At 38.0% G+C, this 121,896-nt stretch overlaps 9 protein-coding genes and 1 long non-coding RNA gene across 13 annotated transcripts in view; 6 read left to right on the forward strand and 4 right to left on the reverse strand.

The window, feature by feature from the left end:
- Positions 1 to 6,565, forward strand: part of ankar (ankyrin and armadillo repeat containing) — a gene marked incomplete at its 5' end in the record, with an annotated part of 17,737 nt that extends 11,172 nt beyond the window's left edge. Inside the window, 11 exons of the mRNA XM_084422408.1 lie at positions 4 to 245; positions 2,618 to 2,771; positions 3,420 to 3,581; positions 3,671 to 3,777; positions 3,863 to 3,985; positions 4,097 to 4,255; positions 4,690 to 4,807; positions 5,774 to 5,883; positions 5,993 to 6,189; positions 6,281 to 6,324; positions 6,413 to 6,565. Coding sequence (XP_084278534.1) covers positions 4 to 245; positions 2,618 to 2,771; positions 3,420 to 3,581; positions 3,671 to 3,777; positions 3,863 to 3,985; positions 4,097 to 4,255; positions 4,690 to 4,807; positions 5,774 to 5,883; positions 5,993 to 6,189; positions 6,281 to 6,324; positions 6,413 to 6,561 — 1,565 coding nt within the window. The 3' untranslated portion in view covers positions 6,562 to 6,565. The remainder of the gene's footprint in view (positions 1 to 3; positions 246 to 2,617; positions 2,772 to 3,419; positions 3,582 to 3,670; positions 3,778 to 3,862; positions 3,986 to 4,096; positions 4,256 to 4,689; positions 4,808 to 5,773; positions 5,884 to 5,992; positions 6,190 to 6,280; positions 6,325 to 6,412) is intronic.
- A 122-nt stretch (positions 6,566 to 6,687) lies between these two features.
- osgepl1 (O-sialoglycoprotein endopeptidase-like 1) lies at positions 6,688 to 11,105 on the reverse strand. The gene is made up of 7 exons (XM_084422409.1): positions 10,737 to 11,105; positions 9,544 to 9,931; positions 9,257 to 9,461; positions 8,322 to 8,470; positions 7,602 to 7,732; positions 7,441 to 7,512; positions 6,688 to 6,822 (listed from the first exon to the last, which is right to left on the reverse strand). The coding sequence occupies exons 1-7, from the start codon at positions 10,931 to 10,933 to the stop codon at positions 6,738 to 6,740; spliced, it is 1,227 nt and encodes a 408-aa protein (XP_084278535.1). The 5' UTR covers positions 10,934 to 11,105; the 3' UTR covers positions 6,688 to 6,737.
- A 202-nt stretch (positions 11,106 to 11,307) lies between these two features.
- adat3 (adenosine deaminase tRNA specific 3) lies at positions 11,308 to 12,930 on the forward strand. Its single transcript, XM_084422066.1, has 2 exons — positions 11,308 to 11,454; positions 11,724 to 12,930. The coding sequence occupies exon 2, from the start codon at positions 11,753 to 11,755 to the stop codon at positions 12,755 to 12,757; it is 1,005 nt and encodes a 334-aa protein (XP_084278192.1). The 5' UTR covers positions 11,308 to 11,454; positions 11,724 to 11,752; the 3' UTR covers positions 12,758 to 12,930.
- Positions 12,931 to 13,327: 397 nt separating this feature from the next.
- Positions 13,328 to 20,285, reverse strand: ormdl1 (ORMDL sphingolipid biosynthesis regulator 1). 3 transcript variants are annotated; one of them, XM_084420473.1, is made up of 4 exons: positions 20,192 to 20,285; positions 18,298 to 18,480; positions 15,455 to 15,606; positions 13,328 to 14,610 (listed from the first exon to the last, which is right to left on the reverse strand). In XM_084420473.1, exons 2-4 carry the CDS (start codon positions 18,469 to 18,471, stop codon positions 14,475 to 14,477), a joined length of 462 nt encoding a protein of 153 aa, XP_084276599.1. In that variant the 5' UTR covers positions 18,472 to 18,480; positions 20,192 to 20,285; the 3' UTR covers positions 13,328 to 14,474. The 3 variants fall into 3 exon arrangements, with proteins under 3 accessions (XP_084276599.1, XP_084276600.1, XP_084276598.1); XM_084420474.1 differs by having other exon boundaries at positions 20,197 to 20,277; XM_084420472.1 differs by lacking the exon at positions 20,192 to 20,285 and adding an exon at positions 19,171 to 20,126.
- Positions 20,286 to 20,997: 712 nt separating this feature from the next.
- On the forward strand, positions 20,998 to 50,033 carry pms1 (PMS1 homolog 1, mismatch repair system component). Of its 2 annotated transcripts, none has more exons than XM_084420475.1 (13): positions 20,998 to 21,105; positions 21,278 to 21,419; positions 21,943 to 22,125; positions 22,500 to 22,602; positions 22,681 to 22,844; positions 25,760 to 25,876; positions 33,256 to 33,378; positions 34,081 to 34,230; positions 34,310 to 35,079; positions 43,316 to 43,795; positions 44,011 to 44,141; positions 49,310 to 49,470; positions 49,729 to 50,033. In XM_084420475.1, the coding sequence occupies exons 2-13, from the start codon at positions 21,288 to 21,290 to the stop codon at positions 49,924 to 49,926; spliced, it is 2,712 nt and encodes a 903-aa protein (XP_084276601.1). In that variant the 5' UTR covers positions 20,998 to 21,105; positions 21,278 to 21,287; the 3' UTR covers positions 49,927 to 50,033. The 2 variants fall into 2 exon arrangements, with proteins under 2 accessions (XP_084276601.1, XP_084276602.1); XM_084420476.1 differs by having other exon boundaries at positions 21,033 to 21,109; positions 21,246 to 21,419.
- Positions 50,034 to 62,009: 11,976 nt separating this feature from the next.
- LOC311297790 lies at positions 62,010 to 67,566 on the forward strand. Its single transcript, XR_014628881.1, has 3 exons — positions 62,010 to 62,100; positions 63,521 to 63,562; positions 66,348 to 67,566. It is a non-coding gene; the product is annotated as an uncharacterized lncRNA (long non-coding RNA).
- Positions 66,841 to 70,737, reverse strand: mstnb (myostatin b). The gene is made up of 3 exons (XM_084420227.1): positions 70,277 to 70,737; positions 69,182 to 69,552; positions 66,841 to 68,191 (listed from the first exon to the last, which is right to left on the reverse strand). The coding sequence occupies exons 1-3, from the start codon at positions 70,650 to 70,652 to the stop codon at positions 67,811 to 67,813; spliced, it is 1,128 nt and encodes a 375-aa protein (XP_084276353.1). The 5' UTR covers positions 70,653 to 70,737; the 3' UTR covers positions 66,841 to 67,810.
- Positions 70,738 to 72,384: 1,647 nt separating this feature from the next.
- akap19 (A-kinase anchoring protein 19) lies at positions 72,385 to 77,963 on the forward strand. Its single transcript, XM_084420232.1, has 2 exons — positions 72,385 to 73,036; positions 74,783 to 77,963. The coding sequence occupies exon 2, from the start codon at positions 74,977 to 74,979 to the stop codon at positions 75,244 to 75,246; it is 270 nt and encodes an 89-aa protein (XP_084276358.1). The 5' UTR covers positions 72,385 to 73,036; positions 74,783 to 74,976; the 3' UTR covers positions 75,247 to 77,963.
- Positions 77,964 to 78,023: 60 nt separating this feature from the next.
- Positions 78,024 to 107,221, reverse strand: hibch (3-hydroxyisobutyryl-CoA hydrolase). Its single transcript, XM_084420230.1, has 14 exons — positions 107,018 to 107,221; positions 106,595 to 106,637; positions 106,130 to 106,261; positions 105,915 to 105,999; positions 105,720 to 105,800; positions 105,586 to 105,638; positions 98,297 to 98,375; positions 89,603 to 89,748; positions 87,243 to 87,329; positions 84,015 to 84,073; positions 82,607 to 82,688; positions 80,557 to 80,676; positions 80,370 to 80,403; positions 78,024 to 78,979 (listed from the first exon to the last, which is right to left on the reverse strand). Exons 1-14 carry the CDS (start codon positions 107,047 to 107,049, stop codon positions 78,864 to 78,866), a joined length of 1,149 nt encoding a protein of 382 aa, XP_084276356.1. The 5' UTR covers positions 107,050 to 107,221; the 3' UTR covers positions 78,024 to 78,863.
- A 245-nt stretch (positions 107,222 to 107,466) lies between these two features.
- pofut2 (protein O-fucosyltransferase 2) lies at positions 107,467 to 119,567 on the forward strand. The gene is made up of 10 exons (XM_084421013.1): positions 107,467 to 107,651; positions 108,797 to 109,047; positions 110,453 to 110,597; positions 115,191 to 115,301; positions 115,388 to 115,454; positions 115,588 to 115,713; positions 115,957 to 116,137; positions 117,473 to 117,596; positions 118,257 to 118,857; positions 119,205 to 119,567. Exons 1-9 carry the CDS (start codon positions 107,476 to 107,478, stop codon positions 118,408 to 118,410), a joined length of 1,335 nt encoding a protein of 444 aa, XP_084277139.1. The 5' UTR covers positions 107,467 to 107,475; the 3' UTR covers positions 118,411 to 118,857; positions 119,205 to 119,567.
- Positions 119,568 to 121,896: the final 2,329 nt, after the last annotated feature.

Below are 121,896 nucleotides of genomic sequence, written 5' to 3' on the forward strand. Positions count from 1 at the left end.
CAGAAGCACTGCAGGAAGAGGCTTGCTTGGCCCTTGCAGAGCTGGCTCGGGGTCACAGGGAGAACCAGGAGCTCATATGTGAGATGGGAGCGGTCGATGCCCTGGTGCAAGCCCTGCGAGAGAGGAAGATATCTGTTCAGGTCAAGGCGGCCACAGCGCTCGAATCTATAGCCAGTCACAATCCTGACATACAGCAGTGCTTCCTCAGGCAATCGGCTGATAACTATCTTTTACAACTTTTAAAGGTAATGTAATTGCAGCTTTAGCATGCTATTCAAACCTCTATTGCACAATGTTGCCTCTGGGTAACTAAGCCAGTTCTTGACTTTTCAGGCACATCAATAAAACATTGCAGGGATGCAGGGAAGACTTAGAACAAATCAATATAAAGCTGTTTTTTTTTATTTTTTGCACTTTTTTTTTTATTTATTTTTTTTGGAATGGAGAATTTTTTGGTTATGGAAAATTGTTCCCCTGATTTAAATCCATTAGTGCCTGAACTATTTAGACTACTTACTATTTAGTCACATACATTATTCAGTGAATAATTATGATGAATTGCTTTAATGTTTTTGTTAATTTTGCTACAGTGAAATGGATGTGGATTTAGCCACTACAGACCATATTGTGCATATTTTAAGGACTTTTTAAACACTATTTTAGTAAATTACCTTATTTGATTTAGTGATTATTTATGTTTTAGTTAGAATAAAAAACACCTTCATTCTTTTTCAGAAAACTGATTGAGCAAAAATATGAAATTTGGTGATTTTACTTTATTTACACATATGGCCAAAAAGTGAGAGGAAATGTTGCTACCTTGTAATGCAAATCAATGAGATCTTTATAATCGTTTGGCGGACCAGACCACATGCATAAAATGCATATTAATATCAGTTGTCACTCTATATCTCCCAATAATATGTATTAGTAAGATGATATTTAAATGCTTAGTTTTATTATCAAAGCTCTGTAGTTTTTATTGTGGGGGCATAACACATAAAGCAATCCAATACATTGACGATTGACAGATGTACAAATACAGGGTGTCCGCGGATCCTTAAAAAGTCTTATTTTTACTTATGAAAGGTCTTAAATTTTTGATGGCAATTTGACTTAGACATATCTAAATGTTTTCCAAATTAAAACCATCTAATTAGCGTACTTTTTTATTTGAATATTTGAATATTGTTTCCCTTTATTTCGCTGACGAGAATTTCAAAATGAAGCCATAGCAGAGTCTCAATGCAACAGACAGCGACGAGTTTTTGAATGGAATCCGCGTTTTGAACGAATCAATTTAATGATTCAATGAACAATCACTTGCTTCTTTCCAGAATGAATCAGCCGTTTAAACAAATCGGTTGAATCATAGACTGTAAAAAAATAGGGTTGAATGAATGACTCCCTCAACTCACTTATTAAGACAGTGACTTGCCGCCACCTACTGGCAGTTTTAGTTTCACATTTAAAGTACCCTTTAATTAGAACGTTAAAATTCGAAATCAGTTCATATTTAACAATCTCATAGCTTTATTTATGCAATTGTAAATATATTAATGCCAGATCTGATGCCATTTCTGTGTCACCTCTGCACTGCAAAGATGGATTTTGACTGGTAACAGTTGGTATTGTGTAATTATTCTAATATAATTTAATTTGAATGTTAGAATTTGACATAAAAGGTGATGCATACATCTACAAATGTCCATATATAGGTGAAAATGCCCCTGGAAATCAATTTAAGGTGGAAAATATTACCCCTTAATAAGAAAAATTAATTTCTGTCACTGCTGTGAACTGACCACTGCAAAGAATATGAAGTCAGTCAGCTGTCAACAACAGGCCTAAACCAGCCATGGCACCAAGCACAGAAACACAATCAGTAAAATATTATCTAATTATTATCAACAAAACTTTGAAAATATCTAGACATATTTTGTCAATATTGCTCACCTCTAATGCATGGTATTCATTTTGATATATTCTGATCTTAAAAAGGTCTTAAAAAGCCTTAAATTTGACTTTAAAAAGTGTGCAGAAACCCTGAAATAAACATTCCTCAAAGGCTGGTGTTTGATACTCACATTTTAACATGGCTTTTCCTCAAATAAAATTATGTATGGAAAATCAAGTAAACCCAAGATGCTTGAGTCCAATAGGTGTTCATCTTAAAAAAGATTAAAGTTATTCTCACATTTACTTCATAAACATTAATGAAGATTTCGAAGCAAAATGAAGCAGGACATTTTTAGAATTGTACCAAAAGGCCATTTACTTGCTAAAAAAGTATAAACTATCAATCAGACGACAGAAGGCATGTAGTAGATTGTGAAGGCCATAGAAATGTGCATATCAAATATGACACAGGAGGCTTTATAGGGTTAAATTTGCTAAATTTAGCACAAAAAGGCCAGATTTTTTGTTAACTTACCTGTAGGGTTCTAGATAACTTACAATTACTCATTTAGCAGATGATTTTATCCAAAGTGACAAACAAACAAGCCAACAATATTCATAATATGCTTAAATGACACAGTCCGGTTCTCGTACTGCATAAAGCTGCAAGTCAACCCTTGGAACAGTAAACTCTTTCTGACCTTCACCCTGTGTTCAGGTGTTCCAGCTGGACGTGCGGGAACAGGGTGCAACGTCTCTGTGGGCCCTGGCAGGACAAACTCTGAAGCAACAGAAACTCATGGCAGAGCAGATGGGTTACCCTGTCATCCTTGACCTTCTTCTGTCCTCTTCAGACAAAATGCAATATGTGGGTAAGGCCAGATACAAATCGGTCTCATTATACACCGTCCCAAAAGACATCACCCAGTTCCATCCAACCAATCAGTCACCCATGAATGCAAGTAACACTCTTGCTGTAAAGCTGTCGTCCAGACAGAAGAAGCACCAAATGCAATAAAAACAGCTTCCCATTGACTACGTGTTGACAGGCACTGGATAAACTGAGCAGATTGACTGCCTGAGCTTCTCCCTGTCACTGACAGAACAGGTCCGGTCCAGCGGGTAAGCGGCCAGCACTTCCCCTGTCTTGAGACAGCACCGATCTGTTAGACTCATAAGACAGGAAGGCATGCGAGTGGAATGTTATTCCCCCAGTGGGTTTCTCCGTAAACATTGCTTACAAGAGTGGCTCCGTCTCTTGTATTGCTATTAGTGTTAAGCTATGACCCGATTACAGGCTGTGATTCCAAAACGGCGCTGTATTCCAAAAGTGCTTCCTCTTCAGTCAGGTGTCTGGATCGGGTCTCCTCTGGATCGTCTGTTAAAACATTTTGTCTGACAGATGTTCCTTAAAAACTTTTTCAGACATAACTGTCCACACCTTCATATCGTTACACATTTGGAACAAATTTTCCACCCCCCCGGAGAACGTTATCTGCACGTATCTCGCTGTTTCACAGGGTGCCGAGCGGCGACAGCGCTTATCCGAGATAGTCGTACCCATCAGGAAGGCTTTTGCAGGGAGAACGGGGTGCCGCCTTTGGTGCGTTTGCTTCGAGGGTCCCGAACAACACTGAAGACCCTGCTCAGTGTCATCAAAGCCTTGGGTTGTTTGTGCATTGGTAATATCTCACACTTCTTCTTCCAGGTTTTTTGGTATAAATGGCATTGTTATAGCGCAAATGAGAAGATGTTTGTTTTGTGGTTGCAGGAGTGATACTCACTACTAATAAAAACAGTCAAAAGAAAATTTACAGAGAAAAAGCCATTCCTGTATTATTAGAGCTTTTACAATACCATGAATCTCCTGAGGTCAAGGTAAGAATTATTTTCAAAAACAGTTTTTTTTATACCCATCACCCTAAACAAGAAGTGACATCATTGTGTTTTTAAATCCCATTAGGTACAAGTGGCTCAGACTCTTGCTCGTGTGCTGATGGGGAACCAAAAATTCCAGAGGGAATTTTGGGAACAAGAGGACTTCTCTTATGAAATTGTTCTGGAGCTCCTGAGGGCTGAAAACAAAGTAATTTATACCACTTTAAACTTATTTTACAATATTCCATTTTGCTTATTTGATGCCACTGATATACTAAATGTATTTGTCGAAATTAACTGTTTAAGTCACTTCTTTTAGAACATATGTCTGGATGCTGGATTTGCATTATCCTTGTTTGCATACAACAACAAAGCACAACAGAAGGCAATTCGACAAATGGGAGGAATTCCAATGAAGACATATGAAACTTTTTTGAATTCTGACAATGAGACAGAAAGAGCAAAAGCTGCATTTCAGGTAGTCAGAAGATTCTGAATTTATACGTAATATACAGTATATACTAAATAAATAACGTATTGTAGACATTTTAATTAAAATGTATACATTTTACATCACTTTTTTTTTCAAACTCAAACTGAAAAAAAAAAACTGAATTAATGTGATTTCAGACATTGTATTGTATGTTCTCAACAAAACATTTAACATAGTAGAAAATTAACAGATTTATGCTTTTAATGAACAACTGTTAAAGGTATAGCGGAGGATTTTTTACTTCCGGGTGGATCACCTATACTATTGGTCCTCCTAATTGTCAATCATTCTGGTGAATCAATCAAACTTATTCAAAAAGTGGAGAGGGCGGGTCTTATCTAAAATTCGGAAAGATCCTCTGCTATACCTTTAAGGGCTGGAAAAACAGGTAATTAAATATACATTCTTATGTTTGACAGATAGTTGTGTTAGCCAGAGTAATTGGTGGGTCAGATGAAGTGACTTTGACTGCAAGGGGAGTCACTGATCTTGTTGAATTACTGCAGTCTGACCAATCCACCACTGTGGTCATTGCAGGTGAGAGGACCTGCTTATAAACAGTGTTAATGTACACCACTGTTCAAAAGTCTACACGACTGTTGGAGTCGTTAAGATAAAAAAAAAAAAAAGAATTAATACTTTTACTTAGAAATAATGCATTAAAACTGATCCAAAGTGACAGTAAAGACGTTTATAATGTTACTAAATATTTCTATTTCAAATAAATGAATGAATAAAACTGTCATGGTTTCCACAAAAAATATTAATAACATTGCTAAAAATAAGAAATGTTTCTTGAGCAGCAAATGAGCATTTTGGAATGATTTCTGAAGGATCATGTGACACACTGAAGACTGGAGTAATGATGCTGAAAATTCAGCTTTGATCACAGGAATAAATTACATTTTAAAGTATATTCATTATATATCAGCCATTTAAAACAAAAATCAAACCCCAAACTTTTGAACAATAGTGTATCAGGGTTCCTCAAATCCGGTCCTGGAGGGGCGCTACCCTACAGAGTTCAGCTCAAGCCCTGATCCAACTCACGTATCTATGGCTGAATCCAAAATCACCCCCTATAATAATAGGCATTATTTAAGGGGACAGCCATTTGTAGTGGTGTCTGAAACCATAGTGAACATTATCGAGTGCACTTATTCTATCCCACATTGCATCGTAATAACGAGTGTACAGCCGGTGTACGCTCAACAGCTGTCCGAATTCGTTCTCGTTTTCATTCACCTCTTCAAGTGACCTGTATTAGTGGACTAATGTAGGGAATAGTGATTGAGGGTTTAGGGGACGATTTCGGATTCAGCCTGTGATTTTTCTAGTGATCCTGAAGACCTTGATTAGCTTGCTCAAGTGTGTTTGATTAGGGTTGGAGGTAAACCTTGCAGGGAATTGCCCCCCCAGCGCAAGATTTGAGGAACCCTAGTGGTGTGTATCAATAAAATGAGAAAATAATCTTGTGTAACGTTCCATCTTGTATTAATCCAGCACAACTACTTGCTAGTCTGGCTCACACGAGAGCAGGTATTACTGATGCGATTGTCACCATGGATGCTATAGAGCATCTCTCTGCTCATCTGGACTCAGAAGATGGAGAGGTAGATAGTGTTTCATTAGCTTATGTAAATTTAGTGTTTCCCAATCTATACAAATACTGTGAGTGCTTAAAATTGCATTCATAAAATAATACACTTTCCTACATTTTAGGTTCGTACAGCTTGTGCAAGTGCTCTGGGCTGCCTGACCTCTAATCGCTTTGCTCATCGACAGCTTCTGGCAAAATGTAGAAAAAACCCTCACATATATGACCTTCTAAAGAAGAATCTAGCACAAGATGCCAGAATATCACAATTCTTTACAGAAGAGTTTGAAAGACAGAGAAGAATAGGGTTTCCGTCCCTCAGGTGCTTTAAATTTATACAGGAAGTCACTGAATATGAGGCCTTAGATAATTCACAAGCATAATTTGTCTTCTTTCTGTTTTCTCCATTGCAGTTTGGAGATAAACGGCGGCCCTCCTGTGCCTCACCGTGATAAAGGTATTTCAGTTGACTTGTGTATGACTGCCTAAAGCAAAGAGGAATATATCTCACATACAGCTGTTTGCGCTATACCACTTCTCACCAGGACTGTCGAAGAGACTGGATGCTAGGTGTAGTCAGTCAGCAGTCGGTGAGAGAGAAACACCGGCTCCTTTGCCGCACCATATAAAACAGAGGGCCAGAACTGCAAACCCCAGAGTCGGAACGGGACAGGGGTCCTACCACAGTACCTAACCACTGAGGTTCAGTGAAAGGCCATGAACTCTGGCACATTCATGCACACCAAAAGGTGATGGAAGAGAAATAACGTCAAAAGCTTTGAACAAAAAGCATATGCAAAACAGACACATTTGTTTCTTTAAATAAACGGTAATTTATTAATAAGATGCAAATTCCCTTACAACACAATGTCAAGAGTTTATCCTGAGTTTTAATGGTGGAACTTTGATTGCAGCATCTTTAACTTCTGATGTGATGTCTAATCCAAGTGGTGCCCTGAAAAAAATTAAATAAATTATTGTCAGCACAGACACTATCATATACAATAGGGTCCAAAAGTTTAAGACTGGAAATATCACATATATATATATATATATATATATATATATATATATGCACATATACATTTAATGTTTTGTTTTTTACATCTGTATTTCATTTCAAATGCACAATATCAAGAGATTAATTTGAGTGAAAGTTTAAATGAATCTTTTTATATGTATTAGTCTTTTAAATCAATTTTAGAAATTCTTAGTATATAGTATGGCTAAAATGACACAAAAAAAACAACAACAAGCAGTTTGTGCAAAACTTTTAAAGTAAACAAAATGAAGTTTTATTTCTGTAATTTAATAATGATATTTAATGGGAAATAATATAAAGTGAGATTTTATCCAAGTGGGCATTACATTATAGAATGGACCCAGGTGGTTAAAAAATAGGCGGAGCAAGTTATTACATTTTGATTAAAGTTGAAAGATTATTTATTTTTAATTTTTTTACTTGGAAATGACATGAACTGTTAAATCATGCACAGTAAGCCCAGAAACATGCATTGAAAACATAAATAGGTCATATTTAGTAACTAACAAAGCAAATGTAATTTTAACTTACTTGGGTTCATATTTGACCTCTTCGGTATGGGACATGATCCCCTTTCCTTGCTTCAGTCTCTCTATGCCATTCCTAAGAACAATAGTGTGGAACAAAAGTCAGAGTGTCTTATGCATGTAATCGAGGCTGTAAGACGATGTGCACCAATGTTATCACCTTACCATGCAATCATGACTCCATTATCAGTACAAAGCTTTGACGGAGGGCAGAGTAGATGCAACCCAGTGGCATCTGTGACGATTTTCAGAGTCTGTCTGATGTATTCATTACTTGCTACTCCTCCTGAAACAACCTATAGAGGTGCACAAGACGAAGAGATGAAATTTTGGTTGGGATAGAGTGGAATTTTTTACCAAATGTCAATTCTCCACAGGTATTTATTGGTTGAAGTTTTTAAAAAATTATAAAATGGTCAAGCGAAGCTAGAGTAAATTTCAAACAGGACATATTATGCTTTTTTACATTTTCAATGTAACTCCAAAAGGAGTTGTTCTCTATGAATATGCAAAAAGAGTGAGGCCTAATTTAATTGCATTAGTAATGTGTTGAAACTTGCTGCTATGGTAAGGGGCGTGACATTTCTTAAACACGCTTGAAGCAGTTAACTAATCACAACACACTGGTCCAGCCGTCCAATCAGAGCACACTGTACTTTCCGTAGGAAGGGACTTCATTGAGACCGGAACTAAACAGAGTATTACTGACAGACTGGGAAGAAATGTAAATGTAAGGTATATGAAGAATAATGTGTTTTTTGAACATATAAGCATGAATACCTATTCTAGTAGAACCCCAAAACAAAAACAAGACTGTAAAAGGGCATAATATGGCCTCTTCAATATGAAATGCCACATCTGAGTCCTGAGGTGCTGGGAACTTACCAGAGTTGGATTGTGCTGTGGTAGAAGACCTTTGGATTTACAGAACAAAATGGCACGATGTGTTCGTTTGGCTATATGAGATGCAACGGTGTGTTGCGAAGCAGCGGCGATGTCTTTAACACACGATAATAACTGTCCTGTTTCAACACCTGAGGAAACACAACACTGTCTTACAGTTAATATAATACTGATTATTATCAATACTGAGTTCTAGAAATTGTAATAATTGTATTGCATCTCCAATCAAATAAAAACCTAGTGAGCTGCCTACCTAGGCAGTATTTTAAGCATCATAGGTCATACTACAGCACAGCATCATACTACAGATGCAAGCGAGGTTCCACATTGTTGATATTGTCTAATCAGTCCAAATTCCAGTGGATGATTAAGAAGGCAATCCCATAATGCACTGTGACAAGCTGGCGGATAGAGCAAGAGACATTTGGATTGTAAATATACATAGAATTCATTTATACAGAACCCCACCCCCCAATAAAATAGTTTACATCTAATTAAAATGCATTACATCTGCCCAATATTTGTGTGTGCTATATATATATATATGAAGATGTGAATATATATGAATATATATATATATTTAAGTTCAGTAATTTCACTTAAATGACAATTACCTATTAATTGCCATTTAAGTGAAATAACTGAACTTAAATAAACGAGCTTCATAAAAATGATCATTCTAGAAGAAAATTTCAGATGGCACTTAGAGGTTTTTGCATCTGAACTCTTCATATATATATATATATATATATATTATATATAGAGAGAGAGAGAGAGAGAGAGAGAGAGATGCGGAGTTGCTGCCTATATAGGGTCACTTATAAGCTGCTGTTTCTGCTGTCTATGTAAGCAGTCGGCAGCTCACTAGGTTTCGGAAAATAACCTGTTCTATTGTTTAAAATGAACAGATAAAGTACCTTCTTCTTTCTCTTTTTTCTTAATTTCCATTGTCACCTGGTTTTGCAAACCAGCAAAAGAGAAGTTGCAGTCGTAGATCTGCCCCATTGGCGTCTTGAAGTGGAATGCACGCCGATCCCCCTCTTTTGCCAGAAGCTCTATGGCTTGTCCACCACTCAAAGTCGAACACTCTGGATGATTCCTAAGAGAAAGTCTTCTAGCAATCTATCATTGAAAGGAAAGATAAATAGTTGATTACAAACATACAGTTTTTCTTGTATTTGAATATTAAGTGAAATCCTGATACCTTATCTAAAGAGTCACCAGCTGCTACATCCAATGTTTGCCCCAGAAGAAGAAACTCATCGATTCCTTTGGCCAGTGCAAGAAGAGTATGACCCCCAGAGACAAGGAGCACGAGAAAAGGGAAGTCTACGGGGTGCAGCATTCTTACAGTAAGGGCATGGGCCTCCATATGGTGTATAGGGATGAACGGCTTCTCATGTAGTCTCACAAACTTCAGACTGAAATCCAAGCCGATCCCGAGGCTGAGGGAGAGACCAGGCTTTACAGTTGTGGCCACAGCTGTGAGTTCATTGGGTTCAATGCCACTTCTGTCTAAAGCCTCCTGGACAACTCTACAGATGTTTTCTCTGTGTAGGCGTTGGGCCACAGGTGGGATAATTCCACCCGAACTGTAAGAGAACAAATCAAATAGAGGACACAACAATACAGCAGGAATTACATCATGTTTATACCGTTTAATTTTTTTAATGTTTAAAAATATAAAGCAAATTGTGTATTTTAGGTATATTTCAATCCCTCTTTAGCTTTTTAGCACATACTGAACTAACCTAACCTGAAAATGACCTGACATTTATGAAAAAACTTTTATAAAAGCAAAAGTAAATTGACATTTTGGTTTACACACACACACACACACACACACATATATATATATATTTATACCAGTATTCAACAAGTTATTCATAGACGAATGTTCAAGCTGTTATTTTCAGTGAATCACGAAAAAACTAAACTTAAAGTGAAATAAAATGTTTAACTACTAAAATGACTAAAACACTCAAATTGAAATAAGAATAAATTACATCTTAATAAAATATATAAAAACAACCAAAACTAATAAAAATGACAAAAACATTTAACAAAATTACTAAAGCTTGAACTAAAATTTAAATGTAAACTGTAAATATAAAAATAAAAGCCAATTCCCCAAAAAATTATATATCCTGCAGTAGTATATAAATAATACAAAAATAACACTGCTTGTAGTAAGTCATATGGACCACTTGTATGATGTTTTTGTACTTTTTGAAGCTTAGGAACATTGTAATGGTGAATGAATAACTACAGAATGTCCTTTTAGATTGAACTGCTCCTTTAAGATATTGAAAACGTGATAAGTCAAGTGTTAGTCTATGTCGGTCTCAACTTATCGAGATTGGTTATTTTATGAATGAAGTTAGTGGCAATACTTACTCCAGGTGTGTCTGTTTCTGAGAATGCAGAGATTCCCCCAGAATGATTCCAGTGTCGTCTAGCACAGCCGCCCCTGTCTCATCGCAGCTCGTCTCAATCCCCAAAACTAATCTAGGGCGCACTGCAGTGAAGGCTCTTATAGATGTGCTGTGCTTCATCCAGCAACGAACAGGTCCATTCAAAACACACGGAAACATTCTGATAACACTGACAATTCACTGTCGTCAACACTGGTCGCTTTAACTGGACAACAATCTGAAAGACCACATACGTTTCAACAATTCAAGTAACTCAAAAACAATTCTTAACTTATAAAAATCCATCCATGACCCTGTATGAAACGAGACGTTACATATAAATATGTCCCACTCACAACACGCGAAGTTGGGTTCCGTTAGTTTTTCCTTAAGCTGTAAATTATAAATTCAGCATAGAAAAAAAAGATGTATATGGTTTATATAAAAATAAATAAATATGAGTAATTTAGCAACGATATTATAATTAGCATAAGTTCAAAATAAAGAGCAACACACAGGAACCATTATAGAGCGCTTGTTTCCAGTGGGCTAATAATACAGGAGGGATGAACACTCACATGGGAAGGATGTTTTACACTGAATGAGATGAATTCTTCACACTTTGGCTGACATGAAATAGTTTGTTTGACTATTTTCAACTATTATTTGATATTTAACGTCCATTGCTTCCTTCAAATAAGGTAATGTTCTTCCTGGCCCAAGTGTATGTCTGAATTCAAATTCATAAATTTTTGTGTTTTTGGGTAGTTGGGCAAATGTCAATTTTCGGAGACAGTATATATATATATATATAGGGTAACATATACATGTAATAAATTATTAAAATTTATTATATATATATATATATATATTAAAATAGTTTTCTGTTTTTTTTTTTATATATGAGGATATATAATCGTGAGTCTCGCACTTGACCTTGACCTTTTACTGTCACATTCTGCTTCTACAGAATGCTATCCATTAAATGATTAGAACAAGATGGAACCACAAGCCAAACGGAGGAAAGAAATGGACAAATGTGACACTTGGGATGTTCTTCCTGTTCTCTCGGATGAGAAGTCCCGGGACACTGAATTATTGCCGGCCTACGCTGCACCCATCATCGAGAAAAGAGAAACAACTCGCCTGGTCAAAGAGCTTTCCTTGATCTACCCTCTACCCGGTCTGCAGCACATAAAAAGAGTGAGGGCTTGCAAAGACAAAAGCAGCCCTCATCCTTTAGAGGTCATTGTGTGCTTGGCCAGGGATGTGGCCAAAGGAGTTCTGCCTGCTGATCTGCTTCGCTCACAGTCTTTTGACTCCAGTGGTTTAGGTGAACCTTTCCTTGTTGAAATACCTGCCAGTCCTCCACTGACCAGACCACAGTTTGAAAAAGCTAGTAAACACTGGCCTACGTCATTTCATGAGGACAAGCAAGTGACGTCTGCTCTGAGGGGCCAGTTGTTCACTGCCGATCAGAAAGCTAAAATGCAAGGCTACATGACGGCAGCAGTCCAGGCTGCAAAATCAGGCCGGGAAATGGGAATGGATGCGGTGGGCGCTGTGATTGTTGACCCAGAATCTGAGCAGATTGTTGCAGTGGGTCATGACTGTAAGCGTGGCGCCCAGCCGCTCCATCACGCCGTCATGGTCTGTATTGATCTTGTGGCCTGTGGGCAAGGAGGAGGCGCCTACAATTACGAGAAATATCCGGCCTGTCAATTTAGCAGCTCCGAGTTCTTTAGGAATGGCTGCAATTCGAAAGAAACTGGTCAGCCTTACATCTGCACTGGATATGACCTTTACGTCACACGAGAGCCCTGTGTGATGTGCGCAATGGCTCTGGTCCACTCAAGAATCAACAGAGTGTTTTATGGCGCACCCTCTGCAGATGGTGCCTTGGGAACCAAGTATAAAATTCATTGCCAAAAAGATTTAAATCATCACTTTGAAGTGTTTAAAGCGGTGATGCTGAATGCATGTGAGGCTTTACACAAAAAGTAATATTTTTTAGAAGTTGTTCTTAATAGACAATATTTAAAATTGTCATTTTAATTTTGTTTTGTAACTCTAGCCAAATATTTTTTCTAAATAGGACCATAATAAAAATTATGGAAATAAAATTGGATCGTTGTCTACATTTAAATATTTTTATAGTAAATTTGTATACTCTCTCTCTCTCTATATATATATATGCACACACACACATATTAATGTTTAAAAGTTAAAAAAATATTAAATTCAAAATAAAATATTAAGCAGCACAAGTTTTCAACACTGATAATAGTTTCTTGAGCAGTAAATATTAGCATATTAGAATGATTTCTGAAGGATCATGTGACACTGAAGATTAATGCCTGCTGAAAGCATGAATAAAATACATTTTAAAATGCATTAACCTATAAAACAGTTAGGCCTATTTTAAATTGTAGTAATATCTCACAATATTTTGATCAAATAAATGCAGCATAAGTGAACATACAAAAACATCTATTACCTAAAAACAAATATTACCGACCTCAAACATTTGAACAGTAGTGTGTATCCTATCATTTTTAGTAAAAGTGAACAACAGGGTTTCTAATACTTTTATTTGTTTGCAGCATGTAATACAACACACACACTATGGTTCATACCTTTTCTCAAAACAAAAGGACAAAACAATTGGCACAGTTGAGCCTTCAGATAATTAATGTAAATGTAAAATGCAATGTCAAAAGACAAGAAAATGGAAGGATTCAAATAGTTTAATGGGTCTATGTTACAGTTTATCAACTTCAATAACCGTGACACAGAAGAGAGCAAAGAAACATGACGGTTTGCTGAAGCTTGGTAATGATCCAGAGTTTTACAATCACATACTGAAATGGAGTTAAGAGTCAACATAAAACTTTTTGTAATGCAATGTATTTCTGACTCGAACAGAAGATAAAACAACGTAGGTGTTGGGCCGGATGAAGCGGTTAAAACATTACAAAGAAATAATGCGCACTGATAAACTGTGCAAAATGAGTCCAGAAACGTGTATTAAGAAAGTAAACAAGTTCTATCTTTAGTTTCATGTTGACCTAAATGAACGTGAAAAGTACTTAAAAGCCTAAACTCTAAAGTTTTGTTAATATTTTTTCATTGTCACCTATAAACCCTACAACATTAACCAAACAAAACTATACATAATATTGTGACTGAATAAATATTTTTCAGGAAATCATGCAAACTGAGTTTTGGTTTGTCTCCGAAGCAATGATAACATCAACAAAACTCAAGAAGTAGCAGAAAGGTTTCATGGCTTTCAAATGATTTTAAAAACACATGGCATTATTTAAGAATGTACTTAGAAATGTGAAGTGACGCTAAAAGCATTAATCTATCTTAGTGTATCAGTGTTGTGAGCACATTTGAACAAACAAAAACTAATTAACAAAGAAAAAAAAAATCTTTAACCATGAAACCTGGGCCAGCCCAGATCCACAAGGATCACAAAACAACTAACAAAAACACATTAAATATCTTAAGTTATTAATGCTTGTGGAATTGTCCTCCTCCTAACATATCCCCTACAACAATTTCTCAAGATATATCAAACAAAGAGGCTCACAATTACACAGACTGTACAAAACTGCTAAGTGTACACAACTGCGGTACAAAGTACAAAGGGTTATCTCCTCTCCCGTATCGGGCAACAGCTCCGAGTTGGTCTGTGCCCTCTGAACACTGGGCTTTAATACTTGTTTATTCCAAAGATCCTGACTCCGTGGAGTTGTGGCAGTTTTGGGATGAGAACACTCAAAAGCGAAGCTGTGTTTATCACAAAATGTGCTGTGTCGTATTTTGTGTAAAAGCTGGCGAGAAAATATCTGCGAATAGAAAAGACAAACAAGTGTTATATTTCAAAATCGGTAAAGGCTCTTAAAGTGCTGCTATTATTGCCATTTTAAAGGTTCGTTATTTTGTTTTCGGGGTCTCCTACAATAGGTTTACATGCATCCAAGGTCAAAAACACTTTAATTCTCTCATAATATACATTACAGTATGACCTCTCCTTACAGTGTCTGAAACGGTTCGATAAAGGATTCGGTCTCTCTGAACCCCTCCTTTCCTACTCTGCTCTGATTGGTCAGATGGCTCAGTCTGTTGTGATTGGTTTATCGCTCATCAGAAAGGAAACGGCAATTACCATATCAGAATTTCAACTCCGGAGGCTTCCTAATGCCGAGTTCACACTGCACGATTTTCAAAGTAGTCGGGTCACTGGCGACAGGGGGTTTCACACTGCATGACTTAACAAAAGAAAGATTCGCAGACGACTTTTCACAACCAAACGCACGCGAGAAGTGATAAGGAAATAACGCAAGATTAGAAACTGAAATTTTTATTAAAAATGATAGCCTGCAAGAAGATTGCGATCCAAATTGTCTGTGCGCTGATTTGCAGAAAAAAAAAAAAAAAAAAGATTGACCATAGGAAAAAGACCATAGGCTGGCTTTATGCAAATTTGTTACAAACCTATGTATGACTCGTTTCAGGCAGTTCAGAATCAGGTCTTTCTTTATATAACTTCATTTGTCGTGCAATTTTGCAGACCGTTTACATTCACAAACAGCATTAATACACACTACGTGAAAAGTAATATCCTAAATATCCTGAGCTTCCTAAGGGGATATTTAGTTCAAAATGTTGCATAAAAGTACAAAAACTTACAAAATGATTGGTGAGATTGTAAAGAATTTTCTAGATGATGTGAACTGCACGCCGTAGTCCAGCTGTTCCCAGTGTGTGAGAAGTCTTGCCTTGCCCTGGTCTGGAGTTTCAAACGGTGTGCCTTTCACTGCATGCATAAACACGTACATACCCTGCGGGAAGACAGAAAGATGATCCAAATGACATGGATTAGACATTCTCAAAGTTTATAACAATTGGACCTCTTAATATTAAGCTCAAAGAGATAGATGAAGAGTGTTTCTTCTGTTTTTGCCCATACAATAAAAATCAAAGAGGTCCAAAAAAGCACTTCATTGACTTTCACTGTATGGACAAAAAACACTGAGACATTTTTTCAAAAGATCTTTTTTGGGGGATTTCACAGAAGAAACATAGTAATACAGGTGGGTGAGTAAAAAATACTTTTTGGTTGAAAAAGTATCCCATTCTACTCAACATTTTGACTAGACAAGAACATAAAGTACTTTAGCCAGTTTTATTTTAGTATCATTGAGACACTATTGTAGTTTTTATTAATAGTTTGAATTAGTTTTTATTTTTATGTCTATAAATATTTTTTTCCCCCAGTTTTAGCTGGAATTTAATGTCAGTTCATGTTCATTTTATTGTAATAAGTAACAATTTTTTAAATGGTTTTAGTTAGCTATAATTACCCTGACTTTAGCAAGTCTCAAAACATATCTTTGCAAATGAGATTTGAGAGTTTTGATGGGAAAATTATCAAATAACTATGAACTAAATTGGGGGTCTGTGTGGAAACTATCGGCTTCAGAAGACTTGGAATAAAGACTTTAGATCATCCCTCCCTCCTTTAAACCCGGGACACACCAAGCCGATGTCAAAGAGCTAGCGGCGACGAAAGCTGACTGTGTTGTCGCCTCTCGTCAGCTGAGTCTCGACCGAAAAGCTGCGCTTGAACACACCAAAAGGACTAAAGGCGACTGTCAGCTAGCACGTGCGTTCTGTGCCTGCAAGTAAATATCTGTCCATATCAGCAGGTTTCAATAGTCTATTTTCGTCATTGAAAAAGGGAAATCAAAACTAAGGTTCTCATTTCAACCAGACGATCCCACAGTAGCTGCACGGGTCTCGAGCTGTCTGGCAGACATCTCCACATGGATGAAGGAACATCACCTGCAGCTCAACCTGGCAAAGACTGAGCTGCTCGTCCTCCCTGCCAATCCATCTCTACAGCACGACTTCACCATCCAGCTTGATTCATCATCAACCCCCCCATCAAGGTCGGTCAGAAATCTGGGAGTAACGTTTGATGACCAGCTGACCTTCACAGATCACATTTCAAAGACAGCTCGATCATGCAGGTTTGCGCTGCACAACATCAGGAAGATCAGGCCTTTCCTAACTGAGCACGCAACACAACTCCTCGTCCAGGCCCTGGTCATTTCTAGGCTTGACTACTGCAATGCTCTTCTGGCCGGACTTCCAGCATGTGCAACCAAACCTCTTCAGATGATCCAGAATGCTGCAGCTCGTCTTGTCTTCAACGAGCCCAAGAGGGCCCACGTCACTCCTCTGTTAATCTCTCTGCACTGGCTACCTCTCGCTGCTCGCATCAAGTTCAAGGCATTGACGCTTGCTTACAGATCTATCACAGGCTCAGCTCCCTCCTACTTTCACTCACTCCTACGAGCCTACATCCCTACCAGACACCTACGATCGATCAACGAACGACGTCTCGTGGTTCCATCACAGAAAGCCACAAAATCACTTTCCAGAACATTCTCATTCACAGTTCCATGCTGGTGGAACGCTCTCCCCACCCTCATCCGGAATGCAGAATCCCTGACAACATTCAAAAAACAGCTGAAAACCCATCTCTTCCGTGAGCACCTAACTTCATAAAAAAAAAAAATAAATAAATAAATAAAAACCTTTCCCCTTTAAAACCTCACTTATCGTGCTTATGCTACTCTGAATAATGCCTGAACTTCGTATTTTGAGCACTTCTTGCGTTGTTGTTGTTTTTTGCCTCTTCATGATGACTCGCTTAATTTAGTCCTAATTTGTAAGTCGCTTTGGATAAAAGCGTCTGCTAAATGACTAAATGTAAATGTAAGACTGCAGATATACAAACCTTTAGTCTGTCTTGACTAAGACTGCAGATATACAAACCTCTAATGCTAAGCAGCATTTGCTTAGCATTTTGAATATCAATCAAACAGATCAGTTTCTTCATTCCAGTCGGCTCATGTTATCATGAAAATATTAGTGCATTCGAATGCTCAGGTAAGATGACATAAAATTATAACAGCCTTCTGTCTGTACCGTCTTGACTTCTTTGCTCGCTTTCATCACTTTTGGTATTATTCTCATGTACTGACTCTGAACAGCCAATCAGAGTTCTCTCTCTCTCTCACTGACACGGCTGAATCGGCCCCACAAAAAACCTGATGGCATCCGACTAGAGTAAACGATGCGGAACACACCGAAAAAACTAAGCCGACCGGCAATCAAAAACCGTCCCGTCCTTAAGAAGCATACTTACTAAATGTGTCTACCGATCCAGGACAACAGAAACATTACAGTATCCCTATGAATAGCTTCTCTCTTTAATTGTGGTACAGGTTTTTTTATACATCATGATGTGCCAGAGAGCTTAAACTTGGTCAGTGATGTCATGCTGTTGACCTTGAATCTTTGTGCAAGCGAGTCCTTGCATAACAATGCCACACAGACTACTAAGGAAGCATCAATTGTCGAGAGTCCAACTGGCCGCAGGGCACTGCTGAGAAAATGACAACCCCATAGACAAGCGAACACAACGGGATATAACAAAGGATTATTCAACAGAGAACACTTACAAAATTGTGAATAACATTTGTGAGGGTCCACACAACAGGAACACTGAAGAAGGGAATGCTCAACAGTACAATGTGAAGCATTCCTACGCCGAGCGCATATGTCAGCCATATCCCCCGACTGTTCATCACGCGGGTGTTTGGGTTCACTTCACTGTGGGCCACGCCGACGTTCATCTTGTTTTTCTGTCAATAGGCCAAAAAGAAAAACACACGACACCAGTGCAACATGTCAAAAGGGAAATTGCAAGTCACATAATACAATAATTCTGGATAGTATAAAAAGCTGTATAAGAAATGTAAAAAGAAATATTAAAGAAATAAAATTAGCAATAATTTTCCAAAATTATTTTATTTACAGATTTCTTTTCAATTATTAAAACTAAAAAAAAACCCATTAAATTATTCAGCTGATCAATGAATTAACTGACTGTATTGATGAAGTGTGTTGCGATTAAGTGTTTCTGTTGTAACACTTCAACATAACTAAACAGTCCATATTGTTAAAAGCATTATATAAATGAAGGTGACTTGACTTGACTAACCGTTATACGTCAGTGTTTGTAAATGTTCAGTCAGAATCTGACTAGTAGAAGTCTAGTTATTTGTTCAGGAGTCTAATCAGAATGAAATAAGATCTAAAACTGTCAATTCAAGTTACAAAACATAAACTATTCAAATGAATGATCATTAATGCACTACTACAATCTGGGTGATCGTTTTGAAGCAACTGCTAGTTTTCTCCAGATCTGGGGTGTCGTTAAGGTCCGCAATTGTTATTTTATGGTTTGAAAAGTACTAGTTAAGAGAAGAAGCTGTCTTACAGTCAGCATGAGGTCTCGTCTATATGCCAACAAAGCATGTCCACATACTTACAATGGGGTGATTCTTCATAGTACTTTGCCCTAATGCATTACTGTTCATGCTTTCTACGCTTGTTCAAATAATTCGCAACAGTTCAGTTCTTCTCTGAAAGAGCAAAGAAGGTAGAAGTGACATTTCATGGCATGTTTGGTTTATCCGTCACAGTAAACAGTTTAGGCAGCTGTTCGCAAGTCAAAGTTCAATGTTGCCTAATATTCATTTTGTTGATTCGCTTATCTCAAGATTTCTCACTAAAATCATTTCATTCACTCATACTGGTTTCCACTTAGCAAGTCTGTTGCTTTGTGTATATATGTTTCAATTAAAGAAAAGATCCACAACAAAATGCCAACATTTCTTTTTATCCCATTATTAGTATTATCATCAAAGCAAATCAGACTGAGAGCAAAGGCTGAAGTCCAGCTACTCTTAATCATGCACACATCTGTCAATAACCACTCAAATGATCCTTCCCTAAATATGAATAAGTCTTTGATTGTGTAAGAATGTGTATGTTAATATCCCTTAAGACAACAACATAGTTGAGAGGAAGTGAATTGACTAGACATTGCTCAGCTTCATGCAAACAATATAGACAACTTGCATTTATTTAAAAATTATTAAATATTAGACATAGATTAATGTTGGCTTTCCCAAAAGCAGCTGCAGTAAACAAGTCCATGACACAGATTGAGTTAGCAGCACAGCTAAATGACAAAACACTGTCTTCTCCCTGCACAGCTCACTGTCTTCTCTCCTTTAACCACTTAAATAACACTCTTTAAATACGCTTATCATGCTGCCTGTACTATGATAGCAAGTTGTTTTGTTTTGCGCATGAGCAATGCTCTTTATTTAGCATAAACTGCTTTCATAACAAACACCAGTTGCTTTTGTTTAACTCTACTTCAATTAAACACCGCAAACATCAATTAAAGCTATTCAATCGCCCCATTATCGCCGGATTTTCGCATATTTGGTTTCAAAGTAGCGACTCGAATGACTTGGTTTCATAAGAGATGAGTAACGGTACCTTACGTGCGTTCGGGTGAAGCAGGCTGGAGCGCTGCCGGCCTCCGCTGCGCGCACTGTGGGCTGACTCACCGCACACACACCACTAGCACACTCAGGCTATCGCCGCTAACGGGATTAGGACAGCAAATCTCGCGAGATTGACGCCCCACGCCCACTAAAGGCGTGATGTTTACAATTCTATTTACGGAAAGAATCTCAAATCCAAATTTTTTATGATTATTGAATACAAATTTGGTTTACTATTAGTGAGTCAGTTGTTTAAATTTGTGGGATTTTTATTCGACCATTTCCAAATAATTTAATCTACGTATCAAGGCTAATACTAGACATAAATGCTTTTTAAAGATAGGAACCATAATCCACCGTTGTCTTTCTGTGCATTAAACTGCTGTTTAAAATAAAAACTGCTGTTTTTCTCGCCACAATTTCTTACTGTAATTGCTTATTTCAACGGTTGAAGTACGTTTTCCATAATTACAATAGACAGAATCTTTTTTTTTTTTTTTTTTACTATAAATATGTTGAATATGTATGTTGATGAATGCATAATTCTAAATGTATTATGATTTCTTTATAAATTCTACATCTGCAAACGCAACAACTGTAAGCCTCTCTTCATATATTTATAAAGACAGAATATCAAAATATGTCGAGAAAAAATTAAAACAAATTATTTAAAAAATAAATACATTTGCTCTAGCTATGACATTTTATTTTATTTGTTCAAGCATTATAAAAATATAAAACATACGACAAAGAGAGAACATCCAATCAATGCAGAGAATAACAATGACGTCATTTAGGCGCCAGTCAAGCCACATCCGACTCCTGACTGGAGCGAGTTGGAAACGTGAAGTACACTTGTGTTATGAATTTACTGGATATCTTTTAACGGATTATTTCATTTTATACGTAAGTAAGCTATAATATATTTGGCCATTTAATAGTTTAACGTATCATAATGATATTAATGTCACTGTTGGTCTGATATGTCATTTTATAATGCATGCTGCCCGAAGTAGTTTGTGTCTGACTTGGCTTAACTTAAGCAGGTGTATGACCATTGTTGTCACTTTCTTCTTAGGGAGCACAAAATGAAGGCGCTTCCACCTGAGACTGTGCGTCTGTTGTGCAGCTCTCAGGTTATAACATCTGTCCTGAATGTTGTCAAGGAACTGACTGAAAATTCACTTGATGCTGGTTCTTCAAGCCTTGAAGTTAAACTGGTAAATTCACGTTGAATATACTAACATACTGACCAGTTAGTTTGACATATAAGTGTGGGGTAATTGGCATGGGAACATGCAGCATATTTGTCTAATACCTCTCATTACAATTCAAAGTGTGACCTGAATTGGGGTACCGATTGGCTACTAGTTTAGCTCTGGTAGCAACAGATACAGGAACATTTACTTTGAGGTGCATTTTAAAGCATGGGGGATCCCCCAAAATGTATTACAACACTTATCATTTTAAATGTTTCCATGTCATTGAATTAGAAATAAATAAATAAAATCAAAGCAAAGAAAATCAAATTTTTCTAAACATTTCACAAAATGAAGTACTGTACTGAAGATCTGACTTCATATATCCATTAAAAAAATCACATTGGCACATTTGAAATAAGCTCTAGTTTGCAGATTTTTTTTTCTAATGCAATGACTTTTTATACATTTCTAAGTGCTAAATATCTTTGTGTGCACTGCTGAAAGCTATGCTAAATCTATGTTAATGTTCCCTTGGGATCAGGAGAATTACGGATTGGATCGCATTGAAGTCAGAGACAATGGTTCTGGAATCAAAGCTACTGATGTTCCTGTGATGGCTGTACAACACTACACATCTAAAATCTCCTGCCACGAAGACCTGGAGCACCTAGAGTCTTACGGCTTCAGAGGAGAAGCTCTGGCATCTATATGCGCTATCTCAGAGGTTGCATCTCGCTACTTTTTGTTGTTTTTGTTAGAGATGCACTGATATTAAAACTGACAGATAATATAAACAATTATTTTCATGTTATGGCTGATATTAAAAATTCTATACCATTAGGGCAATATGTATAAATACAAAAAAATTATATGCAGGATTAGGCAGAAATATGTGCATGATTATGAAATATCCAGTATCTGCTTGTATTCAATTGTTTGACACTGATAAATATATATATATAAAAAAATGCTAATATTGGCATTTTATAACTGATATGGTACTGAAATATTGTGCATCTTCAATGAGCCCATTTTAATCAGTGAATTACAAATGTTGAACATGTTTCCTCTGTAATTGACCTTTCCTTCACCTACCAGGTGGTCATCACTACCAAAACCGCAGATGATGATTTTAGCATTCAATATTCAGTCGATCACAACGGACAGATCGTCTCTCAAAAGCCATCACATCTTGGCGAGGGTATACGTCTGTTACTGCATTTATTTAATACTCTTGATTTATGGGAACAGACTGCTTCTAACATACCTTTTCCCTCAGGCACCAGTGTGTGTGCCGCAAATCTGTTCAAGAACCTCCCCGTCAGACGGCAGTATTATTCCAACACTAAGAAATGCAAAGAGGAACTGAAGAGGGTCCAGAACTTACTCATGGCCTATGCTGTTATTAAGCCTGAGTTAAGGATCACGTTGAGCCACAACAAGGTATGGTACTGCTGCCATGTGGTTTACATTTTCAACTTACCTTCTTTAGTGTGTAAGGTTGCTGTTTGAGCATGAAAAGTTCTACAAAGTTGCAAAGCACAAAGTCCACTCCAAATGAAGTTAATCTCTATATCAGTAAGCACTGTTTCTGAACTCGAAGAAAAACTCACTGAACTCTTCTGGTAATGAACACGTCATAATATTCCTCATAAAATTCCTGCTTCAATGCATACGCAAAAAAAGGGACAAGGCCTGGTTGAGTCTCATAAGTAGTCTGTTGAAATTCGGTTGACCAATCGGAACAACACACCTGCCGACCAATCAGAGTGCACTGCGCTTTTCGGAAGGAGGGGCTTAATAGAGACAGGAATTAAACAGTGTTACTGATAGACTGGGAAGAGAGGTGCTGCAATAATGTACAATATGTGAAAAAATAATGTGTTTTTTGAACATTCAAGCATTAAAATATATTCTAGTAGATCCAAAAAGCAAAATCAAGACTCTGGGTGCGTCTCAATCAGCTCCCTAGGTCGTGAATCAGTGTATCGCGTACACAAATGCATGCACTGTTAAGGACCTGTGACATGGCAATGTCCTCAATGTACAACATCACTATTCACTACTGGTATTTATGAACAACAGCAGCACATATATCTTTTTGACATTAATTGTTTGTTATTTAAAAGTACATTATAATAAATAAATACTTTGATTGTTACGTATCCCTGCAACATTTCAGCCATAAATGTTAGCTACATTATATTCATTACTTGTCTTGCAATGTGTTTATGCCGAAATATAATTAAATGAGGGATTGTTTTTTTTTTAAAACATCTATCGCATGTCGTCATGTGTGGTGAGTTTGCTCGCGCAATTGATGTTTTGCTCTTTAGAACTTCTGGTAACGGAACACAGTGATTTAACATAAACTCCCTGGTTTTCATGGTGCATTGTGGGACTTTTTAGGGAACGAACGTTCCAGTGCACTGGAAAGATTTTGCAAATGAGGAAGCCCTTAAAATGGCCGACCCCCTGATCAGTGCCCTGACTACTGAACTAGGGAGCTGATTGAGACTCACCCTTTGTAAAAGGGCATAATAGGTCCCCTTTGCAGTGGGCTCCAAAGAGTCTGAGAACACATACATAATCAGTTCTGTAAATAAACTGAATATTTTGAAGATAGACTATTTTAGTTGTTATATAAAGACAAACTACCGTTAAAAAGTTAGGGGTCCGTAAAATGTGTTGAAAGAAGTCTCTTAGGCTTACCAAGACTACATTTATTAGATCAAAAAATATAATATTGTTAAATATTATTACAATGTGAAACCAGTCCTTCTAATCAAAGCTGAATTTTCAGCATCATTACTCCAGTCTTCAGTGTCAGAAATCATTCTAATATGTTCATTTGGTGCTCAATAAACATTTCTTATTATTGCTTAATATTTTTGTGGAAACCGTGATGCATTTTTTCAGGATTCTTTGAAGTTCAAAAGAGCAGCATTTGTTTGACATAGAAACCTTTTGTAAAATTATAAATGTGTTTACAGTCACTCAGTTTAGTGAATACAAATCTAAATTTCTTTAAAAAGTCTAGCTGACCCCAAACTTTTAAACGGTAGTGTATATTTGACCACAAGGTGGCCTCACACATCAACAAATAATGCGGTATTACTCTCTAGGGTTTTACCCACATTTAGTAACATTTAACCATCACACGGCATGATATCAGTTGTGCTAATAGTGTTCGGCTAACGTTAATTAGAACTTACGTAACTTGTTTATTGCTCTGGTTCTTCACTACTGTTGACTCTGCTGCCTCGTTGCAGCTACAATCTTATGTTTTAAATCCTCATATTAATCAGCAAAGATAAGGCATTTTAGCATGAAATTCTAATAAATAGGTGTATAGTTGTACTATAATGCTATTTATTGAATTGTTTTTATGCTCACAACCAATTTAAATTCTTTTGGAAAACTCATAATTAAGAATGAAGTTGGCCCTTCATTCGATAACCCGTGCATGAAATGATGACAGCCTGGACATTTCCAGCATTTAGACGTGTTTTGAGTGCCATCAATTAGAGCGTAATCTGGGAAAGTGGACATTTCACCTGCTTCTTGTCCAAAATTAGCAATGCAACCGCAGGATGAACCACTAAGCCTTCGAATCTCACACTGCCACATGATCCTAAAGTAACAAGCTAAGTGGTATAAGTTCTCCGAGTGTTTTCGCAAGTCCACTAACAGCCTGGCCTCATGATAGCGTACGTATCTGGCCTTGCTCGGCGAGACCTCACGTACCTGTCATTAAATTCATATCATTCAGGTTGTAGATCATCGGGAGAGGGCCATACACTCATTTCATGCCATCAGCACTTCCAGGCATATCTCGTATCACAAACTTTGCACTTCGCCCTGCATTGGGTTTCATGACTTCTCGAAAAGCTGTTTACTAGTCTGATCTCTTTACAGTCACCAAATTGTATATTTCATAGCAGAGATGTGTGCTGCGGACTGCATGCTTTCAGAAATCAACACCTTGGATATATATACTTGCATGTGGAAGTGCCAACGACAGGCAAACGCACGGGTGTGAAAATATATGCGTAACTGCGCTCCGCAATGTGAAATGACATTTGTGCAAGTAGCATGTTTGCTTGATGCTGCCAAGTCTTCATAACATAAAGCGCCTTTTAATGAAAAGTAGTCGCTTTGAGATTTATCCGTGCGGTTGCCTGCAGTGCTCCCTGTGCAGTTAATTTCGTAATATCCAAACATTACCGAAAGTATAATTGTTTATTGTGAAGACTTGATTGGTGGCTAATGGCTGTTTGCGAGCATGCAATCCCACAGGTGGTCTTATTTTAGGATGACCGAAAAATAACTTGACCCGTTTTACTGTGTTGCTACAGGCTGTGGTCTGGCAGAAATCCAGGGTGTCGGATCACCGAACTGCCCTCATGGCCGTGCTCGGAGCGGCCTCCGTAGCCAACATGCTCCCCGTCCAGCATCACCAGGAGCAACCAGAGGTCAGTGAAGCGCTGAGAAAACACGGACATATTTATCATTTTCAGCGTGAGCAGTAGGGTTCCACAGATGCACCAGCTCTGGGGCCGCCATGACGGTTTGCAATAGGAAAGTGTTTTTTTTCCCCACAAAAACAGGAATGTTCTTCAAGGTTCAAACAATCAGGGTTCATTTAAATTGCATGTGCAAAGTTATTGCTTGAACCGACTTTAAACATCCCTGCACTTCTGTCAGGTTGCTAAACTCAAAGACTCGTGTAACAACTTAATTCCGAACGGCTTTCCTCTCCCTGGAGAGCTGTTTCTCTTTTTCCTGGTTGTGCATTCCGCAGCGATGACTTTTTGCATGAATGACTCAGCATTCTTACCCAGGTTATACCTTTCATAATGCCTTTTAATTTTCACGGTAGGATTCAAATTTCTAGTTAATATTTTGTCTGTATACATACAAATACTTTGGGTCCCAAAGAGTATCAGGACACTTTTGCACACTTGACTTCACACATACACATTTTTGGATGTCATTGGATCAATGTCAAAATATCAAACCATTTATTTGAGGTCGATTCTCCTCAAGCTCACACAGGTGTCCTAGTTCATTGCATAAACTTTGAACATGATCCAGTACTGTTTAACAATGAGTAAGTCTACAAATTCTTTATGTCTTCACTTTGACCAATACATATATTAGTGTTAACTCATTTTAAACCAAACATTTTGTTTGTGTTTGATAAATGTATTTTTGCTCTCATTTCTTTAAAATAAATGCCACTTTTTTGTTATCTAATGCAACTACTTTTATACATGTTTAAGGTTGACTTAAGTTCACAAATACTATTTAAGGTAATACTTTACAGTAAGGTTTCATTAGGTAACATTAGTTAATACATTCACTAACATTAACTAATAATGAGCAATACATTTCTTACAGTATTTATAAAGCTTTGTTAACGCTAGTTAATGCAAATACAACGTTGGTAGTTCATATTAACTCAGGCCCATTTATTATATGCATATATAAATATACTTTTGACTTTAATATTGTATAAGTAAATGTTGAAATTACCATTAATTAAGATTAATAAATGCTTTAGAAGTATTTTTAATTGTTAGTTCATTGTAACTAATGTTAACAAAAAGAACCTTATTGTAAAGTGTTATCTTCACTTTGAGAAATCAATCTAACGTTACATACTTTTTCACCCAACAATCGTTTTGTATTTGCTTGAAAAGTGTATTTGTGCTATTTTTTTCTTTAATATAAAGGGCTCTTTGGTTTGATATTTTGCTCTCTAATGCAACTATTTTAATACATTTTCTGTGCGACTTAAGTGTCTAAATACGTTTTGGGGCCACTATATATTTTGAGAGTTAAAATTGCGTTATTGTAATCATAAAGGCTGTAGAATTACACATCCTGAAAGGCTATGTGTTTTTGCAAGACCATATACTGTCATGCGCCGTTTACCTCACAAGCGGTCGGTGACGGATCATGTTACAGTGTCAGCAGTGGACCTATGGACTGAATGCGGCAAACTTTGCGACAAATGCAGCAGTGAATTAAAGGAGCCTTCAGGGACTGCAATGTACGTGGTGAAAGGGCCTCAGAAGGACATAACCTGCCTGTGTTGGCCTGAGGCCACAATCCAACTGCTCTGGCATGGATTTAATACACTGCTACAAATGCAACGAGCAAGCGCTTGTTCAAGCAATAAGATGTGTGATGTATAGTATTATGCATTGTAAAAACCATGTGCTTGATTTAGTCCAGTTTAGTGACATTTCTCTGACTCACAAAGATACATAGGAAGATTTAGTGTTTGCCGCAGCAGTGATGTGTCTGTGCTGCATGTGTTTGCTGCAGGTGTAACCTGCTCACTGCATGCAGTGCTTCTCAACACTAATCCTGCTTGACTAATCTTGAACATTTCTGGGTCGCTCCTATTATTCAGTATATTTGCAAGAACATTCCCATCATTTATGTTTTGGATTATCATATAAATTGGAAATCCTATTAGTTATCCTACTTGTTATAATTTCACTACTTAGACTTGTGTGTTGTCACTTTTGCCATGTTATTAGGCGCTATGCACTTCTAACCAGAAAATTCCCAAAATGAGATTTTAAGAGAATGATGCCAAACTTCTACAGCAGTACAAATAGGTTCTGTACTCGTAAAACGAGGCATTTGGAAAGTTTGTAAGTACATCAGGAGTTTATTTAAATAACACTTGCCTGATGGCTTATGCTACCGCTAACCCGGACGTCGAGGTCACTTCCGTGATTTGGGAAAAGCCCGTAAAAGTCCTGGCAGAAAGCGATGCATGAGGATGTAGTGTAACGATGCCCAGAGTATAAAAACGTTTTGCTGAATTTTGAAAGTTTTATAAATGCTTGTATTTTCAGATCAACACTTAAAGGGTTAGTTCACCCAAAAATGAAAATTCTGTCAGCAATTACTCGCCCTCATGTTGTTCCAACCATGTAAGTCTTTCGTTCATCTTCGGAACACAAATTAAGATATTTTTGATGAAATCTGACATAATTTTGACTCCTCCATAGGCTTCCAGTGTGACCGAAACTCACCGGCCCAGAATAGTTATTAAAACATTGTTAAAATAGTCCAAGTAACTACAGTGGCACTACATTAAGTTTATCATGCGACGACAATACTTTTTGTGCGGAAAAACAACAAAAATAACGACTTTATCCAACTATTAGTGTTCCTCAATGTGGGCCTCTGACGAGAGTTCACGGGAGCGCCAGGACGCATGCGCGAGTAAGCGAAAGTTTGAGCAAAGCATGCAAACTGTTCTGTAGTTGCTGCACAGAACACTATTTGACCAAAAAATGTCACAGCTGTCTTATAAAGACCTCAGGGAACTGTGTCAACTTGTGTAAAAGTTAATCATGACGGTACATGAAAGTCAATGAGGTGAATGTATTTCGACAACAACTACATAAATGTATCCACTAACCATTCAGAAACGTCCAGGTGCAGTCTAAAAGTTTAGTAAAGTAAGTGAAGTGAAGTTTAGTGAAGTAAGATTCTCTGGAAGGCTGCACTCCGCTACTGGTTATTTCTGAGATTTTGGATGAGTGAGATTATTGTTATTGCCGGAGTATCCGAAGCTCGTGTAAAGAATCGTCCGTCTTTTGAACCGAGGCGGGAGCAGCAGCTCATTTGCATTTAAAGGGACACGCACAAAAATGGCGCGTTTTTGCTCACACCCAAAAAGGGGCAAATTTGACAAGCTGTAATAAATGATCTGGGGGGTATTTTGAGCTGAAATTTCACAGACACATTCTGGGGACACCATAGATTTATATTGCATCTTGTGAAAAGGGGCATAATATGTCACCTTTAAGTTAAATGTTGACGTTGATGTGCCTGATCTTGACCAGGGGCCCATTCTTCATACATGGATTACTCAAGTTATCTGGATTTTACTATCAATGATTTGAAATTGACTCAGGATTGTTAGGTTCTTTGAAGATCATCCCAGAGTTTCTGTCATAGCAACAGGTCCGTAAGCTCAAACCTGCTCAGGAGCAGCTTATTTCATGTAAACCGGAATCATGTAATCATCTTTTTAAGCGGCGGTGATACTTAAAGTCTGTCCCAGCCACTGCTACTTTCTTACAAGAGTACTCTATTGAAAAATAATTATTAAAAATAATAATAATTAAAAATTGAATTTGAAAATAATATTTTGTTGTGTAGTCGATCATAATATAGACACAGCCAGTTTTACTCATTGAGAGAATTATTTGTGAGGGAATAATTACCTAATAATTTTATTAGAGTCTTAAGGCCTGTTCACACCAAGAATGTTAACTATCAGGATAACTAAGTTAGTGTCCCACCAGCGGGCGATATCGTTCTGTTTATTCTACGCGCGTGCTTGTCTGCCGCTTTAAACGCTCGAGCTCGTTACAGCAGGATGGATTCTGATTGGCTGTCAATGTTTTTATCTTTCATCAGCTGGATAAAATCATTCTTAAAGTGATTCCAACCATATCTTTTCTCTGTGTCGTTATCGTTATAGCTGTGGTGTGAACTCTGCGATTCTTTAATATTGAGAACGATTTTTAGAACTATAGGCCTATACTGTAGTTATCTTTATAGTTGTCATCCTTGGTGTGAACGGGCCTTTACACATGATGTACAGTTAGTCTAAGCTGTGCATTAATTTGAACGTGGCAGCTTTTATGGGAGTGGCTTGATGCAGCGCAAGAGATGCTGATAACTTTAATGTCGTCATGTAACAAATCTGATTCACAGGTAAAATCAAATTAATTGCTAATTACAACATTGAAATAAAAATGTAAAGCCTGTTACAAATACTAGAAATATTGAAATAATGGAAATAATTGGGAATCATGTGGCAAACAATACACATTTCATTGATCTATCATAACTTTTGTGTGGTTTTAGTCGCTTGGCTGTTTACTTATAAAGGTCCAGAAATTCATCAAGTTTTTCATCATGTGTGTTTAAATATAATGTCATCATTTTGCTGTCAAATCGCCAGCCAATCGCTGCATTGCTGATCATGGTTTCGAGTATTGAGATCTGCCCTTTCCAATGAACACAAGAATGCACAGTAATCTCAGATAACTTAATCCAGATACTTTAATCAAATCCGCAAATTTGCTTGAAGAACCAAATTATCCAGAGATCAGTTATCACGATTAGAAGATCTGGCATCTGTCAAATCATCTCAGATGTATTAAGCGAGGTACAAAGAATGGAAGTAAATTTGGAAGTATTTCACAGAAATACATACTTAAATTACAACAGAAGTATATCCATTTAAAAGTTGTAAGTTATAGACACTGCATAACAGGAATGACCCATGTACCGTCCTTCTGGTCTGTTTTTTTTCCTATCTTCAAATGAACCATTTGACCTTTTCTATGTTCGTCAGCAATAACACTCTTATCTCCCCTTCTTTCAGCTAAAGGCTCTCCTAACGCTGAATCTGCCTCTCGTTCTATAATTATCTCCCCGTTACGCAGAACTGTATAGGTCATACAGTACATGCATGACATGGTGATTCTAATTCAGGCATTTGGCCTGATCTCATCACTGCCCTGTTGGAAAGGATGCTATTGTTGGTGCACACATGGTGTCCTACTTTTATATGTGTGGCTGATGATGAATGCACAACGCTAGCATTGTCTAAATTTGCTGGCTCATTTACGTGTGATTTATTTATGCTAAGTGTCTTCTTACAGAATACGCTTTTAGTAGAGCTCTGCGGTTTGTATAGAGTCCCTGCTTGCGTTTTGCGTTCGTGTAGGAATAATTCTCTGTAGGCACACTTCAGTATTTGGCTCAGGCCGATTTTGGCAGCTCAGTCCTCTCCTGCTGAACGTATAGCAGAACACATTGCATATACAGCTACGCTCAAGGATGGTTTTCACTGAGTCTTGCCAATGTCCTTTAAAGCCATGTGCCAGATGAGAATGCATCTTTGCTCACTATTTGTTAGCTGTAAGTCATCCTTGCATTCTAGAAATTGGTGGGTTTTACCAGGAGTTAATTTATGGCCTTGAGAGCAGGATCTGTTGGAGTACTCAGTCATTAGGTGCACACTCATCATCAGGTCGAGCCCCATGCCAAGACCATTGCTAACCATTCACCCCACCCTTCACAACTAAGACACGCCAAGCCATTTGCAAATTGTAGTGGTGCATTCAATTTCTCATAAACCTGAGTAGCAAACAATGACAATTGACATTTTACTTGTCATGATCTTGCATAATCTCAAAACCTGTTCATACATTTAGAGAATGGGCACAATTTGTGTGTGTTTTTTGCTGAGCAAAAGCAGCATGGATGCATCAGCAATTGATTTACAATGTTAACAAATATATCTTTTTTTTTTTCTTTTTTTTTTATGTTAGGTCATTAGAATAATGTGACACTGAAGACTGAAGTAATGATGCCGAAATTTCAGCTTTGCCAACACAGGAATAAAGTACATTTGAAAATGTATTAAATTAGAAAACAGTTTTATTTAAATTTTTACAATATTACTGTTTTTATGATCAAATAAATGCAGCCTTGGCGACCATAAGAGGAAATCTTTCAAAAACCTTTCTTACCGCAACTTTGAAGTTAGATGGGTAGTTCACCCCAAAAAAGTCACCCTCATGATGTTCCAAACTCATAAGAAAGTTTTATCAAGATATTTTTATGAAACCTCTCAGGTTACCAAAACTTTCATAGAAGATCCAAAAAAAGCTCATAAAGGCATCATAAAATTAATCCATATTAATCGAGCCGTTTGTTCCATATCTTGCTGGAGACTTAATGAGACTTACTGAGTTAAAACGATTAATATTTGGCTAGTCGTGTGATCTCAAAATGGAAGATTTGGCCCCATACAGCCATTCACTTCAATCCCATAGACTTAGCATTAGCATTGAAAGAGGGACTTGAGTCATATCTAGGTTCCAGAATATCGTAGAGACTTGGAGATGGTCATGTTTTCACTCTCAAATGAGTTTTATATATATATTTTTTTATCATTCGAATATCCAATCCAGTATTTTTGCATGATGCGTTATATAGAATTGCAATCAAAAGTGCTTTCTATCAGTTTTCTCAAAGTGCTGGAATGGTTACAGGTTTTCTGAGTAAGAGTGGAACATGACGCAAGTGTGCAGTTGACTGTTTTTGTGCTGTGGCCGAGATCCTTCTGCAGTGGAAGAGTCCAGAATAATAACCTCCATTCAGTGCACAAAACAGAAAGGACTGGGCCACCTACACCACAGTAATTGACAAATGTGGTTAAGTATACAGAACATAAGTGTTGATTGTGAAAGTCACAATACCCCCGATTATCATGTTTGTCAGAGACTCCAATTAAAATGTCCTCTTGCCAGCCAACTGCTGTGCTTGTTAATTCCAAATGGTGAGCTCAAGCATCACAGTATAGCCCTAGATCACTGATTAATTTGGAGCCGTTTCTCGTCCCGCCACTTCGCCGATGCTGCCTTTAGCTAACAGAAACATTGCACATTTTAGCAACTTGGCCACTCCATGGTTTGGAGATGACAAATGGGTTCTCATAGCACAGTGGAGTCTTAATTGGTTACTGCAAAGTGGGCTAAAGGCCAGCAGTGTGTCATTTTGTTTGTTTTGGGAAAAGTTCATTGAAGCCTCATTGTGCCCTGACAATTAGTGAGTATGGTTTGTGGCAGAGAGGGAAATTAAAGAATAGCTATACTAGATTTAACATGGAGGAAGATTGTTACTCAGTAGCTTCTTAATACATATTTCAAACCTGGAAATAAATGTGGATATATGACACTTTTGTTATGTGTTCTTGGCTTAAATATTGATATATGAAGTCTTATTGTTTGCACAGATCAGCATCGATGGATTCCTTCCCAAACCGGGCTCAGATTTGAATTCCACCAGCTCCTATACACCTGATAAAACATTCATCTTTGTAAATAGTCGACCTGTGCACGCCAAAGAAATACTTAAGGTAAAGGAAACGCCACTTACCATCAATACCAATGTACCTACATTTATTTAATGTTTGTTTGTGTAAATATATACGTGTTTGTGTTGAAATTTGTAAATGAATGTTCAGTTGACTTTTTCTGTAAAATGAAATGTTTTGCATAACTGTAAAATGTGGATATTAGCCTCAATTTAGACAGAATTTTTGGATGAACTATCCCTTTAAAAAACAAATGCTTCAGTTGCATTATACTGTCCACATCAATCATTTAAATTAATGTGGTAAATTCACCATAAATTAAACACTGAAAGAGGGACTGAAAGAGTCGTCATTTTATCATTAGAAAATCCAATAATTTTGCATTATGCGTTATATACAGTTGTAATCAAAGGTGCTTTCTATCAGTTTTGTCAAAGTGCTGGAATGGTTACAGATTTTCTGAGCAATACCTTTCTCTGTTTAATATATTTTACCATGTTTAAATCAACTAAATTGTGTAAATTGTCCAATGTAATCTGTGTAGAAAATGCTGAAATCCATAGATTTGGTCTAGGCCTAGTTATGTTCTTATTTGATGATTTCTTAGTAACGATCTAAGTGTAAAATTTACGAACAGGTTAGAAGTAAAGTTGTAAACTTGAATATATATATACGTGTTTGTGTTGAAATTGTATCCACTTGTATCCTCACAATCTTCTTGTGAATGCACATTTTACCCTGCAGCTTATCAAGCAATACTACGCCAGTGCTCAATCGAATAATGAATCTGCAAACCGCCGATATCCCTTTTTAATGATGAACATCACCATACCCGCCTCGACGGTGGACGTTAACCTGACACCTGATAAAACCGAAGTGATGCTACAGAATAAGGTACAAACATTTTTGCTAAAAGTAAAACACTGTTCCTTCCTATCATGCTAATTAAACTTTCATTAACACTTTTCTCCAGGAAGAAGTGCTGTTGGCGGTGGAGACTATGTTAATGTCCTTGTACGGCGACTCCACTGGCGATGGTAATCTCAAAACAGGAGGAAATCGGCCCAATGCTAGTTATGTGGATGTACCTGAACATGCTAATGTAGTTGTTCCTACACATACCACAGATATCAGTTTGAACGAACCAGAATTGCTTGAGCATTCTTCCACGAATGCAGAAAAACAAGATAGTGAGCTATCCTTGAACAACACTGCAAACACCAGCTCCTCTTCGATTTCAGAGGATTGGGTGATCAACAGAAGCTCAAGTGATTTTGACAGTATTAATTCCTCATTACCTGCTGACGATGTTGTAATGAACTCAACAGCTGATCTAAACTGTAACTCCCCAAAGGAGACTAAGAGTGACAGTGGCCCTGGTCAAGAGAGCGAAGTATCTGCTGAGAGTTGGAGCACAGGCAGGGCCTTCTCAAATCAAATCACCGGAGAATGCCTGGAACCTGTGAAACTCCACGTCCCAAAAGCAACTGAAGACTTCGGAGGAACTGAGCCCACAAGTACGTCCAAGAGGCCCACTAACGTGATTATGGAGAAAATGGCCAAGCTGACAGCCTACGAGCTGATCAGCAACCGCTCTGTGCGTCAGCCCTTGTCTGCCTTTTCACTGTTTGAGCAAGACACCAGATCGCAGGTCCTCCAGGAGAACCCAAGAGCCAGTCCTCAGGATGTCACAACTGCTGTGAAAGAGAGATGGGAAAGCCTCGGGGAGGAAGACCGCAAGAAGTAAGTTTCCAGATTTCACCCTCGAAGACTCAGTTTCCAGTTGTTGTGATTCAGGCTCTGTGTAGCGAGAGAAAAATAGACCTGCCACTATCATGTGTAAAATATGGATTGGAAAATCTGTTTGGCCTGGTCATGTTACTACCTGAAGGAAGAATTGATCAACTTTTGTATTTTCCAGAAAACTGTGTTTGATTACTTGGTTTGATGGTCAATATGCCTGTTTTCCATTGTAAAAGAGGCATTCCGTTTTTTCCAAAGAATGCCACATTCTTTCAGTCTCAGGTGCCAGAAGGTTCCAGTTCATTCTATACCAGATGAAGTCCATATCTGCCTAATTTATTGGTTGTTTTTTATGAGCTCCAGGAAAACTTGGGTTGGATATATGGATGTATCTTATTTTATCACACTAGACTACCAGTCAAATGTTTGGACACACCTACTAATTCTTTATTATGACTCTTTTCCACATTTTAGAATAATAGTCAACAATGAAATAACACGAATGGAAGTATGAGAAATATGTAGTGACCAAAAACGTTAACCATGTTAGTACCCTTTGCCTAGATTCCAGCTCTGCACAGTCTAGACATGAGGTGCATACTGGGATGCTTTTTAAACTTCCCATGTATGCTGGACACTTTCATGTCACTAAGTCATCTATTTAAAAAAATAATAATTAGACTGCTTCTCTTAGCCTTGAGGTCGTGAACGCATTAACTAACTGTTCCGCATTTGCCATTGAGAGCATATGTCGTAATTTAGATATATTTTTAAGATGGAAGAATGCGGTTTTACAGATACTAGACACGTGACTTTCAAATGAAAGATTGATATCAAAGAGCACACCCAGGTTCCTAACCGACGAAGAAGACTTGACAGAACACCATCAAGTGTTAGAAAGTATTCTAGGTTATTATGTGCGAAGGTTTTTGGTCCAATAATTAGAATCTCTGTTTTTTCCGAATTAAGTAGTAGGAAATTACTAGTCATCCAGTTTTTTATATTAGCTATGCATTCCGTTAATTTTGTGAATTGGTAAGTTTTGTCAGGGCACGAAGAAATATACAGCTGAGTATCATCAGCATAACAGTGCCATGCTTCCTAATGATATGCTTCCTAATGATATCTCCCAAGGGTAGCATGTACAGAGTGAACAGCAACAGTCCTAGTACTGAGCCTTGTGGTACTCCATACTGAACTTGTGATCGATACGACATCTCTTCGTTTACTACTACAAACTGATAACGGTCAGATAAGTATGATTTGAACCATGCCAATGCAATTCTACTAATGCCAACATAATTTTCGAGTCTATTCAAAAAAATGTTGTGGTCAATAGAGTCAAATGCAGCACTAAGGTCGAGTACCACTAATAGAGAGATACAACCACGATCAAATGATAAGAGCAAATCATTTGTGACTCTAATGAGAGCTGTCTCAGTACTATAGTACGATCTAAATCCTGACTGGAAAATCCTCGCAGATACCATTTCTTTCTAAAAAGGAACATAGTTGTGAGGAATGAGGATACTGCCTTTTCTAGTAACTTTGACAGAAAAGGTAGATTTGAGATCGGCCTGTAATTGACTAATTCTGTAGGATCAAGTTGCGTTTTTTAACAAGCGGTTTAATAATAGCCAGCTTAAAAGTTTTTGGTACGTATCCTAATGAGAAAGATGAATTAATGATATTAAGAAGAGGATCTTTGACCTCTGGCAGCATCTCTTTCAATAGCTTAGTCGGTGTAGGGTCTAACATACATGTTGTTGATTTAGACAATGTTAAAATGAAATATTATCGAGTTTAGACAATTCTTCCTCTCCTATAGCAATGTATAAATATAATTTTTCCTCAAGGAGACTACAGTGCACTGTCTGATGCGATAGACGGTTGCATAGTTATAATTTTCTCTCTAATATTATCAATCTTGTAAGTAAAGAAGTTCATTAAAGAACTAAAAACACATAAATTCACTGTAAAACATGGCTTCAAGGGGCTTATTGCTTTTATAAAACAATTACTCCATAAAAATATTCATATTGATATTTATTTTATTCATAAAATAAACACCAGCAACAAAAAATATGTAAGGGATAATGTAGAGCGAGGCAGTTGTTATAGCGAATACAACCCTGACAGGCTGATCAGGACCGGAGGATAGAGGACCTCCGAAGCGGAGGATAATTTCTATTATCAAGAAATAACAGACCGCATTCTACATTAGAATTCAACCAAGCCATGTAATAAAACGTTATAACACATTATTCCTCCGCCAAGCAATGTAGTTCCAATGAGGTTGCCAAGCAACACATGCAGCAGCAAGGAATCACAAACGCCAGTTGCGCAGTAATACTAATATAATGCGATCACAGGTGTATGTTTGTTGAGTAATTTACAACGGCTTTGAACGATTATTTATAAAGCAATCTTTAGTGTTATAATTGATTGTTACCATATTTACCATATTTGTAGCACAGAGTCGGCTAAGCAACCTTGGCTAAATGAAGTATACATGTGACTAGATAATGATCTGAGATGTCATCGCTCTACTGAAGAATTTTAACGGTATCAACATTGATTCCATGTGACAATTTTAGATCTAAAGTATGATTACGACAATGAGTGGGTCCTGACCCGTGTTGTCTAACTCCAATAGAGTTCGGAATGTCTTTAAATGCCAATCCCAATGCGTCTTTTTCATTATCTACATGGATATTAAAGGGGTGGTTGATTTATGATTTCACTTTTTAACTTTAGTTAGTGTGTAATGTTGCTGTTTGAGCATAAACAACATCTGCAAAGTTACAATGCTCAAAGTTCAAAGCAAAGGAAGATTTTAGAGAAATCACTTTTTAAGGACTCTAACAAACGGCTGGTAGGGACTACACAACATTCCTGCCGGGTTAGTGACATCACCAAGCCTAGAATTTACATAAACCCCGCCCCCTGAACACGATTTATAGATTATCAAGACAGAATATGCTAATCAATGACTAGAAGATAACTACACAAGCTACATAAATTCATCAACTAACCATTCAGAAATGTCCTGTTACATTCTACATGTCACTTCTTCTTGAGTCTCTCCATCATTATCTGAATCCGGTTTGAACATAAAAGGCCAAACGTTTTAGAAATTTTCAGTGCATGTCCGTGTGAGTGCAAGCTGTTGAAGCTCCGCCCCCTGTGCCGGGAGCAGCATCTCATTTGCATTTAAAGGAACAGACACAAAACGGTGTGTTTTTGCTCACCCTCAAAAAAGGACAATTTTAACATGCTATATAAAAATATCTGTGGGGTATTTTGAGCTAAAACTTCACATACACACTCTGGGGACATCAAAGACTTATTTTACATCTTGTGAAAAGGGCATTATACCACCGCTTTAAAATCACCAACAATAGGGACTTTATCTGCAGCCAGTACTAACTCTGATAGAAAATCAGCAAATTCTTTGATAAAGTCTGTATGGTGCCCTGGTGGCCTGTATACAGTTGCTTGTACAAATGGCAAGCGGGATTTGTCACTTACGCTAGATAACGTTACAAAAAGCTCCATCACTTCAAAAGAATTATATTTAAAACTAGACCTCTGAGTAATACTGAAGTGATACATTTTATTCAGGATTCTTTGAACAAAAAGAACATTTTTGTAACATAATAAATGTCTTTACTGCATCTTTTGATCAATTTAATGCATCCTTGCTGAATAAAGGTATTAGTTTCTTTATTCAGAGGGGAAAAAAACCCTCACAGACCCCAATCTATCGAAACTATATTGGAGGCACATTCTAATTCGAGCATTTAATTGACAATTTAATTGACCTCTTTAATCGTCAAGATTTTCTGTTTTCATTTCCAGAAGAGAAATACTATAAATTGGTGTATCTCTGTTAAAAGTGAATTTTGTAAAGCACACTAGCTTACCTTTTTATGCCCTCGTAGCTAATCAATTTAAAGCCACAAAAATCACATTTTTAATTGTAATTTTGCCAACCTTAGATTAGGAATACATCAGGGTTATCGGTTTAAACTAAAAGGGTTATCCCGTCTCAAAAAATAGTCTAAATCACAGCATGCCAAGTCAGCATAATTAAATGAATGGAAAGTGTATTTCAGCATTGCTAGAGGCACTTATGTAACGTGGAAAAAGACATCTGAATCCTGTTGCATATTACGGCTGTCTTAAATGTGAAATAGCAAGCTTGTTTTCCTGCAGACATACTGTACGGTAGCATACACTTCTGAGAATCATATTTACATGGATTCATGTAACATAGGTGCATCACATATGGGCATGCTGAGCTTAGGGGTCAGAGATTGTTGACATGGATGTTTGCGGGAGGGAGTACCATGCTTGTTATATTTTGGTTGCAGTGGTCTGATGCAGCAATAAAATGGCTGGCGCTGATCCAGCGACTCTATATGAACTTGGTTTACATCCAAAGTGCCCACACCAAGGGAACATTGCTTTCTTATTGCATGGTTTATGTGCGTTTGATGCTCGTTATGAATTCCAGGCTGAAAATGCAAACCATGCTCCCTAAGTGGCTATCATCACGTATGCGAGTGTCCACTGAGGTCCATCTCAGAAGGCAAGAGAGAGGATGGCGTCTTTATTTGCTGTTTCTGTGCTGTTTTCACATTCATCCTATCAGTGGAGATATTGTGGGGGGCTCCTTGATGTACATAGTGTTATTTTAGTATCATTGAGTTTGTGTTAATAGTGTGATATTTTTATCTTTATCTTGTCTGCTTTCACTTTTATTTCTTTAAAGTTTCAATAGTAAAACGGCAGTTTCGCTAATTTTGTGTTTTCGTCATTTTATTTATATTTTTTATGTCTATATATTTTTTTTAGTTTGTTAAACTAAATGAGAAATATTGCCTTAAGGAAGCTAGCTTAAAAAATAAGTTTTTTTTTTAAATATAATTTTAGTTAACGTTTATTTTGTTTAGTATGGTTTTAGTTTTTAGTTAACGATAATAACCCTAGCGCATTGTCTTAATTTGGCCAGCAGCCATATCACCCTGTAGCCCAACACTGGTTGCCCTCTGAAGCTAAGCAGGGTTGAGCCTGGTCAGTGCCTGGATGGGAGACCTCCTGGGAAAACCAGGTTGCTCCTGGACGAGGTGTTAGTAAGGCCAGCAGGGGGGTCGTAATGCCACAGTATAGTGATGGGGACACTATACTGTCAAAGAGCACCGTCCTTCGGATGTTACGTTAAACCGAGGACCTGACTCTCTGTGGTCATTAAAAATCCCAGGATGGAATTTTTTTTATTCCACTTTTTTTCATACGTAAATGTCCTTCGAAAAAGAGTAGGGGTTTGCCCATTGGCCTCTGTCCATCATGGCCTCCTAATAATCCCCATATACTGATTGGCTCTATCACTCTGTCTCCTCTCCACCAGTAAGCTGGTGTGTGGTGGGCGTTCTGGCGTAATATGGCTGCCGCCGTAAAAAAACAACAACAAAAAACGCTATATAAATAATGGTAATGAATTATTATTTGTTGTTGTTATTACGTTTTGTCTCTGAAGGTCTGTGTTGAAATATGGGGTTATCATATTTGGACGCTCACATGAAATCAGTGAGAGTTTTGTATCTTAGTCAATGTGTTTTGGCTCATTTATGTATATATACTAGTATACTTAACACAATTCACTTGTTGCTGATATAGCCTACACTAAATGTACAGTCATTCTCTTCTGGGAAAACAAAGTCCCTCCTTCTAATGCCGTGTGACACTGACTAGCATGTGGCAAATCATGGTTCACGGCTCTGTCCTAATTACAGCTAAATGAATACAGATAATTATGTTAAGTCACAAATTGTAAAATCATCATAAATTCATTACGAATTTTACATTTAATCTTATAATCTGAAGGTTCCACGGTTTCAGTTCTATTCTCTATGTAGCTCACAAATCTGTGCCCTTTTCGATGGAAACACACGGTGTATCAGGGCAATACATTAGGATTTTCAAATTCAATTAAACAGAATGGGACCTCAACTTAACTTACTTTTATAAAAATGATGTAGTTACAGCATCTGCCAGCAGGTGCAAAGCTTTATCCCATTCCCAGTGATTTGACCATGTCGCAATTGTAAGTGTATTTGTGTAAACTTATATAGTACAATGCATTGCTGTGTGATTGTATTGTATACATATATGTGTATATTTATATACAAACTACATTTACAAACTTTTATGTTAGATGCGATTTATTACGATTAATCAATTTGACTTGCTTACCAAGGCGGCATTTATTTGATTAAAAAAAAACAGTAAAATATTATTACAATTTAAAAGAATGTTTTTCTAGTTGAATATATTTTTGAAATGTCATTTATTCCTGTGATGGCAAAGCTGCATTTTCAGCAGCCATTACTCCAGTCACATCTTTTGTAACATTATTAAGGACTTCTTTTTTTTCATACGTAAATCTCAACCACAAAGTCTGTTTATACATTTTCACTGTGTTCAAACAGCAAACTAAAGTCCAAAAGCCCTCAGGTCAAGAACCCATTTCAGTGTGCATGGCAGGGGATCCCCTCAAGCTTCAACCTTCTGTTCCATTATGGAATCATTTATCTCCCCCATTGGCCTCTTACTGCTTTTCTCTTCAGCACATTTCATGCCTTCATCTTGATTGGTGTGGTTTTTATCAGCATTTGCAAGTTGATTTGCATCTTTCCCTTGCACCCGAGCTTTATGCTTCGAAACCATACAGTGCGTTTGAAATGGTGCCCGGTCCTTTGTACAGTAGCGAGCTCCGTGCAATGGCACAGCTGTTAATTGGCAAGCCCATCGAGAAACTTCCAGTGGAGGGTCAGGGCTGCATGTTTTTACAGGCCCTCTCCCCCCTCCCTCGCTGCTCTCCGGCCCCCATCTGGTCACAGGTAGCAGATGTTTTTTATCTCGCCTGTTTCTGCACATTTTCTACTCTGTGATTTACAACAGCCCACTTAGAATCACTAGAGCAAATTAAATCAAGGTTCCTTGTGTGAATTGAGGATATTTAATTAGACACAACTTCTGACCTCTTTGCTACAACTCGTTCGTACCCTGCAAATTAATAGGCCAAAAGCGAAGTGTTCCAAACCATGTGTCTTTTTTTCATCTCTGTTATTACTATTCTGCACATATTAGTATAATAGTAAAGTATAAAATGGTAAAATAATAAAAAATATTTAATGACAAAACTGGAAGCATGGGAAGAAACCCCCCCCCCCCAAAAATGAATAAAAATGAAAACTATCTTATATTTTAGCTTCTTCTATACTTTTGCCACAGTTTGTTTCATTAAGTGCTTTCTGGGAAGCTTTTTAAACGATGTTGAAATTATTTTATTTTAATAATTAAAAAAAAAAGTATTATCTTTTTTTACGGATCGTCATAATGGGCAACTAAAAAAACATGAACTTTTAATTTTGTGAAGAAATTCACAATTTATATTTGTCTACAATGTGTACCTGTCTTATTTTAGTATCATTGAGACACTATTATATTTTTTATTATTGGTTTGAATTAGTTTTTATTTTCATATTTTCAGCTTTCATTTTAATTTAAGGTTTAGTATTTCTATTATGTATTTTTGTGATTTTATTTTATGTTTTTGTTTTTTAAATATGCATATATAGCTTTTATTTTTATTTCAGGTTTCGTTTTAGGTATTTTAGTACCTCAAGTTATATTAAATGAAAACGTTGCCTTGGAAACTAGTAAAATAAAGTAAATAAGATTTTTTTTACACACACACACACACACACACACACACACACACACACACACACACACACACACACACACACACACACACACACACACACACACACATATATATATATATATATATATATATATATATATATATATATATATATATATATATATATATATATATGTGTGTGTGTGTGTGTGTGTGTGTTATTTGATTTCAGTTAATGTTTATTTTATGTCAAGTAACAATTTTTTTTTTAATTAGTTTCAGACTATAATAACCGTGCTTCATGCATTTAAGCATAAGTCTAACTCAGCACATTTGAAGATCATTAGAAACATACATTCAGTCCAAAATGTTAGCTGGTATTGATGATCGGCCACTTTTTCTGTCGCCAGTCCTCAATAAGTGTATCTTCTGACCACATTTGAACAGTTACACAAAGGAAATACAAAATGTACAAATTGGACTGTAACAAAATACTTGTTCTTGTATCACATCCCATCTTAGGTATGAAAGCAAGGCAGAAAAGTCTCTGAACGCCTACAACCTTCAAAGGAAGAGGGCAACGGAGGGAGGTGGCCAGTGCGGAGAGGGCAAGAAGCAGATGAGCGCAGAGTCTTCATTGAACAAAGCTCAAGGCGTGAAGCGCAAGGCCCCCCTCGCCAACCAGCAGGCCCTGGACAAACTCTTCTCCTCTCAGCCCTCGAGTAAGAGGAGCCTTGCCAAGCTCTCCAAACCCCTCCCGTTCAGTATTGCAACCCTCAAGCAGAGTCTTAACCTCCTCTCCTACCAGAACAGCTCAAGTGCGCAGGGCCTCAGGCTTGTAAACCGCTTGGCTTCTCACGGTGCCTGGGTCGTTTTATGCGGCAGAAAGCTCATGTTGTTGAACCCGTTTCGAGTGGAGGAGGCCTTGCTGTTTAAAAGACTTCTGAAGAATAATATACTTCCAACCGTGAGCCAGCAGACCCCTGTACCGCTGACAGATGGGTAGCCAGTCTCATTTTCTCACCTAATGATGACATTTTCGATGTGTACAGACCTTAAATGTAAAAAATATGAATCTACAATAGTAAAATATGTATGGTTTTTGTAGGAAGTACAATATACGATTAGTAGCTGTATTAATCCTCACTATCCTGAATACTTAATAGAATACTCTCTAATATTTATATTTGCATATTAACATATACTTCCTTTCCCAGGTTGCTTGGTGGACCAGAATACATGGATGTTCTCCTGAACATGGAGAAAGACCGTGCCTGCTTTAATGGACACATCTACTTTACTGATCCTAGGCTTGTGGCGAATGGTTTTGAGATTAGGATGATTCCAGGTAACGCTCAAAGACGTGTATGTTTTTTCAGTTGAATTAGTTAAATTCACACTTTTTAATTTTTAAATGGCATAGATCAAAATTATAATTCTTTATTTACTCCTACTTCTGCTAAACATAAAATTTATTTTTTTGAAGAATGTTGGTAACCAAACCCTTTTGGTGACCTTTGACTTCCACTGTATAGACAAAAAAAGACCACCCAAAAATCTGTCATCATTTACTACTACTACTACTCAACACAAAATAACATATTGTGAAGAATATTGATAACCAAACTTTTTTGGTGACCATTGATGTCCATTGTGTGGAGAAAAAAAAATTCTGAATATATTTTTAAAAAATCTTATTTCAATCAACATATCTTATATTTTCCATTTAATAGATTATTAAGCCTGATATATTGTGCACTGTTTGGCCATTTTAAGATGGTCCACATTTTTTTGTGAATTTTAAATAAAAATATTGTGTAATAGAAATGGTAATTTCAGCAATTTGTGCAAATCTAATTCACTGTCATGAAATCATATCACTATGTATATGTTGGCTTGTATATACTGTATGTGTATATTAGCCCGACTTCCGCTCCGACGTTCAAAACAACCCGCTTCCAGCAGGCAAAATATACAAACATACTTCACTTCCCACTTGTTTCACTCCACACCGCTCACATACTTTAGTCTAGAAGACCGCAAACAAATAAATGAAAGGACTGTCAACCTACGTCGCTCAGCCAATCAAATAAGTGGAGCGAAACTACCTGTTTTATAAATATAACCCTAAATCATGTAAAATAATGATGTTTGACGCAATACGAGACAATTGTTTGATTTGATATGATCTGGACTTAACGCTCTGCCTTCATATAGACAGCGTATTTGGGTGCATTGGAGCCGGTCACCAAATTGTAAACAATTGTCTGTAATGTATTTCACTTTTCCATTACATATGCATCCCTGGACATTTTCATGACTTGTGATTTTCATGAACTTTCAGTATATGGTGCTAATACTTAATTTGTAGTTTTTAATAACTTTTAATTTCCATGCTATTACCTTAGAGACGTTAATTCTTGCTGTGCCAAGTGATGAAGTCATTGTTTATACAAATTGCTTAAGTGGAAAGTGCTTTGTCAGCACTTCTTTTTCCCCTACACAGCCCAGTGTGGGCACAGGTATAATATGAAATCGTTTTAAAAAGAGAGGGCTTGATTCTAAGCGATCGGTGCACTTCCTGTATGACTCAGCCTCAGCTTTTTAAGATGGTCGTTAAGTGCATTCGCTTGAATTCGCTGCCCTCCTTCTCTCCTCATGCTCATCATGTGCTGTGGAGTGCGAGAGATTCAGAAATACTTCTACACATGGTTTGGGTTTTTTTCTTTGCCAGGTTTCTCTTGAGAAAATGTGCCTTTATTAATTCAAGGGTCATGCTGTTTAAAGGTCTCTAGGATTGTCCAATTTGATTTAACAAAGGTTGGACCCACTGGACATCATTAATGCCACAGTTCACAAATTGTTTTGAAATGTCAAATATAACGGCTTGAATAACAGGATTACAGTCAATTATTTCTGACAGAATTGCGTGTCTGATTAGTGAAGAATGTGTTTGCTTTAAATGTTTTCTTGTGCGTTCTTTAGGTGCCTTCTATTTTCCAATATTATAAAAACAACTCTTGTTAGATTATTAGAGGGGTTTCTAGTGTCTAGTGTCACTGTGACCAATACTCAGACTGGCAATGAAGTATGGAATATGTGTTTCATCAAGCATATTCATTACCTCACTTTTAGAAAACAATGTTTTAAACTTATTGTAAAAAGTATATTAGTGTAAATATAGATTTTTCCGATAGAAATCGATACTGAAATATCTGAAACGCTTCCAATACTCTTTTCCAGCAGAATAGATACATGATACCAGCTGCACTCTCTCATCTCTCCGACAGTGAAATGACACACAAACCCGCCTCTCCTCACTCACTCGTTTCTTTTGCTCCGGATGAATATAGTTAATGTTACAGGGCTTTAATTTCAGCGTGGGATTGCGCGTATTGCACATAAAGCCACGTCTCAGTACTAAATTGAGTTCTTTTCACTGCTTATTGCGATTGACCAGTCAAATACACTCAAACTAATGTCAAAATGCTGGTTTTAACATAATGTTAACGCATGTGTAACAGTATAATGGATCCGTGCGTCAGGTCTTAAAGTGACAGCAGCCTAATATACCTGCTGGCAAATTATGAGATAATATTAATATGGCAGTTTTCCCCCATGGTATCAATGTCAAAATTGTGACCAGTGAAAATGCTGACTGGCTAGTAACTTTGGAAAACCACTAGCCACAGTGGCTGGTGAGCAAAAGAGTTAATGTCAAGCCCTGCTGTAGAATTCAACCAATCAGAAGAAGAAGAAAAAAACGAACTTCGAAAATCCTGAAGTGTTTCCAGTTAAGTGTATCATATGCATCAGAGATTCAGTTAGTGGTCTGTGGTCTGAGGTAGAACATAACTAACTTTTGACAATTCTAGGAACCTTTAAACAGCATGACCCTTGAATAGGGTTAGTTAGGACATGAAGTCAAGCAGAAACCATAAAATATCTAATTTTCGACACTGACAAATAAAACAAATTGGCAGATAACTGATATAGTTCTCGTACGTGTCGTGCAAAAACTTTTTCAGGTTTATAACCAACTTATTCTGTAGTGTTGTCCTCTCTCTGAGGAGGCCACCATCCTAGTCCTCATTTGACCTTATTTTGCCTGTTGTTATGAAATGCACTTAAGACTTCCCACTCAGTCTGTTCCTGTAAGTGTTGTGTTGGTAAGGGTCATCGTGGTTGATGCTGGCTCGCTGCCTGAGCTTTTGCCAGCATGGTGGATTTGCACTAGAGTGTGGTGCTGTGGTGGAAAATTGCCCTTTACAAAAGGGAATAGTTTTGGAGCCAACTTAAGGGATTTGGCAAAAACACGCACCAGATTTCTAGCCCTTTCAAAACCCCAAAGTAATAAACTTTGGTGCTTAACTCGCCCTGCACAGTTTGTACTACAAATATGATTGATACCTGAAAATCTTCAGCTTGTTGAGGAGAAGTTTCCTATTATATTTGCAAACCATCAGATTTACACCGTGCAGATAATTAAAAAGAATATCATACAGACTTTATGAAAACTATTAGAAATAATTTTAGTTAATTGAAATAAAGCTGAAATAAAATGTAAATATTAGATGAAAAACTTTAAACGAAAATTAGAAATGTTGCCTTGTCAGCTAAATTTAAGTAAAATAAGTACTAAAATGATTCAAACTAAACTGAAATAAAATAAATTGAAGTTAAATAGAAAAAAACTAAAAAAATTCTAAAAATATAAAAAAAACTAATTCAAAATATTTTTAAATTCTATGGTAGTACATAAATAATACTAACATAAAACCGAAGTGAAGGTGGGCTCATTTGACATGGCCCTGTAAGAAACCACCTAGCGACAACATAGTAGGGTTGTCAAGTGTACCGGTACCAGTTGGAACTAAAAAAAAGTTGATGGTACCAGCAGTTCTGCAGTTCCAGGTATATTCAGTACCCGCTGATAGACGCTGCTTTCAAACACTAGCATTCGTGTTTGTTTGCTCGCTCTCCGAGCGTCAAAGTTTTATATTTACAGCGTGTTTTTACCATAGACTGTAAAAAATATGGACAAAGCGTCTGACGTCACCCATAGACTTTCTGAAGAACGGGTTTGAAGCCATTTATGGGGGGTATGGGCGGTGCCATCTTGGAAAATCCTAACCCCGCCCACCTTCTAACGCAGCGCTTCTTATGTTGTCATTCTCCGTGGCGCTGCCTTGTCAGCTGTCAATCAAAGTTAACCACGCCCTTATTGTCATACATTTTATATCTAAATACGATCTAAACTAACGAGTTAGAAAAAAATTCACCCCCCTCACAGTTGTCAGGCACTCGGAAGCTATCGAAAAATCCATTAAAAGTCCATGGGACCAACCTGTAAAAACATGAATTTATGCTGTGAAAACGGACATTTTAACATGGTGGTCTATGGACATTTGCTCCCTTTTGGGACCTCCCTCTAGCGGATTTTCGATGTATTGCAGTTTTTCGCACTTCCGGGTAGGCTTCATTTTTCAGATCAGAATGTTGCCGCTTGGTTTTTACAAGCATTTGAGAATTGTAGCCAATCACAATCATATTTGTTGAGCGTGTGAACGCAGTGTCCTATCAGAGGTGCTAGTTAGTCAGAATCATAGGCTGAAAACGCACAAGGTTTTGTTCACACTCGCGAATCCTTTCAGTGTAAAAACAATGTAAATAAGAGATTCATTGTACAGTTTTTTTTTGTACTGCTTTTTTTTTTTATGACGCCAGTTTTCGCAAGAGTGCAGAATTCAGTGAGCTTTAGAGATTGACAGCCTTGGTGATTATAAAGGTAGGGCTCTTCTCTTGCTTTCTGTTTATTACCATTCACAGTCTGAATACATGTTTAGTTTTAGTAATTGAATCGAAAACTGCGATGACTGACAGTGATAACCAATGGACGAGACAAAACGGGACACATGAAATTGGCACTGAGAACTGCGAAATTGTACGGGTACCGACTACAAAAATGTTGTTACCATGACAACCCTACCACATAATAGCAGTGCCATGGTGAAATAACTAACAGAAAATATAATAATCTAGCATTTGCAATGGAACGAATCAAGTTCTGACATGATCATAAATTTACCGTCACGTTAAAAATGCATTTATTGACACTTAATTAACGTAGCTTTTGGGTTGTCTATTCAGTATGTACTGTTTTAATATAATTTTGTAAGCATGTCAGATCAAGTCAGATTTTAAATGACTATAGGGAATAGGGAAGGAGAAAATGTTTAGTCTGCGCTTTCTTGATGACCTTTCCATACATTTCACCTCTTCATTGAGATGCGTCTAGGGAAAAGCAATCATCTTTAAATCATCTGTTGAAAACCTCCTCCACCTTGGTTTTTCTTTCCAGTCCACAAAGACATGGTAATAGCGTAATTTGGTGCGGTGCCCGCCTGACTTGGTTTCCAACCAGCGTGTAAATCACAATATTTATTTATTATTTTTTTCCTGGAGAACGTTGTACTTGGAGTTTATTAATCCTTCCTTGTTGCTTATCTTGGCAAGGTTCCTCGTCTTCTGAGAGGCATGTTGAAGTGACGGGCATGGCCGACTGCATGCCTTTCTTCGGGATAGGAGACCTGAGGGAAATTCTGCAGGCTATAAAGGTCCGGGATGCGAAAACCGTGGAGCAATGTAGACCTCTCAAAGTCTCAAACTACCTAGAGGTGAGAGATGCTCCTTGGAACATACTTTTTAATGACCCATTTACCATCACAGTATGGTAAATCACAGTACAGACTACACTGTTAAAATATAGTTTTGGAAGATTATTGGAGTACGTTTTACAAGAAAATACAATTTCAGTCTTTCTACTTAAAATTTTCACATTTATGTATGAAATTACAAGCAATTTCTAAGAGAAATTTTGTTCTACACCAATTTTTTTCTTCTTTATAAACTCTTTCTCCCACTTTTTCTTTCAGAGTGAGGCTGTGAGACTAGCTAGACAGTTACCTCTAAACCTCTCCAGAGCTGATGTTACAAACACGCTTTACCGAATGAAACATGAACTTGAAGAGGAAAGTCAGGTCTGCATTCACGGACGACCATTTTTTCACGACCTGGTTACCATTCCTGAAACCGAGCAGGAAGCTCTGCAAATCATGTCTAGCTCTTGCTAAAGATTTCAATGACTTCATTATAAGTCCAAATTGTTCCACACTAAGATTTACTGTACCATATAGAGGTATGAAAGTTGTCATTTGGAATAAAACATTTTTTTTCTTGATGAATTAATGTTTTCATTCATGATTTGAGATATAATCAATATGCATATGTATTTGTGTGCATAGATCTTGCATAACCCCAGTGTTGGAGTAACGCATTACAAGTAACGCAAGTTATGTAATCAGATTACTTTTTTCCAAGTAACTAGTAAAGTAATGCATTACTTTTAAAATTTACAACAAAATATCCGAGTTACTTTGTTTTCCCGTTTATAGACTGACACCTCTCCTGTCCCCATGTTGAGAGAAATCAGGAGTAAGATGCAGAAACGCTGTGTGCGCTGTGTTAACATGATGGTTATTGCAGTTCTAGACTAAATGTGAGCCGGCATTTACTCATCTTACTTGCACAAAAACAGATTCAGTATTCCTCAAAATAAATAAAACCTGTGAAATTCAAACTCAGAATATTATGCAAACCTGAATATTACGCAAATTTAATGTTCCATCCATCCATCCATCTTCTACCGCTTATCCGGGGCCGGGTCGCGGGGGCAGCAGTCTAAGCAGGGATGCCCAGACTTCCCTCTCCCTCGACACTTCCTCCAGCTCTTCCGGGGGGACACCGAGGCGTTCCCAGGCCAGCCGGGAGACATAGTCTCTCCAGCGTGTCCTAGGTCTTCCCCGGGGTCTCCTCCCGGTGGGACATGCCCGGAACACCTTCCCAGGAAGGCGTCCAGAAGGCATCCGGAAAAGATGCCCGAGCCACCTCAACTGACCCCTCTCAATGTGGAGGAGCAGCGGCTCTACTCTGAGCTCCTCCCGAGTGACCGAGCTTCTCACCCTATCTCTAAGGGAGCGCCCAGCCACCCTGCGGAGAAAGCTCATTTCGGCCGCTTGTATCCGGGATCTTGTCCTTTCGGTCATGACCCAAAGCTCATGACCATAGGTGAGAGTAGGAACGTAGATTGACCGGTAAATCGAGAGCTTCGCCTTGCGGCTCAGCTCCTTCTTCACCACGACAGACCGGTACAGCGACCGCATTACTGCAGAAGCTGCACCGATCCGTCTGTCAATCTCCCGTTCCATCCTTCCCTCACTCGTGAACAAGACCCCGAGATACTTGAACTCCTCCACTTGAGGCAGGAACTCTCCACCAACCTGAAGCGGGCAAGCCACCCTTTTCCGACTGAGGACCATGGCCTCGGATTTGGAGGTGCTGATTCTCATCCCAGCCGCTTCACACTCGGCTGCAAACCGTCCCAGTGCATGCTGGAGGTCCTGGTTTGATGAGGCCAACACGACCACATCATCCGCAAAGAGCAGAGATGAAATCGTGTGGTCCCCAAACCTGACCCCCTCCGGCCCCTGGCTGCGCCTAGAAATTCTGTCCATAAAAATTATGAACAGAACCGGCGACAAAGGGCAGCCCTGCCGGAGTCCAACACGCACCGGGAACAAGTCTGACTTACTGCTGGCAATACGAACCAAGCTCCTACTCCGGTCGTACAGGGACCGGATAGCCCTTAGCAAAGGGCCCCGGACCCCATACTCCCAGAGCACCCTCCACAAGATGCCACGAGGGACACAGTCGAATGCCTTCTCCAAATCCACAAAACACATGTGGATTGGTTGGGCAAACTCCCATGAGCCCTCCAGCACCCTGTAGAGGGTATAGAGCTGGTCCAGTGTTCCACGACCGGGACGAAAACCACACTGTTCCTCCTGAATCCGAGGTTCTACTATCGGCCGGATTCTCCTCTCCAGTACCCTGGCATAGACTTTCCCAGGGAGGCTGAGAAGTGTGATCCCCCTATAGTTGGAGCACACCCTCCGGTCCCCCTTCTTGAAAAGAGGGACCACCACCCCGGTCTGCCAATCCAAGGGCACTGTCCCCGACCGCCACGCGATGCTGCAGAGGCGTGTCAGCCAAGACAGCCCCACAACATCCAGAGACTTGAGGTACTCAGGGCGGATCTCATCCACCCCCGGTGCCTTGCCACCGAGGAGTTTCTTGACTACCTCGGTGACTTCAGCTTGGGTGATGGACGGGTCCGCCTCCAAGCCCTCAGCCTCTGCTTCCTCAATGGAAGACGTGACGGCGGGATTGAGGAGATCCTCAAAGTATTCCTTCCACCGTCCGGTGATATCCCCAGTCGAGGTCAACAGCTGCCCTCCTCCACTGTAAACAGCGTTGGTAGGGCACTGCTTCCCTTTCCTGAGGCGCCGGACGGTTTGCCAGAATCTCTTCGAGGCCAGCCGATAGTCCTTCTCCATGGCCTCACCGAACTCCTCCCAGGCCCGAGTTTTTGCCTCCACAACCACCCGGGCTGCAGTCCGCTTGGCCCATCGGTACCCATCAGCTGCCTCAGGAGTCCCACAAGCCAGCCAGGCCCGATAGGACTCCTTCTTCAGCTTGACGGCATCCCTTACTTCCGGTGTCCACCACCGGGTTCGGGGATTGCCGCCTCGACAGGCACCGGAGACCTTACGGCCACAGCTCCGAGTGGCCGCGTTGACAATGGAGGTGGAGAACATGGTCCACTCGGACTCAATATCTCCAGACTCCCTCGGGATCTGGTCGAAGCTCTGCCGGAGGTGGGAGTTGAAGATCTCTCTGACAGGAGATTCGGCCAAACGTTCCCAACAGACCCTCACAGTACGTTTGGGTCTGCCGAGTCTGTCCAGCTTCATCCCCCGCCATCGGATCCAACTCACCACCAGGTGGTGATCAGTTGACAGCTCCGCCCCTCTCTTCACCCGAGTGTCCAAGACATACGGCCGGAGGTCAGATGAGACGACCACAAAATCGATCATCGACCTCCGGCCTAGGGTGTCCTGGTGCCATGTGCACTGATGGACACCCTTATGCTTGAACATGGTGTTCGTTATGGACAAACTGTAACTAGCACAGAAGTCCAATAACAGAACACCACTCGGGTTCAGATCAGGGGGGCCGTTCCTCCCAATCACGCCCCTCCAGGTGTCACTGTCGCTGCCCACGTGGGCGTTGAAGTCCCCCAGTAGAACGACGGAGTCCCCAGTCGGAGCACTTTCCAGCACCCCTCCCAGAGACTCCAAGAAGGCCGGGTAGTCTGCACTGCCGTTCGGCCCGTAGGCACAAACGACAGTGAGAGACCTATCCCCGACCCGAAGGCGCAGGGAAGCGACCCTCTCGTTCACCGGGGTGAACTCCAACACATGGCGGCTGAGCTGGGGGGCTATAAGCAAACCCACCCCAGCCCGCCGCCTCACACCATGGGCAACTCCAGAGTGGTGAAGAGTCCATCCTCTCTCGAGGAGTGTGGTTCCAGAGCCCAAGCCGTGCGTAGAGGTGATCCCAACTATCTCTAGTTGGAATCTCTCAACCTCACGCACAATCTCAGGCTCCTTCCCCGCCAGAGAGGTGACGTTCCATGTCCCTAGAGCTAGATTCCGCATCCAGGGATCGGGTTGTCTAGGCCCCCGCCTTCGACTGCCGCCCGATCCACTTTGCACCGGCCCCTTACGGTCCCTCCTGCAGGTGGTGGGTCCACGGGAGGGTGGCCCCACGTCACTCCTTCGGGCTGAGCCCGGCCGGACCCCATGGGGGGAGGCCCGACCACCAGGCGCTCGCATACGAGCCCCAACCCCGGGCCTGGCTCCAGGGTGGGGCCCCGGCTGCGCCATACCGGGCGACGTCACGGTCCTTTGTTTTTTCTTCATCATAAGGGGGTTTTGAACCGCTCTTAGTCTGACCCGTCGCCTAGGACCTGTTTGCCTTGGGAGACCCTACCAGGGGCATATAGCCCCAGACAACATAGCTCCTAGGGTCATTCGGGTACTCAAACCCCTCCACCACGGTAAGGTGGCAGTTCAAGGAGGGGCAAATTTAATGTTAAATTACACAAATATACTTTGGTATTCCCTGGTTTCACAGACAAGGCTTAAGTCTAGTCCCAGACTAAAATGCATTACTGAGCTGTTTTAACTGAAAGCAACTTGAACTGACATACCAGTAACATAATGTTTTTTTTTTTTTTCTAATGCATGTTTATAAAAGCTACTTAAATATCCTAATTGAACTAAAGCCTAATCCTGGCTTAATCTAAGCCCTGTCCGTGAAACCGGGCCTTTATGTATTTAATCTCACTTTATTAACCAATGTCTTCGCTGCTGACCTTCGATGATCCAGTTCTATCGTACTACTGTGCAAAAATGACTTTAGATAAACATCACATCTGTGTTTCATTTTTTTGTTTGTTTTTATTGCTGAAGTGTGTTGACTTTTCTTCTTCTGCGATCCATAATAGCAGCACAGTTGAAAGGTTTATTTGAGCGGCGCCCTCTACTGTAGAGGCGTGAATTTGCATTTCCTTCAGCCTGAGGCTTATTAGTTTCACTGTTGGTGTGAAAGGGCCTTTATAATTACCAACATTTTTGGTGGTAAAAGGTATTGGTAAACTTTTTTTTTTTTTTTTTTTTTTTTGTTATTAAAAAACAATCAAGCAAGCCCAGCAGCCCAGGTGAGAAAAAGTAACGTAACATTACTTTCCATAAAAAGTGACACAATTAGTAATTTACTTTTTAGGGAGTAACACAATATTGTAATGCATTACTTTAAAAAAATTAATTTTCCCCAACATTGGTCGATTCTAATATGATTCTAATAAAATAGCTGGCCACAGTAATTATAATGCATTATATAGCTGCTTCAGTCCAGATTTTGACATCCTTGGTTTATGAATGATGTAACTTTTTATGAACGATTTTATGAGGGCAAAGCTTTGAATATGAATATGACATTAAGATTTTAAGATAAAAAAAAACGCATTTAGCTTTTCTGTCTTAATTTATTGTGGGGAAATTGTTTTGGCATTACTGGTAATGAAGGAAAGGTCAAGCACCCAACTTTAAAAGTTTGCCTTGTTGACTTCTGATTAGAAAAGAAAACAAGCCAGAACTACTGACCCCACAGCAGATGCCAGTGAACCACAAAATTGAATGCAGTGTGGTTGTAAATTCACTCTTCCCCAAAAATCAGCACCTTGAATGCTGATCATGAAAGCAGGCACTAGGGGCCCATAAAGCCAAAAGAGATGGGCTCTGGGGGTTGCCGAAAAGTGTGCAGTCGCAGTCAGGGACCTCCAATTACCAGCTGAAAATAAGGCTCAGATGCTGTGAAGTTTTAACAGTTGCTCCCCTGTAGACATATGGTTTGTGGTTTTCCAGTGTTTGATCAGTTCCACGAACTGCATTTTAACCTCTGGGGACCCACCAGTCCTCTATAGAGGACACAATTTAAAGTCTTAAAGAGGAAATTCTGGGTTCTTCAGAGATATTAACATGTTTGGAGGTATGCATATGAAAACATATGGTTCATTGGTTGTTAAAATGATATCATAGTTATAAAAGAATATGGAAAGAATAACAGTATGTTCATTATTTACACCACTGCTCAAACGTTTAGGGTCAGTATATTTTGTTTTAAAGAAATTACGTTTGATCAAAAGTGACAGTGAAGACTTATATAATGTTACAAAAGATTTCTGTTTCAACTTTATATACTTTTTTTTTTTTTTATCATAGTTTCCACAAATATATTAAGCAGCACAACTGTTTTCAAGATTGATAATAATAAGAAATGTTTCTTATGCAGCAAATCAGCATATTAGAATGATTTCTGAAGAACCATTCTTTAGAAATATTTAAATAAAACACCAAACTTTTGAACGGTAGTGTAGTTGATTTTCCAATTGTTTCTTGTGGGAAAAAAAAGCTAAAGAATTTTTAGGAGGAAAATGAGCTATCAAGCTTCAAAAAGAATGAAAAGGCACTATGAAGAATAAAGTGGTCCATGTACTATATTCATATTGTCTCATCAAGTCATACGATAGTTTTCATTATTACGAAGTCATTATTCACTGAAAATTTTGATTCTGATTCATTCATTAATCTTAGAGTCCATTTTTTTTAATGAATTGCTTAATCCTTTTGATTCAGTCTGAATGATTCACTCACTAATCAGACTGCTCTGATTCTCGAGCTCAACTCACTGACACAGTGATGAGGTTGCAGCGGTTTAACCGCTCACAAAGCCATAGCCATCATATTCATTCAGAATGTCCAACCTGTTGCTTGCAGTCCCTCTTAGTGTCCACATTGTCACAGTATTGTTTTTAAAGTGATTCTCGAACAGCATTAGTTGTGGTGGCAAGTGGTTGGCTTTAGAAGAGAGTAAATGTTAGACGTAATTAACGGCGCTATTGAGTTCGGCCTCTAAATTACTCTGACACGTGTCCTCATTCGGCCATAATTTTGCCAATCAGCTGCTGTAAAGCAATTACCTTGCACTCCTTAACTTAGGCACTCAAGAAACATGTGCTCTGTGTTAAATATCACTGCTGTGAAAACATGTTAGTCTTTATTGTCATTTAAGCTCTTAAAAGCCTTTTGAAACAGGTATCTGCGGTGTCTCAGGGTTAAGCTAGGCTGGCTAGGCCCAGAACATCTGGGATTTATTCCCGGGTTTCACAGACAAGGTTTAGTCCCAGACTAAAATGCATGTTTGAGCTGTTTTAACGGAAAGCAACTTGCATTGGCATATCTTAAAGGGACAATGTGTAGTTTTTTAGGTATTTTATTATCTAAAATCAATATTTTTAGTCATAAATATGTCCTCAATGGTGTACAAATACCTATGCCAATGATCTGACTTATCCTCGTAAACGAAGAATTTATCATCTTTATATACATGGACGGGTAAGTCCACGGAGGCTTCCATTTAGTTCCGCCATCTTGAAAAACTATAATAGCAGAGAGGGACAAAAAGTGCTAGGCCAACGCGTTTCCACAACGCGTTTTCGTTCAGAGCCAGCGTCACGTGACTGAAACCAGCAGAAGCGGAGGAGCAGAGCAGTGAGAGGCGCTTGTCACTGCCCCGGCAAGTTTAAAAGGCTTATTTATAATGGAGGACCATACATATGCTGAGTCACAGGATAAGGAGTCCTCGTCGTCGAAAAAGTCCAAAATAGACCGTAAAAGGAAACGTGACCGGAGATTACAAAAAACAAGGGTTAATGTCGGGATAGCTTTTTCCAGGTGGAAAGACCTAATGCAGCAGAAAGCTTTCAAAAGAGACGCTGAAGTTGCCTGCTTTCTTCTCGACAGGTAAGTCAATGTTACGGTCTTGAAATAACAAACCTGTTCACCCGAAGGAAAACTCAAATTAGAAGACATCCTGTCACAGCTTTTTGGTACATAACGGCTACCGTAGATGCAACGCATTTGAAAAAGCGAGGCGCTGGAGAGCACTATTCGTTTGAACGCAAAATACAATTTCACCACTAGATGGGAGAAATTCCTACACAATGTCCCTTTAAAATAGGTCAGTGCCATTGTTTTGTCTCAAGATTCACATCAATAATGTTTTTTTTTCTCTAAGGCATGCTTATAGGCTTCATAAAGCTGCAGTCCGTAACTTTTGGCGCTCTAGCGGTTAATAAACAGACCTGCGTGCGTTTTGCGGAAGAACATTATATACGGAGCTACTTCTCTCTGTTCATATCTATGACGAGTCACGCCGGTACTGGGCTACTCCGCAGTGGTACGACCCGAGCCAGTCTAAAATAGTCCGAATATAAACACTTATTATAGGTGTACCGTAGTGATTCATGATAAGATAAAAACAAGGTTTGGAAAATGGATTCATGATGTACTCGCTTATTATATACATTTTGTAAAAATTTAACACAAAAAAAGTTACGGACTGCAGCTTTAAAAGGCCTAGTCCCGAGCCCTGTCTGTGAAAGCAAGCCTTAATTTTTTATTTAAACCCAGGATTAGAAACAGATTTGTATATATACATAAAAAAGATTATGATGTAAAATTAATAAGACATATTTAAGATTTCCTGCAAATTTATAGCGATAAACACAAAATCTAGGTATTACAGACCTCTTTGGAACGCATCAATACTTATTGACTCAGCACAAGATTATGAGCATGACGTTATTATTTGTGGTCTACATTGTCCGAGCAAATTTTGGTCAGTCATGCACTACGCCATGTTTCCGTTTGCTAAATTAAAACAGCTGGGTGTGGTGCTGGGTTCCTTTCTCTGGCCTTTCTCAATCCTCATCACTGAACTAAAAATAGCCAGGAGGAGATGCACGTAGCATGTGTCGTTTCATTTTGGATGTGAAAAAATGTGCACAGTTACTGTACGTAAAGCCAGAGAGGGGCACAAGCAGGGGAGCCTCAGGCAATGAACACCATCGGAATAACCCATGAGATCCGACAGGCTCGGTTTTTCACACCACGGTTCATCACGGAATGTGCAAACCTGTTGCATTTGTGGTATTCTGAAAGAAACTGATTTTTGGCCTAAAACGGATGACAGCTGGTAAAATGAATTTAGTTTGACCTTTATAACTGAGGGGGTCACGTGTTCTTGAGATGATCATCCTGACCAATCAGGCTGATATTCATATCCAAAGCATACACGGCACAGCTTTCAAGAGAGCAGGCACACATACTCTCAACTTTAATGGAAGTCTGAAACAAGGGTCAGTGAGAAATGAGGCTACTGAGTGCTACCCTTGCTTTCAGAATTTGCACCCTGCAGCTATACAAGAGCGAGTGCTGAAGTCGCAGCACAGGGCCGTGAAAACTAAAACGTGTGCTGTGGTTTGACCTTTCCCTATGTTAAATACAATATTATCATAAGACGTGCTATCGAGTTGCAGTGCCGTTGCATGATCAGATTCACTGCCACGTGGGCTCTGCGCTCAGGTTCAGCACACGTGAGCTCATTAGCGCTAGCCTAGTATAGCATGCCAGCTGGTATACACAAAACTTTTTTATCTTATTATTTTAGTCTAGTCTTTTTATAAGTGTTATGTGCAGGGCAATTGTGCCTTTTGTCAAAAATTAGGGAAAGATAGCTTTGGCAGTTTTCTAATGAGATTTTTTTCTCTCTCAAAACAATATGTTCAGATCTCTGAACAACTACTTTCTTGTTCACATCAGAGTTGTATTTGTATATGTACGTGGCACACGTGTGCAAAAGATTAAGTACAATTGTCTACAATTTACACAATAGCTAAATGCACATGGATTGTTGATCAAAACCGATGAGCTGATTCTCAGTGAAAGTGTGAAATTCTTGACATCGTGTGAGCCATCACATGCAAAATATAACATTCACTTATCAAAATCTGTTACATGCATGTATAGTCCATAAATATCTGACATGGAATGTTTGTAATGTCTGCTGAGTTGGCAAATGGCCTGCCATTGTAATGAAATAGGAATCACAATATTACTAATAAACCAATAAAATATGGAAGTTTGCCCAGCACAATCAGCATGTTTGAACACGGAGGAAAATCACAACCCTGAACAGCGGCAGCTACATCAGTGCTATATAAATGCATTTTTATTTATTCAATACATTTAATTTTGTAGAAATGTGTTTCATGTAAACTGAAAATTCACAGTTGCTTGTCATGGAAGAGCAATTTGAAGATATGTAAGAATGTTTGGTGTTAGGGGAAGGCATAACAGAGTGTGTAAAAATGAACAAGCAACTGTGAAGTTTCAGTTTACATGTAACCTATTTTTTTACACAAATAAATGTACAGAATAAATAAAAAGGTTCATTGTCTTTTTGTGTACTACAGTATTGACTTTTCCCAGTAATTTTTTACCGTTGAAATCTGTATCTAAAAAGCTAAGTGTGATATACAGACAAAACTGATGTTAATTGGTATATAACAAATTTGTATTGGCTCACGCGATGACAAAAACACTTTTTTGGTGGCATTGGTCAATTTACTGACACAATAACTAGGTTTTGAAGGATGAGTTAAATGTTTTGGGCAGACATGCAATATACAGTTCATTATGTTCCAGCAAACAGTTGTGACAAGATTAATACTGTTTTGAAAAATATGCCAAAGCAATTGAGAAAAACTGTATTATTTTAAGGCTCCTGGGTGCCTTACACAGCCCAGCTTTATTATTAAGCCATTAACTTAAGATGGAAAGGCAAGCCAACACAATTTTGAGAGAGTGGAAAAAAGACTAAATGTTTCTGGTAAAGCAAAATGTGTTTACGATGTAAACGTCAAATTAGCTAGAAAAAATTCAAGTGAGCATTAGCTTTAACCCAGTTAATATTTAATGATTACATGCACATTTTGCAGGAGAAATCATAAGTTGAAAAAATAGACATCAATAAATTATAGTGTTATTGAAATATTGCAACTTTAGGCAATTGAACTAAAGGAAGGAACTGAAGTAATGGATGGATATTCCGGAGAAACTTGGCATTTCTGACTGGCCATTGACCATCTTACATCGATGGCCAAAGCAATTTATCAATGGCATCGATACATTGCGTCGAGTTACATCTTCTAATTCTGACTTATTTCTCAGAATTGCGAGATAAAAACTTGCAATTGCGAGTTATAAAGTCAGAATGGCGAGTTTATATATTAACACGCAATTGCGACTTCATATCATGGAATTCTGACTTTATATCATGAAAGGGTTAAAAATGTTTTATTCTTTGGCGAAAACAAGCAACCATAACACATTTCCTCTGTTTTCATTTTTGTTTAGCTCCATCTAGCGGTTATGAACACTAGAACCACATAAGAGTAGCCTATTACGCAATGACGTAGGTATGGCAACAGATGGCTCACGGTGTCAGTCATTACATCGACAAACCTCAAGTATAGTCATTTATATCACGTTTTTATAAATTTGTACATCACAAAAGCATCAAAGAAACGTTTTTTTTTTTTTTTTAGAAAGTTGACGGTTACGTTTGGTGCGATAAAAACTAAAATAATTCGCGCACTAGACACGTTGCCTGTAGTAGCTGGAACGGTTCTAAAGGCGGACTAAGCTTGAATTGCTCCAAGGGTAGGAAAATCCCATTTACAGAATTTGTTTACAAGGCAGAGGGTTATATATATATATATATATATATATATATATATATATATATATATATATATATATACTTTTAAATATATATATATATATACTTTTAAATATATATAATTATTACCTCTATATTATCGTGTTAATTCGACAGCTACTGTACAACTTTATCCACGGCTTTCAACTGTTCATTCAGGCGCCATTTTTAGTCTTTCAAACAGACAAATGTTTCGCTCTCAAACAAACTGCAAATCTCCAAAACGTGCTGCTGTACATTAACAGTATATAATTAGCTGTTAAATGGCATCTATTAATTGAAGACCGAGCAGCTGGCACTGGTAGAAGGAGAGTACTGTAGGAGGGTCTGGCATGAGATGGGCAGGGAACGTGCCAAATGCCATTCCAGTGCCTCTGCAACAGGGGTCGAAGGTTAAGAAACATTGTGGCTCAGAAGACAGATGTCCATGTGGCCCGGGTAGATATTATCATTCTGCTTGAGAGCTGAAATCACCTCCACATTAAAGAGTCCACATTTTTCTGTCAAATTTTAGCTCTGGAAACAAGGGTGCATGCATGACCAAAATTCTGTTTCACGGTAACGATATAATACAGTTATTTATATATTAAGTTATTCTCGAAAAATCGACAGAAAGGGCTTTGTATAATAAATAAACCCAAATACTTTAGAAATGAAAAGTAGGCTACTTCACCTTGTTTGATTTGCATTTGGATTTTATTTGGTAAATGATTTCTTTGGAAAACTATTTTGATAGCTAATATAGTAAACAAAACACACTCATCAACTTTTAGATGAACTTCCCCAACTGATTGATATTAAATACAACTCGTAGGCGCAATTAAACTTTAAATAAAGTGTTGCTGAATAATTTTTCAATCTCATGTTATTGCTTTACTTCATCAATCAGTTTATAATATCTGAATATTTTATATTGAACTATTCTATTAATAAATTAGTTACTTCCTTTTAATTTTGTAGGATATTAGTAATACTAGTTATGTTTAAATGTGTTCCCCGGTACATGTTTGCCATGTGGGGATTGTTTTGCTCTTTTTGTGATATCTGGCAACCCGTCACCTGGAGCTTTAATCAAGAGAAGTTCAGAAGTGTCAAGTTCATCAAGTTCAGAAGTGACTAGAAGGAGAGCAGCAGTATGAAAACCGAACAGCAGCTAGCACGTTAGTGTTGACTAAGTAGTTTAAATTATACACACCTTGTAACTGCGTCATTATTTTTACCATACTGACACACCGCGCTCCCTCTCAGTGCGTGTGCACGCGCGCGTCTTTTGCATCAGTAAAATGCGATCGGTTAATTTGAGTGTCAAGTTGTAATCACTTTATCGAATCAAAGGAAGATTTTATCAGCTGGTTCAGTGGCCAATTGTTTGGAGTTAGAAATATATAACTCGCGCTGCTTATTTAGTAATTTTGCCTCAGATACAAGATTATACATTCGCTTTTAACAAGCAGGTTGTTCATTACCACGGCAACCGCTTGCGTGTCATGCTGAATGCGATTTTCGTGTTAAAAAAGTAACTATACATAAGAGACGGAAAGATGCAGATAACTATACATTATTTAAGGTTATTTCTATTCGTTACGATATTGACATATGAACTGTTGTTGTCAAGTAAGCGTCATGCTTTCCCCGTTGCGAACGTGCACTCCTCTAAACTGTAGCCTACGGGTGCTGCACTGCTCAGTTGACTGCTGCGCATTTCCCCCCGAAAATATCACATTAACAACAACCCTTTAGAAATCGTAATTCCTTTGTGGATCCTATTTATCTGCTTTCTCCATGTTTCTTTGACAAATCTCAGTGTCTCAAGGCCCTTGCACACCGAGTCCGAAATTATCGCATGTTTTTTCGCATTCGTGATTCGGTGGCTCTGAATTGTCAAAACACCATTCAAAATGCTTGCTACGGATTCGAAACTGATTCGACTTTTTTTTTGACGGAGGAAAGTTTCGGAGGCAGTGTGCAAGCGTGACTGACATAACGTGAGGTATTTATTTTTTAACGTGCGAAAATTTCGGACGGGCCTTCAGTCTCACGCACGCTGCATGTGAGTTAACCACGCCCATTTATTTACATGTCGCGGTATACATGGAATAAAAAAATCTGTTACTTTCGACATTTTCTACTGCGGTAATGATATATAACATCATACCAAATCCAAAACTCAGATAAAGTACATTTTTACTCATGCAGCACCATTTGTTTAAAAAAATGCACAGAAAATCTATGGAGTTATAAATGACCCATTTTACTGTGGTCTAAGTATCAAGTGTGTCACCATATGGTGATCACAGTGGATCCACTCTTCTAAACATTCATTCTTGCTGCTGCCTTACATTGGTGAATTGCATACTGTCCACCTTAATGCTCTCTCTATGAGGCTTGTTGTGGTACTTGGCAGCATCAACTGTATAATGACCGACTCAGTTTTCATGTTGTCCTTAGAGACTTTATAAACGTTAGATTTATGTGCTGGAATGGGGGTTACCTTTGCTTATTCCCTATCTCTGAACTGTATGTAATTGGTGTTACAGTTTTGTGTATGCAAATTAACATAGTCTGTTATGTGTCTTACAGATTTGACTGGCAAAAAGGATCTGAAGAATCTCTGAGAACAAGGTAAGCCTCATGCTTATTGCTTACTAAGTGGTTGCTAGGGTGCTGCTGGTTGATTTCTGGTGTGTTCTGAATGGTTGTTAAGGTTAACTATGCTTTGATTGACATATACGTAGATGACAGACAGACAAGCAGGCATACAGACAGATAGATAGATAGATACATAGATAGATAGATGGATGGACAGATGGATGGATAGATAGATGGATGGACAGATGGATAGACAGACAGAAAGGTAGATGGATAGATAGGTAGACAGATGGACAGATAGATAGACGGATAACTAGATTTCAATTGGCAATATTTTATCTGAACAATATTTGATAGGAACATTACTGCAAAACAAAGCAGAACTGCTTCTCCATATGACAAGACACCTCCGATTCCTGCATATCCAGCTGTCTGACAGGCGTTGTGATGACACAGGAGGGGACATGTTTCCACTTTTCCAAATGATCCAGACATCTCGCTGTCTCCTCAGAGGAGCATCTATCCTCCATCACTGTCAGTCATTGGTCTCCTGGGGGCATATGGTTTACTGCCACAGACCTTTTCCACTTCAGTCATTAGGGTGCCTTGTAAATGAACTTAGACTTATGGACACATCTTGCTGAATGACTCATTCCAGCCCAAATGTGATCTTGAGTTACACATTGCTAAAACAGGACACATTCCCGTCTTCGACGTCCGGAAGCTTTACGATGTAATTAATCAAATGTTGATTCCACAAGGGTCAATAGAGTGTCGGGAGAGACGGATGTCGATTTCTTAGCTAAGTGAAAAAACAAGTGGTGTTGAAGGCAAGGCCCAGTGTGGATGCGCTGGATAAATCCATCAGGAGCGCTGACAACCAGCCGTCAGTGGCTGCACATCTGCGCCCATCTGCCCGAGGCTCGTGTCTTTTATTGCTTTTCATTGCTTTCTTCAGATGAGGGCAGAAGTTCACTGCGACTGAATCTCACATCCCTTGGACATTGAGGCGATTATTACATTGCAAAATGTAAGATTAATCATTAAAATGAATGGTACTTTAGCTTGTGATCATTGAGAGAACCTGATTGTTGACTGAATTAGAAGAGAACAGTGCAGAGCTCAAAATTAAGCATGGTCGATGTGACAGAGTTTTGGGCTAGTTGATGGAAAGGCATTGTCATTAGGTCTTGTTTAATGAGCATTTGGTTTTCTGTCATGTAGCTTAGTATTGAAGATTGTTGATTCAAATTCAGCTGATTTAAATACCATGGTATCCATGGTAAATCCACGGTAAAGTTGGTTTATATGAAGGTCGGTCAAAATTGCAAGAAGCATCGGTTAGATCGGTTTAAATGATAAACAAATCACACTATGCCATGTTTTTCAAGCCAAAGCCACAGATTCAAAAGTCGGTCAGATTTTTTAATGTTTTTGAAATGCGTCTCTCATGCTCACCAAGGCTTCTTTATTCCATTAAAAATACAGTAAAAACAGTAATATTGTAATAATAATTGCAATTTAAAATAACTGTTTTGTATTTAAATATATTTTAAAATGGAATTTATTTCAGCATTATTACTCAATTCTTCAGTGTCACATGATCCTTCAGAAATCATTCTACTATGCTGATCTGCTGCTCAAGAAACATTTCTTATTCATACTGACCCCAAACCTTTAATTAATAGTGTTTATTAATTTATGTCGAACCATTAAAATATCAGCAGTGCATGTATAAATCTACTGGACCATATTTTAAAATCATTGAAATATGAAACACAAACCCATTTTAATTTGATTAATATTTATCAACAAACACACTTTAGAATCTTTATTAAAGTTTGAATAATCTTACGATTCACAATATTTTGTCTCTTGTTCAAAACCTGAAGGACATCTGTCAACTTGAGATGAAAAATTGTCATCGTTTGATTGCTTTTTTGGCAGACGGGTCATAGAAAAGTGCATGTTTACCACAGCAACGGACCAGGTGAGATGTCAATAGCATAAAATACATCATCGGTCATCACCTGTCCTCATCCTCGCCATCAATATTCGACCTGATGCCTCATGGCAGTGTGTACTTTCAGCTCATCACTCAAACCAAGCGTTTCCCCAGCTGCTCCAGAGTTAGTGTGAAGATGCAGATGTTTGACCACACCTGGCAGCTGTCCCTCTTCCCCCTTGTTGAAGGTGCTTCCCTCCTGTCCGAGCGCACGCAGCTCTACTCGGCTCCCCTGCAGCTCGTGCGGATATGGGGAAGCCTGGTGACTGAGATGAGCTATGTGTTTCCCCCCGGAGTCTTCTGTCCCCCCGAGGAGCCACGCTGCCTTCCCATTTTCTCACAGTCACTTCCTCTCCTGTCAACCTGGGAATGTGCTGGCAGCCGTCAAGCCACGGAGACCATGAAAACTTTTCCCATGTGACAGATATAACAACTCGGGGAAACCGTTACAGTTCCTGTTTATCATACACTTGCCATTACCTGGCACTAAGGACTGCGTTGCAAGTCAGATGCACAAGAAAACAAATCAATCATTCTCCTGCTGAACGTGATTCATAGCACGAACGCTTCTGCATGTAGAACAGGATGAATTACGAAGAGATGCACCTGATTATCGGTGCGCATTCAGATGTTAAAGCGCTTATCGATAGCTTCAAGAGCGTTCGTGTGAGGTGTTCGGGCTTTTCAGAACCCACGTTTAATTGTATGTGGCAAATGATCCAGAATCCACGGCGCATTATCTCAACCCAAATGTGGAAAGAAATGTTATTGCTCAGGGACTTTTAATCTCCCACAACCCTCTGTTCATTTCAGAGCAGTTCCCACCTGGTTTCCATGGCATCTGTCCAACTCACAGCAGGAAAGGAAGCAGATCTCGGCAGTGCTGAGTTCGCCCTCTTCTGGACGGAAGTGAGGGCTCCAATAAGCCTTGGTCTAATTAGCCATGCTGTCAAAACATTTCTGCACAAGTGATTTTAGAAAACTCTGCTGCATGCTCACGCTGAACTATTCCGAGGGGAGATTTGTTAATTTGGGCTTATGTAACACTGCAGCTTGCTGCCATTACAGGAAAAACAAATGAAAAGGTCAAATGATAGTAAATCCAACCCAGAAGGAACTTCGTAACACAGCTCAGACAACACCCTTCATCCACCTTTTGCATTGTGCATAAAATGTCCCCCTTTAAAAGGTCCCATATTACTCAATAAAAGATTTTGTCAACTGATTTTCATTACTTGGATTAAATCATTCAAGTACAGAATTAGATGTTTCCAGATATTATAGAATAAAAAATCTTGTAAAGCAATTTGAAATAATAGAGTTAAACATATAAAGCAAGCACCTTTATTTGTTTGAACAGATACATAGATTTATATTGTACACTTTTTTTTTGCTATTTTGTGTTCTTATACATGTACTAACCGTGGTTAAAAAAAGGCAACTGTTAATGGAAACAATGGCAAGTATACAATACAATTAGCAAACATATCAAAATCAGTTTTTACAACATTTTTAGCAACCAATTCTTTCTATTGGTCTGCCATAGTGCAAACTGTGTGGTTTGAAGACAGAGTGGTAGCGTGATATTAACATTCATTCTTACAGGTCCGACGTCTCTGTCTCGAACACATTTCAATGTGTAGACCGCATTCACAGCGCCTCTGCTTCAAGTCCTTCTCTCCCTTAATGCCGATCTCAATAATAATTCAAGTGTGTAGGGCTGTTCGACAGATGAGTAGTGGACAAAAGCTATGATTAACAATTCGATCTGTGTGTTTATTGCAGTGTATGTGGAAGTTTGCGTCAGATAACCCTATTCAAGCTCTGTTCAATGTTCGAGAGTCCCTCTCTGTTTCTCTTGGATACTCTTCTTAAACAAGCTCACTGGTTACAGCTGTTACAGCAAAGATCTAAATGATTGTATTTTGGAGTGGTTGTGTAATATATTTTTTTGTATGTTGTCTGTGTATCCTAATGAGAGTATTCTGACAAGGTGAAAACATGAAATAAAGCAGAGAATGTCGTCCATTTCAAAAGTGTCCATTCCCAAGACATTCCTTTAGTATATCCATGTGACATTGGACTCCTGTGGCAGAGATACTGATTTAGAGGAAAATGACAAAAAAAAAACATAGTCAAATGAAGCGGTGCCCAGAGAGTGAGTGAGCGTCCTTCTATTGCACAGTGTCTTGCGGAAAGCACTGATAATGGATGGCGGGTGGTGTGATCAGATGTCCGGGTCTTTGAGACGGATCAAGTCCTGTCTGGGCACTGGTTCACGAGCAGCCACAGCGGTCTACTACCATTGACGGGATCTTGCCGTAGATGATCTGCTCTTTGCCATTGAAGTAAAGCATGTTGATGGGAGACATCTTGGTGGGGGTGCAGCAGGGCCCGGCGGTGCCTCGCGGATTGGCCTTGTTCACCAGATGGGTGTGGGGATACTTCTGCAGGTGCATGTAGTCGCATTCTCCCGAACAGTAATTCGCCTTATAGCGTTTTGGAGCAATAATCCAGTCCCAGCCGAAGTCCTCGAAGTCCACAGTGAGAGGGTATCTGCAGCACCGAGACTCTGAGGAATTCTCGTCGCAGTCCAGTCCAGAGTCCCTCCGGATTCGCTTTGGGCCCTCTGAGATTTTCACCTCCATAAAGGGGAGCTGTGAGAGAAAGAACCCAAAGTTTACTCTAGCTACTTTCATATCTATGGGCTAACAAGACAACTCACAGTCTGACCTTGAAATTGCTTTGTCTAACCATTAGCGAATGCTAAATCTAGCCAATTCGGATATGAATTGAATTTTTCTGGTTCCGATTCCACTTAACAATTCCCGTTCCTTAATGGTGCCATTAAGGATTCTTGTAATAAAAAAAAAATGAATTAATTCAATTCCTACTGCATTTACTGCGCCCAGCAAATCATGAGATCATTTTAGATTTCAGCACAATCAATATACAGAAATACAGGTAATACATGTTTTGCTTTTTAAATGGATTTTAACACACTTTAAATACTAAAACATTATTTGTATAATGTACCACTGATTACAACACAAGCTTGTGAACAACCACTAACTACTCTGATTAAAGTTTCAGGAGTCTTAACATATGTTCTTTTCAGTTTGTTTTAACTTTCGAGTCAAATATCACGAAAGTAACTTGCAATTTAGTGAGTCAGTTTAACTGTTTCGATTGATTCATACGTGTTTTTCACTAAAAAGAATCGGCTAAAAAGAGTCATTCGTTTGGGAATCGGACTGTAGGTTACTAAGGCGATGCATGCTGTTGATTCATTACAAGAACTAGGTCAAAAGAATCGTTAGTTCTAAAACCGAATTACTGTGGTCGCGCTGTTCGTTTTTGATTCACTAAAAAGAACCGGTTTGAACGAATCATTCGTTCGGATTCGGACTACATTTACAAAAACATTCATGACTACACCGATCACTGAATGTTCCGCGCTCTGAAACATGCAATTAAGAAATGTTTTACATTGGTGCTACAGGGACTAATTTTTTGGAAGATTGCTGATAAAACGTATAACTAAACCATATAAATAATTTCTTGCTATTATCATTCACAGCAATTACTATTGACGGAGCTGTCTAAAATTGGTTGTCTGAAAAAAAACACACAACAGCTCAACTTACCAGTCCATCCTCTCCAGCCTCAGCGGAGGTAACGGCCAAGTCGTTTCCCTTCGCGTCATACGCGTTTATCTCGATGCCCCAGTTGGTCTCCGGTTGTCTTAACCACACCGTGAGCACCTGCTTTACGTCTATACTCTGCCAAGACGTGACTCCTGCGTTCACATCGATCTTCAGGGATCGTATTCGTATGTGTCTTCCTCCGTCCGTAACGGGCATCAGCCGTGATATCTGTAAGAAGACGGTGGTCACTTCTTCCGCCGGTCTCAGATGAACCCAGAGCTGCGCTCTTACGATCCGGTTCGCTTGGATTTTCGGACTGAAGGAGAAAAAACAACACTTCGGTTTCCGATCTACTTGAACGATGGGGTCAGCTGAAAAAAAGAAGAGAAAGTAAATCAGAGTGATTATACGGGATCTAGACTACTGGTTTTCAGTGACAGTTTTATTATTAAAGCGGTCCATAAAATTACGCACTAATTGAAAAAAAGAAAAAAACTTTTAAAGAAATAACGTTGACTACGCCCACAAAACAAAATAAATTACATACATTAGGGGGACATTTATGTGTAATAATTAGATTGACTATATATACTATATTTGTAGGCTATATATACGGCATTGCAGAAGGAAACAGGCTATTTATATCTTTAAAAACGAATGGATGGGCTACAGATATAATGTCTATATTTAGACATTACATATAAAAGGCATAACACATAATACACAGTTTCACCTAAAGTATTGGCTAAGATGTGAACCAATTTAAACTACAGTTCGCCTATCACGTGTGGTAAAGGTGAAAACATTTTCTTCTGACCGACGCTGGTGCGCTTTTGCTGGACTTCCATGTTCAGCGTGCGTAAAATTGCTTTAGCAAGGCTGAAAAAGAGGGGCACAAAGCCTTAAAAAACAGCAATCGACAATTATACATCTTAACTGTGCATTTTATGCACAATAGCTGCCTCGTGAGTGCAACTGGCTTGGGCGTAAAGACTGCGTAAAGGGTCTCTCCAAGTAGGCTATTCCCTAGATTCTTTGTCCTTTAAGATGATAGTACATTTACATGAATGAATCTTTGAAATAGTTGATCCTTACGCTCTGTGGCCATAGTCATGATGGTCTCTGTGGTGGCATGTTCATCATCCTCTTCCATAGCTCCATCCTTACTGTCATCCCCCAGAACATCGTACTGATCCAGAAGTTCTTGTAAAGGCGGTGCTTTGGGTAACAGCTGCTTGACCACGTCCCGGCTGATGTTTGGAGCCTGTTTGAGTCGGAGTTTGCTAAGAATTTGGGACTTGATGGCATGCAGTCTCATCAGCTTGCTGTGTTGCCTGAACTCACATGTGGAACACTGCTCGCTTTCCTCCGTGGCTGTGGAAGGCTGCTGGGGCGCCGTTATATCTCCATTACCCACTGGACCACATGCAATTAATACACTTAGAGAAATTAAAACCTGCGTAAAATGCATGTTCCAAGGCGTGCTAAAGGATGTTTGCTATGTTTGATCTGATTTGCTATGGAAATGAACCTCACCACGCACCGGACAAGTAGATGTCATGCTTAAATTCGGCAAGGCTTTTTATACTGCAACTTTGGCCACTCTATTGTGTCGTAAGATTCAATGATTGGCTGAGCTGGCAACAATAAACCTAATGGACAGAGCTGGACTTCTTTCGCAGTTCTTAAAGAGGTATGACACATCTTAGAGGACTCGTGGAGGAACCAGTCTAACTTTAATGCAAATTATGCACATGTATATGAAAAATACGCACTTTTATTACAATATTTCAGTGCGTGCATCCAGGATGCTCCCTGTGTGTCGTCAAACGCAACTGACACAGAACGTAAAGGCTACATTTGATATTTATGAATATAAAATCATAAGCAACAGAATATTTGTTTTACTATTTTATTACATTGCAATATAAGGCACATTGATGGTCTACTCTACTTGACATTTAGCCTACACATGAGCCAGCATGCTTTTGTTGGTAAAAAGCTGATTGACAGCCTTAACATGTGGGCTCATCTGCTAATTTATATGTGAATAACTGTTGCTAAAATGACAGCATGTTCTCAGCCTTTGTGACATTCGATTTCCCTCTCTCATTGTTAATGTGGTATTTGAAAAAGAGGCATTTGTATAATATTCACGTTGCTTCTGTCAATGCAACGCAAAGTAATTTCACCACGTATGTATTTCTTAACAGTAACATTGAATAATCACAACTCATCTTGTTTGCTGCAGCTTATTTAGTTTTTTAGATCCATGGGTAAGATACATAGCGCCATCTTGTGGATCGTCTTCGAACGCGTTAACCAGGTCCTGACATGAAGTTTTGCATAGTGTGAGTTATTAGTAAAATGATAGGTTACATAATAAGGATAGGTAACACGCAAACATAGCCTAATAAACACAAATATAAACAAATATTCTACAACTTCTAATTTACATCAATGTGTTGGATCATCATTCATGACAAAATATAGGCCTAATTAAAAATTAGTTATAGGCCTTATCTTAGGCTACCGTGGAATAGGCCTGATTGCTAAGCGAATTGATGTTATCCAACCGATTTCACATGCATTAGCCTACACTGTTTCTTCTTCTCACATAATACAATTATTTAAACTAAAATCATAATTTCATGTCCATTTATTTATTAGGCAAGTATAGCCGTATAATTAACGGGATTATAAATGTGCAGTCATCCGGTCATTAGGCTATCGCAAAACAAACTCTTTCAGGGTCACAAGACTTGGCGTCTGATCACCCAGTCTCGAAAAAAATATATTAAATTTATATTATGCGATAATGAGCCGATCGATGACAGGGAATTATTATCCATTACGTATCACTTAATGTCGCAATATATTTTCGGTTCAGTCTAATAATGTGAAAGTAAGATAGGCCTAATGACGGAGAGAATTGAAACGGAAACTGATCAGAAAACTTTCTGATTTCGTTCTAATGTGTGTGTATAGCTTATAAGCTAATGCATAGCATAGCCTATTATATTATATTATCTAAATAATAGCCTATTATATGCTCATGCCTGGAATTTCTTTGTAAAAACTCACAAACTCATAATTTACCATGCAGTCTGATGAAACATTAACTGAATTAACTACTGAATCATGTAGACAATGCCTATCATAGGTCTATGACATATGCTGTATGACAACAAATACGTTTATTTTTCATAAATTTCTAATGAATCTCGACTAGCCTACATAATACATCTCTAGGTTGGTCATATAGCATGAGAAAGTTTGGGAATCAACATTTGTCTATCTATAGGGAAAACGCTCATTTCACTAGGTGGCGACAATGTATTTAAAAAGACAACTAGGCACAACCTGTGTCTTCGTGTGTTGCAGTAACCTATTTTACCCAGTTTACAAACAAATGTTTAGGCAAGGATAGCATGAACTAAGTGTGTACGTGAAACAGAAAGAATTTCCCAGCTGCAATTTCAGTCATGTAGATGGCCAGGTCTGAATGGACAGGGAGGAATTTCAAAACAACACGGATTAATGCGCTGTCGAGCCCCATCGCTGTCCTGTCACTGGAATGAAACTGAAACGTTATCATCATGATTATATGTGGACTCCGGACGCACATGCTGAATTCTGACCCGACTTATCCTACCAGAGCAAGTTCATCAACATGCTTTCTCATTCTCCTGTGGAGTAACCGAGACTGGTGAAGAGGAAGGAGCTTCTGCCTATTATTTATTAGTGTGGATTTATCGCAGTTTTCATTTTAAATAACGCATTTCAGTTTGGATTAAACGATTTCTTCGATTTTTTATCCATAATATGGACGCTTGCAGCCTGCAGTCCGAAGGGGTATGTATACCCACACTGATTATATATCTCTGGAATGTGCACTTTTAACATTAAATTACGGATCATCGTGCATTTAAAAAAAAAAACACACAAAAAACCCCAGAAATATCATTTTGACTTGACCTTGAAGCTTTCTTGACACAAACACGACCATCCAATTTACTAGTAAAATCGACAAAGCTGAAATTTTAATCTCGTTCACCCTTGCTACAACACTGTAACCAGGATAGAATCAATCATGATGTTTATTAAACTGTTGATCACTTCAGATTTGCAGACAGTGATTGTCGGTTGTCCTTGGCTGCATGGTATGCATATGATGTAGGCTATACACAACAGGTTTGAGTGTCATTCGAGAATAACTGCCGAGAGTAATAACATTATTCAATAAAATATTAACAGACGCCCAAAAGAGCTTGTAGATTTCGAATCCACAATGTTTTTCACAGAATTCGATTTATATTTAAATGAGACATGATAGATGTTTGGTATCTGTGTGATAGCTGCAAATGGAGTGAACCACCGGCTTTCGTTGTAAGGAGAAGTCTGTTATAGTCATTAGCTGCACTAGGCAGGCAGCACAAGATAAACGCCAACTACAATAGACGTCCGAATCCTGAACGAATCGTTCGTTTGAGTCGGATCAGTTGAATGATTAGGTTGAAAATCGGTCTGAATCGAAAATCTAACTGAATCGGTCCGAGCAGTTTTCAAGTCAACCGATGTAAGATCATTTTAGAGTGAAGCAAATTAACCGGTGTCACTGATGTAGAGAAAAGCAGATTTAGAAGAAATGTTACAAATAAAACGTTATCGCTATTCATACGCGATGGTTATGAGCATAAGACTCAAGAGTATGTTTTTATAGCATTCCATTGTCTCCTTTAGGGAGGAGAGTGAGACAAATGAATTGTAGTAGCCTAGTGTTTCATGTAAATACTAATTATTTGAGATTTTAAATTACTTTATGAGCTGGATCTGAACTGGGCTAAATACGCTTATAAATAGAAAACCTGTAATGGATAGCATTGTATACCTGTCTTTGGAGTGCATAGGACCATAAAATGTTCTTCCAATCATTGCGTCCGATTGGAATGCGCACACGTCATCAGCGCGTACAGTTAGACAGAGGTCAGTCACCGAGCACCGCACCCGAAACAGCAGCCACCTTTTACAGTTCTTCCTGGACCAAAACAATGAGCTTATGCTGCGTTCACACCATAACTGTAATTTGGAAGAGATGGAAACCTGTGACACTATATTGTTTACGTTCAATATTATTGTAATCTGCTGTGTGCGTTCATGTGTTTTGAAGAAGGCGTGGTTTTGGAGACGCTCTGTGGGAAGGGTGGGATCTCATGTTTTCAAAGCTAACTTGCTATCGCTATCCACTCTGAAAATTGCCTGTCCTATCTTTTACCAAAATGCTATCAGAGCATGTGATATGCCACGCCGCGATCCTATGGTCAACTTGATGACGTTATTACGTGTTTGCGTTAAGAAGCACTAAATCTTTTAATTTTAATTAAGTCGGAATTGCCATCACTAATGATGAATAACAAATCTAGCCAATTTACTACATGTTATTTATAAACCCTATGTAAGCACATGCAGTTCTATATTTTTACTTTATACTGCCTCTTTAGGAAATCCTCATTCCTGTGAAAATCAAGTCATTACAGTGTCTTGGACAAGGTTGCAAAGACAAGCAATAACTCACTGAAAACATGCGTCTTCTTCACACAGGGCAAGTGTGAGAACGCTATACATCATGGCTGACCATCTGGACTACACTTTGTAGAGAAATACCTCTACATCCTAGCCTCTTACCCATATAAAACCCTATAAACTGCCAACCAAGGGAATATAACCTCTGTATCACGCCATTTTTGCATCTCTTCGCCTCACTGCTTTCAAACCAATGCTACATTATTTATATCATGGGATGCATGAAATCCAAGCACCGCGACCCTACTCAGAATTCCGGTTCAACAGAGAAAGTGGATGGCAAGTCAGGAAAGCAAGGAGAGAAAGCCGTTCTAGTTTTCTCAGAGATCGGCTCCATGGAGGACCCAGTGCTGGTCAATCCGGTGTTGATGGACTATGCCCAGAGACTCTCAGAGGAAATTGTGGCCCGGGCAGTACAACAATGGGCGGAGGTGGACAGCCGGTACAGTGACATCCCCTACATTGAGTGTGATGTGCCATAAGTTTTTAACTGTGTGGAATAAGATTGGATTGGTCTAGCTCACACCTCTCCTGTATGTAAAGGAGAGCTTTCAGATCGACAAATGAAAGCCAGTGGAGAATCATGTCATTTTGGAAAGATGTTCTTTGGCTCTCTGAAAATCTCTTTAGGATTCACATGAAATATTCAGCCATTTTTCTTGTTGTTGTTTTCTTAACAACTGACCATGGAGCTGTTATAATACAAGGCAGCATCTTTTTATGTCTTTTGTTTACCATCAAAACCCAGTTGTTTAATGGGAGAGTCCCTGAAATTGTCCAAAGGCCACAATCATCACAACCATGTTAATTACAGACTTCATCTTTTTTGCCTTTAGCATTTCATGTTTGTGTTTCAGCACATCAGACAGTACCTCATTTCATCCATCCATCGGTCTTAAGGTGTGGCCACATTGGCTTTCTACAAAATTTGACAGAGAAAAAAGGTTCATTGTCTGTTGCCACTTCAAACCAAGTCACTTTCAAACCAAGCAGCTTTCCTTTGATCAACGTAGTGAATTTGAGTGACCCAACTTGTACCTGTCGCGAAATCTGCATGGGGATTGGGGAAATCTATCGCCCTCAGGTGAAATTCTCTATCACCTATTTAAATAGGGGGTGGTGTGGCGCAATGGATAAGACACATGCCTTTGGTGTGAGAGACCCGGGTTCGAATCCACTGTGAGACACCAATGTGTCCCTGAGCAAGACACTTAACCCCTAGTTGCTCCAGAGGCGTGCGACCTCTGACATATATAGCAATTGTAAGTCGCTTTGGATAAAAGCGTCAGCTAAATGAATAAATGTAAATGTAAATGATTGGATTTTCCCCATGGATTTCGCTGAACAGTAAATGTTACCGCACATTTACAGATCATCCGCTCAGGGGTCACAGTTTCTTTTTAAGGGGCCAGTGCTGGCTTCTATGGATCAATAAATGTACATTACTTCACCGGTAACCTTTTTTTTTTTTATATGATACAAAATCAACGACCTTGTGGTCACTATGACCAGACATTGCTTATCAATGACACACTCATAGATTTAGAGATGTTTAAAGATGTCACTCATCCTGTATCCTCATGATGATATTTTAATACATGTTAATAGATGTTTTCTTCTGTGCAGCTCAAATATGCAATTCTTAAAGGCTAACTGAAAATCACATATTGCTAATTAATTACATTACCTCACTAAAAATTCAGAGTGGGGACCAAACACGCCAATGTCCTTAATGATCGTTAATACAAGCACAATTACTCTTCTGGTAGTGTTTTAACAGCTGCTCACCAATGCTTTTTATTGATGGATATATTGGCACTTCTGGGTCTTGTGCCATGCTGTCAGGTAGCCAGAATCCCTTTAATGAAGATGAATGAATATGAAGATTTAATGATTCCGGATCAAAAGAGTGCAACAGTTGGGTTCCGGAAGCAAAATTCACATTCGTTATCTCCATAGAGATTGATTTTTAATATGTATAAACTTTTTAAGACCTAGCCACCATGCGCTCTGAGGTGGTGATGTATGCTTCTTGAAGTGCTTCTTCACAAGTCAGTGTGATTTCAACTACATACAAAAAAAAAAACTTAAATTCAGAGGGAATGATCTACTTATAATCATAAAGAGTTATCATGAAAACCTATTCTGAAGTGAACTCGCCAGTGACCACCCTCTCCTATACAGCATTGTGCAATGTCCTGTAATCAAATAAATCTCCCAAACTACTTCTGACTGGTTTGGCTCATGGCTTTAATCTCTTTACTGAGGAACTTTTTCAAATCCCTATAGAGAAAATCAGTGAGAAAATTACTTCCGGAACCAAGGCCACTGAAGAAGTGGGGTAGTCACTGTTACGGCCTGTTGCAAAGACAATTAAGCAAGGACTGCACTTTGACCATTAAACTTTTGCAATGATAGTCATAAATGCAGAGTGAAATCTTAAGATATGAAAGAAGGACTTAAAGTTGTATTTTACGAGGCCTTTCAGCACATTACTGAATGTGCTCAAGAGTAGAACTTCAGTATCTCAAAGAACAATTAGCACAGGATTCATGGTGTTCACTACTCTCCTTTATCCTCCTTACTTATACTAGGCTAAATAGAACTAGATTATATTTGGTTTATTATGAACTACCAAAAGTGTGCGATCATGTATCACAGGAAAAAGTGATTCAAATAAATAAATACACTGCAGTCAGACTACATTTGTACCAGCCTGTACTGTCAAGCTGATTTCTCTTGGCATTTCCATCTCATAAATGTTTGACAAGGTACTACTGATGATTCTGACCAAAATAGTTGTCTTTCATATTTCAGTGTATATTTCAGCAGACGTGTTTTACTTGTAATCTGTGCAATCTCAGTTCTGTAACCTAAAGAAAAGAAAAAAAAAAAAAACTATGCCAATCAATAAAACCACAGCCTTTCTTGATACCTCAGCTGTTACCTTCTTTCAGGTTCTTCTGTTTCGTATTTATAATATAACAATGTAACAAGACAGAATAACTTTAAAACATGCCCTTTATCATATGGTCCTTCGGTCCCTCCTTCAGTGCAAGTCTATGGGAATTTAGTTGTTGTTTTAGCATCCACCAGGGGAAAATTGTAAGTCTGATTGCTTCGAAAAGTAATAGCAAACTTCTCAGCATGTCATACAATTTGAGGTAACATTCATACACATAGCGTGCCTAACTTTACTACAACCTCTATAGTCTGTCAGTCGATTTGCTAATTAGCTCAATGAATGCAGAAAAACAGATTTTTTTTTTACACTGTTGGTTTTATTGAGAGGTACTGTGGGCACGTAAAATCTTTCGGACATAGCTGCTATCAAAATCAAAAACAATCTTTTTATGTTTTGTTTTTGCACAAATATAGGTCACACACCTTTTATGAACATCCACACAGATATATGAGCAACCAAGTCATTTGAATTCGAGGCATCACAGTTGTTTTGACATCTGTCAGATTTATCCTGTCAGGCTTGATATGTCTATAGTCAAGGCCAGTGGAAGTGCTTGTGTAGTAAACACTGTGGTTAATAGAAGTCATACTGCAGGCACCACATGACAATACTTTAATCCTGCCAAACTGAATCGTGGCCAGGGTATGTGTTAAGGTTGTCAAGGTTAATCATGGATTGCAGAATGTGCAAAAATAATCGTCTGCCATTCTCTTTCCACAGGGTTTACACAAATGATTACACAGTATGAAGGAAAAAGACACCTCTAAGAATGAAGTATGCAAAATATGATTCCCAGCTCCTCACTCGGACAAGTCTGCTGTAAATTCATATTGTCATATTAAACACGATTTGAATTTTTGGGTGAACCTTTCCTTTAAAATGTGACTGGGCTGCTCTCAATTGTTAGCTTATTTTAAATGCTATTTCCCAGTGGAGAAAAGAAAACACCCCAAACCTCTAAATTTCCTCAAGAAACCAGTATTGTTTATTTCAACACAAGGATCAGCGGATCTGTGCAGAAGTCTCAGAGGAATTTGCATTTGTCAGCTATGCTGACAGAAATAACAATACTGATTTCTTTGATAAATTTCTGAAGTTTATAAAAGCAACCTGCAGGATTTTTGAGGGGAGTTTCTATAGTTTGAGATCTCTTTCAGCCAGGGAGCTGAAGCATTCTTCTACAGCCTGCTCTGAGACCCCAGACAGGGTAGAAGGTTTCCACTTCGGACTCTGGTCTTTATCGATTAGAACTGCGAGTAAAGAGGGGGGAAAAATCTGTTAGTTATGCACTGACCTTTCTCTGGGGTTGTTCTGGGGAAAAAACTAGTCAGGTGAGTGGAGGTGGCCAAGAAAGTCATACAAGTAAGAGCACATAAAGCACTTTAATTTTAGGTAACACTCTATAATACCCTGTATTATTACCATTAACAGACATTAGAAGATTATATAATGCTCTATTTTTTCATAAGCATTCATTCAGAATTTTTAGGAATGTCTTTCAAATTTCAATTCAGTTCCTGAATTTAGATTTAATTGAGAAAGCAAACAGGATGTGGAATTGTAATTTTAATTTAAATTGTTAAAGGTGCTGTATGTAACTTTTTTTATAAAATGAATCCTTTTTTTATTGCCCGTCTGTGAAGGGGTTGTAATCACACATTACAATGATCCACTTTTCGTGTTTTGCTATTACCTCTGAAGGGCAGTATTCCTATTTTTATGTGAAGTCTCCGGGTCGGATTTTCTGCGAAATCCACCGGATGTGACGTGCATTCGCGCTCCGGAGCCTCTCCGTTTTATATACAGTCTGCAGCTAACGACATGGAGTCTGATAACACCAAAAAACGACCTGCCTCCAGCACAACACAGACTCCAACACAAACTCCAAAAAACAAACATTTTTTATCTGCTGAAGCTCGTCAGGCCAAACGTCAATCGGATCGACTCAGGACGAAAACACGGATCAACATTGGCAGAGCGTTTGAATTATGGAGAGACCTCCGCTTTGTTTTAGGTATAAAAACAGACCCTGAGTTGGCTTTCATCCTTTTGGACAGGTAAGCTAACAATACTTCAAAGCATGTAAAATATATTGTGATTTTGTGCTTTAGTTGGCTCAAGTTAGACATCATTAGTTCGCCAGCTAACGCCGACCATTTGCTAACATTATCTGATGTGAAAGACTACAGTTGTAACTTTATTGCTTTTCACGAGCACGAGCGCTGTTGTTGCAATCTGAAACATTACCGCTAGAGGCCGCTGGATCCTACATACAGCACCTTTAAATGTAATTAAAATTTTATTTATTTTTAAATGTAAAAAAAAAAAAAAAATCATCTCATGTGTATAACACAAATATGAATTACCCATAAACATAATATAATGGACACATGGGGTATTTCCAGAAAGGAATTAGATCAATGATTGAAATGCCATTTATAGAGACGTGTATGTAACATATATGTGTACAGTATGCTACATTTAGTAAATTACAAAACTTTAATATTATGGAGTCCATTCTTATAATTAAATTTGGTCCAACCCTTTAACACCAACTTCTGATTCGGTACACCTATCATACTGTTATCGATAGAAACAAATTTACTAATATGTGCATTTCTGAAGAAATGTGCATCTTACCTGCTCTGACTCCCTCATAAAAATCGTGTCCTCTCTGTAAAGCAAGAGTAAAACCTCATGACATGAATAACACAAATACTTCCTCTAAACTAATAAGTGGCATACTGTGAAAAAAACAGCTTTAGCTGATTTGATTTAGGTAATGAAATAATAAAGCATTGCATTTACATAAAATTGCATTACATACCATACAGGCCTGACTGAGTCTGTACTCCATCACCAGAACCTCCTGCAAACTCATTCTCGACCCTTCCTGAATCTGCCTGAAAGTTAACTTCAGAGAGGTTGGTGACATTTTGGCCAGAATCTGTAAAATTCAATACAAAAACCCATATTTCATTAATGAAAAATAAATAAATGACAATTAAAATAGCTGATATAGCTATCTAAATGCAAGTTAATCTGAAGCGGACAATAAAATAAAATTGAAAAAAGAGTGAGAGCCGGGAAGACGGTCCGAGCCCCAGCTGATCCAGGAGTCCATTCTGTGTGGAGTTTGCATGTTCTCCCTGTTTCAGCATTGGTTTTCTCTGGGTTCTCCGGTTTCCCCCACACACTCCTGAGACATGCAGGTTAGGTGGATTGGATATGCCAAATTGGCCGTAGGAATGTGTGTGTGTGTGTGTGTGTGTGTGTGTGAGTGGGTCCCAACACTCACGGTGCTGGGTTGTGTCAGGAAGGGCATCCGGCGTAAAACCTGTGCCAAATCCAATGTGTGTGTGCGGATAATTCCGATGAAGCGGACCCTGCAAATGAGCGGTACTAACGCTGGGAAAATATATAGTATGAGCCGGGAAGGACATTAAATGGTTCACATGAAATCTTAAGGTACAAACCTCCCTGTTTACATAATGGCCAAGTGTACTGTTGATAAAAAGAGGCCCTATATGAGCAGAAGACCAGTCCATGAACAGACTTGTGGTTAAAGAGAACATCGCATGACCTGCTCTGACATAAAACCAAACATTTAAGGCATTGTATCTGTGTCACTTTGTATAATTCTGGATTATTAAGTATTTTGATTGTATTGTAACTTTGTTTAGGTCATGATGGGACAAAGAAAAAAAATAACAACAGTGCACACATACTGAGCAACAGCAAATGGAAATTTTCAACAATGAAACGTCACAATGTCAAACATCAATTTCCTTTTGTACAGCTCACACTAAACAAAGTGATGCATGGCAAAGTAGCGCTATGGGAGGAAAAACAGAATGGCTTTGAAATACTAATGAGGTATAATATGATTCAGGGCACATTACGCAATACGAGAGAGGGTTTGCATGCAGCAGAGAGCATGCAGACCTCAAATGAGAACCCATACGCACTCATTTTCTTTATCCCGGAAACCATCATACTCTTTATCCAGCTGCAGGAGCGGGATGTGGAGACAACAAGCCAAACCCTGCCACAGCCTTCTTTATTGCAGTGTAATTTTATGAAGTTCATAAAAACATCACTTGCACTTGCGACTTAGAATGAATAAACGGCTCGCCTTCATACAGGGACGAAATACAAGATATACCCTTTGTCCGAATATGCCTACTTCTATACTATATAGTAGGTGAAACAGTATGTGTGCCAAGTAGTATATCCAAATTCATAAAACAGTAGATTAATAGGTACCTGGATGACATAAAAAAATTCAGCGAGATTCTGAAGTGCACATCTGATGGACACTTTACTATCCCATGAGGCCACGGGAGAGGATTTGTGAATGGCACTGAAGAGACGCAACAGATGCTGTAGGTCACATGATAATGACAACATGGCGGAAGTAGTACGTCCAAACCAAGTGTACTTACTATCTACAGTATGTGATTATTTCGGATGATCCTTTTTTTTTATAAACAATGCAAAATTATATTTTTATTTTAATCTTTTATCTATCTTCTATTTATCTATCTATCTATCTATGAATTTACCTTTCATGTAATTTCAAACCTGAATAACCTTTTCTTTTTCTTTTTTTTTAAACACAAAAGGTAAGAAGTAGAACATCCTGCTTAATGAGGACTGGGGCTGTAAAAATGTGAAGTAACAAAAATCATCATAAAAGTGGTCTAAATGAAAAGTATGCCCTATATTCCATTGACTTCTGAAGTCATACGTTTTGCGTGAGGACAAGCCCGGAATATAAATTGTTAATCACAACATTTGTGTTGCACGGAGGAAAGAAAGTCTTAAGGGTTTGAAAATGTCATTGGGGTGAGTTTAGTCACCATCCCTGAATTCACCTCAGTCTGTTTGAGTGCAAAAGCAGAGCCATCTTTCTTAAGGTTCTCCATGATCTCCTCCACACTTCCAGCTGAAAAGAGCCTGGAACAATAACAAAATATACAGGGTCAGTCCTACAAACACCATCCATGGAAGTTTTTTGTGTATAGTTTTCAAACAGGCAAGCCAAATTAGCCATCAGGTTTGATCCTGGGACAGCAGATTAGTGCAACATCAACTGACCTTACATAAGGCTCATATGCAATGCAGAGTCAAACTCCACAAAAACAGGTAAACAAGGGGTGTATAGGCTGATGAATAATTTGTTTCACTAAACACTCAAGCCCCAGAAGGAGAGACGCCAAGACAATGCTGCACACACTCCGGTCACGGTGGAAACTAAGTTTTGGAGCGTGTCCAGTGTTTATCAGTCTTATCATTTCAGGCCTTTGATCAATATACCCAACTTTTTCCCTGCACGTAGAATTATGTGCCTTTCAGAGAGGCAAACATTGCCTGAAAGCCTCAAAGTTTTACCAGCACCTGAAGGCTAAAGCTTATCCAGAGAAACAGACACAAACCCTCAAGTATAACTAATTGGTTCCAAAAGTGTGAAGTCTACTGATGTCAAGCCAGCACGGTGTCTGCAGCCACAGTCTCAGTATGCAAAATAGTGTGATACATAATTATTGTGTCATTCATACTTAAATATTACAGGTTAAATTCAATGCTTTACGTCTGGGAGATATAGCTAAACATATACATTACTATTCAAAAGTTCATAAAGGTCAGTACAAATGTTTTGGATTAAATGAATAGATTTATTCAGCACAAATGGAATTAATCAATCAAAAGATTAATCAATCTTTTTTAATATATTTAAAAAGTAAACAATTGTTTTAAATTTTATTAGTATTTAATAATATTAGTTTTTACTGTAAATTTTGAATAAATACATGCACATTTGAACAGAGCTAAAGTTGTGTTCAACCCAGAATTTTCTTATAATAAAAGATCATTCCAAAAAATAAATATTCATACAATACTTACAAACTACTTTTAACAACTTCTGAAAAAATAAGTGAATGTGAAAATGTGTGTTTGCCCATGCTGGCATGACAATACAAGTATTGTAGGTGGTTGCTAGGGTGTTGCTAGGTACAGTAACTGTTTACAGGTCTAAGTCAAAAGAATCCGCCCCCTAGTCCCCAATTTTAATAGTCAATTGACTTTAGCAAGCATCACTAATGACCATACATGGCCAATTCAAAACAATATCAGGCTGAAAATTATACTTAAAACCTAATTCCTCTGTCCCTTATTTAAAAAAAAAGAAAGAAAGAAAATTAGTTTTCCATTCAGAGGGGGATCTTTAGTTTAATTCTATTCTGGGTTAAAGCAAATGGTTTATTTTAGGTTTAGGTTTACCTGTCGATGGCCTCGGTCTGTTTTTGCAGCACAAAAGGTTTCTCATCATCCAGACGGCTCTGAGGAGACATAACAGCAGCCTGTGTTTAGACAGCAGCTGAAACACATATACAGTGCTGTATTTCAACCTAGACAACTGCAATCCTCAACTGTCTGTATGTTTGACGACATTTTTGTCCTGTCAGACACCTTACCTGTGACTGAAAGCTGAAAAATGTTTACAAAGATAAGAAGGTATCAAGGCAACTAAAATGCCTTCATCTTATCCATTTCTGCTGATTTAGATGCAACATAGATGCTTATAATCAGAGGCGCACATAACTGGTAACCAGAAAACGTGGAGAGAAGTGTTTTTGAGTAAACCAACATTTTTGGAGACAGGGACACGTTTACTTTCTGGAGTAGGATTTTGTTCTCCATATTTGGTAAGATAGAAATCATGATGATAAGTGTGTTCATTAATTATTAGGGGTTCAACGGCTGGCAGTTGATCCGTGATCCGTACGGACCAGGCCCCACAGTTCGGCCATCATAGAGTTTATCATTTGGACGTCTTTAGTCTTGCCAATTTACACATTCAAACTATTTTAAATGCGGAAGAAGAGGCGAAAATTGGGACTCGCGCGCTGTTATCTGTGCGCACAGCCTCACACACCCGATTCAGACAGCGCTTGAACACCGAATATATTCCTCTTTCGCGTTTACTTGTGCTTGAACGGACACAAAACCTGTCTCTGCAAGTATTCTCTCTCGGTTAAGTGAACAGTTGAGAAAGAAACCGGATATGTGTCAGTATATTCGGTCCATGCATTCAGTCTTAAAGTGACAGCAGCCTAATATTCTTGCTGTTGTCTGTGCCATTAATGTTAATAAAAAAAAAAAAAAAAAAAAAAAAAAAAAAAATTCATCATCATCATCATCATCTACCATATTTGAGAGAAAAGAAGAGAGCAGTCAGGAGGAAAGTGATGACAGCTTGTAGGATAAGTATGGCGTGTAAAGTGTGAGTATACTAAGCAGCATCTCCAGGTGCTCCCCTGAGAACCAGACCAAAAAAAGTTATGTGCATCCCTGCTTAAAATATCCATAGAAATGGTAATTTAAAGAATATGTTGCTGGTGTATCCCTTGAGGCCAGGGGAGTGAGGTTATGTAACTGTGCCAATCTAACTGGCACTGCTCAGAGTGGGATTCGCACCACCAGCATGGGAGGCAGGCACACTAACAAGGATGCTAAAGACCGCAGCCACAGGCATCAGTTGCTAGTGCACCTCTTGAGGCCAGGGGAGTGAGGTTTACATATACACACAGTCACACACACACACACACCTAAACCTCACTCCCATCTGGGTCACGGCACCAATGTAACTGGCCCTACTCGCACTGCTCAGAGCGGGATTGTATGTATGTATGTATATATATGTAGATCCAGCCCATTTATCATTTTATCTTTTGTGTAGGTGTGTACGGATGGACAAACTAATTTACTCCCCTCCTAGTGCTTAAAAGCTGTGACATGAATCCCAGTGACATTTCACTTTACGCCTGCTCTAGAGATACACAAACATTGACATCTCTATTTCAATACATTCTCACAGAATCCATGACATGGAATCACAATCCACCATTAGAACAATCTGAATACATAATAGATGCGTCTATATTCTCCTCTTATCTGCTCAGGTCTGGATACACCCTTACTAATCTTTAGTATCAAACAATCGACAGGCTTTAGAGTGCAACCTTGATGAACAAAGTGTTAAGTGTATGGTTTTATGGTTTAGTGACAGCTGCTGTAGATAAAACTCTCTTTGAAGCAGGAGCATTGCCAGATGTAAATAACATCCAGGGCATGGCATACCATAATGCAAAGACTCACTGTAAATAATTCACAACGTGTAGATTTTTAATTAGGCTACTATCAAGATTTGTTGATGACAGAAGAGAATAAAGTCAAATAAATGATAAAAAAGGGTCTGTGAAAGCGAATATGTTTGTCCGGAGCATGAAAGTTGTGTGTCATCAGTCCCTCCCTCCCGAGGATCTCTGGAAAGCTTTGTGATGTAAAGACTGTATGAGTCATAATAATTATCATTTAGACACTCCTGTTCGGCACACACAACTTCACAACATTAACCACAGATGGCCATAAATCCAGACCACCAAGCCATTACGAGTGTAATGAGTATAGTAACACAGCAGAGGACTTTGAGCTTTTGGAGAGGCTCAGAGGCCTGCCACAATCATGAATTTTGTGCTGACGATTATTATACACATAATTGTGATTTACAATCTAATTCTGTTTTGTTCATGTCACTTATAGATTCTTTTTTCTTTTTCAGGGAATCGTATATAGCTAATATAATAATAACAATTATAATAAAACAGGCCCAGATGATAAACTTCAATGCTGTGAAATTAATAATATGTATATAATGTATATTACCAATATAAATAAAACATAACATTACATAATATAATTACTGCGGTCAAATCGATTAATCGCAATAATTGCATGTAACATAAGTTTGTTTACATAATATATATATATATATATATATATATATATATATATATATATATATATATATGTATAAATAATATATGTGTGTGTGTGTGTGTGTGTGTGTGTGTGTATATACACAACACACAGACGATTATTCAATAATTGCAACAGGCCCAGGCCTAGAAAACAAATTTGATATATTATATTGTTTTATATTAGATTAATTATATTATATTACATTATATTATAGTTGTATATTGTAACATGTAGCCTAAGTTGTATTATTGTAATAATTATTAATATAATTGCATGACTTTCTTCTGTGGAACATAAAACGATGTTTTGAAAAGATGACTCGCTGTTTTTTTTATTATTATTGTACAGTACATACTGTGCAAGTCAGTGGGGTTCAATGTTGTTTAAAACATTCAACATTTTTAAAAATAACTTCTTTCGAGTTTCACAGAGGTTGAAAGTGATACCGGTTTGGAACTACACAGGGCTGTTCATTTTTTGGTGAAAATCTTCCACACTTGTGTCGCCACATGGCATTTAATTTGAACCATATAAAGATGCACTGAAAGCAGATCCATCAGTGCTGTATACTGTGGCTATGGTAACAGATTATACAAGCCCACCACTGTGTGTAGAGTAACTGCATGCACCGAGGCTGTAAAAGTCTGCACAGACCGTTTTAAAGTCACATCTGTCTCTGCCACATACCTGTTCTTGATAAGTATCCAGCAGTTGAGCCACGTCGCTGATCGATGGAGACTTCAAGTCAACAAGATCTTTCTCAAGAGATGCAATCTAATAAGAGAGAGAGAAAAAAAGGGAAAATTCTCAACCTTACAGGTAGAAAAAAAAAAAAAAAGTGGGTCTAAATCAGATACTGAAGAGCAGAGAGGGGAATGTTTTGTTTAGAACAGGATTTTTTTTACAAGGTGTTTCCTGATGGAAACTGCAGGGGCACAGTGAAACAACATAAAACAACAGCTCTGATCCAAAACATAGTTCGCTGCCTGCAGGACAGCCTTTTAAGGCACATTCGAAGTCAACTTTTTTGTGAACTCCCGTTCACGAGGATTTCTAATGGAATGATTTTGTTCACAAAATGTTGCCGAGCAACAGTAAACGTGACCACACCTTAAGGTAATGCACTGCGACAAAGTTCGTGAAAAATCCCTTGCAAGATGGCGAACAAGTCAAGAGAAATACTGACCTGTATTTCATTAAACGGATAGTATCAATTAAAAAATGTTCAGTGTGTTGTATTGGTTTATGAGCCACATAACAAATAGACTAAATTCTGTCTAATTAAAAATGGACTATAACTCAATATTTGTGCCCCATATGTATGTGTATGCTTATTAGAGCATCATTTGTTAGCTTATCCACATACCAACACTAATCTCTACTGGAATCAATTGTGAATGGAGTCTCTAGTGCACTTCAGGAGCACTGTTTTTGTCATGAGTTGCTCCCAATGTTGAGTGTTTCAAATAGATAATTTATGAGGTTCATTGGAACAGAGCTAATCTGTTACTAACTGGCGTAGCGTCCCAATGACGTACTATACACTATGACTACTCTTCCATGTAGGGTATGAGGTTTAAAAGTTTTTATTTTTGTCATCCTCCATCAGTCAGATAGCCCTGCCTTTCCACTTGGCAATCTGTGACAATTTTTAGATCATGAAGTGTCCAGCATTCCACACTTTTTTGGTTAAATAAGTGCATCATCCAGGGATTTAATATGCACTTTTTCTTTTTGGATAACTATGTAAATTGGGACGCATCTTGAGAGAAACGCGCATCTCAGAGCAAGAGAAAATGCATATTCACTATAGAAATTGTATGTTTTTCCATGATTGTTTAATGTTTTAGATTTCCATATGCTTTCTAGGCCTGGAAAAATAAATAAATAAATAAATAAAATAAAAAATAAATCACAATTTTTAAATTCCCTAACCCTGTACTGCTCATGGTTGCATGATAATACAGCCTGACTCAATTTATAATTTTTTGTTTTTTTATGCATTATGCATTTGCTCATAAATTAAAGTGAATCAGCTCTTGTGCTGTACAAACAAACGCACTGTCCTCAGAGCCCTTTTGTGGTTATTTTTATCACAAGTCACTTCTGTGAATAGCGTGTATGTCAGATCCTGCTGGTCATCTGTCCTTGGCCAGAGGATGTGAGTGTGTGTGTAGGCTTGTATGCCCCTCTCTCTCCAGCAGTGCCAAGCCCTGGTACTCATTTTCACCTCTGGCACATGAACTGGGCGTAGTGTCGGTGCTCAGTCGCCCCCTGCTGCCGAAAGTTCGCTGGCAAGCCTGAGAAATGCTGACTAACTCCTCTCCTTTCAGTACCTTCAAATGCAAGAACTGCAGCCCAAAAGCCCAGGAGGCCAGCACCAGCTCAGCTCGGTCACCATTACCTTGAATTTGAGTTTAATCCTCTCAAAACTACTAAAACTGTCCTACAATCACAATAGTTTCTTCTTCTTACTACTGTGTCCAAACCAGGGGCTGAATGTGAAAATGCTTGCATGGTTTTGTCAATGACTATGTTTACATGTGCACTAATAATGTGATTATTTCCAATAATCAGATTAAGGATTCAATCGCAGTCTTTAATCACATGTATAGCCTACATACATACATACACACTCTATATATGTAAAAATATTTTATATAGTTTTATATTAATAAATAAACTATAAAATGGCATGTTTACTATAATGTTTTATACTATAATAAATACATTCATATACTAAGTTATAAACGACATGCTTATATATATTATTCACATTTTATAATATATATAAAAATATATAAAATAATATTTTAAATTAAGGCAAATCAGACATGCACAGCATTGCTGAAATTAACACTAATATTTTACATTACAATATTTACTCAATTCACAAAAATCTTTGACAACAGAAAAATTAGCTATATCTATATTCACAAGGTCATCAGAAGACTTTGACAAATTGACACATTATATATTTATGCCAAATATTGTCATATGAAGTAGCCAATATGTATCAGTCAATTACTAGAGTATATACACATTACCTTCTCGGACTGCACAAAGTGAGTAGCCACCCCGACTCTTTGAACATCTCTTCCTTTGAGGCGAAACCCTGTCAGGGCGAGAAAAAGGCCCAGCTTGCCTCGAAGTCTAGGCAGGAAGTAGCCACCGCCAACATCAGGGAACAGACCTATAGAAACAAAAAACACAAAGCAAAATCCATTTAGAGCATGAGCTTAAGTAAAAATCTGCTACACATGACTTTACATAAGAAAAAAAGATGAATTTCAGGCCACAGGAATAAAGGAAATTTCTGTAAGGGAATTATTACAATTGCTCAAGAGATTTCATAAGTAATATCAGAATCTGTTATTGAGGAAATACACTGAACAAAATTATAAAAATGAAACACTTTTGTTTTTGCCCCAATTTTTCATGAGCTGAACTCAAAGATCTAAGACTTTTTCTATGTACACAAAAGGCTTATTTTGTGTACATATTGCAGGAATGTCCACCAGAGCTGTTGCCTGTGAATTGAATGTTCATTTCTCTACCATAAATTGTCTTCAAAGGCGTTTAAGATAATTTGGCAGTACATCCAACCGGCCTCACAACCACAGACCACGTGTAACCACACCAGCCCAGGACCTCCACATCCAGCATCTTCACGTTCAAGATCGTCTGAGACCAGCCACCCGGACAGCTGCTGCAACAATCGGTTTGCATAACCAAAGAATTTCGGCACAAACTGTCAGAAACCGTCTCAGGTGAAGCTCATCTGCATGTTCGTCGTCCTCATCGGGGTCTCGACCTGACTGCAGTTCGTCGTCGTAACCGACTTGAGTGGGCAAATGCTCACATTCGATGGTGTCTCACACTTTGGAGAGGTGTTCTCTTCACGGATTAATCCCGGTTTTCACTGTACAGGGCAGATGGCAGACAGCGTGTATGGCGTCGTGTGGGTGAGCGGTTTGCTGATGTCAAACTTGTGGATCGAGTGGCCCATGGTGGCGGTGGGGTTATGGTATGGGCAGGCGTATGTTATGGACGACGAACACAGGTGCATTTTATTGATGGCATTTTGAATGCACAGAGATACCGTGTTGTGCCATTCATCCACGACCATCTAGGGTTGTAACGGTATGAGATTTTCACGGTATGATAATCGTCTCAGAAAATATCACGGTTTCATGATATAGCCTACGGTATTAAACAATCATTATTATTATTTTAATCATCTGCTACAATGGCTCTTAAATGAATGAAAACAGATAGGGTTTTTTGGTTGAACATATGGTTTATTAAAACAAACTTTTTTGTATGAGTCTACCTTTTGAAAAAATAAGAAAGAAAAAATAAATTCCCAATTGAACAAACATGTCTAATCAATTGAATTCATAAAACCTTAACTTATTTTTATTCTTAATTTATTAATTATTATTTCAGATAATTATAAGATAGTAGAGTCTTATAAAATGTATTTCCTCAGAAATTCTGGGTAACTTGTCTGATATAATTTGTCTGGATTCTATGATTTAATACAAATATATTATTGAAAATGCAATCAGATGAAATGTAACAACTTTTGTTTGTCTGGATAGGTTTACTAAATTAAAACAGACAAAAAACTATATTTCTTAATGTTTAAATAAACTTTATTATTGTTGTTGTTATAACTAAGCTATATTCTATTGTACAATAGTAACATTTCTTTAAGCTAAATCGAACTTTTATTTTGACAGGTTGTACTAAACACCTATGAGTTTCAGTCAGAGTGTATTTGATGATGATTCTTTTAAATAAAAGCAGAGCAGCTCTGGATATGTTCATGTGTTCACGTCCTCATATGAGTGAGACAGCAGACGCTTTAAACACCATGAGCGTCAGCGTCACACATACTTGAGTACCGGTATGTACTAGGCGAAATGGCGCTGCTCATTCACACAGAACAAGCAGAATATAGTTTAGTATAGCATTGTTTTCCGCTGTATATTAATAGACACACTCATAGCGATTTGGATTAATTTACCATTTAGAAATTTAAATATGTTCGACATATTTCCTCCTTTTGCAGCCACTCTTCGTCCATATTTCTAGACACAACTGACCTGTTGAAGTTTCTGAATGCCTTCCTACAATTGCTTAATAAAAGCAGGCTTCCATCACAAACAAACGTACATGTCTCATTGGTATGAGAGAAAAAAAAAAAACAGATTTTAACTGTCGGTCTCGGGTCGAGCTTGGACATATCTTTATGCCTGTCGGACTCGGGTCGGGTTCGGTTACTGCTCTGTCGGACGCGGGCCGGGCTCGGACAGAAAAATTCCCGATCAGCACTCTAAACTGGATATCCATCTTCGAGGAAAATCCCGCGTTCGTTTTTCAGATGACAAAAGTATACTTGTTTTCGGCGGGGGAAAACAAGATTAGAATTCGCAGCCTCTGTCTGCTGCACATGTATTGGGTGGAGTCTAAGCAGTCAAGTGAAAAGAAGTTGCATATGCGCAGATGAGATCTGGTTTCATTTATTTATTTATTTTCAAAACCGTGGATTAGCAAATGTTTACGATATGATAATCGTACATGCCAATATCGTGATAAATCGCCATACCGGTATACCGTTACAACCCTACGACCATCACCTCATGTTGCAGCATGATAATGCACGGCCCCATGTTGCAAGGATCTGTACACAATTCCTGGAAGCTGAAAACATACCAGTTCTTGCATGGCCAGCGTACTCACCGGATATGTCACCCATTGAGCATGTTTGGGATGCTCTGGATCGGCGTATACGACAGCGTGTTCCAAAATCCAGCAACTTTGCACAGCCATTGAAGAGGAGTGGACCAACATTCAACAACCTGATCAACTCGAAGGGGATGTGTTGCACTGCGTGAGGCAAATGGTGGTCACACCAGATACTGACTGGTTTTCGGACCCCTCCGGATGCCCCCAATACAATGAAACTGCACATTTTAGAGTGGCCTTTTATTGTGGCCAGCCTAAGGCACACCTGTGCAATAATCATGCTGTCTAATCAGCATCTTGATATGCCACACCTGTGAGGTGGATGGATTATCTCGGCAAAGGAGAAGTGCTCACTAACACAGATTTAGACAGATTTGTGAAAATTTTTTGAGAGAAATAGGCCTTTTGTGGACATAGAAAAAGTCTTAGATCTTTGAGTTCAACTCATGAAAAATGGGGGCAAAAACAAAAGTGTTGCGTTTATAATTTTGTTCAGTGTACTTGAATAAACAGAGTCACTAATGCCAATGGCCCAACAAATATGATAATGCCAAGGGACCCCCTTCCTAAAATATAAAGGGAGCTGTATATTTCCATGTACAAAAGACCCATTTATAGTGTGTAAGAAAAATAGTAAAGTATAAAGACAAAATTAAATAATAGGATTTTATATTGTCATTACACTAAAGCCAAAAGATGATTAAAAAAATACCTGGAAAATATTTAATACCACATTTACAGCCTATCTTTATCTACACTTTATTAGAGTTATGTTAGACGTATAAACCCGAAGAGAAACCCTAGCATAAATAGTTGCTAATTATGCCATAACCATCCAGTTATCAAATGCAGTGTTCAGTCTGCAGGATGTGATTATAAAAAGGCATAGTGCTGCGCTACAATCTTATTAACCTGATGTTCTTTTTTAAATAGCAAAGGCTGAGAAAATGACATCACTTCCCTCATAAACCCTCAGCATGAGGTAGAATTCTGAATAAGGCGCGACAGGATTAAGTCCCCTGACCTGATTCCAGGAGGCAAATGTAATATCATAAATGCAGATTACATTTGCCATGCACCCAGTCGCTTTGTCTTAAGGCTGGCATAGTTTTAAGACCCAAATAGCCCCTTAATCCATAAGCGGAAGGGGGTGAAGAGGAGGGGTTCAGGTTGCAGGGTTGGCCGAGGGGGGGGGGGTTGCATTTTCGACGCACAGATGGCTGGCACATTGACAGAGAAGGTGCCACCATGGGAGAATGTCACAGCTCAGCACAAACGGCTCAAGGCTACTGCTAACATGCTGTTCTTGGTGCTTTCCTTCTGGAATCCCACTTCGCTTGGAGCATTTAAAGCATAACATGACAAGAAAGCACAAAAAAAAGAAGTCCTTTAAACCAGATAAAATGTTGTTTGTATAAGCAACCTCACATAGTAGCAGTGGCTCAACCAATGGAGCGAGTCGGGGCGGAGCTATGTGTTTGTGCAACTTATGGCAAATCGGTAAATCTGCTTAAAACATTTATTCAGATTTCGACTAAAACTTTTATTACACTGCTATGACTGGAGTCTCATCTTATAGATAAATATGTATGTACTGTATGTGTGTATGCATGCAATTTGCAATTAATGGCTTGTAGTTTAGGTACTTTTTCAAAAGAGTAAATTGACTCTAAACATATTTTTTTAAAGTACTAATTTATTTGTGAAACTTTCCCCGAAAAGCATATATACTATTAGCCTGACTACGTCAGACTTCGTACTTCCGCTCAATTTCAGTTCGCTTCTGTACTCAGTCTGAGATAGCGACCGTTTTCCCCGTTTTCCTCCGGCCTCAAAACAGCCGGGCCAATCAACGAACAGAGGGCGGGCTGAGAGCCGTGACGTAGACGCTGATTGTACCGTGGATGCGTAGATTTACTTCACATAATCTGCAAAAGTCGTTCACAGCCATGTTCACTCCGGTATTTCGCTCGATGGTTTTGTTTTCGCATCATACATGTGTTTACAGTGGAAGTCAGATGCGGCTGAGCATGCGCATAACACACGCCATAACCAAACGTTATGTGATTGGCTTACGGGTAACAAATTATTTTAAACTTCAGACAAGCACCCCCCCGCGAGAAAGAAAACATTTTTCAATTACGCCCTTCCAGACTCTGTCTATGAAGCAAAGCGAAGTAGAAGAGTTTGGTATTACCAGGCAAAATATTGTTAACTGCCTCAACCGAGGAAGCAAGTCAGGGTTATTATCTTTAACTAAAACTAAAACCATAAAAAAATAATAAAATAAAACGTTTTGTTACTTGAAACAATATAAACTTTACCTGAAATAAAATAGAATATAAAAAAAACGTATTCTATCTTTATTCTTATCTAAAATAAACAATAAAAAGAAATTCAATAGGTGTTTCTAGGTTGTGAGACGCGTCATTCGAAACAATTTTCAAAAAGTACAATTAATGTAAGTGTAAAACTAAATATAAAAAAAATAATGAAGGTAAAAAATGAATGAGTGCATTTTTTAGATACATTTTTTGTGTGCAGTTTTATTTTTAAAATCGGCATGCAAAAAATCCCCCAGAAAAGTCTGTAAATACAGTGTGGGTCCTTATACCTCATTCAGGATAATTGGCGATTATCCAAATGCTGTCCCTATGCATGAATGGGTGGGACTAGAGCCAAGAAGGGGGAGATGCATGTCAGCAAGGCCAATCACCTTGTTCGCATGGGGGATTCACCAGTATAACTGGGTCACACTTCAAACTGATCAGGATTTGACAGCATTCTTCAAACCAGAGGTGCAAAGGAAACATCCACATTAATCCCAGACACACATGATGATGTATTACTTGTTTAACCACCTCATGTCAAGAAGGCAGAACTATAAGGAAGTACCGGCTACGAGACAGATGAGGCTGGCCGCCTTACCGCAGAATAAACCATTAAGACAAGTGCTAACCCAAAGAGGATTATTCATTCATCTGGGGTTGGGAAACACGGGCTCTTAATGGAATTAGCGGGTGATGGCACACAGACTCCGAGCATTCACTCAATCAAATACACACGCACGCAATTGCACAGACGCTTAACAGATGTGTCACAAACCGTGATTAGCACTACTTCCTGCCACTCTAACAGTTCTGCAGGGAGTCTTTGCCCAAGGCTCGCAAGAGTGAAGGACGCTGTGCAGCTCGAGAGGAAATGCTGTAAAGCACTCTCATTAAGAGTCTAGAATGATTTACAATAGCCAAGGCAGACTTCAGCCTACATGTGTAGGAGCATGTGATATGGACAAGGGCAGGGTATTCATCACAGACAATCTGATTTATACCACATCAAGGCTCCCGACATACCATTCACAGGGTGTGATTAGAACATGGAATGAAAAGAAGCACGAAAAATCTAAAGCATGTGCAATAAAAAGTGAGACAGCAGCACACATGGATATATTATGAGGGAATGGTTATAAAAGATGGATGTGGAAACATTCACTTTGGACCCAAAAAATTTACATTTTGTCTTCATTTTCTCGCCCTCATGTCCTTCTAAGCCTGTATTGTTAGTGTAGGTGATGACATAATTTAAGATGTACTTAGGGCAAGTTCAGTTTCTCTAAAGAATTCAATACTTTTATTAAGCAAGGATACATTAAATTGATCAAAAGTGACAGGAAAGACATTTTAAATGTTGCTAAATATTTCTATTTCAAATAAATGCTGCACTGTTGAACTTTCGATTCATCAAAATATCGTGGGGAAAAAAGTATCACGGTTTCCACAAAAATATTAAGCAGCACAACTGTTTTCAACATCGATTACAGTCCGCATATGATTTCTGAAGGATCAACACAGGACGGCTGCTGAAATTCAGCTTTTCCATCACAGGATCGATCAAATGCAATTCCTGTCAATTTAATTGCAAAAAAATTCACAATATTACTGTTTTTACTTTATTCAAATAAACTACGAAATAAACGCAGTCTAGGTGAACATAAAAAATCTAAAAAACGACCCCAAACGTTTGAAATTTAGTGTAACTTGGCAATTTGCGCTTGTACTTGTTATTTAAAACAAACTGGCTTTTAAACTTTGTTATCTAATGCAATTAATCTCACCATGACCTGAGCTGTCCACATTTGAGTTCCACCAAACCTAGACCAGATGAGAGGTTAGGGAATGAAATCTGTATACTTCAGCGCAAGAATCATCTGTTGGCTTCACGGCTGGAACAAGACCCACTCACTTACATATCAGCGGCAGATTGATGGGACGCCGCCTGCATCGCCAGAATTCCTTCCATGAGCGAAACGGAGATTCCTGCTGTCTATGGAGCGTTTCAGCATGCTGCTCATTCAGAGAGCACAAGCATCAGACAGGTGCTTCACTCCACACCATCTCTCAATGCACTTTCCACATAATACTGACATGAACAATTTGCTTTGAAAGATTGCTTTGAGAAGTCTTTGGGCCAAAAGGGTTTTTTATAGTTACAAAGGTGAGTGCTGTGTCATTTCAGAGGCAGACGTAACATCTCTAGCTCAAGTTGGTCTGCTTGTAATTTGGCTAGCCATGAGTTGAAAGATTTATATAGTTTATCTAACACCCCTGTCTTAATCAGACACGATGCCAGTGACAAGCAATTTGTCTGTCCACAACGCAATGAGACGTGACAAAATCGATAAAATATCACACAGCCAATCAGAAGAGCGTGTAGGGAGAGCTCTCTCGACAGGCGCTCGCAATTAAATGGATAGGTACATATTCTAATGAATAAATATTACACCATTTTAACATTATTAAAAACACTTGAGAGAATGAAATAGTCCTTGTCACTGAAAACACTTGTTTGTTCACATTGAGCTCACAGTTCAAATATTTTCAAGCTCTGAGGTGAATTATCCACTATCACTTTCAGTATGGTAATATTAGACACGATTAAATAAAGCACGTAATCATTACGTGAGACTATCATTGTCATAGTTTGCATGTTCACAGAAATAGAAACTGCTTCCATAATAGAATCCCCTGTTGAGACTGGTTAGGATAAAAACTCTTAACATGGGAAACATACCTTTAATCGCATCATGTCACGTCTGGTTTGGACATGATTCAAGTTAGCTTTGAAAGCATGAGATCCCACCCTCCCTTCAGAGTGTCTCAAAAGCCACGCCTCCTTCAAAATGCGTACAGCAGGGAGCAAAAAGCGTCATGAGAGACGGCATTAAACTACCTCATGTCTCAAAGCACATAACATTACAAATGAACATGACTTAAAGAGCACTGATTTGTACCACCTGACCGCTGCAGATTCATTTCAGAGTTTATATTGTTACGCATATTACGCATAAATTTGAGTATAACATCATGGGTTTCCATCTCCTTTACAGTAGTTATGATGTGAACGCAGCATAAGCTCGTTGCTTTGGTCCACGAGGGAACTGTAAAAGGTGGCTGTTGCGGTGCTCGGTGACTGACGTCTAACTCTGTATAGCTTGAAACGCGTTGATGACGTGTGTTGTCTGCGCGGTGGTATGGAAATACATTATGTTGGCAGGCAGGTACTGTAGGACATCCTAGGTCATGATTGGACGAACATTTTATGCTCCTACGCCTTCCACAGACGATATATTCACATTTAAATACATTAAGACCACTTAACTTAGTGATTGCTATCAGGATGTGAAGAGACTTTCAACCAGCATAACAAAAAAAATTTCTGGAACATATCGCCTACGCCTACCTAGACAAAACACCAAACTTTTCTGTAATTAAAAGTGACCCCCGGGGAAATAAATGCTACTTAAATAGATGTGCCAAAACTTTTTTTTTGGCAAATGCTGCTTCACATTCACTTTTTACATCCATTTTTTTGGATTAAGTACTATTGATTCCTGTGAAACCAAAGCCATTTTACATTATTAATGAGAACTCAGATTATAACCCAGTTACAGCCCACAGGGAGAGAGAGGAACACTGGCTGTCTCTTACCGATGCCCGTCTCTGGCATGGCAAACAGTGTCTTCTCAGTGGCCACACGAAACCGTCCATGAACCGAAAGACCCACGCCCTGCCGAGACAGAGAAAACAGTGCAGATCAATAATTGTGTACCATGTTCACAGACCAGATATAGTTCACATACAAGAATAGTTCACTCAAAAATAAAAATGTATTACTCATCCTCATGTCGTACCAAATCTGTATATGTGGTCCATATGACTTGTGCGCAAGCATGAAATATCCAATACCTTTGTGTGAGACTTCCATTCAAAAGTTTGTGGCCAATTGTGGACAGCTCAGTTCATGGTGACATTAATTGCATTAGATAAAGTATAAAACACAGTTTGTTTTGAAGAATTAGTTCAAGCACAAATTACAGAGCTTGTAAGGTTGTAAAAAAAAAAAAAAAAAAAAAAAAAAAAGGCTTTTAAAGATGAAGACAAAATGTATTGTCTTTCTGGTTATCAAATTTGGTGCAACCGAATTCCACTAAAACAATCTTTAAACCATGCAGATGCCACTTGCTTTGGTATTGTGTTGTCTAAATACAATCATCCTCATACATTTTTAAAGTTTTTTTTTAAAGACTGACAGCCCATAGTTACTATAAACTTATCTTTCCACTATATCTTTTCATTTTATGGAAAAGTTTGTGAAGATGTCCAAAAAAAAAACATGTTTTCAACAACAGAAATGAGCAACTACTCCTGAACTTGTCCTGTAAAACAACAGCAGTGGAAAAAGAGTGGACAAAGTCAATTTGGAACGTTGTGCACCATATGCACAGTGTCAGAACTTAAGCCTCTCCCTAAGCACTGTTGCTATAGTGAAGCACCAACAACATGTTTTGTGATTTAGTAGTGTTTGAGACCCTGCATCATGACTGTTTCGCCTAAGCAGAAGACGCAGGAATGGAATAACAAACAGTCCACTGATGTATGGCACACCGTATCTCTATGTGCTCTGAAACTCCAGATTGTTCCCGCACCACGTAGGATTAGAAACAAATGGTACAACACAGCAACCCAAGCACACGGCTGATTCTCTTGCATTACAGATCAATAGATTGTTACATATTAAGTGTCCCCAACTAAGCAAACCAGAGGCGACAGTGGCAAGAAACCCAAACTCCATCAGGAGAATGGAGAAAAAAACCTTGGGAGAAACCAGGCTCATTCGGGGGGGGGCCAGTTCTCCTCTGGCCAACGAACGAACAGTGTATGATTATGATTCAGGCGGCATCATACGTCAGAAGTCAGACTGGGATCGGAACATTCAAAATATTTAATCCAGTTCCATCTGTTTGAAGATCGAATTAATCACGGCTGTATAGAGACAGGGTTTTTTGAGGATCTGTGCCACTCGCATCGATGAGGTCGATTTTGGACTGTCTTTCTCTCAGTCTATCAATTCACAATCACTAGACAGCCTTCTGAAGTAATAATTATATATTTTTTTTAATACTGACCCCAAACCTTTGAACGATAGTGTATATCAGCATAATATCAACCATTAAGCATATCGGCATCACCACAGAAAAAAAGAAACGTACTAGTTGGCCACTGACAACTAGTACTAGTATATATACTAGTATATATATATATATATATATATATATATATATATATATATATATATATATGAAGAGTTCAGATGCAAAGCCTCTAAGTGCCATCATTTTTATCAAGCTTGTATATTTAAGTTCAGTAATTTCACTTAAATGACAATAAATAGGTCATTTTCATTGCCATTTAAGTGAAATTACTGAATTTAAATATACGAGCTTGATAAAAATGATCATTCTAGAAGAAAATTTTAGATGGCACTTAGAGGCTTTTGCATCTGAACTCTTCATATATATATATATATACACGGCGCCAATGCGCATGTGCAGCTGCAGTGACGCAAAGACTTTACAAATCAGCGATTAGCTCTTTAATATAGAAAGTGAGACTTATTCCACCATATTGCGTGTTGCACTTTCTCCTATTCATAGTACTATGAGTTCACTGTCTTTGTATATCTAAAGTCTTTGCCTCTAATTAGCACTGGTGATGAATCACCATAAACAAAATTATAAACGGCTTATGAAGAAAATATTCTGGAATGTCAAGACACAACATTTTAAAACGTGCCGTTATACAGAATGACCTAGCCAAAAGTGTCACTGCAAAACTCGACCTGATTCTGTCATAAAGAAGATCCACAAATGAGTCAGCATTATCGTCTTCATCACTGCAATGAATTAAGCTGATGTGTCTCATCAGATCACAGCACATGACTGACACGGACTCATCTAGTTTAACAAAATACACATCATAAAATCAGTTATTACGAAACCACCTGGGGACTGGATTCTCAACGGGCTACTCATTAAAAGACAATAATAATGATCTTCTCCTGGGGGATTTGAGAAGCATGTTGCGATCAGAGCAGCACGTGTCCCCTACATGCAAACTCATTAGGTTGATTATGATTAAGTGAGAACAACCATCTCAAACTATCAGGGCAGGGCAGAAGAAGCAGTAGGAATAAGCAGTCTGAATCGTTTGGCAAATTTGTAAGTATTCTGAGTCAAACGGGAAACATGTGTAGCTGGACGCATCAAATCAATTACATAGAAGCGGTGGAAACTCTCATCCATTCTCCAAAATGTTTGGCTGAAATCTGACAGAAAACTTGCAGACAATGTAGACAGCATCTAAATTTAAAAATCAACTCCAGGATGGAAAACATTACCCATCAAAAACAGCATTACCCCCTATTTAGGAGACAAATATGGCACACAAATTTTGCCAAAAATGTTTAAAGACCATCTTTAATCAGGTAGTTTTCTAACATGAAAGAGCTCTGGAACGTTTCATCACATATATCCCAAAAAAAGGCAAACAGCTTTATCAGGTACTTGGCAAACCGCTTAATCTAAAAATGCCAGTGGTAGGGGAAAAAGGTTCCTGTTACCTTAAAAGAGCAATGTCATGCTTTAACAAGCAGCTACAGGTAAGAAACACTTTTTAGTAACATCTAATCCAAAAGTGTATACACTACTATTCAAAGGTTTGGAGTCAGTAAGAAATTTAGGTAACACTTTATTTTACAGTGTCCTTGTTACCATAGTAATAACAGTAAATTATGCATAATTACATGCAACTAACCCTCAACCAAACCCTAATCCTACCCTAACCCTATATAAAAGTACATGTAGTTGCTTATTAGTACTCAGTACTTAAATATATAATTACACAGTAACAATTACACCTTAAAATATACATATGTGTGTATATATATATATATATATATATATATATATATATGTATGTATGTACATATATATGTATATGTATGTATGTATGTATATATGCATATATGTGTGTGTGTATATATATATATATATATATATATATATATGTTTTTACTCCAATTCGTTTATAATCATTCACACACTTGCTGTCACTTTTATGACAGATATTTTAAACATAAATCAAGACATCACTAACAGGTTGAGTAAAATAAAGGCTAATATAGTGCATTTATTTAGCGAAAGAGTTGATTTCTCTAGCTGACTAACAAGATGTGGACAATGAATGACTTGCCTGAGGTAAATGTAATGCTACGTGGGATATTGTTTACCAGCTGTTTTACTGATGTCTTTCCGCCATTTAAACACTGATTACACTGTTCCCCAGAAAACTATCTGTGCATGCGCTCCCAGTCAGAGCTAAACATGAATAAAAATGGGCTACAGTGCGCGCCTAAAAGTGTGCACACAAAAATGTCAAAATGGCTTTTTGGAGAGTGTTCACGTAAACACAGTGGGTTATGTCTTAAGTAAACGTACACAAAATCACTCACTGATCCTGACTGAATAACTTAGCTTTAATAAGATAAATCTATATCTAATGTGTACAGTAAGACTATGCAGTCTTATTTTACATTTGTTTATTACATTTTTTGTTGTTGAAGGCTATTTCTTACTGGAATACTAGTACATGTTCCTGAAAAACTTAGTTTATTTAATTTGTATTTTCATTCTGTTGTATTTATTTGCCTATTTTTTGTAATTAGTTTCTTTTTTCTTATTGCATTGCCGACGGTTTACTTGTCTTATGTAATTGTTTTGAGGACATTTAGTACATTAGTTAACCAAGTATTAGTTTTTGCTGTAATTAATAATTATCGTGTATCGGTAATTGTGAAATATCACTGATATTTAAATGTATTCATAACGCGAAATAATATCACCCACCAATAATCGTGTTAAATAATCTTGATTTCAATATTGACCAAAAATAAATCACCAAAAAGTATGATCACCAAAAAATCTTTTTACATGTTTGTTAGTGGCTAAATTTTAAATGGTGACCATTTTATCAACCCAAGTAGATAATCAGCAACAAATATTAAATATAATGGAGTCTGCAAATAAAAGAAACAGATCATCCAAAAATAACAAAATTATAAAAAAAATATAGCTCGTAGTTTTACCATGTCTGTTATGCTCCACAAAGGAAAACAAAGACATAAAAGAGGTTTTTGAATGGTTAAAAATGATTAAGAGTCATTTGCTGCTTGAAAATTATTACAAATTTCCCCTTTTGTATTCCACAGAAAAATATAGTCATTTAGACATTGTATACTCATTTTTCATTTTTGAGTGAACTATCCCTTTGGGAGAGATGGGAGAGAGAGAGAAAAAAAAAAAGCCCTTTATGCACTATTATGACATTATTTGTATTTCTGCATCTACTGCCCATTTATTTTTCTCAAATATCTCAGTAAATGGAAAAATCCATTTTTAAACCTTAGAGACATCTGAGGTCATCATGGACTCAGTGAACTTGCAACAGACACGGGAATTCATTCGACATTACCCTCACAGTGCATTATGGGTAGTCTCTCGCTGTTGAGTGTACATCAGTTGTACACCGCTTATAGCGGTGCATTATGTGATTGAAAAATTGCACTCGATAACATCCACTATGGTTTTGGACACCACTACAAATGGCTGTCCCCTCAAATAGTGTCCTATTTAAAGGTATAGGGGATGATTTTGGACACAGCCTTGGAGATAGTTGTTTCCCCCACCCCCTCCTCCTTAGACTCGACAGGATTGAGGACACACAACAGGAACGAGCGCGATTTCACTATGGAAGGTGACAAGCCTTATACTCCAAGTTGATTTATCCAATTTTAAATATGCCTCTGGTCACAGAGCTTTTTAGATGGATGCCGGTTGGGTAGAATCTGCGATCTCTGACCTAGTTCATTTTCTGGCTTCCATGGCTGCAGTACGCTGCGTTTCCTGCCAAACCGGGATGTTGAAATACTATTAAAGGGGTGGTTGATTATGATTTCACTTTTCTAACTTTAGTTAGTGTGTAATGTTGCTGTTTGAGCATAAACAACATCTGCAAAGTTACAACGCTCAAAGTTCAAAGCAAAGGGAGATATTTGCTTTTAGAGAAATCGCTTTTTAAGGACTGCAACAAACGGCTGGTAGGGACTACACGACATTCCTCCCGGGCTAGTGACATCACAAACCCTAAAATTTACATAAACCCCACCCCCAGAACACAATTTATAGATTATCAAGACAGAATATGCTAATCAATGACTAGAAGATAATTACACATAAGCTACATAAATTCATCAACTAACCATTCAGAAATGTCCTGTTGCATTCTACATGTTGTCACTTCTTCATGAGTCTCTCCATCATTATCTGAATCCGGTTTGAACATAAAAGGCTAAAAGTTTTTGACATTTTCAGTGCATGTCTGTGTGAGTGCAAGCTTCTGAAGCTCCGCCCTCTGTGCCGGGAGCAGCAGCTCATTTGCATTTAAAGGAACAGACACAAAACGGTGCGTTTTGCTCACCCTCAAAAATTGACAATTTGAACATGCTATATAAAAATATCTGTGGGGTATTTTGAGCTAAAACTTCACATAGACACTCTGGGGACATCCAAGACTTATTTTACATTTTGTGAAAAGGGCATTATACCACCCCTAAATTGGAAGTGGGCGGGATCAGATACACCAAAACAAAAACAGACATTCCGACACAAAAGGCACATTTCAAAGTAGAATAAAGGTGTGTTCAAGCCATGTCATAATTTCCATAATTATGTAAAAAGCATTCATGTCCTCGTAGAACTTCTAAGTGGGGAATTTTCTGAGAGCTCCTACTTGAATCACGTGACCACAGTAATTAGGACAGGGTGAACGCAGTATAACTGACTGTAGCATTGTTTTTCAGAGAAACAAGTGTGTGACCTTAGCATGATTCCTAAATATCTGCAAACATATGGTATTTTTTATGCAAACATGTAAACTGCACATAAGGCAGTTTTTGTACAGTCAAAAAAATTACACACAGCACCTTTAAGCACTATATTCAGCAGATGATTCATTAGAATAAATTCAAGGCACCTCTTGATTTTTTTTTAATAAGCAGAATAATTTGTAATTCAGTTAAAATTTCTATATGAATTTTTGTGCATTGATCCATAATAGGTTGTGATGTATTTCTAATTGCTAACTGCTTAAATTAATGACATTTAAGCCTACATGTTTTATGTGCAACATGGACACAATGATATTAAGTGTTACTCAATCCAAGACTAAATCAATAGACTAGCCTACCACTCAAAAGACACTTGAGAACTGATTCAAAAGAAACCCAAAGATTGTTTGCAAAAGCAGCTCATTGCTGAAACCTACTGGATAAAACACACAGTGCAGGATAGAAATTAAGAGGATTAAAAGAGGGGTTTATGACTCGTAGTGCGTCACAGCTTTCCTGCAGCTCATAGTGTCAAACATGACTGCAAGATATTGAAAATTGCACTAAAAACACATATAATAGTCATATTATAATCCTTGTGATTGTAATTAGTATTCTTCATGCATTTGTTCACAAATGAGAACACTAATGCTGAATTGGGGAACTGCATACTACTCTTACTACATTTGCCATATCTTTCAATGGCAGAAATAGTAGGAGTCGTAAGCTAGTATGTGGTTCTAGACTTTGCAAGGAACCAATGGCAAAGTGAGTCCTACTGTTTTGCACAAGAGTGGCACAGCTATATGTATTGTTTATACAAAGCAGGACACTTTGTCATTCATTCATTTTTTATTTATTTTGTAAACACAAAGACATCTGGCCCACATTGCCTATGGACTCCTTTGATGACATGTTCTGCTAAATCAGAACAGACAGCACCATCTGCTGGTGTACTTGTGCAGCAAGATGACAACTTTAGATAAATACTTACTCCTCCCATTGTAATTCCGTCAATTAGGGCCACATAAGGTTTCTGATATGTGCCTAAAAAAGTTCAGATAAATGATTAATAGATAAATCTGTTCATCAAACCAAAAAACTGGCAACAAAAGTGTGAAAACATACCAATAGTGTTGTTCAGAATGTATTCCTCACGGAAAAAGTCTTGAGCAAGGGAATCGCCTGCTTTTCCAGCCTCTGTGACAGCTGGGAAAATCATTTCAGCATTTCAGTGTGAATGGCATTACTTGCATTATCAATGCACGGATCCATAAAAGAGTGAATGAGAAAACAAAATGCGTGTTTGTCTTAGATAATTACCTCTGATATCCCCTCCAGCACAGAATGCTTTCTCCCCCGCTCCTTTAATGATCACAATATCTGTTTCGGAGTCTTTGTCCCATTTCTACAAAACACACAATGATCAAATCAGGTCAACAATCAACAGAGATGATCGTACAGAGTTAGACCGGGTGAATAACAATAATACAGGGTGGTTAGTGATGTTGTGAGAAGGGTTTCCAGTCTCCCCTAACCTTGAGCTGAGGGTAGATGTGTCTGATCATGGTGAGATTCAGAGCATTGAGAGCTTTGGGTCTGTTTAGTGTGATGACACCAGCATTCCCTACTTTCTCAAACAGAACTTCAGACCCAGCTTGACTGGACATCTGAAATGAGACATACAGTAATAAAACAATACTTAACGAAAGAAGTTCCCAAAAATAAACACTAACATGTACATTACCAGTCAAGGTTTGCACACATAGATCAGCTCATTCATGTCATTTTTTATTTAAATACAATGCACAATTTATATTTGTCAGCCAAGCTAATTTCAAGCATTTAAGCATAAAACACGGTTTTCGTGGGCATAAAAATCAATAAAAAAGCAGCATAAATTTCATTAAGTGTGTCCATACTCTTGACTAGCTGAATAATACACATACTGTATGAATATTTAACATGAATACTCGTCATCCCTCCTTAGAGATCAAACTTACCATGTGTCCTTGTAATCTCTGCAATCTAAAGATTGATCGTAGTCTGTATGGGATAAAATCAATATTTGTGTTACAGTTTTTTTGTAACGTCGAATTGTTATATTGTTAATAAAATTAATCTCTTAAAATAAAGGTAACAGACTATTTTAAACCTGAAACCTCGGTTATGCAAAACACACACACACACACACACACACACACACACACACACACACACACACACACACACACTTAGATATTGTATACTTAAGAGACAACTAAACAACTTTTTCTTATTCATTCTTTTTGGGAAAGAGTATAGTGTTGCTGCACTGTCTGCAGATGTCCTGCACATCAAATTGCATGCACTATTTTACCTCTGGAGTCTATAAGCGGAACAAATCCATGATAGCATCAAACATGTGGCACTTCAGGAACACTCACCTGTGCGCTGATGTTAAGATTATTAATGACATGGCTAAAACTCAGACAGTTCAGCTGATGTTCTGGATCACTGTACACAGAGAGCTTTCACCCTGTCGCCACTGCTCATTGGCCCTCCTTCATGATGTCATGGTGGCGCGACACCATCGAGGAAATCTCGCGATGTGTCAAAGCAAAAGTTTCGACACTGCCAACTACAGTTTCACCCGCGTCTTGTCATTGTACATCTTATGCTCTTTTTTCTTAAAAAGGTCAATTAATGGTCTTATCTATGAGATTATATTTCACTTTTTATATATTTGAATTAAGGTTTTTGATAACAACGAAAAGGAGTAAACACCGATATAAACAGGCTCTGTACAAGTAAGTGATGGGAGAAACGTCTTGGAAAGCGTCCAACACTAGCCTGAGTTGCTAGGCAACTGTACCGACGCCGGAAATACGTGGCTGTGAGAGACATGGCGAACAGGAGGAAAACAGCTGTGCCTGTCCTCTTCCATCATATTTTACGATATTTTTCAGTATTAATCCTCTCTGTTCTATCCTATAATTTAACTTCGGCCTCAGACGACGATGCATTTCGTGCCGGGCAGTCGATGCTGTCTCCGGTAGCTGCACCATCACGGGATGTTCGGTAGGACTCGTATACTGGAAAAGATGCTTCCTGCTTTTACATTGCTGTCCAGAGCTGTTAAATTCACATGTGTTGGTTTGTTCATGTTGTGTAATACCCTTTGAACTCCGTCATTTTAAAATAAATGAGTATGTTTATGAGGCTATAAGAAGTAAAACACTTCTCCTTTTTGTCTCGTGTAACAGTTACCTCCATCAAGAACCTCTTTATTGACACAAAACCAGAATTGTTTTCATATTGAATATTATATTGGATATCACCATCATTGTTATATATTATCATTATATTACTAAAATGTCCATTATTACAATAAAAACAAACAATATTGTGAGAAACCGAAAAGTATGTTTCTGTCAAATTGAAGCATTTTATAAATGCATTTAATTTGGTATTGATTTGATTTCCAAATGAGATAGAAGTACAGAAATATAATTGAATTTTACACATAACATTTTTTACAGATAATTTTACAACAAAAACATGTTTTGTTTGAACCATTTTGATCATTTTTGTCAGGTTTGAAAGGACATCATATTAACTGTATTAACTTCTTTGTGATAGGAGTCTGGGAAATCTGCTATTTTATATATGTTTTTAGTTTGGTATTGATTTGATATTCAGTAATATAGAAGTAGGGGAACATAATGAACATTCAATAATAAAAACATGTTTTGTTTGAAACATTTTAATTTGAAGAGAGGACAACATTGAAATATCACATGGGATATTTCACACCAAATTTAATAAAAAAATAAATTCCTCAAAAATGCTCCAACTAATTTATTGAAGGTTCACTTCATTCAATTTTATCAACTTCTTTGTGAGTCTGAGAAATCCTTTATTTAGTTGGAAAGATAGAAGTTGCGGGGAAAAAAATACAATTGTACAATAAAACGTCTTGTTTGAAACATTTTAATTGGAGAGAGGACAAAAAAAGAAAAAAAATATTACAAATAGTTTTTAGTTGTAGTCTAAAAGTACTCAAACCAAAGTATTGAAAGTTTGATTAATTAAACTTTTTAGAAATAATAGAAAAATAATCTTTAAAAATGTGAACATTTTAACCAACACATTAAGACACATAAGTTGGGAACCTGAAACTGTACTGCACTGTAGGAATGACCCTGTTTTTATGTAATGCTCAGATACCTCCTGTATGATGTGAATCCACCTGAGGGTTTCAATCTCCGCCGGGATGTGTACATTCGCATGGCCTCTTTGCTGAAGACATTGAGGAAAGAGGGCGACTGGGTGCTAGTGTTGCCTCCATGGGGTCGTCTGTATCACTGGCAGAGCCCTGATATACATCAGGTTCGCATCCCCTGGGGAGAATTCTTCAGCGTGACGAGCCTGCAGGCGAAGATCCCGGTCATCGAGTATGAGGAATTTATTGCTGGTGAGCTGGGCTGTTTTTGTTTACCATTCATTTGTTCAAACAGGGGGAATGTGGGAGAAACATGCTTAACCCGTGTGTTGTGTTCGGGTCATTTTGACCCAGAGAGGATTTTCTTAAATTGTAGTTAATGTTATCGCATTGGACTAAAACTTCCTGACTTAACTCACACAGGGTATAACTAGGCTACTTCCCAAACATTTTTGGGATAATATTTGTACTTTACTCCCACCTTGATACAAAAAATGTGCAAAAATGTGCACTGTTAATTGCACTAGTGTGCTTTAATGCTTAACCAGGAAGTTTGTTTTGAAATGCTTTTATTTTGTACAAAATGGAACAGTCACACGGTCAAAAATGACCGCCTGCAAAAAATAGCTTATAAATCTCTCGTTATGCTATATTATCACCAAATATTTGATTCAGTCTTTTTGTCTACTTGATTTCTTTCGATTAGGACAGGTTTTGTATTTATTTTTTGAAACTGACTGATTGTAGGTCTCTTTGATCTGAGCTTATATGCATCCATTGAAAATGAAAGGGGGAGATAGAAAATAAGGCGTTCATCATGTACATGTTCACATATGTACATGTGTGCTTGAAAAGATAAAGGCCTTGGACCTGTGCATGCGTGGATACATGCACACTCGCGCTACTGCGCACACACACACACGTTCATGTACACAGACTATTTTGAGTAATTACAGTCTTTCTTTTTCACAGAGATGAATTGTATCCTCAGATCAATGAGGCCTATGATCATTTAAAATAAATACAAAACCTGTCCTTATTGAAAGAAAACAAGTTGACTAAAAGATTGAATCCAATATTTGGTGATAATATAGGCCTAGCATAACAAGAGATTTATTTAAAAAAAATTGTAGGCCGGTAATTTTTGACCACAAACACCACAAGTGTGAAGCAAAATAAAAGCACATTAAAACAAATTTCCTGTTTAAACATGAAAGCACACTAGTGTGATAAACAGTGCACATTTCTTTCCATATTTTGTGGAATATTGTCAAAATTATTCTCAAATACTCACTCAAAGGTGCAGAAGCTTAGATCAATATGATCAATCAGTTCCAAAAAGAAATACAAAGCCTATCCTTATTGAAAAAAAAAAAAAAAACAAGTTAACAAAAAGATGGAATCCAATATTTGGTGATAATATAGCATAACAAGCAATTCACAAAAGGCCAGTCATTTTTGACTGGGAACACCAAAGGTGTTACAGGATTTACAACACAGCGCAAGGATTTAAAATATTTAGCAATTCCACAAGGTGACAGTCTTGCGTGACTGTCTAGTTAGTCATATTTTATTTAAATAGGAACATTGCATTTATAAACAATTAAACAGACTCAATTATGATTCCTACATTCTGTGTCTTTATGATTGGTCTCAGAGTCTGGGGGTCCCTTTATTGACCAGATCCTTGTGCTGCAGAGCTATGCAGAGGGCTGGACAGATGGGAAATGGGAGGAGAAGGTGGATGAACGACCATGCATTGAAAGACTGATGTACTCAAAAGACAAACAGAACTATTACAGGTACCACATTTTAACGCACGACGGGGAGGCAGAGATCTGCCCGACTCGAAGCGAAGTGCATTCAAATCGTTTAATGCACTTGTAAAACGGTGATTCAACTGACTTGGAATTACCTGTGCATTAAACGGTTATTGTACACCTTCCAGCAAATCAGAATCGATTATTCAGACAGACCATGGAATAAATATAATATATTATACATTTATAAATAATAATAAAATATAGGGTGTTTTTAGACTCCTCGGGCCCTATCTTGCACCCAGCGCAATTGACTTTGTACACTGACGCATGTATCATTCCTATTTTGCACCCGCGCAAAGCGGACTTTTCCCTCCACAGATGCACGTCGGTTAACTAGCAAATACACTTGCGCTCCCCGGGGCGGTTCAGCGCAAAGAGGAGGCGTGTTTCGGCGCAAACGTTCCCTCATGCTATTTTGCAGGTTTAGAAAACAATTCCGCCAGTGACCAGGAAAAACCTAGTCTAAAGTCAGTGGCGCGTTGCGCATGTTATTCATGCTATTTTAAGGGCGCATGCTTGGCCATAATCAATGTAGCGTGTGCACAACGCGCATTGCAATTTGATGCTCTCATCTACACAGAAGCAGCCGTTTTCATTTTTGCAAATCATACATTATTACTAGGAAAAATATTAGGTCTTGTAGGTCTTGATAAGCCTAGGGCTTCTACGTATCCCTTTTCGAACAGTGTGATTATTATGCAAAAAAAAAAAAAAAAAAGGTTTTGTTTTTCTTGATTTTGTTTTATTTTTCTTGATGGATATTTAATGTGTTGCTGTCTTTGGTTTAATTTATTTTTTAATTGTTCGAAATAAATATTTCATTCATTTATTCATATTAATACACGAGGGAAATCATTGTTGTGTCCATGAAGATGTGAAAATAAAATAGGCATAAATCTAGCTTACACATTTAATCATACGCCCAAATGATCATACGCCTGTTTAACCGAAGCTAATTTGGGTGTGTTTGTTTCTCCATCCCCAACGTCACTTCTCTGTGTTTTACGGCCGTGACGAGGACGTCGGTCTCCTCGGCTGTGAACCGCTCCTGGCGCGCGCCTGGCAAATCCGCCGTTATAATAGGAATCCGCTTAGAAAAAGCGCGCCTGCTCTTAAAGGGAATGTGAGATGTCGCTCTGATTGGTTTATTTCACGTTACGCCCAAACCACACCTATGAATAATGAAGCTACTTCAGACCAACCCCTTTTAGATTTGCGTCGGGCGCAAGAGTCATTTATCCCGCCGGGAAAATACCCACAAAGTTACTTGCGCTTTGCGCTTTGACACTTGCGTTTCAGATCGTTAAAATAGGGCCCCTCATGTCATTCCCACTCATGTCATTTTTCCACAGATGTTTTTTTTTCTTCTGAGGAACACAAAAGAAGACATTTTGATGCAGCTCTTTTCCATATACTGTAACATTTCACCATATCTGTTAAGCTAGCATATGGTACCATTCAAATCCTTGGGGTCGGGATGCTTTTTTAATGTATGGTGACCAAAGCTGCATTTATTTGATCAAAAGACAGTAAAAACAGTAATATTGTGAAATATTTATAACATTTTAAGTATCTATTTTCTATTTTAACATGTGTCATGTTTTGAGTTTATTTGTTCATGTTTAAGAGTATATTTTCAATCTCTTTTCCAGCTCTGTTCATGTCTGTGTTTCCTATTTAGTCTTCTAATGTTTTCATTAGTTCAGTCTTCCTCGTCCCCTGTCTGTTTGTATTCTTGGTTACTGATTAAGTTAATTGAGTACCATGAAGCCGGTTTAGGTGGCTAGCCAGGTATATTTCAGTTTAGCTTGCACCAACCCTGGGTTTTAGGCACCATGAAAGTGGTTTGGCTTTTAGCTGTGTTCATCGCCATAGTAACTAACGCTCCATGGCTAACCTGGTACGGGTCAGGTTATGTTCCAGGTGAGAGGTTGCAAACCGAAAAACTCATCTGTGAGCAAAGTGACACATGTCTGATGCGATAAAGGTTAAAGTAAAGGTCACTACATAGCAGATGATCTTTAAAGACAAAATCGTCTGGCTTTTAGTAATGCTTATTTAGAATAATGAATTTGTATGATTTAGATATTTTATGTAATTATTATACCCGTAATCGATCACATCGATCAATTATCATTACGCAGAGTTTAAATGAATAAATATATAAAGGTAATATAAATACGCTCTAGAATCAATAGATGGAAGCTACAACCCCAAATCAGAAAAAGTTGGGACACTGTACAAATTGTGAATAAAAACAGAATGCAATGATGTGGAAGTTTCAAATTTCAATATTTTATTCAAAATACAACATAGATGACATATCAAATGTTTAAACTGAGAAAATGTATAATTTTAAGGGAAAAATAAGTTGATTTTAAATTTCATGGCATCAACACATCTCAAAAAAGTTGGGACAAGGCCATGTTTACCACTGTGTGGCATCCCCTCTTCTTTTTATAACAGTCTGCAAACGTCTGGGGACTGAGGAGACAAGTTGCTCAAGTTTAGGAATAGGAATGTTGTCCCATTCTTGTCTAATACAGGCTTCTAGTTGCTTAACTGTCTTAGCTCTGCTTTGTTGCATCTTCCTCTTTATGATGCACCAAATGTTTTCTGTGGGTGAAAGATCTGGACTGCAGGCTGGCCATTTCAGTACCCGGATCCTTCTACGCAGCCATGATATTGTAATTGATGCAGTATATGGTCTGGCATTGTTATGTTGGAAAATGCAAGGTCTTCCCTGAAAGAGACGACGTCTGGATGGGAGCATATGTTGTTCTAGAACTTGGATATACCTTTCAGCATTGATGGTGCCTTTCCAGATGTGTAAGCTGCCCATGCCACACGCACTCATCCAACCCCATACCATCAGAGATGCAGGCTTCTGAACTGAGCGCTGATAACAACTTGGGTTGTCCTTGTCCTCTTTAGTCTGGATGACATGGCGTCCCAGTTTTCCAAAAAGAACTTCAAATTTTGATTCGTCTGACCACAGAACAGTTTTCCACTTTGCCACAGTCCATTTTTAATGAGCCTTGGCCCAGAGAAAATGCCTGCGCTTCTAGATCCTGTTTAGATATGGCTTCTTTTTTGACCTATAGAGTTTTAGCTGGCAACGGCGAATGGCACGGTGGATTGTGTTCACCGACAATGTTTTCTGGAAGTATTCCTGAGCCCACGTTGTGATTTCCATTACAGTAGCATTCCTGTATGTGATGCAGTGCCGTCTAAGGGCCCGAAGATCACGGGCATCCAGTATGGTTTTCCGGCCTTGACCCTTACGCACAGAGATTGTTCCAGATTCTCTGAATCTTTGGATGATATTATGCACTGTAGATGATGATGATAACTTAAAACTCTTTGCAATTTTTCTCTGAGAAACTCCTTTCTGATATTGCTTCACTATTTTTCGCCACAGCATTGGGGGAATTGGTGATCCTCTGCCCATCTTGACTTCTGAGAGACACTGCCACTCTGAGAGGCTCTTTTTATACCCAATCATGTTGCCAATTGACCTAATAAGTTGCAAATTGGTCCTCCAGCTGTTCCTTATATGTACATTTAACTTTTCCGGCCTCTTATTGCTACCTGTCCCAACTTTTTTGAAATCCAAAATGAGCCAATATTTGGCATGACATTTCAAAAGTTTGAAATTCTCTCAGCATGTGATTGGCTGTTCGCTACTGATGTCACACCTAAACTCCTAAACTCAGGATCAAAGCCTGATTTGACAGAGAAAGTTGATGATCAGCATCATGGTATCAACAAAGCCTGGTTGGATTGGTTTGGTTTTGTCAACTCAAAACTAATCCTGCAACCCTGAGTTTGTTCAACTACCATCATGGTACAGTTAATTTACCCTTACTTGTTTGTGGTGTACTTAAGCCCAGTGTTGAGTCATGTTCATTTGTCTGTGTCGTTATGTGTACCTTTGGCTAATTCCTGGTTGTTCTGTTCCTTGTTGTTGTATTCTGAAAATCTTGAGTATTTCTGTTAGTTTGAGTGTGTTATTAATACAGTTTCCTCTCCGCTGCAACCAGGACCGTGACACCATGATGATGTTTTTCAGGATTCTTTAATGAATAGAAAGTTCAAAAGAACAGCACTTATTTGAAATAGAAAGCTTTTTAAAGCTTTGTAACATTATTAAAGTCTTTACTGTCACTTTTGACAAATTGAATGCATCATTTCTGAATAAAAGTATACATTTTATAAAAACATTAATTCTTTTGAATTGCAAAGTATGTCCATACAACTTGTGTACTATATTCCAAGGCTTCTGAAGCCATACGATGCCTTTATGTGAGGAACAAACTGAAATAAAAGGAATAGTTTGTGTCATCATTTACTCACCCTGTTCCAGTGTAGGATTTTCTTTGTTCTGTTGAATGTGAAAGAATATATTTTTAACTGTTTTGTCTAGACAAGATAAGACCAAACAAAACAACACTGGTTCTTCTTTTGTGTTCCACAGAAGAAAGAAATCCATAGGATTGGAACAAAGTAATGATGCCAGAATTTTCATGTTCAAACTATTTATTTAATGAAATACTGTTTCTCTTTATCCAGAGGTTGGTTTTGGGGTTATGAGGAGACCAGAGCATTAAATGTCACCTGTTTATCTGCTCAGGGACACGCCTCTATCTTGGCCCCTTTCCTACAAAACAACTTATCAGCCACGTAAGTCACTTTTTAATTAGGTTTGCAATAAAATAGCTTTTAAATGCAAATGGGGGTGTTGTTCATTTGTTGTCATTCAACCACAGGTCAGTAATGCTGGACAGAGCTGAGACTGTCCTGCATGATCACTATGCTGGGAAGGACTACTGGGATGTAAGTTCATCAACAAATATTTTCATCTTTTAGAAATAATTTAGCTAAAATATAGTAGTAATTAAGATTTTTGAAACGTTTTTCACCTGATAGCTTGAAATTAAACCAAACATTTGATTATATTGCTCAACAGACACGGCGAAGCATGGTGTTTGCCAAACACTTGCGTATCATAGGGGATGAGTTTAGGGCCAAGTATCTCAACTCCACAGATAAACAGGACCAGACACCATACAACGAGGACTGGACCCAAATGAAAGTATGTTTTACTTACAGTAATGCTCCCTTCTCATTGTTCAGCTAAAAGAAGTGCTGGTGTCACTGCTGTCTGCATGATTGATAGAATCAAACTGATATTTATGCAACAAGATGAAGGACTTGAGCTCAACATGTCATGACAATGCGGTTTTAGAATGTTTGCAATGTGCTTTACACCCACGCTCATTTCATTATGATAGCAGGCATATTTGTTTCGTGAACTTTTATAAACTCTTTGGCCCAGAACAGGTTGGGCAGTGCTAAGGGAGGTCCTTACCTGGGAGTCCACTTACGTAGGAAGGACTTCATCTGGGGTCACAGAGAAGATGTGCCTAGCCTTAATGGTGCAGTAAAGAAGATCCAGAGCCTCATGAAGAAGCACAAACTTCAGCAAGTCTTTGTTGCCACCGATGCAGACGAAGAAGGTACAGATAAAAAAAAGAAAAAGTAAAACATCAATAATGTACCAAGTATTTAAGCTTACGGTCAGACATGCTTTCTTTCTTTCTTTTTTCTTTGTTCAAAACTTTTACTGAATAGAGGTAGAGGCCATACTTCCCGCCAAACAGCAACATACACAACATTGTGGTATTTTAAGGAATATTTACTCACAAATTCAGATATTTGTTATTATTTACTCAACTTTGTGTCATTCCAAAACCTTGTGCTGATATTTATGTCTGTTCAGCAAAATATACGATTTTAAAGTATGTTCATAAATGTCTGTACAGTTTCAAAAAGGCAGGTAAGACATCGTATCATTGCATTTGGACTGAATGCATTTTGAAAGAAAAATGGTTGGTCCTCAGACGATATATGTAAAAAAATGTTTTATATTTCTATTACTGATTGCTATCAGGATGTGAAGAGAGTTTAAACCAGAATAACAAAAAGTGTTGAAAAAAAATTTGCCTGCCCTACCTTTAATATGACTTGTGCGCCATTATATTACATGTCTTCTGAAGCCATTTGATAGCTTTGTATGAGGAAAAGACCAACATTGGATGTATTCACTTATAATCTTCTCTATAAGGAGCCCTTAAAGGGACATGGTGAAGGCAAAAAATATGAGATGGGAGGAAAAATGATATTTGTTGTCGATGCTTTTGCATTCTCAAGAGAAACTTTGCGTTTGCTGGCAAAGAACACAAAAGTTTTGCGAAGGAACGCAAAGTTTCTCGGGGAAAGCAAAACTTTTGCGAGTGAATGCAAAAGCATTGAAATATATTTTTTCCTCCATCTCATATTTCTTCCTTCATGTCCTTTTAAGGGCTCTGTACTTCTCTTCATACTGTTTAAAAGTTTGGGGTCAGTATTTAAAAAAAAAAAAGCAAGGACACATTAAATAGATCAAAAATAACAGTAAAGACATTTTAATAACATTTAAACAAATGCTTTTGAACTTTATATTTGTCAAAGAATGATACAAAAAAGTATAATAAAATAGCACAACTGTTTTCAACATTTATAATAAGAAATGCTTCTTGAGCAGCAAATTAGCATATTAGAATGATTTCTGAAGGATCATGTGACACTGAAGACTGGAGTAATGATTCTGAAAAATCACAGAAAAAAAATTACAGTTTTAAATTTGTTTTAAATTACGCAACGTTATTTTAAATTGTCATAAATTTCACAATATTACCATTTTTACTTAATTTTTTATTAACTAAATGCAGTCTTGGTGAGCATAAGACACACACACACACACACACACACACATATATTCGTATGTGACATCAGACCTTTTCTTCTTTTAGAGCTGGCTAAACTGAAAAGGATGCTTCCTGAGATGGTTCGCTACGAGCCCACCTGGGAGGACCTTGAGCTCCTGAAAGATGGAGGGGTGGCCATCATAGACCAGTGGATCTGTGCCCATGCAAGGTATTTAATTGAACCACACCTTCTGTTGTGATTTTTTTTCTTTCTTTCTGTCGCAACAAAGAAGTGATGGAATGACACTGCATTTTTTTTTTTTTTATGCTGTAGGTGTACAAAACCTGCTTTTTCAACTGTTCAAAGGTCATCTACTCTAGTTAGTTGCTTTTCAAGCCAGTTAAGATTTCTTTTATCTCTTTATTTGACTATAACTTTTCTTTGTCTAGCTTCATTTTAAATCTGTCCCTAGAGGATTTAGTTGATGGAGTGTCAGTATTAAAGAAAATCCTACAATTTTGTTTCAATTTAAACTTGAGAACTGAGTATAATGTAATCACAAAATGTTGTTTTTCTCTTGGCAAACTATTTCAAGTTTATATTTTTATATCAGCTTAATTTTAAAAGTTTATTTTGGATGAAGGATCATTACAAATTAGATAATTTGCTGTTTCATTGAATTGGGTGTGACTCTGAAAGATTCCTTCCATTAAACACCGAAAGCGTGACCTATGACGTAATGGCTTGCACCACAATACTTTCAGACACCTCAAGCACTTGCTTCACTCGAAAAAATGCTCATTGTTTGATATGACAACCAGCCTATCAACATATCTTTTGTAAAACAACAATGTATCACCCACTCACATCTGTTGTCTTTCTTGTCAGGTTTTTCACTGGGACATCGGTTTCAACCTTCTCTTTCAGAATACATGAGGAGAGAGAAATCCTAGGTTTCGATCCTAAAACCACCTATAACCGATTCTGTGGTGACGATGAGAACGAATGTGAGCAACCGACACACTGGAAAATTGTCTACTAATAACACAGAAACCACAGAAAACATGATGCTGGTCACACAGACTGCAACTGATTTCTCAGATTTAAAAGTATTCTATATTTTTTAAATGTTTTGCTGACAGTGTTGAAAATACACACTTTTAAAGGCAGAGTCGATGGATTCCGATTGTGTAAAATGTAGGGTTAGTCCCTCATAAGATAAATATATCAAATTTCTTTGATCTCATATCTTGTGTCAGAGATGGAATTTGTGAATGCTGCTGCTCTGTTCTCACAGTTCTTTCATTCAGATTGTTGATACTGAAGATGAACTGTGTATAACACTATGATCAAACTTGTTTGGAAATGCTCAACATGATTTTTCACCACTGCGCCAGTATTTGAAGTCTAGCTCTTTGTGTAATTTAGTATTTGCCAATTATTTTATTTTTTGCCTTTGACAAATAATATGTGTAAACATACAGTATAAGTGTTTATTTGATATTTCGGTAACACTTTACAATAAGGTTCCTCAGTTAACATTAATTAACTACCTTAGTTAACATGAACTAAGAATGAACAATACTTCTACAGCATTTATTAGTCTTAGTTAATATTCATTTTAATATTTACTAATATATTATTAAGATCCAAGGTTGTATTTGTTAACCCTTAGTTAATGGACTGTGAACTAACATGAACAAACAATGAACAGCTGTATTTTTGATCAACTAACGTTAACAAAGATTAATAGATACTGTAACAAATGTATTTCTCATCGACGTCATCGTTAGTTAATACATTAACTAATGTTAAATAATGAACCTTATTGTAAAGTGTTACCGATATTTCTGTCAGTATTGTGCCTGTCTGCTATTTAAAAACAAAAAACAAAAAAAAAACCCAGTATTTTTACACTATACAGTAGTGAAGCTTTCTCATGTTCTTATTAATTTGAATACCACAGTGTGCTTTTTATTAAAGAAAGATATCTGGAGGTGTTCAATCACAAGTATGTAAAAAGTCACAAAGCTTAAAGATAAGCTTCTGGTATGGCAACATTAGCTATGTTTGCATCAGTTAATGACAAGCAGGTTTTCATTGGCAGGGTTTTTTTTTGCATTTTTTAAGTGTATGTTTACCATTACCATTCTGAAATGTACTGTATATGTGCTCGTTCTATAAATGTTTTCTTAAAGTAAAAAAAAAAAAAAAAAGAAATTGTAATGATCACTTTTTTTGCTTGATTTCTGTGAAAATAGTTTTCTTATAAGGATTTAAACTATAATCAGTGCCTTGGACTGTAATTCATTATAAATCAGCCAGATACATTAGTTCACTTTCTGTAGGTTTTGTTTGTTTGTACATGACAACCTCTCTCCTGGGGGTTGAATCTGGTTTCATATGATGCTAATCTGTCCTGCTCAAAGCTATACTGATCATTTTACCTCAACTTGTGGGTGGAGACAATGCATTGTGACTTATTCTCACAGAAAAGGGGCAGCATGAAGTGTTTTTTTCAGTCTTTTGTCCTATTGTCGAAACTTCTGGAACTTTCTAAGCCAAATCTCTAATTTTAACAATAGTGTGCTTTGTGGATCCTAATCTTGGCTGTTTATAATTACAATCAGCTTTAGAATTGAAAAACATAGGTGATATACAATATAATGTACTTTATGAACGTTTATGCCTTTTTCCTATTAGAATCTAGGCTAAAGGAAGGCTTAACTTAATGAACTTTACAGTCTGTAGAACCATCATGACTTGGTTGACACACGGAATGTGATCTCCATTTTAAAGAAAACACAGTAAAAATGTAAACATGAATAAGCTGGAAAAAAATGAATTTCAAACTTGTGTGAAGATCACCATTGTTGAGGAGACTTTTCACACTTCCTTCAGTGAATATTTCTCAGGAGGTTTATCTTTTGTCAGTTTTTTTTGTAGGCACATACTTTAAAGTTTTGGCTACAAAAAAAGTGTAAATATTGTAATTAATATTTGTTGATTTCCGACCTGAAATTTAATACCTTTATCCTGAGAACATGGTTCAACCTTTCTGTAAAAATATTTTTTAGTCAGATACAGCAAAAATATGAATTTGAATTCTTCTTATGAAACCTTCCCAGCTTGACATAAATATTAATTTCCTCAACAACAATAGGCGTGTGAACAGCACAACAAACAGTCAAGACCAAACTGTTGTCATGCTCATATTTCATAAAAACAGCTCTCTTGCTCTTGGGATATTGCTTAATTATATCATATGCTTTTTTGCAAGCATTATCTTGAATTTGATTCATTTTGGTCATTTTAAAATTGGACATTTTTGACACAATCCCTTGTTGATTACTGACCCGGCAACAGAAACAAAATAAATCAAATTATAAACAAGTTATTGTTTGCATTTGAAGCAGGAAGTTTTACATTCAGTCACATTGATGATGTTAACAAATAAGACAATGTGCTGGCAATTTAATGATATCCCTGCATGCTGTGGTCTTGACCGGTCTTGAAATAAAATCACAAGACTGAGACAAGACCAACACCTTCAATAAATGCTCTTGAGACCAGTCTCAAGTAGCTACTACAACATTACTAGTTAGTTAAGCTATAACAACCTCTCGGTAACACTTTAGAATTACGTTCCGTCATTAATGAATGACTAGGAACAAATGAGTAACGCACTATTAAAATTCTAGTAACTACTATTAACTAACAAGAAACTCTGATTATCAAATTAGTAAGTAATAGCGCGCACTTGAATGTGGAAGTTCACTATTAGCTAATCAGTAACTACTATTTTTTTCATACCTACCAGAGAACTACTATACTACTATACAGGTCAATAGTTAACATGAATAATGTAGGCTATTATTTATAATATAAGGTAACGGTAACCCACTAGTAATGACTCATGTTACTACATCCTTTTAAAGGAACTACTAGTAATTTGGATCAGTATTCTAAAGTGAAAAGCTTGATAACTCTAGAAATGACTGAAGTCATTGTAAGCTTTTGAGATTTTTATAAGATTTTGAATAGTAATTCCTCCTGATGGATTTGGTATCACTTGAGTCATTGTGCGTGTAAGAATTGAGAAATTCGAAAATGCCGGACAGTCTGGTTGAAGAGCGACCAGACCCTGAGAGGACAAATTCCCTCATCCCTCACCCCCTCTCTCTCATGCTCAGATCACCTGATCACCCAAGAAAATTTAAAGTTTAATGTGAATGATTATCATCGAGTATTGTACATTTTGGTATCATTTGAAATGTCTCAATGCGACTGGTACAAATGTCTCATTTCCAAATAAGTCAAACAAAAGGTAATACGTTTTTAAGAGTTTAGGGATAACTGGCACACAAAGGAAGGTGGTCTCCTGGCAAATGGTCTCACACACCCAAAAGGTGTAACCTCTGAATGCAAATTTCCATTAGAAGATGTTTCCATGTGAAAGAGGTACGAGAAGATCGGGGCCTTTTTGTAACTCAAGTTGGCCCATGATGCTAAGAGTGACTCTTACTTA

The sequence above is a fragment of the Rutilus rutilus genome (genome assembly GCF_951802725.1).
Source record: "Rutilus rutilus genome assembly, chromosome: 10".
NCBI lineage: Eukaryota > Metazoa > Chordata > Actinopteri > Cypriniformes > Leuciscidae > Rutilus > Rutilus rutilus.

Excerpts from the sequence above, each read along its gene's own strand:
- osgepl1 (XM_084422409.1), bottom strand. The coding sequence starts at position 10,933 with ATGTTTCCGTGTGTTTTGAATGGACCTGTTCGTTGCTGGATGAAGCAC. Across the intron at positions 9,932-10,736 it reads CAGAAACAGACACACCTGGA|TTCGGGTGGAATTATCCCAC; the intron begins GTAAGTATTGCC and ends GTTCTCTTACAG. Across the intron at positions 7,513-7,601 it reads AATGGAGTCATGATTGCATG|GAATGGCATAGAGAGACTGA; the intron begins GTAAGGTGATAA and ends TATTGTTCTTAG.
- adat3 (XM_084422066.1), top strand. The coding sequence starts at position 11,753 with ATGGAACCACAAGCCAAACGGAGGAAAGAAATGGACAAATGTGACACT.
- ormdl1 (XM_084420472.1), bottom strand. The coding sequence starts at position 19,218 with ATGAACAGTAATGCATTAGGGCAAAGTACTATGAAGAATCACCCCATT. Across the intron at positions 15,607-18,297 it reads CAAATGTTATTCACAATTTT|GGTATGTACGTGTTTATGCA; the intron begins GTAAGTGTTCTC and ends GTCTTCCCGCAG. Across the intron at positions 14,611-15,454 it reads ACAATCTCACCAATCATTTT|ATATTTTCTCGCCAGCTTTT; the intron begins GTAAGTTTTTGT and ends TTCTATTCGCAG.
- pms1 (XM_084420475.1), top strand. The coding sequence starts at position 21,288 with ATGAAGGCGCTTCCACCTGAGACTGTGCGTCTGTTGTGCAGCTCTCAG. Across the intron at positions 22,126-22,499 it reads CTATATGCGCTATCTCAGAG|GTGGTCATCACTACCAAAAC; the intron begins GTTGCATCTCGC and ends TTCACCTACCAG. Across the intron at positions 49,471-49,728 it reads AAGTCTCAAACTACCTAGAG|AGTGAGGCTGTGAGACTAGC; the intron begins GTGAGAGATGCT and ends TTTTTCTTTCAG.
- mstnb (XM_084420227.1), bottom strand. The coding sequence starts at position 70,652 with ATGCATTTTACGCAGGTTTTAATTTCTCTAAGTGTATTAATTGCATGT. Across the intron at positions 69,553-70,276 it reads CATGACTATGGCCACAGAGC|CTGACCCCATCGTTCAAGTA; the intron begins GTAAGGATCAAC and ends TCTTTTTTTCAG. Across the intron at positions 68,192-69,181 it reads AGGCTGGAGAGGATGGACTG|CTCCCCTTTATGGAGGTGAA; the intron begins GTAAGTTGAGCT and ends TTTCTCTCACAG.
- akap19 (XM_084420232.1), top strand. The coding sequence starts at position 74,977 with ATGGGATGCATGAAATCCAAGCACCGCGACCCTACTCAGAATTCCGGT.
- hibch (XM_084420230.1), bottom strand. The coding sequence starts at position 107,049 with ATGTCATTAATAATCTTAACATCAGCGCACAG. Across the intron at positions 82,689-84,014 it reads CAGACCGAGGCCATCGACAG|GCTCTTTTCAGCTGGAAGTG; the intron begins GTAAACCTAAAC and ends TTATTGTTCCAG. Across the intron at positions 78,980-80,369 it reads TTATGAGGGAGTCAGAGCAG|TTCTAATCGATAAAGACCAG; the intron begins GTAAGATGCACA and ends CTTTACTCGCAG.
- pofut2 (XM_084421013.1), top strand. The coding sequence starts at position 107,476 with ATGGCGAACAGGAGGAAAACAGCTGTGCCTGTCCTCTTCCATCATATT. Across the intron at positions 109,048-110,452 it reads GTATGAGGAATTTATTGCTG|AGTCTGGGGGTCCCTTTATT; the intron begins GTGAGCTGGGCT and ends GATTGGTCTCAG. Across the intron at positions 115,455-115,587 it reads CTGGGAAGGACTACTGGGAT|ACACGGCGAAGCATGGTGTT; the intron begins GTAAGTTCATCA and ends ATTGCTCAACAG.